Source organism: Biomphalaria glabrata, chromosome 11, assembly GCF_947242115.1.
Source record: "Biomphalaria glabrata chromosome 11, xgBioGlab47.1, whole genome shotgun sequence".
Taxonomy (NCBI): domain Eukaryota; kingdom Metazoa; phylum Mollusca; class Gastropoda; family Planorbidae; genus Biomphalaria; species Biomphalaria glabrata.
This window is the reverse complement of record NC_074721.1, coordinates 28,056,070-28,165,581: the sequence shown is the minus strand read 5'-3', so window position 1 is coordinate 28,165,581 and position 109,512 is coordinate 28,056,070. Positions and strand designations below refer to the sequence as shown.

Here is a 109,512-nt window from a genome sequence, read left to right as displayed (position 1 = left end):
AAGTCTTAAAATAAGTACATTTTTGTTCACTCTCTCATGTGCTGAATAAATGTAACTTAACTAAATCGTAGACCAAAATCTCAGAACGTAAATATAGACAAAGCATTACACAATACTGTTATTACCATGCACATAGACATTCAAGTTAATGAAGGAGGTGTGCTGAGCCCGTACCCGGTTAAAGACAAGACTCTGAAGGAATGTTGACATTGAGAAGACAAAAGAGTTCAAGTCTAGGGCTTATTAGAAAGCCGTGATAAAGGAAAATATAGTTATTATGTGTCTTTGTTTTCCTGTGAATAAAATATCCTCGTTAGGTTACTTTCCTGGGGTTAATTATAATTCACATCTTAATGTGATATTTCTAATTAGAACATTTTCTGTTCATTTCAAAGATCTGATGAATATGTACCACTTAGCCAATGTTAGTCATTTTTTGTACAGTACTTAGTAATCTAGTATCATTCATTTTTGCGTATTTTATTTAGTAGGGAAGTATAATTATTATTTTTAGTGGCCCTCTAAATAAGATAAAAAAACAGCTATTAGTTTTGTGTTGTTGTTGTTTTTTGTCCCTCTGTCAGTCTGTCTAGCCGTCCATCATTTTAGTTCACAGAAACAAGAAAATATATTGAAATTATATTGAAAATCCGATAGCATAAATTACATCTTATAAAGTTTTGGTACAATTAAAAAAAATAAACTTTTCATCATAGGCTACGTATAAGGTGTGAGAGAGTTGAAATTCTGATTTAAGCAGAACTATGTACTTTTTAATCTTCTCCCAGACAACTCCTCCCCTTATTGATCCACGCACAAAATAAAAAAATAAAGAAAAGAGCATTGCTATAGCATGAGTGTTGCTCTGGCTAAAGAAGAGTACACTTCTCTTTCAACCAAGTCAGTCTAGCTAAGTTGACATTGGCCTACTTTTATTGTACAACTTCTAGGAATATGACCTTCACCTATCAGCAGAAGACCAATTAAACTGAATCCCATTTTGGTTTCGATTTCATTTCACATTCAAAGCATTGAAATGCTTCACTGAAGCGTAGACAAATAAAAGATACGCCTCATTGCAGTCTGCTTATCAAAAGAAAGATAGTCCACCTTGGGGTAAATTTGGTATGCCTTTCGTTCTATGTCACCTTTTTTTTATTGATACGGTATAGTTTAATTCTTTAAGAACAACTGAAAAGATTAAACATTAAATATTTTACTGTTGTAAGATGGCAGGATTTTTTTTTAATAAAAAATATTTAGGAATGAAACGATAAAAGAGTAAATTACAAGATTACAAATAGAGTTTATGTATTCACACAAACTAACAGGCGGCCCCGTTGAGTTAACACATCGACAAGGAAATTTCAAGCAATGACATTTGTTTTGTTTTGTCTTAAGTAATTCGATTTAGAAAAAAAAAAAAGGACAACTTGTCAACAATAATAATACTTTTGTAACTTTTTAGAATAGGCATTTCACAACGATTTACCTTGAGATACTAAGTTTTATTCCACTAAAAGTTTATATGTAACGAAAAGCAATTAATTTTAAAAGCTTTTAGGAATCAGGATTTTCTGACAGGGAGAGAACAAACTGTAATAATAAATGGCTCTAAATAAACACCAATACCAGTAAACTCAGGTATAAATAAAGGAACAGTCTTAGGTCCACTATTATTTTTCAAATTACTTAGATGATTTATATATTTATTAAAACATAGACTAAAAACGAAAATACTTATGAGTTATAATAATAGGACTTGTCTTCGATTCTGAATAGTAGTAAGAAACGCAGTATTTCCCGCTGTTAGCTAAATACTTTGCCACATCCATTCCTTGCCAGGCATAAACATTGTCCGCAAGTGGTCGATTTAGATTCTCTTTTCGCCGTCTGCGTCTGTCCTCGGCAACGGATTTTGTTTTGGTCTCAAATGTGTATCCTACGGTCTTTGTGAGTGACATCAAGCTCTTGTTATGAGGACACATGCAACCAGGTGCTCTCTTCTGTGTCAGCAAGTTCAAAGCGTTTCCGTGGGGCACCTTTGTTACCACCTTTTAGCTCACGAAAAGACTGCCTTTGGCATACTTTCGTCTCCATGCGGGATACGTGTTCTGGATTCCCCCACCGGACAGTGTAAACCAAAACAAAGAATATTAGCATATGAACCACGAACTAAATGGAATACGAATACCGAAGATAAGATCGAACTAAATCATTGATTAAACAACAATTGATCAAAACAAACAATGTGATCAAAACAAACAATATCATATATAATATGATAATTGTAAAGTAACAAGATATTTTCATAGATATCCACTTCACGGTGGTGAACGGGACATTTATAATTGTTCAAATAACAATAACACACAGTCACAGTAAAGATACCTTCGATGAAGTCCAGTAGGGAATCGGCGCCGGAGGCGCCATTATCCCGTTGATGGTTAGAAAGGCTTTTATCCAACCACCAGGCCTGGACATGGGGTTCTTCACCCCTGTCCTGTCTGAGGGCACCCAACGGTAGGCGGCCATATTGGTTGACTGACTGGTAAAACCGGGCCGTGCCGTGTACACAGCGCGCCGTAACCGGTCCTGGCCCACTCGCTATAAGTGGCCGGTAACAGCGCTAACTGCGGGGAGCTTGTCTCATATTCCTATACTGTAACCGCCACTATTCCGTGTAAGGGCCGCCACTCCAGCCACGGGTCTCTGATGACGGCCCCCTTTGTGGAACGGCGTGGCGGACTTTTTGGACTGGGTTGCAGGTTACTTGTTCCATCCCCACCCCGAGTGAGATAAAAAAAAACAAAAGCTCACCCAGGGAGACCTGCTAGAAGGCCTGGTTCGCTACTCGTACTTTGCCTGTCCAGATCCACCTCTGGATGTTTCCACCGGAGGGCCACGCTGAGGCGACGGGTAGCTGGAAATCCTCCGGCAGTAAAGATACCAGAAATTATCACGGTTCTTCTTCGTGTGTTTGAAGGTGCTAATTCGTTAATAGTGCTCTTGCTGATCTTGGTGCTGAGATGTGCTTAAGTTATTAAAACAAGATTTTGTGACTTGCCGGGGATTCTATAGATCTCTAGATCGAAATACTGTCTTAGAGATTCAATAAATGAAGATCCTTTTTAAATCAAATACAAAACTTTAATTCAATAACTAGGAATCACTGTATATACAAAATGTACTGATATAATATTGTATCAGATGAATGACTTTTTTCATAGTACAATAATAGAAATATTCAAGTTTACTACAATGTTTTTCTCTACTAATTCTAACTCAAAACTAAAGTACGTCCTATCTCTACCAGATTTACATTTAGACTCAGGTTTATTTCAAATTTATATGTGACTATTTCAAAGTGAAACGTGACATACACCTTCCACACGCACACTCCATCTCGGCGCCCTACAGAATATCAACTTAATACACCTCCAACAACCTTACGACTCCAAGGGCGGAAAGGCGACACTCTTCCCCATAGCCCAAAGCCTAACTCCCTGAAACGAATACAAAACGTAGATCTAGCGATGCCGATACAACAAAGAAATTTTCATTAGCGACACCCGTACCGAAAGATTAGCCTACTTAATAAAGCTATGTACTAACGTACTGTTAAAACGGGGAAACAGAAAACAAGCTAACCAACTAACAACAGAAGCTCTCTCCACCGCGTAAAACTAAGGATAACGTAAGCATACAAATACACAATATTCTAGACAACAAAACGTGCCTAATACAAAATACTTCCTATACACGAAAACGCAAATATTAAACACAAAAAGAAAACTTCACGCACGCACGACAACATGCCCTGCCCAGCGAATCTTTAGGTCCATATGCTGTTAATACTGGCGTTCTCAAGACATATCTGTTTGTAAAGCAGTCTTGTCACCGTATATATATGATGGAGCGCAAGCATCTTTGATGAAAGCGCTCAAGTAGTCCTAGTTGCTTTATGTATATTACCCATCAGGTGGGGAGGGGTTGGCAGAATTTAAGTCATTTAAGCCCTAAATAGGCTTGGCTACGCTCAAATAATTTTAGTGTGTATATCTTTTTTCTTTATATTGAAGAGGTATTTTTAGCATCAAACCCCCCTGAAAGGAGTTTAAACTCAAAACCCCTTTTAAGAACGCTTATAGCATTTTGAGTGCGTAGTTTGTTTTTTTTTTTTGTTTTGTTTTATAGAAGAGGGGATTTAACTGCAATAAAACCCTGGTAGGGGGTTTTAAACTAAAAACCCACTGGAAGGGGTTTAAAACTCAAAACCCCCAGGTAAGGGGTTTTAAACTCAAAACCCCCTGGTAGGGGATTTAAACTCAATAACCATTGGCTGTGCTGGGGCAAGTTATGGTTTAGTATTAAAATCTCACCTATCAGTCAGTCATAATCAGTCATTTAATTCCGATCCCCCCCCCTGCGGGGGGGATTTCATTTCGGGGGGGGGGGGGTTGAACCCCCAAACCTTTCCCCCCCCCCTGGTTACGCCCATGTTACCCATATCTCAAATCCATATAGAAGGATTGAGAGAACCACCGCATGGTAGACAGGTGGAACGATTTATTCCGTCATCTCTCGCCTGAAGGCGTTCAAAATCGCTTCTGGCCCTACCCAGACGATATCAACTTCCCTTGAAAGCGAGGATACATTTGATACTATATTACCTAGATATGTGAAGTGGTTTACAATGTCAAGGTGATCTTTAGGACTGAATAGGTTTATTGGGTGACTTCTGAAACATGACTACTGTGTTCCCAAGGCTTATAGATACACCGAAAGAGGTGTCAGCGTATGCTAATTCGTTGACCGCGTTCTGGAGATCATGTTCATTGTGAGCTAGCAAAGCGCAATTCTCGACATAGAGAAGCTTCTCTATGACTATAATCTTTGTTTTTGTATGGGATAGTAGACGTCAAAGATTGAACACATTGCCGTCCGAACGAAACCTAATGCAGATGCTTTCGTGTAATCGCTACCTAGTTTGACCCAGCATTACGCCAAAAAAGATAGTGAATAGAGTAGGAGCAAGTAGACAGATTTGCTTCAAGCCATTTTCTTTGGGAAGGGATCAGACAAGTCACCATTGTGTCTGATCTGGCCTTTTTTGTCCCACTAAAGCTGCTTGAGAATGGATAGGAACTTAGGTGGGCATCCTGGACTTGCTAAAATTGTCCAAAAATCTTTGCGACTGACGGTGTCGAAAGACTTGTTTAAATCCACATACGCAACGTATAGGTTTAGGTTCAGCTCTTTGCATTTTTCTTGTATTTTTCGCATAACAAATATCATGTCAGGTGCATTTCTACAGAGTGAGTTAGTCTGTCGAGCAAGACCTAGGTGTTATAATAAATGGAAAACTGCCATGGAATTTCTATATAGATAAAACAATTAAAAATCAAATAAAGCTTTAGGGATTAAAAGAATTTACTACAAATGAAATAATAACATTAAACTAAAATGTTACTTATCTTTAGATAGGCCAATACTAAAATATGCACCCTCTCTTTAAGACCTTTCTCAAAACAAGAAAACATTAAACACTAGATTTGAGTAGAGTAACACCTTTAGTTAAATCTCTCAATTTAGAGAAACTTTAGGATAGAAAACTCAAAAGTAGCAATCTATAATATAAAGCATAAAGTAATGCGAATGTATGTATGTATGTATGTATGTATGTATGTATGTATGTATGTATGTATGTATGTATGTATGTATGTATATATGTATGTATGTATGTATGTATATCTGAACGTATGAATGAAGGTATGTCCCGAATATATACTAAAACCATTTGACCAATCTTGATAAAACATAAATATTCCTTAGTTACTAACTGGAACAGTAACGTATGCAAAGTAGCCCTAAAAAATAATAAGACCCTCGAACAAATTCCCACTTCTATGAAAACATTATTAATTATGGATCTAGGTCATATAGCCGTGTATACAAGAGAAAAGACCGAAAGGATCTAGATTGAATTTTAAGAACTACACTTTGCAAACAGGGTTTTTATTTTGACACATGAAAATACAAAATATCTTATCTTCTTATCTTATATGATACAAATGTTACTTCAAAAAAGGAGATGATTACGTCCTACGCGTCATTCATTTAATCGTGCAATTAACCAATGACTTAAATTCTGCCAAGTCACTGGTTTTCCTGGCTAGCTCAGGCAACCCATTCCATGCTCTAATAGCACTAGGGAAAAAGGAGTATTTGTCCTAGCATATTGAACGAGGAATGTGCCTTTATCTTTGTGTCAAATAGAGTATTTTATTAAATTTTGTTTTTATATTTCAAGATTATGATTTAGTGTTTTATGTACAATTGCTACTTCACTTTTAAGTTTTCTATCCTGAAAGCTTTTTTAAATTTATTGATTTTTTTTTTAAATATAAATATTCTGCTCTATTTTGTTTCTGTTCCAGTTTTTTAATGTTTCTTAAGTTGAGGGGTCCCAGATAGAGGGTGCATTATTGGCCTAACCAAGGTTAAATAACAGTTTAGTTTTGTGTTTTTATTTGATTTATACAAATTTCTTTTAATAAATTCTAATACTTTGTTTGATTTTTTGATAGATTCGTCATTATGAGCATTCCATGACAGTTTGTCCTTTATCATAACACCTAGGTATTTTGAGTTTTTTAACCTGAGTTACTGGTTTACCATGAATAAGATAAGAGGAATTAATTTGTTTAAGTTTTTTTTTGTTACTATTAATTACTGTCCTTTTCTAGGTTGAAAGACATTTTTAAATTCAATTCCCATTTCTGTAATTCATCTACTTTTCTTTGTAAAATTTCTGTATCTTGTGTTGTTTTTATTTTTCTATATATTATGCAATCGTATGCAAAAAATCTTTGATCCACTGATGCAATAGACCATTAATGTTTATATATTTTATTTTTTTAAGCAAACTATGGTGGAGAATTTGGTCAAAAGCCTCGAAAAAAATCTAGTCCCTTCCTTTTTTTTATTTAATAAAATTAAACTTTCAATTTAAAACATTTTTTTTATAAAATCTTTCGCTAATGCTGCAAAATGTGACTTTAGCCGCGTTGACATACAATATAATAGTTCCATTTATGTGTCGCGTTTATCGAACATGATCCGAGTATACACACTACGACTGGACAGGCAAGAAGGGCTCTATAAAAGGGATTTTAAATATATTAACACACAATAATTAATAAGCTAATTAAGCCCTTGAACTCTCTTTTACAATATATAGTTTTACATCTATTATAATTGTATCTAGACCCTAAATCTAGAAAAATAGTTCGTCCATCGTGGTTCGATGATGACCATTTTGTCATCCAGGGGGCTGAGGGCTTTGCACTGGGGTTTTATGCCTCCTCATGTTGCTGGTGAGACCTATGTGAGCCCGGAATGTTCGGCTGCACACTGGGCAGGTTATTCCAGCTAGAGCTAGTGTCGTTTGTCTTGCTTTTCTTTTCTGGCGTTTTTCTTCTGCCTGCGTTGTTCGTTTTTCCTCAGCAACGTGTGCGCCAGTTTTCACAGCGTGACGCCATGATGCTCTGTCGTGTGCCTCTGTCTCCCATGTGCCAGGGTCTATGCTGAACGCCTTCAGAGAAGCTTTGAGGGTGTCCCTGAAGCGCTTTCTTTGCCCACCTTGCGAGCGCTTTCCTTTGCTTAGTTGGCCATACAAGAGTCGTTTTGGGATGCTCTTGAGAAGTCACTGGCGATGCTCTGCAGATCGTTTTCAGAGCAGGCATTTAGGGCACAGTCATCAGCAAATAGCAAGTCTCTGATTACTGCTGCATTTATTTTTGATTTTGCTTTAAGCCGCCTCGGGTTGAATAGGCCACAATCAAATCTGTATGATATATTTATCCCGTTGTTTTATCTATTTGTGAATGCATCTGTCAGCATAGCGGAGAACATGATACTGAACAGTGTAGGTGCGAGGACACAGCCTTGTTTTACCCCGTTTGATACTTCGAAGGGCTCTGATGGTTCTCCACTTTCTTGGACACGAGCCTTCATGCCATCATGAAATAGTCTCACTATGGTTATGAATTTTTGTGGACAGCCATACTTTGACATGATCTTCCAGAGTCCTTCTCTGCTAACAGTGTCGAATGCCTTTGTTAGGTCGACATATATTGAGAACAGGTCAGCATTTTGTTCTTGGCATTTTTCCTGGAGCTGCATTGCCGCAAAGATCATGACAATGGTTCCACGCTCTTTTCTGAAGCCGCACTGGCTTTCTGGTAGTAGACCATATTCTATGTGTTGCATAAGCCGATTTAGAAGGATGCGTGCAAGGATTGGGGTTGTTCAGACACAATTTGTGGAGCTTGTGCTTTTCGTCTAATAGTTTTCTGATCTCAATACTGTTTTCATCAAACCAGTCCTGATGCTTTCTCTCCATAGGACCGAGTATGTTTAATGCTGTGCTATAGATAGCTTCTTTGAAGCATTCCCAGCTTTTATCTACATTTGATTCAGTTAGAACGGTGGACTTAAGGCAGTTCTCTATTGCATCTGCAAGCGACTTTTCAGTTTTGTCATCTGCTAAGCTGGCCGTGTTTAGCCTTTTTAGGGGTTTTGATTTTTGCGGACGTCTCTTTGGTTGGATACGAATGTTTAGTTTTGTGATGATGAGGCGGTGGTCTGTTCCACACTCTGCACCACAGCAAGATTTGGTGACACGAATGTCCAGACGGTCAGATTGTCTGGTGATGACGTAATCTATGAGGTGCCAGTGTCTTGAGCGGGGATGCTTCCAGGAAGTTCGCTTTCTCATTGGGAGACTGAATATTGTGTTCGATATGAGCAGCTTGTGTTCAGCACAGGTCTGGAGTAGTAATAATCCGTTGCTGTTGCATTGACCTATCCCAAATTTGCCTAAGACACCTTTCCAGATGTGATGATCAGAGCCGACTCTTGCGTTGAAGTCACCGAGAATGAGTAGCTTTTCTGTTTTTGGAATATTAAGCAAGGTGGAGTTTAGTTCTTCGTAAAACTTTGCTATGACATCATCTGGGTTAGTCATGGTGGGTGCGTAACAGCTAACAATGGAAATATGTTTCTTTCCGTTTTGTAAAGGCATCTTTAGGGTCATGAGCCTATCACTTATTCCTTTGGGAGGCCCGACTAGTTTAGATACTATTGATGTTTTTATAGCAAAGCCAACTCCAGATTCACGTCGTACTTCAGTGCTTCTACCGCTCCAGAAGAAAGTATATCAGCTCCTCTTTCGCAGAGTTCACCTTCATCTGCAAGCCGAGTCTCACTTAGTGCTGCTATGTCTATGTTGTATCTGTGGAGCTCCCTGGCTACTAGTGCAGTTCTTCTTTGTGGTCTATCAGATGTGTCGTTGTCAAGTAGTGTGCGCACATTCCATGCGCCTATGGTAAGAGGAACTATCCTCGTCTTTTTCTAGAAATAAATATATATAGGCCTACAATCAAATAATTTTATTTAAAAAAAATGGATTTAGGTCGATTAGACACAAAGATAAAGAAACATTCGCTGTTGCATATACTGTAGACCAAATTTATAGCAATGCTCATTGTTCCTTAACGCTATTATAGCATTGAATGTATTGACTAAATTAGTCAAAAAAACAACAATGACATGCCAGAATTTAATTCATTGGTTAACACGTATTGACCTAGAAACATCTTTTTCACGCAACGTCTGTATTTCAAAGAATAATATAATATGATCAGAATTAGCATAAGTAATACTTTATTTACTTTACATCATGCTGATCGCGTCCGATTCGATTTTAATGGGATACTTCTATACACTTATTTTCACCTATTAGGTTTATAGAAGTTAAGCCATTGCCTTAACAATTTATAGATTTATTTCAAATTATTACAATATTTATTTCTAAATCTAGATCTAGATCTACGCTCTATTTCGTACAATACAGACTGTGGTCAAGTATGTAATGATGGTATGTAAAGATAGCGCGTTATAAAAATAGTTCTTTTGTATACTTACAATTAAAGCTAAGTACGTATAAAATATATTTTTAATGAAACATTTAAATCAGTGTTTCATTCATTGAGTTAGTTAATAAATTAAACATATATTTTATTATTCATTGATACTTGTTCAATTGTGACCTTAGATGCAAATTATTTTGTGCAAATCTATGAATGAAATATAGTAATTAATGAATTTAAAAACAATTTAAAACTTACCTCCCCTAAAGTTTGTTTTTAAAAGTGGTGTTTTATTTCATCGACAAAATCTGACTGAATAGTTAATTAAAAAAAAATACATTTTGTATTTCGGTACTATACAGTGTAGAAATTATGGAATTATTTCATTGGCAAATATTGCATTAATATTTTATTGCACGCGGGGGGGGGAGGTAGTTAGTTGAAGAAAGGTCAAACGGGATGAGTTCTTGCGCTTTAATACACCTGGTCAAGCTGGTCAAAGGATGAAAAATATAAAATTCTAACAGAAAAACTTTCTCTCCAACGTTTTAAAGCGCAAATGAAATTTTATATGCAAGACTTTACGGAACGTCACAGTTCCTTTATTTAAAACAATATACATTAGAACACCAAACACAATAGAGTATTAATGCATTATTTGCTATTGAAATAATTCCATAATTTCTACAATGCATAGTACCGAAGTACATAATTTCTCGAGCTGAGCAACGAGGTTGATATTTGTACTATCCCCTCTCGGGCAGGACACATCGGTCCATAAAAAGAAAAACATTGCTCAACAATAGAGCCAGGTAGTAACATCTTCTCGTCCAAGCAGTTACTAGGGAAAAATTAATTTTCCAAATTGCCACCTTAGTTAACTCCTGACCTGAACACAAGTTTAGATAGGGCCCCATTTGTGAGCTTAATAAAATTCAAGGTTCAATTCTACTGGACGCGGGTAAAATTTAGAAGTTTTAATTTCATTGGGTCAAGCATGAATGTTAATTTAAAATAAAATTCAAAATACCCCCAATCCATTAGATCCGACACTAGTGGCTATGCTAATAAGTTTAAGGCCCAATCTATATAAGAGTGTACTGAAACTTTAACAGACGCTCCCCCCGCCAGACAGATCTCTTCATTTATTAGGCATGGCTAAAGCTTAGGCGCCTGTTGTGCAATATTAGGCACACTAGACGGGCAGTCTTTATAACCACTAGATCTGCACCGTCTGCACCTGTTAGACCTTTAGCATCAACGGGGTCTGCAGCGTCACCAAACCTGAGCCGAAATACCAGAACTACCCCTTCTATGTCAGCGAGAGGGAATCTCTGTGGTGCCCCCTACCAATCGCCCTCGGCCAGTGCCCAGTGAATTGCTCAGTTTTCAACACCTACTGCCCAGTGTCAACTGCCCAGTACCCGGCTTCAGCTGTTTGCTGCCCACAGTCGACAACCTAGAAAATATCCTTCCCACCTTTCGCTGAAGTCGATAAACTTCTACGAATCAACATCCTCTCTCTAAAAGTGAAAGAAGATCAGTCCCGAGACCATCCTGCATCTATTATACGGACGAGTCCAGCGGCCAACCAACCAGCAGTGAAAGATAAGAAATAAAAATAGAAACACTTATTCACACCTCTATATGCAATCTGTGATGAGATCAATCCATTAAACTGACATTGTCAACCCAATACCCAAACTATTTTCTTTTATTAAATCATTCATATGTTAAATATATATTTGGTTTATGTTGTTTTATGTGAGAGGGAAAAAACTCAAAATTACTTCCCCTAGAGTAAACGAACCAAATTAGTTTAAAATATTAAAAAACCTCGCCACAGGAACGTCACTAAAAGCATTTATAAATCGTGTCTCAAAGTTAAATATGATTCTTGAACATACTTTTAAGAGAGAGAGAGAGAGAGAGAAAGAGAGAGCTTATTTGTTTAAGGGTTTGAAAGACATTGCCCAAATTATACTTAAAATTTTTTGATCCACCCAGTAACCAAGGCTTCCCAGCTTCAATCCATTTAAACATTTCTATACATCTTAAGCAGTTGACAGTGTCTTCAAATGTTGTAGATTATAAAATAGATTTCCGTTGTCTAACTATCTACTCAAATTGCAACATTTCTTTCTATTTATTAAGATACAAAAATGAGATTTAAATATGAAAAATATTAAAATAAGTAAAAATATTAAAACATAAAACTATCATTGATATACTGCTTTTATTTCTAATTTAAAACCAAATTTAAAATGCAATTATTTAATACTATACAATTGTATACCGTATACCGTTATAATTACCGTTATATATATATATATATATATATATATATATATATATATATATATATATATATTAGCTGGATATGGGATATCTGGTACATTGTAACGAAGGTTTTTAATTTTACTTCTTGGAACTAAAAGGTGAAGGTCAAATTGTAAGAAGTCGATTAATATGAAATACTTTGGCTCATTTTACAAAATATGTTTAAAATCTCCAATGACTTCTTAAAGACACTGAAAGTTATTTGCAAAGTCGATAATATATTCTTTACAAATGAGAGACACAGAAAGAACTGGGACACATTTTCCAGAATATGGTTCAAATTTCAAATCACTATGGGCTTTTTAAAGACCCTGAAAGTTAAGTGTACAACTGATAATATATTCTTTACAACTGATAGGCACAGTTTCTAAAAACGAAATGGCTGACGTATTTTTCTTTCTGAGAGTTTTCAAAAAAGTTTTTTTTATTGAATGGGAATAGTGAAAACATGTTTTTAGTCTTTCCATAGAATGTAAAATCTGAATCAATTCAATGTAACAGTTTGTTTTTTACAGTCACAAAATCTATACCACCAGACAGCCTAGTTTAATCAATAATGTTTGCTCAGTGGAACCACGTGAGACCCTGTCCTCGATTCTTTTCTTGTCCTTCTTCAAAAGCTTAAAGGAGAGGCGTTAGATTGCACGATGAAAGAGCTTGGAAAAATGGGGACTAAAAGAAATTAAATTGGGGCTGGGGGAGTATTTATGCGTGCCTTTTTATTTATCGGGCAGTATACATGTATACATAGACGTCTATTGATAAGACTGTTTAAGAGTGTCTATGTGTTTTTTCCGTGTGAATGTTGTTCGTATGTGCATGTTATTGTTACACTGAGGTTGTCATATGTAGTCAAACTGAATTTGTTTTTTATCAATATGTTATTTTATCTTATCTTATTTTTAAAATACATAACACAAGTATCAGGATGTCAATAAAACATTTATATTTGAAACAAATTCTTAACATTTCTTCTTAGTTACGATAAATGAACTAAAGGATTATAACTATGTGTATTAATGAAAGCAAGTTTATTTTAATTACAAAATGGTTAGTAGAAATAGCAAAATTGCATCCATGACATAAAATAAATAATAAAATAAAATCTCTTTAAATTTAAGATAAGATATACATTGATTCAGGGATACATGTTATTTATGTTCGTTTTAATTAAAATTGTGTATTTTGTTCAAAACCTCAACATAATTTTTTAATGTCTTGTCAAACTTTAGACTTGTTAATACGTACATTATAAAATTGAATCAACAGTTCACTGCATAAAGAATTTCAACGGATAAAAGTATCAATTTATGTCTCTTGTTTCAGAAGGTACAAGAAAAAATCTTATTAAAATGTCAACAAACACAAACTTATTTTTATACATCTTCTATCATTTCTTTTCTTGGGTCTTGCATTTTCTAACACAATTGTTTTACTTACTGCTGACGTCTTGATCACAGTTATGTTCATTATTGAAAAAAACTATAACAATAATTGTAGCAATAACCATAGAGTACAAGTTGACAAATGTACATAAATAAAAATCCATCTAAAATTCAGTTATTATAAAAATAATTATTCTCCTATATTCAGTTTCATTGTCTACAGTATAAATATGTAAATAAACAAGGCCGTACAGAGGCACTTGTATTAGAAACATAATTACCGTTATAACAAATGCACATAATGTTATTCTATAACATCTTATTATTCTAGAAACATGAAAATGAAAACAGGCATCAATCATTCCTTCAACGGATACAAAAGTTACAAAATATGTGTTTGAATATAAAGCCGAGACCTTAACGTTATTAAAAATAAATACAAAGTAAGATAGTATTGTAACTGACAAATGTTTATTTAAATAGAAAACAATTTTAGACATTCGAAAAGCAACAGTCAAAATAGAAAACATGAAATCTGATATTGCGAGGTAGAGAAGAAGTAAACTGGTTGTATCCATCATCCCTTGCTGAGACAAAACAGAAATATTGAGAACGTTTCCAATGAAACTTACCCAAGCTAGAAATTGGACTGGAACACAATATGTCTAATGCAGTATAAACATTATCACTCACATCTAGTAAATAGTCTGAGTTGATATTAGAGAGTTCTTCATCTGTTGATTCATTCATATTGTAAATATCTAATGAAGAAGTTTTGCTAAAATATATGAACACAGGAGTATAGAATCCTTTTTATTCAACTGACATAATGTAAAGTGGTTATTACTAATTAAATTAACTAAAAAATCAGCGAATAAAAAACAAGCGAAAAAAAAAAACAAAAAAAAAACGATTACAATCTTCTAGTAGAGAACCTAAATGCTCACATAACTAAACTATAGTTGTATCACATAGTGCTGGATATTGGCTACTTATGTTTGCTATCTATCAGTGTCAATAATCCTAGCATTAAATGTTTAAATTTAGGTCAATTAATGAACGACATTCAGGCTTTAATATTTCGTAAGGCCCAGTTTGGGTAAAGATACGGATAATAAGTGAAAATTTAGAATTTGTATTAGGAAATAAATTCATCTTTGCATTTTAATTCATTCTTGACTACGCACAGAAGTACTACACTAGCCTTGCGTGTAGCGAAATTATGCAGTATATCATAAGAATTTTTTTTCCTACATAGATCACGCTCAATAGCAAGAATTACCAAATGTTTCAATCTATCTACGAGAATTGTTGACCTCAAGAAATTCTTCAAAAACGTTTGAGGCGCCAAATGCTTCTATCACCAGAATCCATATTTAAGGATATTAGATAATGCAGTTTTTTTTATTGCGCATAGGATCGGCGTTTTCAATATTGAATAATAATAATTTCTGGAGATTTACAGCACTTTTTCGTGTATTTTTTGCAATTTTAGAAGATTTCCAGATGCTCGTGGTAAATAAGGAGGCCGCAAGAAATCTTTTATAATTTATAATATGGTTTAATTAAATAATTTATGTATCCAGAATTAGCGCGGGTCCAATGAAAGTGCGAGCCTCACTGCAGTTGCATGGGCTGCAGTGGCAAAATAGCGCGTATCATATGTCTTGAGTTAACTAGTTGATCAGTAATAGGCCTTGAGATCTAAATATAGAAGACGGTGCGCTATTTTATTCTGGACACTAATTTATTAAACTGTATACCAAACTAACCGAAATAATATAGTCTGATCAAGATATTATCTTCTAGTTATCTGGCTAAATTAAAAATTATTTATTTTTTAAACTTTAAAAAAATATAATGGTCAATCTAGACATTTCTAAGAGTGGCCAACAAGGTAGTAATTCTTTACTAACGATACAATCAACTTTTAAGTTTGTATAAAAATTGTTGAAGCCGTTTTTGAGATCCGTGTACATGTTTTTCATAGACGTTTAGACGAAACTGTAAGCAAAACCTATCTGAACACATACATTTTAAATGGTTTCTGATGATAAATATATACAACCGCTTATACAAAGGTCTGAGGATAGTTATGCCGCAAAGTGTACATTCATATATCTTAAAGCTGAAACAAAAGTGAAAGCAGAAGAAACAGGAGACTAATCAAAATTGTGCTCTACAGTAAAAAACAGGCAATTCGTGTTTTAGTTAAATTATAATATTGTTAAACGATGCCACTTTTAGATATTTATACGTTATTAGTCGTCAAATTTACGTTTTCTTTCAATGGTGACTCGACAAGGAGTTAATAGCTTTAATGGGTTACTAGATCTTAAACGTTTAATCTTTTTTCTAGATAAAATAAAATCATTTACACATAAAATGTTGAAAGATCTAGATCTAGATTTATATATTACTTACAAAATATGACCAGCGTGTCTTAGTTTGGGTATTACTGATTTGGTACTTAATCTAGCTCCCTCATTGTGGGTAATTGGTTAATAGCGTTAGGTACTGAGATATAGACTATGCTGATTGCATAGAATTCTGAGTAATGTTGAAGTTATGTTGAAGCTGCAGTATGCAACATAAACAGCCTACGAAATGTAGGTTTTCTCATTTGTTACGAAATTTATTACTTTTTTTTTTAATTAGATTTTTTTATCCTTTTAAAACGGTATTATTCCAGTAAGGTGACTATGTAGATTGGCAATAAATGTGTTAAAATTTATCTAAGGCTTTATTACTCGGCAGGGTAAAATTTCTTCCAAAACCAGAGAGTCCATGAAGGTGTGCTAAGAAGAAAAATATAATGTTTTAATAACTGTAATTAATTCCAAAAATAGTCCTGACAGCGAGTGATTAGTAGACTATACAAAATGTTTTAGTAAATGCAATTGTTTCTAAAAGATGTCTTTATACATTTTTGACTTTTCTGTTGTCGGTATCCAATTCATGCGTGTGGTAACCTTTTTTTGCTTTTTGAGTGGCTCCAAGTATAGTTGCCTTTTGTTGTTGTTTGTTCAAAACATACTTCAATTAGTTTGTCATTTTAACTGTTTGTTGTTGATTTAATTACAACTGTCAGGTTTAGGATTTATTTGGGTTGTTAACTAGCTGTATGCTATTAAGGTCCCGGGGTTCAACCTGACAAGAACATCACTCACACACAGTCGTACATACAGTAAACAACTAGGTGAATAGTTTAAATAACAACAAAAATAAATGAATTTTAATTGTATGAAACATATATGTGTATGTAAAATGAGGATGATAAATAGACAATATATATATATTAGATATATATATATATATATATATATATATATATATTGTTATAAACCTGGTGGTGGCACAGATGGGGGTAGTGGTGTGTGTGTAGTCAGCCGACGCAAATCGCCCCAGGCCAGCGCTAGACGAGCGGTCAAGCGTGACGAGTTACGACTGTCAGCCGAGTCGAGGGTCAACAGGACAGTTCGGGAAGGATCGCCGACGTGAACAGAGCTCAGGAGCGTCACGAGAGTTATAGTCATCTGACCACCTAGAAACGTCGAGGGGCGTTCTGTCCGGTTCGAGAAGGCCAGTAGGGACCCTATATAAGAGCGGAGGTTGCGCAGTCAAGACGGTCGAGAAAAGGGGCTCAATACAGCAAGGTTCAGAAAGCGGGTTCACGACAGGAGTTCAGAACACGGTCGACTACAGCACAGTTCAACGGTGTGGTTCTGTACGGAGCATTACGACGGTTCAGTGCGGAGTACTATCAAGTACAGTTGAGACGAACGGCGTCTTGATCTTGGTCTGTGATCGAGTCCGACACAACGAGCCCAAGTATGTGAAGTAAGTCCCGAACTGTTGAACCCAGTGCAAGCCCGGAACGAGACGGAGAGGCTAGTGCAAGACTTGATACGGCGGAACGGTGTTATCGGAGAGATATTTGTTATCGCAGAGCAATTTTTACTGTTCTACGTGCTGCCAATTGTACAGTATTGGCTGTTATTTATGGACATTAAACCTTTACGTTATTTTGGAGCCCTGACTTGTCAAGTTCTTTAAGTTGGTGGTGTATGGTGCAGTTTGCAGAGAGCCTGGATAGTGAGATTCGTAACACTGGTGTCAGAAGTGGGATCGGATCGGAATCGGATTGGATCGGATCTACTATGGCTCGTCTGAAACTGCTGTACGAACTTGAATTTAGAGAACTGAAGGAAGAACTCCGTGATCGAGATCTGAAAACTAGCGGAAATAAAGAAACCTTACAAGCACGCCTCCGAGAATGTATAGTTGAAGAAGAGGGAGATCCAGACACGTATCTGTTTGAAGTCGCACCAGATTTTGGAGAGTTCATTCGGGCTATGAGTGTGACACTGAAGAAGTACACCGAGGAGTTCTGTAGAGAGATTAAAAAGATGGGTACCTCAGTGAAGGAAGTGACGAGCCCCGTGGTGAAAACGATGGACGTGGTGGAAGAAACCTTGTACGACCAAGGAGACTTGAAAGATGAAGGAGATTCACAATCGTTGGACATTGAACAATTACCCACCCAATGCTGTGAATCAATAAGCAGTAACAATGGCAATGCTGATGAAGGTGGTGCTGCCTGTGAATCCGAAAACAATGAGTACAGACTTGTGGAGCCGAAAGAGACAGATCAAGAGAACGCTGATTCTGCCTACAAGCCTGTTGCTGAGGGACGTTTACATGATGAAAGCTACCAGCGAGGCTTGGACTCTACAGACGTTCGTCCAGATGCTAAGATCAGCGAGAGAAGCCCTGGTGGTGATCATGGGAACCCATTGATACCTGATGAAGTCGTTGAGAGACAATTGCAAGTCGGAAGATACCAGCCAGATCGGCACCAAACAGACGTTGGTCAGGCTGCCAAGACTGGAGAGGAAAGTCCTGATGGTGGTGAAAAGAATCCAAGGAAGCTTGACGTTGAAGTTGATGGACATTTGCACGATGAAAGTCATCGACCAGGTCTGAAACCAACAAGTGATTGGCCCGTTACTGAGACGAGAGAGAGAGGTCCTGATGGTGGTGAAGAAAGCCGAATGGAGCCTGAAGCCGAAGACGAGAGACCTTTGCACGATGAGTGTTGCCAACCTGCCCCACGAGCATGCACTCCAGACAAGGCTGAAGATGATGACCTGTTCCACAATTCCCTGTCCTGTGGGTCTGAAGCCCATCCCAGTCCTTCTTCGCAAAGCCCTATGAAGCTACCTCTTTTGCCAACGATCTTGGTATCCCCAGCCCTTACATCCTATACCTCTCCATGTGTCAAGTGGCTGTCCTCAGTACCGACAGACAAGAGAGCGATGCAACCAAAACTTCACTGCAACAAGAGGACGATCAACTGGAGGAGAAGAAGAAGGCGACTTTTCCTGAGTGCAACATGGATGACGATGCGCTCACGACATCAATGCAACCAGATGAAGGCTAACTGGAGGAAAAGAAGAAAACGTTTACTAAATTCAACGTGGGTGGCGATGAAAGCACGCCGTCGAGGCAAACAGGTGAAGGCCAACTGGAGGAGAAGAAGGAAGCTGACTGCAACATGGATGGCTCCATCAAGCTCAAGAGGCAAGCCGACTGCCACTGATCGACCCCCGCCTGCAGCGATGAAACCTTACAGCCAATGTCATGATGTTGATTCTGTCCGGGACGGACAGATCTAAGGAGGGGGCAGTGTTATAAACCTGGTGGTGGCACAGATGGGGGTAGTGGTGTGTGTGTAGTCAGCCGACGCAAATCGCCCCAGGCCAGCGCTAGACGAGCGGTCAAGCGTGACGAGTTACGACTGTCAGCCGAGTCGAGGGTCAACAGGACAGTTCGGGAAGGATCGCCGACGTGAACAGAGCTCAGGAGCGTCACGAGAGTTATAGTCATCTGACCACCTAGAAACGTCGAGGGGCGTTCTGTCCGGTTCGAGAAGGCCAGTAGGGACCCTATATAAGAGCGGAGGTTGCGCAGTCAAGACGGTCGAGAAAAGGGGCTCAATACAGCAAGGTTCAGAAAGCGGGTTCACGACAGGAGTTCAGAACACGGTCGACTACAGCACAGTTCAACGGTGTGGTTCTGTACGGAGCATTACGACGGTTCAGTGCGGAGTACTATCAAGTACAGTTGAGACGAACGGCGTCTTGATCTTGGTCTGTGATCGAGTCCGACACAACGAGCCCAAGTATGTGAAGTAAGTCCCGAACTGTTGAACCCAGTGCAAGCCCGGAACGAGACGGAGAGGCTAGTGCAAGACTTGATACGGCGGAACGGTGTTATCGGAGAGATATTTGTTATCGCAGAGCAATTTTTACTGTTCTACGTGCTGCCAATTGTACAGTATTGGCTGTTATTTATGGACATTAAACCTTTACGTTATTTTGGAGCCCTGACTTGTCAAGTTCTTTAAGTTGGTGGTGTATGGTGCAGTTTGCAGAGAGCCTGGATAGTGAGATTCGTAACAATATATATATATATATATATATATATATATATAATAGGTATATATAAAGATATTATACAATAATTAATTTAATCACCTTTGCTACTGTTATCACTTGTCACCCTGGTTGTATGGTCCACCAGACTCTAACCGACGGGCGTCACAAAACTGCCAAACTCGGTAATAGTAAAGTTAGACCTCAGATAATCGCCAATTTGACAATGACACTGGCAAGCGACGCCCACAACTCCAACACTGGCACCCTATAAACGAAATAAACACAATATTCTCAACTTCTACACTAAAACTAGAAATAGTGACAACCTCATACAGCATACAATAATAGATATCACAAACGAATAACTCACCCTAAACAGGGGTCCCAAAAAATCCAACTGAATAACACAACACACCGTCCGTTACAACCAAACTCAGAGGGTGAACTGCCTCATGACAAAGAATGACCCATAGATGTCACCGGGCTTTGTGACGTAGCAAAACAAATCAAAACAAAAAAAATACATGACACTCTTGTCCCGTACACGTACTACCAGTAGAGGAAATAAAAAAAAACAGAGTTAGGAGAAAGAAATAGACACTTGTCTATACTACGCGACATCCCCCCTCCTCGACGAACTGGAAATTTTGAAAGAAATTCCAGTAATCAAAAATCCTTTCGAAGACAAAACTTTGTAGAAAAAACAAGGAAGAACAAAAAGATCATAAGTGCATCTATGTCACATTTCAACATGCAATAATGGAAGAAAAAAAATGATGGGGAGTCATCAATTAATGAACCAAGGAGACACAATACACGTCAAGATAAAGATCCAATAACAAAGGTAAGTTGGTTACCTTGACTTTAAAGGTGACCCATATCAACTTGTGCCAAGAACCAAGTTATATTACAAAATCATATTTACAAATACAACATTAATATAATATACCAAATTATATTCATGGTAAATAAATACACATTATATTCTTGAAATTAGTAGCATTTGCATAATATAAAACACAAATTCAAATGTTATAACACATAGAGACATAATATAAATGGCGGATGGAAGTCTATATCAATCTTAAACAAAGATCAGCCAGCAGATTGTTCTCTCCCTTTACGTGGGCAACGTCCAAGGAGTAGTCTTGTAGCACCAATGCCCATCTTGTGATACGTGCAATGGTAAAGTTTGTGCTCCTGAGATACGATAAGGCCTTGTGATCAGTCAGCAGGTGAAATCTTTTACCTGCTAAATACCTGTCCAGTTTCTTTACAGAATATACTATGGCTAATCCTTCCCGTTCAATAATAGAGTACTTCTGCTCCCGAGGCAACAATTTACGGCTTACGTACTTTATGGGATGTAACATGCCTTTGATACACTGACAGAGAATGCCAGAAATTCCTTTATCTGAAGCATCTGTCTGAAGCAAAAAAAGTTAGAGAAGTATCAGGTAAACGAAGAATAGGATACTTACTCAGACAAGTCTGCAGCCTATTCAATGCCAACGCACACTTGCAGTTCCAGTTTACTCCCATAGGTCTAAATATTGGAACGTTTGACCAACAAAGCAAATATATATATAAATATAAATATATATATATATATATATATATATATATATATATATATATATATATATATAACAGAGAATCAAAGTTATTATATCGTTACCCCCGCTCACTTATACGATGTGGGACAACTACAATAGTCCTACCTCCGAGTTTGGACTTGTCTAAATATTTAACTGCTCTCGCAACATCGGCCAGGTTCCTTAACTTTACATGACCTACGCCCATCGACTTCCCGTTTGCCATTAAAACCTCTTAAATCCCACTAAACCAACATCTCTAAATCTATCTTTTAACTTCTGCCAGTTAACATTGAATGGCAAATTTTGAACAGTTACTGTGTAGCGATCCGGCACTAACTTATACCCACGGCGACCATCCGACACTAAACCAACATCTCTAAATCTATCTTTTAACTTCTGCCAGTTAAAATTGAATGGCAAATTTTGAACAGTTACTGTGTAGCGATCCGGCACTAACTTATACCCACGGCGACCATCCGAATCGCGACGACCCGCTAGTCATCTATGTCTTGACCTTTGATCTTGATCGCTGACAATATCATTAGAGTTCACATCTTCAACATCTATCTCGTTAGACGGGGAAACACCTTTACGGCACTCGGTTGAATTATGCCCCTTTTCACCACAACTGAAACACACAATTACCTTTCTTTTACCCACAGGTTCACAACATGCTGCCGCCACATATACACTCTCTTCCTTACAAATCGGCTCATCTGACCCAGCAACCTTAAAGCCTTCTATAACTTCCAGCATGTTCTCTACTGTTCTGTGCTTGCTCAAAACCAGTTGCCTGTATACACGACTCGATACGCTTTCTAAGATCCTATCTTTGATCAACAGATCTTTTAACTCCTCCACTGTTTTACCGACTTCGGCCATCTTGCACCAATTGTCTAAGGCCGTTTTCAATTATGTTACATATCTCCTAAAGTCATTTTGACTAGGTCTCACGCGATGGAATCTTTTGCGGCAGGTTTCTGCGTTGATATCTGCATGGCGAAGAAGTGCAGTCTTGACTTCTTCATAATTCTCGCTAAGGAACAGACTGTCCCTTAGCATGAAGTTTCTGAGTGCGGTGGTCAGTTTATATGACAACAGCAAAGACAACTCTTTTCTCTCTATTTTGCACCTTGCTGCAACGGCCTCGAAGTGTGTTAGGTAAGCTAGGAGGTCGTCGTCATCTTTCATTCCCTGGAAACTCTTGTCAAGCCTGTCTAAGACATTTTTGTATCGCACATCCCCGTACTGTCCTGCCACCCCGCCTGCCTCTGGCGCAGACTTTTCTTTAAGCCTAGCAAGTTCCAACTCCTCTTTCCTCTTGATTGACTCGTTGGCATCTCTTTCCTTCCATCTTTCGTGTTCCTCGCGTTTGGCCTTCTCATCACGTTCAAATCTCGCTTCTTCTTCTTTCTTCCTAGCCTCTTCTTCTGCCTTCGCCTCTTTCTTTCTAGCCTCTTTTTCTGCCTTCGCCTCTTTCTTTCTAGCCTCTTCTTTTGCCTTCGCCTCTTTCTTCAACTTCTCCTGCCGCTCAAACCTAGCCTCTTCCGCTGCCTTCGCGACTTCCTTATCTCTATCATATTCAGCTTTCCGTTCCTTCACATATTTCTCTAACCTTTCCCTTCGTACCCCATAGCACGGCCATCACTAATAAACTGTGACCTTACCGTTAACCTCGTTTCCATGGTCTAAGTGCCTTACTGTGTTCAGCTAAATCAACTAATACTATTATTATTATTACTATGATATACTATAATATACAGACATAAGATGTAAACTAAAACTTAGAGTGTGTCGTATGGCTAAGAAAGAAAACCTATCTGAGTAGTATCCAACGTCGGAGAGAAAACGCCTCACTCCAGGCCGATGCGTAGAAAGATAGCTGCTACAGGGACTTCCAACACACCAATATAGGAACGATGGCCTCTAACACCGGTATCAACTATCAATCCCCACACACTTGCCTGTTGCCGGGAGCGAGAAGACACTCGTCACTCGGTGGTAGTGAAGCACAAAATAACATGAAAGAAAAATTAAATAAATGAATATAAATCATAATCTTGAAATATCAACATGATGATGAGTTCAAAATCATAAATGATGAATTTAGCATTGGTACAATCCTCAATATCAACAATCAACACATATAGTAATATGGCGGTGAATTCAAACAAATTAATGATCAATTTAACAATGTGTCAAGACTCTGCTACTTTTGATGTACCGGTACATGTCCAAACAATTATGAGAAGTACACAAACAATTTTTTTCTTCAGCACATTGTACCCAATAACATCAAATATAAATACAATAAAGGGGTATTAGGTAGTATATTTTTATTTTATTTTATAAGATAAGAAGAGATAAGACAATCTATGACCAAGTAGTCACAGCCGGACTCTGAGTCCCCATTTGTCAGGTTTAGGATTTATTTGGGTTGTTAGCTAGATGTATGCTATTAAGGTCCCCGGGTTCAACCTGACAAGAACATCACTCACACACAGTCGTACATACAGTAAACAATTAGGTGAATAGTTTAAATAACAACAAAAATAAATGAATTTTAATTGTATGAAACATATATGTGTATGTAAAATGAGGATGATAAATAGACAATATATATATATTAGATATATATATATATATATATATATATATATATATATATATATATATATATATATATATATATATATATATATATATATAATAGGTATATAAAAAGATATTATACAATAATTAATTTAATCACCTTTGCTACTGTTATCACTTGTCACCCTGGTTGTATGGTCCACCAGACTCTAACCGACGGGCGTCACAAAACTGCCAAACTCGGTAATAGTAAAGTTAGACCTCAGATAATCGCCAATTTGACAATGACACTGGCAAGCGACGCCCACAACTCCAACACTGGCACCCTATAAACGAAATAAACACAATACTCTCAACTTCTACACTAAAACTAGAAATAGTGACAACCTCATACAGCATACAATAATAGATATCACAAACGAATAACTCACCCTAAACAGGGGTCCCAAAAATCCAACTGAATAATAAGTCCGAGAAACTGGTACAGACAAATAACGTTTTACGGGCCAACACACCGTCCGTTACAACCAAACTCAGAGGGTGAACTGCCTCATGACAAAGAATGACCCATAGATGTCACCGGGCTTTGTGACGTAGCAAAACAATTCAAAACAAAAAAAAATACAAGACACTCTCGCCCCGTACACGTACTACCAGTAGAGGAAATAAAAAAAACAGAGTTAGGAGAAAGAAATAGACACTTGTCTATACTATGCGACAACAACCATTGCGTTGATTTATTATAAGTGTTGTGAGATTATGTTATTACAAACACAACAAGGTAGACAACTAGAAAAAAAACACAACTTTTTCATTAAAAATAGCTTGCTATATAAAATGAAAAAGATGCTCTTATAAAATTTTTATACTACAAACATTGTTATTCTACTTTCAAAGCTCGCTATAATTTCCATTCGTTTAAAGCGACATAGATTACAAAAATTACAGAATTTGTTATTTAAAATATTATTAATTTTCTATTTAAATAAGAAAAAAAAATTTTCATACACTTTTCACGTTATTAAAATAATAATAAAAATTGGCAAAGTTTTTGATTCCAAAGATAAAGGATAAATTCAGAGTTTCACATGACTACAAAAACCTCTTGCCTTCTTCATATTTTCCATTATCTCTTGCAGACAAAGTCGTTTTAAGCTTGCGGTTCATTTAAGTTTTCTTTCCGTTTTCCTCGCCTGAATTCAGTAATGGCCATCCTTCCAAACTTACATGTTTGTCCCGTAGCCTTTGTGAGAATTCTCTGTCTGCTTTAGAGGCCATCTACTGCCAACTTTTTGTCCTCTATCACAGTGATGGCAATGGAGTTGATATTTATATCACTCACGGGGGTCACCTCGTTAAGCAGTCCTCCTTTAAGCTCGCCTAAAGGATTGTCATTGGTATGCAGTTATCCCCCACAATCAAACCATTAAATTTGGATATTTGTGTTCGTCATCTCTTTTCTTGGCCAACTGTTAACAAGCAGGGTGTCATGTGGCCAGCACAACGACCAATCACCTTTACTTTCCCCAACTAAAGTCAGGTACCCATTAGAGCTGGGTAGACTCAGGGACGCCCTAAAAATCCAGAATTTCAAAATCTCAGTCTTCACCGAGATTCGAAACAAGGACATTAGATTCGAAAGTCAAGCGCTGAAACACTCAGCCACCGCGGCCCCAAACAGATTTCCTTAATATCGTCTACCTCGTAGATTGCAAGGTCTAAAATGTGACTATAATCTAATATTACTTAAATCATTTAATTTTAGTTTAATATTATTTTAGAAAATGTCTATAGAAGAATAAATACGATTTAATCTCCATTCCCTTAATAGTTTAACAAAGAAACTTCTATAGAGTCTTGCAAAAGATCATTAAGATCTTGGATGAAATGAAATAACTCCGTATCTCATATCATCTATAATATAACTCTAATAACATCCTGTTTAGGTGGTCACATATCCTTATGCTATTGCATAAATATAATCAATAGCTTTAAAAATGTAAACAATAACAAATCTATTTTAAATACATAACAAAAAAACATATTTACCTATCACATCAAATAAATTTTATTTAAATCAAAACAGCATATAAAATAATAGTTGTATATATGAAGAAACAGAATGGACTGTCATCTGGCTAAGTGTTCATTAAATACACTGCTTGGTGAATCATGCATATAGAGTTTGAGGCTTAGAAAAATATTTTACTATATTTATATAGCCTTACACTTCAATTTTTTATAGAGACTCAAACTACTTGAAAGGTACAATTCATGCAATAAAACAGTTTGCGATCAGTAGCACCGCAGGCTCTGCCAGGCTGTAGCATGGTGTGCCAAAATCTGCCTAAGGGTCACCTGCTTAAGATTTTTCCTCAGGGTTGTCTCCCGAAGTCTTTTCCAAGGCAAAGGAGGTTTTGATTCAGAGTAGCACGCTATAAAAAGTAGTAATGTTTTTGAGATAGGAAGATAGCTGATTGTTGAAGGTTATTTTCATCTTTTGCAGCTTTCTTATAAGGCTGTCATGGAATACTTTGATACAAAAATGTGCAACAAAAATGTGCTACAAAAATTTGCTATAAAATGTGCTAAAAATTAGGTAAAAAAGTGAGCTTTTATTAAACAGTGGTTTTTCAACATTTCTGTATTAATTCATCTAAGTCTAAGACGTGGGTACTGAAAATCAATAAAACTTCCACCAAAGAAGTGCACTCTCCATTAAAGGCTATCGATTTTAAGACCACGGTAAAAAAAACTCTACTGTAGACAGTAGAGAGTCACTGATATTCGACTGTTGCTCCACAAGTGTATGTTAAGTAAGGATGCGTAACAGATGTGCCCCACCAAATGTATACGTGAATTGACTTCAAAGATAATAGATAAAAGCTTCATATCAAGATAGCTTAATATATTTTACTAAGGTTGCTAGATACAGATCTCAGACTACCAATAAAAAAGCAATAACGGCGAAGACTGGAAAAAAAAAGATTAAAAAAAACTTTAATGGACGACCAGCAAACAATGGTTTTATTTGTTTTGTATGTGAAAACTATGAAGCTCACAGATCGTACTGCGTCATGTCTTAAGGTTTAATACAATTTTAATTATATAGAGAGAAAATAAACTAGGACAAATTTCTACACAAGCTCATTTTCCCTAGCGCTATTAGAGCATGGATTGGGTTGCCTGAGCTAGCTAGAAAAACCAGTGACTTGGTGACATAGGTAGACAAGCCAAGCCAAGCCAAGTTCAAGCGTACTTACCTCTCAACCACGCTTATACAAATAAAACAAAAATAATATATACAATATTTTTATACATGTGCATTCCAATACACGATTGAAATAAAAATTATAATGTTAAAATGATTTTCATTATGTTCCACATTTTACACGTTAAACTTGAATATTGTATTTTTTCAAGGTTTTCCATTTATTCCACATGTTGTAGCAGAGGCTGGGAAAAAAATCATATACTCTTTTTTAGTTACAAATTTAATACATAACAATATTCATTTTACTAAAGCAATGTTACCTAAAAGGGTTATCATAATCATAACATATTTACTGAACAGTACTCACATACAGAGCTCATTTTGGGAAGTTGAACACTTTTCTGATATCTAAAAAAATAAAGTTACATATTGTTATAACTAGATGGTGGTGTGGATAGATAAGTAGTCAACAAACGCAAATTGCCCAGTGCCAGCGCTAGACGGGAGTCAACGTGACGAGTAGCGACGGTCAACCGTGATGAAGATTCATTGCAAACTGGCAGTATCAGTAATTAGAAAAAAAATGTCAAATTGAACGGAAACTAAGTGTCAAGGTGTTTTATGAGACATGAAACTGAACGTTTTATGATGGAAAATTAAAATGTAATGCCTAATTTGAACGACTCCGTTGCGATTGTGGGAATTGGCTTTTTTAAGTGTCAGGACATCATATCTAAATTAACTCAACAACAAAACTACAAGCAAATGAAGATAATTACGTATTTAATATCTGACATAAGTTTAACAGACGAGCATCTAGATTGAATGCTTTAACTTGCAGCGAAATTTTCAGAAGTTGATTTACGAAACATTTCACACATTCCATGAAATAGTATAAGTGTAATATCCACGGGTTTCTAATAAAAGTGATTTATTTTTTATTTAATATTATATTTTTATCATTTCTGTTATGTGGCCCGTGACATGAGTGTCGGAAATTAAAATGTCACTAACTTTTAATGAATTGGGGATCAGATTTTAATTTAATAAATTGATTGGAACACGATTACATGTAAATAGTTTGTGCTATTCCCTAATTTCATAAAAGGACAACAAACCCAAACTTAAGATCTGACAGAACCAAACCTATACTCATTAACGAACCGAACTTGATCTTAAATTACACCAAACCGAACACGAACTTTAATAGTTATGTTCAATTTCCATCTCTAAAATCTAGTCATTCATAAGATAATTCTTTTATCTCCAAAATAATTTCTTCTTCTGTAGTTCTCACAGATAAAATGCATTTCTGTTTACTATTTACAGTCCATATGTACTTTTTTTTCAGTCAAATATAACTATTGTACTATAAAAATGTTGCTCTTCTACAGTTAATATGTAGTTTCTCTACAAACAGAATGTAGTTTCTCTACAAAGAGAATGTAGTTTCTCTACAAAGAGAATGTAGTTTCTCTACAAACAGAATGTAGTTTCTCTACAAAGAGAATGTAGTTTCTCTACAAACAGAATGTAGTTTCTCTACAAACAGAATGTAGTTTCTCTACAAACAGAATGTAGTTCTTCTTGCGTCAAAACGTTGTTCGTCAACAGTTAAAATGCAGTCTTTGTACAGACAAAACATGTCACTTCCACACAGAAATGTAGTTCCTCTACAGACAAAACATGTCACTTCCACACAGAAATGTAGTTCCTCTACAGACAAAACATGTCATTTCCACACAGAAATGTAGTTCCTCTACAGACAAAACATATCACTTCCACACAGAAAATGCAGTTCCTCTACAGACAAAACATGTCACTTCCACACAGAAAATGTAGTTCCTCTACAGACAAAACATATCACTTCCACACAGAAAATGCAGTTCCTCTACAGACAAAACATGTCACTTCCACACAGAAAATGTAGTTCCTCTACAGACAAAACATATCACTTCCACACAGAAAATGCAGTTCCTCTACAGACAAAACATGTCACTTCCACACAGAAAATGCAGTTCCTCTACAGACAAAACATGTCACTTCCACACAGAAAATGTAGTTCCTCTACAGACAAAACATATCACTTCCACACAGAAAATGTAGTTCCTCTACAGACAATATATAGCACTTTTAGAGTCAAACTTTGATACGTATGCTGTTAATAACTTAATAAAAAAAATAAATGTAAAATATTTACCTTTTAATTTACGCTTAGAGAAGTAAGAGCGATATACTGTCGAAAATGAACAAAAATGTTATTTTAAAACCTACACAGTAAAAATGCATTTTTAAACATACACTCATGTGCATTTAACACACATACAAATATTATTTCAAGCGTGCTCTAATAAAAAAGAAGTTCTAAAAAGTATTTGAAATGGCCTCAAAAGACTTATTTAAAATAGAATTCGATCATTAGGTGGTGTTACTTTATTGTCATTTATAAACTTTATTAACATCTGAACTTCTAGTGCTGGTGGTATTCCTTCTGTAATGTGTGTCTATTTAAAAGTGTTAGGCCAACTAACCCAAACATTTCTTAAACAAAATGGATTGATATTTCGGAAACAAAAACATTCAATTATTTTTATCTAAGACCTGGGTTGTGGTTTCAAAATACGGTTTCCAGTGAAGCCCAAAAGCTCAACTTAAAGAGAATTTTCTCACTCAATTCATCAAGTGTCTGTAAATAACAATCATTTTAATGAACTTCGACAATATCTCTTTGAAATGCGTTTAGTAAGGCGTATTGCAAGTATTCCGTCGTTTACAACAGCACGCAAAACGTTTTAAAACGGACTTTTATGTATTATGAATGAACGTAGACAATATCAAGGTGCTTGTTGTGATTCCAGAGTTTTCGATGTTAAATTTCTATCGGTTAAAATAACATTTTATTACCTCATTTTGTTATCGACTTTAAAGTTCAATGGTTTTTAAAAATTTGCGCATCGATTGTTAATTTATCAAAACCTCATTAAGGTAAGCACATAAGAGGTAAGATGCATCATTTATAATAAATATTTATATATATTTATAATTCCAATCCATTCGGTGGTAGAATTGCTTAGTAGGCTTACAAATTCAAAAACTTGATGCTCCAGAGGAAGTTTTAAAAAAATGATTTCGCACATTCATATAATTTCTGTCCATAGATTTCACTAAGATGGAGACTATGTTTTTTTTTTTTAACATTAGAGTATTATATTATTTTATAGTGGAAAATACGATTCTGTATAAAAGTGGTTTTAATTGTCTAACAGAAGCAAGTTTCTCTTTTACAGTGGAAGAATCAGTTTTAATACAAGTGCATCCGTTTTTTAATTGAGAAGTATTCAATTCTTATACTGACTAGAAGTAGAGTAGCAGTCAGATGTTTTACAGAATAGAATGTGATTTCTTACAGAGTACGTTTTTTTTTTCATTGATCAGTATTCGATCCTTATAATGATTCCGTTTTTGAGTAAAGTTTGAATCTTACACAGATGCTGATTTAATTCATTTACAGTAGATAAGTTCATTCTTTCACAGAAGACAAGTCGATTGTTTAGCTGAGGAGGATTCTAAATTTTCAAACTTTCAATTATTCAGTATTTTACGTCAGAGTTTATCCAGTGATCTACGTCTCCTAGACTGGTTTTGGACTGCATTTTGTTTAAAGATTTGTGTTACTCTGCGTAGGCTGGAGGCAATGCAATAATTTATTTAAGCTGTGTTCCGCGTAGAAAACTAGTGTTCCGCGTTATCTAAAAAGGTGTTCCACGAACTATTGAAATATTTGACAACCGTGTAAATCAATCTTTCTTAAATATAAGCTAAGTAATCCTTTAAATATTCAACATTTGTGTTGAAAAAGTTTGGAAAAATTTGGGAAACACTGTTCAATAGTAGCGTCATAAATGGGATGGTATCAATAGAGATTAATTGCGTTGTTCGTTTTGAGTTGAATAAAATAACAACATAATGACATTCTCCTTCCAGGAGAGTTAGAATAAGAATTTTTCATAACAAAAACGTATCTAGGTAACAAAAATTACCTTTTTCAATGTATCCAGAATGTTTCTTTTTATGAAAACCTGATAAAATATCTAGAGAGAAAAACGTGGGAATTAAAAAAAAACATTTAAAATACCAGCATTTTATTTTAGAGAAAATGCGTTACTCATCTTCTAAAATATAAAGCTGAAAGTAAGAAGAATGCATGTATCTATGTTTGTTTGTTTGCATAAATGCAAAAAAGTTTCCTTGATCATGGCGAGTATGTAGTTTATGTTTAATGCCTGACGCCCACAATCGATAAGCCATAAACATGTAAACCAATTTCCACACCCTACTTTTATTTTCGTGGCAAAATGTTTGTAAAAATGTTAATGGAACATTTGCCATGTTTGACAAAGATCTAAATGTCATCAAATACATCAGTAATACCCAATCTAATGCTTCAGACTGCGGGTCATATCCAGCTAGTTTTAAAATAATCGTAGCAATAGTTAATGTTACTTTTCTGGTCTTGCTGTTATGCCCCACTTGTGTGATTAAATTAAATTATAGGACCCGCGCTAATTTTAGGTGTATAAATTATTAAATTAAACAATTTTATAACTTATAACAGATTTCCCGCGGTCTCCTGTTGATTTAGCAGGAGGTCCTGGAAATCTACCTCCTGAAATTGGAAAATATACGAAAAAGTCCTGGAAATATCCGGAAATTATTAAAATCTCATACAAAGCTCCTGAAATATATAAACGAAAGATGCCTTTTTTTTCGCCTCGTAAATTACCTAGGATAACTCCCTCTGTCCGAGTTGCAAAAATAAATGAGTGATCCTTCCATTGTGTCCAAACTCTTGAGCGTGCTCTGTGGCCTCGATAGTTACTACAGAGTAGATTTCCCCCCCCCCCACTTTTTAACGTGAGGTGATATTACAACTGTCCGGCCCTGCTATTTTGTGTCTACGTGTTCTCCCCCCTCTTTTCTTGTTTTCTCGTGGACTATCCGCAGAGTGATCTTTCATTTACTTCTTGCTTGCTTCTCGACCAAACTCTTGAGGGAAGAAGATTATTATATATAGATACATTGAAATTAATTTCTTAATGTGTTAAATAAATCAGTAATGATCTCGTCACATCTAAAGGTTTCTAATACAACTATTCACCATTATACAAGCCAGGTTGGGAAAAACACACATATATGTTTCAACTATATGAAAAAAATTATTTGAGTTCAAAAGCTAAAATATGCAAGAAATAAAACGAGATCCACACTAGTAATACCAGCCACCAACACAGTTACAGCCATAATTACAATCCCAAAAACCTCCGTCATAACCGCTTGTGCATCCGAAGCATAGTTTAAGAAACGGCTTTTCAAACTAGACTATTTAAGGCTTCCAGTGTACCCACTTTCGACTCAAATTGTCTAATTTGTTTTAGGATTGCATTCACCCAGTTTATGTTTTGATGCGTCATTCCAAGTATCTCAAAGATATCAGGTTCTATTTCAAATATAAAGGTGTCAGGATATTCGTCTTTTTTCATCAGAGACTTGCCACAGACATACGTACAGAATGTATTTGTTTCTTTCTAAGTTTTTCAAGCCTCGCAATTTATTTCACCTGTATGTAGTTTAGTTAGTCAAACTTCTTTGTCTTTCTTGTTCTTTCATCTTCTGAGCTGCTTAATCCCATTTGTAGACAATATTTGTTGTCAATTGATGTCAAGCTCTCAACGGAAGAAAATGAACAATTTAATTTTAAAATAACACAAAGTTTCATCTATTTCCAAGAATTAGCCAGAAACCACTGTCTCTTGTTCGTCTCTATCTCTGTCTTCCCCTTGTAAAGTAAAGTTCCCTTCCAGACCTTGTTATCTATGTAGCAAAGTTCATGTGTTAACGAGGGTGTCATGTAGCAAGCAGAACGACCAACTATCCTTTACTTTTCCCCAAATAACGTCAGGTACCCAGAAAGCAAGGCAAATGTATGTGATAAGTATGTATTGAATGGAAATCAACATCTTTCGACCAATCTTGATAAAACTTGGCATAAATGTTTCTTGGACACTATTTCGAACAGTGACTATGTAAACTAGCTTGAGACCATTAAAAAAAATAGTTGCCCAGCTCTTTGAAAATATTACTATTTCATGGATTTAGGTCATATAGCCATATTTATATGATGCAAAAACGAAAGGTAATGCATGTTCCATTTAAATCCAATTTTAAGAACTTCACTTTGCAAATATTGTTTTTTTACTTCGACACACAAAAATACAAAATATCATCCATTCATTTCATTATTTAATAAAACTAAACTTTTTACTTTAACATATGAACATTCTAAATATATTTCAATCATTTCATATTTTAATCCAATTAACCTTCACATTTGTTTTTATGTTTTTTTAAGAAATTATACTTACATACGTTTGCTATAGCTGCGAATTTGCCCAAAGGTTCGATATCGCGCGAGTCTTACATTAGTTACTACCGAAAGGTCACGCATGCACCAAACAGAAAACTTGCTATTCTTAATCAGCTCGATTAGCTATTTTTTTAACTCCATGAATAATATTTTAAAAAAAATTTTCACTCATTCGCTTTATTTCTAACATTATTCTTTTGTTTAATTGTTTCTTATACAATATATTAGTAATATAAACTTAAGACCCTCGTGACGCGGGTAATATCTGGCTAGTAAATAAATAAATATATATATATATTTATTTATATGTATATATATGAAGAGACCCACATTTAGGTGACTGATAGTGAACGCATAAATGTGACGACATAAATCCAAAGCGAGACAGCAGCTTTGCTAGACAGTTGAGGCTAGGCTTTCATAAAGGTGTCATGGTATATGTAGTGGAGTGGATTTATTTTTCAGGAAACACCGGCCACCCCGATATCCACGTGACCCTTCCCCCCTAGATGGCACCTTGTGTCCGCGCATAAAAAGGCAGACAACGTGGGCACTGTCCATTCTACCGGCATCTTTTGTCACAGTAGTGTCCGTATGTTACTGGGCCTACGTCGTCTTTACTCCCTTTTGTGCCTGGTTCTACACCATGTGTTTACGTATGGCTGCAGGTAATCACATTTTACGTATTTATATTAGATTGTAATTTTAATTAGTAGTTTATATAGAATATCACTACCGCGGTTTTTGTTCATGTTGGACTACTCTTTTTTTTAGAAGCCAGCATGTGGATGAATTCATTTATTGAAATGCGTTCCTGTAGTACACTAGACGAAATAGTTCCTATAGAATGCTAACTGTCCATCTTGTAAATGTATTTTTACAACCAGTGTGTAAATACTGGCTTCTAAAAAACAGTGTATTTGTGAGTGTACATATTTGTTCTATTAAATTGTTGTAGTCTTTTGTAAGGAAAGTAAAGAGCGAAACTCTTCAAACAATGTATATATATATATATGTTAGTTTTATGTAGAACAACTAGTTGATTTATTTTTAGAGAACTATGTTGTCATTTATTTTTTTAATGTTTTTGGTGTTCCATATCTCTCTTGTGTTTGTAAAAGGGATGATTGGTTCACACTATAAGATTTTCTTTTTGTTTTTCGTTAGATCTAGTATTTAGGCCTATTAATTATGTTTAGTTTATGTTTATTTGTAATTATGTTTTATGTTTGCCTTTGGCAGGTCTTTAATGTATAATCAACAGTTTGGAATCGTCCTACGAGTTGCCTTCGTCATGTCATTTAGTTCGTTCTGTGCCAAACCCACCACATATATAAAAGTGACTGAGACTAGACTGCTCCCGTTGTGAATTAAACCGTCAAACTTCATACGCCTGTTGGTTGTACCCTCTATTTGAGGAGTTGTATTATTCGTCTGCAAGTCTGTAGTCAAGAACTCGCCAGTAATCTGACACGTACAGAAACACGCAACCTATTCACTGAACAGTACACCTTAAAAAGAAGCAGATTAGACTTCACATATCCACATATATTCAAAAACACTAATTATATTTATTTTTTAAATCCAGAAAGATTACCTTTCATATCTCTTCGTTTCACAACTCGTAATCCTTTAACAACCCATCTATCTGCTCCAAATAAATGAGAAAAAAAAAACATGTAAATATAATCAATAATTGTATATACATATATATATAAGGGTTTGTCGTAATGTGTACATTGAGTGCTTTATCCATTATTTATTGAAACGACGCTTTTTATAGTAACTTATTTTTTATTTTTTTTTTTAGGAATTAAGAGAAATCAAGATTTTTCTAATTTTTTTAAATATTATTTTTTAGTAATGTTATATAATAAAGCTGATATTAATATAAGTATTAAAGTAATGTTGCTTGACTATAGACATAGATCTGTTTTTATGAATTTGAAACATTACAAAGGCATATATAGTGTATATATAGTGTATAGCAATAAATAAACTGTAACATGTCTAAGATTAATTGATGTTTTTTTTTTTAAATAAATGATCTTTTTACCTTCTGAAGAGATTTTTTTATCACAGATTCCTTCTTAACTTAATTAGAACTTATTATACGATTTTTTATAACAATTTCAGACTTTTCGATATATGAGACACATGATATAAAGGTTATTTGATTATGTGGCCCAGGGTTAACGAGGGTATCTAGGAAGTGCAGTAAGACAAGAAAAGCAAAGTTCTGTAAAAATGCGAGTCTGACGAAGGAGAAATGTTTATAATTTAAATAATTATCATACTATTTAAAGGGCTGTTGTAGATAAAAATGTGTTTTTAAAATTACGTCTAGAACAATCATGTTCTCGTATTTCTCAACCAATCCAGTATTTATATTTATATCATTGGGGTAGCCAGGATTACCTGTTTTTTTTATGGTGGGAGTTCTAACACGAAATATATATATATATATATATATATATATATATATCATAATAAAAAATTAGTATGTGTGTGTGTGTGTGTGTTTGAAAATAATTGATCTTCGTTAAATTCTTACCCTTCATTCTTTAGAAATTTTATTGTACCCCAGAAAAGGTTCTTTCTGGAGTAATAAAAAATGTAGACAATGGACACCCTCACCTTTTTTATCAAGGGAGTCTAGGGGAGCGCTGATAGCTCATCAAACTAGACTCGGGGCAAAGCCCCACCACCAAGCACTATTTTCGGTATTTAAAACAAAAACAAATGCATATTCTGCGATATCTTCAGTGTATTATACTGCTATTAATAAATTTTATTTGAAAAACCTAATCTGTTATTTTTACTTATGACTGCAAGTCGTTCAGCGCATTGGCTGACAGCCAGTTGTCTCCACAAAATTAAGTAGCTGGCAATGTCTAAAGCCTCTTCACACATGGCTCTGAGGTCCTCATTGAAAGTGTGGTGGCGAGTTATACAAGGATTTCCCTGTTTTCAGCTTTCCTTGTAATGGCCCCCATGTCATCTTAAGTCTTTGTGGACGTAATTCAATTTATCAGAGAACATGTCCAGCAAATCTCGTGCGACGCTCTGTCACAATCTCATTAAGAGGCAATCTCCAGTTCGAGATAGGATTTCCTTGATTGAGATCAAATCTTAATAACTGACTCTTTAAATTGTATATTATAATCTGGCTCTTTATTATATAAAACACACCATTAAGATTTGAAAAAATAATGTATCCTTTTCATTCTTTGAATAAATACGCAAACCTTATATCTAATTAATGAAAATAAAAGTGATATAATTGCATTTTATTTTTTAAAATTTGCATACTTTATTTTCCGTAATATATATATATATATATATATTGTTATGACATGATTAGGATTAAGTTATTTGTTTCGGGAATTAGGTAAAGTTTTACTTAGTGACGAATGAAGTGATAGATCTTTAAAAAGTAAGAACTCTCTGGGATTTGATGAGACAAGGAGCTTTTCCTATCGAAACAAAGATAAGGATTTTATTGCGCTAGAAGAAGGGACATTTGACGGTTCCCTCTATTGGTATTACACGTTCTTTGTTCAAGTATTGAGTTCAGTGTTACCTCCAGTTAAACTTAGTTACATTTCAAGTACTAGACACCGCGGAAGAGCCTAACAATATATATATATTGTTGTAACCCTGTTCCTCCCTAACTAACCTTTTTTTTCCATGTGCGAACTACAAGATTTTTGTTTATGCTATAAATATGTTAAGAAACTTGAGGTATGAGTTTGCATTTCTTGACTGAGAATTGAGGATTGTTTTATATTGATTAGTAAATCGGAATATGTAAAATTGAGATTGTGACGTTATTTCTTTTTATCGGGGATATCAATTGATCATAATTGGAATGTGGTTCTGTAATTGAGGAGATACCAGCTGTTGGTGAGCTATTTTCTTTAGTTCAATCCCATGTCTATATATATATATATAATAGGCGTAGCCAGGGGGTGTTCCTGGGTTTCCTATACCGACGTTAATGTAAAAGTGAAATTAAAAGCAGAATTCCTTACTTGTAGATGGAAAATCTGGTGAAACAGAAATTCGGCCCACCAATGGACGATATTTTTTTTTATATGCAATCATTGGTTCTGGTATTACTGAAAATATTTTTAAAACAAAAGTAAGACACGTTACTGTCTATCAAATATTTTTAAAACAATAGTAAGACACGTTACTATCTATCAAATATTTTGAAAACAAAAGTAAGACACGTTACTGTCTATCAAATATTTTTAAAACAATAGTAAGACACGTTACTGTCTATCAAATATTTTTAAAACAATAGTAAGACACCTTACTGTCTATCAAATATTTTTAAAAAAATGCGAAAATGCTATTCAGGTATTTATACATTTTATAAATAATAATTAGATTTTGAAGAATAATAAATATAATTTTAAAAGTAAACACACTTACTGTCCTGTAAAAAAGTGATAACAGTTTAATCTTAAATATAGTGTGTACTTTATTTTTTTTTAAATCAAAACTTTAATCTTATCTTAACCTAAACTTCAATCTTACTTTTTGTAAAATAAGCAAATAGTACACCTCAAGCTGCGTTAGTGAAAAAAGCATCTAGCTTTAAACGCCAGAGCAAAGGACATTTAGAAATGACAACTATGCCCTGGGGAAGTATTTAGATTAAATATCTTAGGTACTGGCGTTTACGAACAATAAAAAAGAGATATAATGTATTAACAAGATTAAAAAAAAAGATTAAAAAGAGAGCTTGTGTTATCTTACAAACTGAGATAAGACCCCCGTCGTATCCCTATGAGATCAATATATTTGCAAAGAATTCACAAAAAGGTTATTTTAATATGATTTTCAAAAGAAATAATGTTTCAAACACTCTTTTGGCGTTGTAATACGTTGTTTTTATTCTGTAAAATATTTTACATTTTTTGGATGTTTCTTTAAATTTAAAAATATTTTACTTTCTAGTCCAAACCTCCGCCATAACTTAACAAACTAAAAGCAAATTATTGATAAAGAGATATATTGCACATTTTGGTATGACAATTATCGAATAAATACAATATGTTAGACGAGCGATTTTAGATAATCTTTTGGCTTTAATTTGTAAATAAAAAAAAAGAACAGGTATCGAGTATGTACTTCGTCAACGTCTGATCGATGTCCCAGTACAGTTTAAATTGTGTATTTAAATTAGTAATAAGACATAGAGTAATATTAAAATGCTTGCTCTTTATTGACGTTTGTGTGTATGTGTGTGTGTGTGTGTGCTATAAACGGAAAAGCATATCAAAATTCTGCAGTTCTAAAATTTAAAAGAAACAATGTTTATTAACACTTCCTTTATTTTGTACACCTAATGAAAAAAAAAGCTAGCTCTGTGGCCTTTTAAGTCTCGAGAGACGTTCATTTTCCTTTGCAACTTCTTTTATGACCTAAGAAACCAATCCTTGATGCACAGGTAAGGCATATCTAATAACTAGGCGAAGTTCCATTTTCACCCTTTCCCTTCTACTGCTGTGTATGGTATCTGCAATCTGGGACAATTCCTTTATCTCACTTTTTAGGCGATAGCCATACAGTATGTCTTGTTGAAGTCGACCTTCTGGTATCCTTTGAACTTAGCTAAGTTATCTAAAGAGTCTGCTACTGAAAACACAGCGAAAGTCTTGGCCCTTTGCTCTTTGTAGCAAATCTTCAGAGGTTATTATATTTAAAAATCCGCCTTAGGCATCGGCGGTGGAAGATATTTAGCTTTATTTCCTGCCATGATTAGGTTGGTCATATTTTACTCCCAAATAACAATGTTCTCATCGCACAGGTCTGGTATGCTAAGGCTTTGTTTATCTTAGTCATAAAGGTATTGTCCCACATAGTGCATATTTCACATTTCGTTGGCGTTTCAGTATACGCCAATCACCTAGAAACTGATTACCGGTAACTACCATTCTTTTATTTTAGAGACATACTGCTAGAGATGGAGTGACCTATCTATTATTGAGAAAATCATGGGTGTAAATTTGCGAGTGCCCGGCGGCCATCACGTCGAAACTCGCCTCTCTTTCATATTGACCGGTCCAAAGGATGTAACGCCATCGCTATTTGGGGTCAGGTAGCAGTAGGAGTTTATTAGAGAGCTGTAGTCTTTCTACTGCCCCCCCCTTACCTATGGGCTTCATAACTGGAGTTTTTATTAGGTTCTACTCACTTAGCCTTAGACCTCACAAGGCAGTGAGGCTATTAATCTATAGCTAGGGTTTTGGTTTTGTGGCAGCAGAGCGTATCTGCACGACGTCTGCCATGACTGCCACACATCTTGTGACCACCTCTTCTCCGAGATCCTTGCAGATTTGCATGAGGCTTCAAAGCATCAGTTTCCATCTGTCACCACAAGGAGGTAATGCATATTACTTTCCTTGTAGAAGCTATGTACTGTCAAGAGAGACTTACAAAAGTGCTCAACTTTCACAGATGCTAGCCAGCAGCGGCAACAAGTCAAGCTACCTAATTAGAAACTGCATACAACCTTTACAAAATTTAATTTCACTGTATTTCATACAAGTTACTTTGGTAGAATTATTTAATTTTCAAAGTTTTCTATCTTTTAGAATCATTTGAGGTAAGGCATCCTGCATGGCAATGCTGTTTGCGCAATTGACTTTCTGGATTTATTCGTTCGGATTTAGCGATAGTCCCAGGTTCAAATTCTGCCCCCTCCCATTCCATTAGGACTAAAAAAAAATTAAATAAATAAGTATTGCTTTTATGTAGCGTTACTTGCATGCTCAGGGCACTATTTTTTTTTCTCATTTGTGGACCAGTAGGAGGGGGAAATTATCTAGGAAGTAAATTATCTTCTCTGAAGGAACATCTCAAACATGTAAAATACAACAAAAGATCCCATTTCTTTGAGTTTTTGCATTGACCAATAATATTGTTGTTTTTAATTGTTGATATTATTTAAAATGTATTCACTTAAATTAATAAGTGTATCGACTTTTGTAAATATAGGATTATTTGGGTCATAAAATACTGACCTGTCTGGGTACCAATGTCGCAGTGTTCTTGAGTTTTTTCATTGTTGTATTTTGTGGAATCTGTTTCAGTTTCTTTGTCACAACTTTCTTTTGGTGGTATTTTAGTTTCTTCGTTGTTGTATTTTGTGGAATCTGTTTCAGTTTCTTTGTCACAACTTTCTTTTGGTGGTATTTTAGTTTCTTCGTTGTTGTATTTTATGGAATCTGTTTCAGTTTCTTTGTCACAACTTTCTTTTGGTGGTATTTTAGTTTCTTCGTTGTTGTATTTTGTGGAATCTGTTTCAGTTTCTTTGTCACAACTTTCTTTTGGTGGTATTTTAGTTTCTTCGTTGTTGTATTTTGTGGAATCTGTTTCAGTTTCTTTGTCACAACTTTCTTTTGGTGGTATTTTAGTTTCTTCGTTGTTGTATTTTGTGGAATCTGTTTCAGTTTCTTTGTCACAACTTTCTTTTGGTGGTATTTTAGTTTCTTCGTTGTTGTATTTTGTGGAATCTGTTTCAGTTTCTTTGTCACAACTTTCTTTTGGTGGTATTTTAGTTTCTTCGTTGTTGTATTTTGTGGAATCTGTTTCAATTTCCTTGTCACAACTTTCTTTTGGTGGTATTTTTGTTTTTTCTTCTTTATTTCTTTTTTGGAATTTGTCAGTTACTTTGTTGTAATTTCCAATTGATTGTGATAGAAATTCGTTGTCAGTTATGCTAGTTGTGGATGTTATTGTGCTTAAATAAAAAAAAAAGAAATATATAAATATAAGTACATTAGATCAGTTGTCACGTGATTCGCACTCTCTCTATCCCCCATCTCTCTCTTTCTCATTTTATTTTAAGGCACCTTAACCTCAATAATGTACACTTAAAACGCTATAAAATATAAAAGTGGAACAATAAAAATTAATAACTATCTTTTTTATACATTTGTCATTGAGAAATAAAGAATATATTTTATTTTAAGTCCTATAAACACATTTTAATGTTTTGAAAATGTATAGGTCATATGTTTCATAAAAGGACATAACAAGCATATAAGACTTTGGGCATAAAAATTCTACAAAAATATCCCTTCACCTCTACTTCACCTTTTTTCTCGACTTCCGTCTCGAAATGAATAAAAAATCCTCAATTATTTTATATTTATTGTTTTGCCTGCCTCTTATCTTTTTTCCTGGTACCGTTTCTTGAAAGAAGGTCTTTGTGAGCTCTAACGACCTTGTAATATGACCATATCATTTTGGTATGCATTTTTATACAAGGTTCATCAGGTCGTCCTAATACTAATAGGCAATGTAATCCTGCTTTGAATTTCATCATCTGCTATGCTGTATTTATGGGTGATGCCGTTTAAAACATCTTAAAAAAACTTGGTATGGAAGTAGGTCATATAGCCATTTTTACATGAGAAGAATGGAGAAAGAAGGTTGACAGATCTTGGGTGGCGCCCAGCGGTGCAGCAGACAAAGTGGTAGGTGAAAATGAAGTTCAATGTGAACCTGGCCTGATGTCATATAATGATTATGCCAATGAATAATGGTGTAAAGTTTCAATTTGATCGAGCATATGTGTAATAGAAACTACTTGTAGAAACATTTAATCAGAAAGACAGACAAATGAGTTAACATAAACTTTGCACACACAAAAATAAAGCGTATATAAGCTTTATAAGATATGATTACGATTGAAATAGAAAAGAAACTCAACATACCTTCATTTCAAAAAAGATAAATAATGGATTTAGAAGACTTGGTAGCTATAGAAGGACATGGCGCTAAGGCAGGATTCAAAGAAGTGGGGAAGTCTGAGCCTCTAGGGCCTGTTGATTTTCTCGTGCACGGGTTTGGAGTAATAAGATTAAAAAGGGAAATGGATGGAAGTGGAGATGACTTGACATGGTACAGGAGAAGCTACATTAGCTATATTATCAGGGGCCTAGGAAAGTGGCTTTTTTATGTGAATTTTCTGCTTACTTAGAAAGGGAAGTGGTACTTCAGTGGTATTTTAGCGTTAAAGTCAATTTTCGGAAAGGGTCAATAATTAAAGGCTTTAATAGAAATATATAAATGCTGCGTCGAATTTAGGGAAACTGGGTACATTTTGTGTTTGCGTATTTCAAGATATAAAAGTTAAGTTCCCTTACAGACCTTAAAATCAGTGGTACAATTAATGTTTAGGTCATCTGTTTCTTTGGTTAGCGGTTAACGAACTAATCCCGAATCCCGAAATTTAAATTTCCCTGTCTTAAGCAAGATTCAAACCCAGGACCCCAGCTTCAGAATTTAAGAGTTTAAGCAATTAATAACCAAAGGAATAGCAGAATAAAATTACATTAGTATTGCGATGCTATTTCATGTAGTGTTATTTATTGCACTACTTACCTTTCTTCTAATAACTGAAAAAAAAGTAATTTAACAGGTGACAAAAATTACGTTTTTTTTAAATAAATTTATAATATATATGTTATAATAATAATAATATATATGTTGAATTAAAAATATTTTTAGGTTCTATTTAAAAAAAAAACAATAAGGTCGTGACAATGGAAATTCTCTATTTATATATGTGTCTATGTTTGTTTATTCAATCTTTAGCCACGCAACAAAATAGAAAAAAAAAACAAAAAAAAAACTACATTCTAAATATAGACTCAGAGCCAATAAATAATAGAAGAAAATCCAACATATCTTGGTGTAAAAATAGACCAAAGACTGTCTCTAATACACTTTATGGCAGATTTAAAAGAAAAGGCATCACAAAGATTAAACATAATAAAACACCTAGCAGGAATATCTTAAGTTAAGGCGCAATAGAGCAGCATTAGAAGCTATTAAAAGATACAGAAGGTTGGAGGATGACCATCCATATAAACTACTAACATAAAGAAGTAATGGCGACACTTTCTTTTGTAATCAGCACAGTTGGTCCAACACCCCTAAAAGGGAAAATCAGATGGTTTTGACAATTTTTGATATAATATGTGTTTTGATGTACAGATAATGAATATATGATTCTTTTTTTTTTATTTGCAATTATAACTTAGTAATTGCTGTTTTTCGACGTAATTTTCCTGCGCATCCTAAACAGTCAGACATTAACCGGATTTCTATGTGACGTCACAAATGTGCTTTAATCTATTGACTTATCATTGTATAACAGGAGACCATACAGCATACAGCCATGTCGTCCCACATAACACATAATAATCCTCATCCATGTCGTTATGGTCCCACATAACACATAATAATCCTCATCCATGTCGTCCCACATAACACATAATAATCCTCGTCCATGTCGTTATGGTCCCACATAACACATAATAATCCTCATCCATGTCGTCCCACATAACACATAATAATCCTCGTCCATGTCGTTATGGTCCCACATAACACATAATAATCCTCATCCATGTCGTCCCACATAACACATAATAATCCTCAGCCATGTAGTTATAGTCTTACATAACACTTGATAATCCTCAGCCATGTCGTTATAGTCCCACATAACACATAATAATCATCAGCAATGTCGTCCCACATAAAACACAATAATCCTCAGCCATGTCGTTATAGTCCCACATAACACATAATAATCATCAGCAATGTCGTCCCACATAAAACACAATAATCATCAGCCATGTCGTTATAGTCCCACATAACACATAATAATCATCAGCAATGTCGTCCCACATAAAACACAATAATCATCAGCCATGTCGTCCCACATAAAACACAATAATCATCAGCAAAGTCGTCCCACATAAAACACAATAATCATCAGCAATGTCGTCCCACATAAAACACAATAATCATCAGTAATGTCGTGCCACATAAAACACAATAATCATCAGCAATGTCGTCCCACATAAAACACAATAATCATCAGCAATGTCGTGCCACATAAAACACAATAATCATCAGCCATGTCGTCCCACAAAACACACAATAATCCTCAGCAATGTCGTCCCACATAAAACACAATAATCATCAGCCATGTCGTCCCACATAAAACACAATAATCATCAGCAATGTCGTCTTACATAAAACACAATAATCATCATCAATGTCGTCCCACATAAAACACAATAATCATCAGCAAAGTCGTCCCACATAAAACACAATAATCCTTTGCAATGTCGTGCCACATAAAACACAATAATCATCAGTAATGTCGTCCCACATAAAACACAATAATCATCAGCAATGTCGTCCCACATAAAACACAATAATCCTCAGCAATGTCGTGCCACATAAAACGCAATAATCATCAGCCATGTCGTCCCACATAAAACACAATAATCATCAGCCATGTCGTGCCACATAAAACACAATAATCCTCAGCAATGTCGTGCCACATAAAACACAATAATCCTCAGCCATGTCAACTGGGATCTCAGTTCAGTTACTTTTTGTTAGTGTTGCCTTCAAATCGTCTGCATCATTTTTCATTTCAGACACAAAATATTTTATAAAGCTCAATACTTCACATCTTTATTCTTGAGTTCTTCCTCTATTTTATCTTTCTTACAAATCACTTTCATAGTCTTGTGTTTAACATTTTGTCTCTTTATTCTTCTCCTTTATCGACTAATATATCATTCATGTACGCTTTCATTGACTCTTAAGTTTACCATTCATTGAGTCCTCCATGTAGCTGTCCAGATACTGCTCTATCTCTATTGCAAGGAACAAGCTCTGAGTGTCTCCTTGACGCGGCTAATCATCAGCTCTCTGGTTTGGAGTTCCTACTTCAGCTGTGTGTAGCTCATCTAGCCTCCTGAGCGTTAAAAAATCGCATATCTCACACCAAAGATTGTAAATCTATGTCAAGTACTTAACGAAATTAGACAATTATACATAAGTATAATCAGTAAATAAAAAATCAGATAAAGTCAAAGTGCTGTCGACTTCTCTAGAATATAGCCGAAAATCACTGTCTTTTAATCGTCTTTACATCTGTCCATCCATCACTAGGGTTGATTAGTGCGCTCGTGCGCACTATATGCAAAGGAGCTGAGTTATGAAATCAATGGGGTCCGCCTCTGAGTTTTTGTGATAACACTAACTCTCTCTCTAATCTTGTCCTTCTTCAAGCTACTTCACTTAGCTTCAGAGAAACGCCTGAAGTTGTGAGCTCGGCGTCTCAACGGAAAGGGGAAGGATACCCTTATAAATATATCATTTACTTTGAATCATCTGTGTGGTGTTTTGTTTTTGCTGGTATATGAATTTTGATTAAAAAAAAAATGAAAAAAAAAATATGGATATATTTTATTTGACGATTTTTATGCCCAAATTTGAACTACTATCAAGAAAAAAATAACTAACTTATTCTTATTTATTATTAAACTTACCGATAATGTTCTCCATAATAATACAGCTAATTTAAAATTTTCTGTTATGACTGCATAGATGTAAAGATCGCGTTCTTTGGAATCATTTCCTGTGTTTGAGCTTTGATCATTTGTTTTGTCATAGTTATCGCATCTCAGCTTTTGCTTTTTCTGTTCTCCCTGTTCATCTGTATCAAGTGATATTTTAAATAAAGATAATGCTTTCTAGACATAATATTTATAACGCTTAGTGTTATTAGTAAATTCCATATGTTCCTAAATAATCATTATTTTATTCAAATAATTTATATAAAAACATTATGTTTTAAATTCAAGGCATATTTTTGAATACTTCATATGTAAAAAAAAAAAAAAAAACAACCTTTTGTTTGAAATAAATATATTTCTTTTAGATGGGTTTTGTCTTTCTCTGTATTCTATAAGAAGTAAATTATAACAGATATAATGTTTGCAAACGAATTTTTTTTAAAATATGCATGCATTTTACGTGAACATTTTCAACATTCTTATCACTTATAAGATCAAAATAAAACAACTGTTTATGTGTTTTTTATTTATGCCCTCTTATGCACGTATAGTAAAATACATTTAAGGATTGCTGCTCACGAACAAATATAATATTTTTATTTACATTTACGTAAATTATAAGACTTTAGCGAAGACGGAGACTATTTATAGATTACTGGAATTCCCAGGATAAAAAAAGTAAATTTAAATAAGGAAAAATCTTTAGATTGAGACTTCATAAAATACGAAATATATATATATATATATATATATATATATATATATATATATATATATATATATATATATATATATATATATATATATATATATATATACATATATATATATTATATATATATAGTGTTGTAAACCTGGTGGTGACACAGATGGTGGTAGTGCTGTGTGTTTTTAGCCTACCCAAATAGCCACAGTCCAGCGCAGGACGAGCGGTCAACCGTAACCAGTGACAGTACACGCCAGTGCGGCAAGGACCAGTGTCGTAAATATTACGCACGCAAGTCACGGCGAAAGTGATCAACTGGAGTGGTCAAGAAGGTTCGAGGCAAGTAGAGACACTATATAAGAGCGAGTGTGTCAGAATCACTTCACTTCACGTTACCTCGCAATGTAACCAGTACGAGGCGAAAACAAGCACGGTGTTTGAAGTCAGGCGGAGCAAGGCTAGGTTTTTGGACAGTTAGTGTAATATTGTTGCCAACTGTACAGTGTCTGTAATGTATTTGCAATTGAACTGACTGATACTTTGGAGCCCTGAGTTGTGAGGTTCTTTAGGTTCATTGTGTCGTGTGGTGCAGTTGAAGAGAGCCTGGATAGTAGGAGAGATCGTAACACTATTTATAACCTGAATTGCACGTTTTCATTAGTCTCAAATTATGTGCGCCATAGAGAAAAAAAGAAGATAAGGAAACCAAGGACGCTTTAGATTTTATTTGTTTGGCTCTAGATCTAGTTTCTTAGTGATGATTAAACGTGAAAGTTTATAATCTGTTCGTTGAGGTTATGCATTGTGCACATTGCGCACTGTGATTAGATGCGAGACTGTGACACAAGGCAGAGACACGTTAAAAGATTGAGGAAGTGAAAGATGGTCAATAATAGACGAAAGACGACCCAAGGAAGAGAATCTTGCACGGTTGGTGAGAAGGGTGGTGGAAGAGACCAGAGACGAACGGCGACCCTATGCCAGACAAATTAGAATACCCTTTCGCTCCTGGAATTGCAACACACCTGATTATATGCAAAAGAGATTCCTAAAGAATGTTTTGGGGTCGTTGTCGCCAGCCATAAGAAGAGCAAAATGGCATTAAGGGAATCTAATGTGTTTTGGTTTCAAGGAGCGGAGACTGGCAGCACCGTATTCAGTGGCTCCTAAACGGTTATTTCTGTCCCAGTGTTAGAAAGAAATAGAAGTTTAAAGGTACAAGTTATGATCGGCAACAAGTATTATGCTTTACTTTTGGACACTAAGGTATCTCGATTAATTGAACCGATTATATTGGAGATCAGAAAATAACAGAAACAAACGGATATACACTGAAAACTGCCACTGGCAAGCTTATACCAGTTTTGGGACAGGTCAGACTAAACTACGTAATTCAAGCCCAACCATTCAATCAGGAGATCCTGATTGCCAATGTTACCTACAAGTGTATCATTGGTTTATATTGTCTTTAAACATGGCCAATGGTACATTACAAAATACTTGAGTATTATAAGGGAGACGATCAAGCAAGAGAATTTTGTTGGTAGAAGAGAAGACCATATCAGAACTATCGGAATGTATAATATGGGAAAAGGTAAAAAAAATTGCGAAGCAATCGGCACGAAACTCGAAGTAATATCGAGAGGAAAAGGAAATATGCTCGCTGTGGGAAAGACGTTGGTGGTCAGTTTTGATAATAAAAAGGTCCCTGTCATTAATCTTTAGTCGCAGGAAAAGAGGTTACGAGCGGAAAGTGTAATAGCAAACAGTTACTCTGTGGATCTGATTACACAATGTCTGGACGCAGAGGCATCAACTTACACGGAATCGAAGGAGAACTCACGGAGACACATACTTGTTACAAAGACGAACGAAACTCTTTCGATGGAAGAATATAATAAAGCTGAGAAATTAATTTTGGAAATTATGGACATTATGCCATTATGACAAGGTTGACTGCAGGATGACAAACCTTGTACAACACATTATTGTTACAGGAAATGATAGACCCATTCACAAAACTCCGCAAGAACCCATTGATATGCTGGTCCGTATGAAGCAACAATGAGTCATCGAGCCATCCAGAGGTCCATTCTGTTCAATAGTTGTGCTAGTTAAACATAAAGTTGAGAGTATGAGGTTTGGTATAGATAGCCGAGAATTGAATAATGTCAAGAAGAAAGACAGTATCCTCTTTCCCGCATTGATGACCTATCTAACACACTCGCCTGATTACGGGTCTTCTCGAATTTAGACCTCAAGAGTGGATATTGTCAGGAAATGATGCAAATCAAGAATAAAGAAAACAAGATTACAAAGAAAGTTTGTGTTACACAAACTCAGAGGCGGCCCCCGTCGAAGTCGGATCCCTGTCGGATCTGCATATTCGCAAATAATATTCAAGAGGTGATTTAATTTTGATGGTCAAAAGTAATAATGTTTCAAAGATTCATTTGCCGTAAATTTAAATTTAAATTAAAAAAAAATAGTAGATTAGTTTTAGTATATTAAAACATTACAATATTGATCAAAACGTTTGGAAATAAAAATCTACACTTTTTTTTTTACACTTTAAGTTTAGAAATTGAAATTCTACATCTTAATCTAATCTATTTTAGTCTAAACTAGATCTATAAATTCTAGATCTAGACTCTAAAATAATTTTAATTAGAATATAAATCGAGATCTAGATATACTGTAGTTAGAAAAATCTAGATTAGATGTAAATTAAGATATCATTCCTTTTTTAAACGCGAGTCACATAATGAGGCTTAATAAACATTACTATACCGAGTTCTTTTTTCATTTCATTTGAAAAATTAATTCCATATAACGTCAGAGGGAAAAAAACCCACTACGTCACACGGCCTAGCTAGACTAAAAATCGCCTTCATCAATAAGAGCCATTTATCGAGTGTTCATAGACTTTGGTGCACCGAATGCGTTTTTAAGCATTTCATTTAAAGAATTCATTCCATATGACCTCAAAGGAAAAAAAAACACTACGTCACACGGCCTAGCTAGAATAAAAATCGCCTTCATCATTACGAGCCATTTATCGAGTGTTCATAGACATTGGTGCACCGAGTGCGTTCTTTTAGCATTTCTTTTAAAGAATTCATTCCATATGAAGTCAAAGGTAAAAAAAAAACACTACGTCACAAGGCTTAGCTAGACTAAAAATCACCTTCATCAATACGAGCCATTTATCGAGTGTTCATAGCCATTGGTGCACCGAGTGCGTTCTTTTAGCATTTCATTTAAAGAATTCATTCCATATGACGTCAAAGGAAAAAAAAACACTACGTCACACGGCTTAGTTACACTAAAATATGTTTTCATTAATACGAGCAATTTTTCGAGGGTTAATAGACATTGGTGCACCGAGTGCGTTCTTTTGGTATTAGCCTACATTTAAAGAGTCCATTCATATGACATCAAAGAAAAAAAAATTCATTACCTCACAATAGGCTAGTACCGGTACCATAAAAAATGTCTTTATTTACACGAGATATTTAACAAGGGTTCATAGACATTGGTGCAATGAGTTCTAATAGAATTTATTTAAAAAGGATCAAAGCCGCATTGTTTTTGCGTTTTGACTGTCAGTCTGTCTGTCCGTCATCTTGATATAAAAAAAAACTAAAAGTTACAAAAAAATTGATTAACCTTTATTTTACGTTTCAAAACATCGCAACAATTTTTAGATATGAACACAATTGAAAAGTTTATATAATAGATTTTTCCAGATGTTTGTATAAATAGTAAAAGAAAAAAAGAATTTCAGATAAATGTAGTACCGTTAATTAAATTTTTTGGATGGTCTCGTATAAAAATTAGATGTACTACAGTCATGTGGAGAGATTTTCATACCTTACTTTGGTGTTTGGATTCAGTTTTCCTTAAAAATCGGAACATAATATTAACGATAATTAGATTTTTACATGTTTTAGGTAGAAAATTAAATGTACTGTAAGAGAGTAGTGAGTTATAATATTTTTCTTAAAAATCAGTAAAAACATAATTTCGTAAATAAGAAGATTATTTGTTTATTAATTAGAAAAGGGAGTTCAAACAATTATTTGGCGTTAGTAGATTTTTAAATAAATTCGGTATTTTCTGGCAAAGATTTGTAGAAACAAAATCCGGAACTTTTTTATCGATTACAAAACTTCTATGTTATGTTTTAGCAAGAAAATTAAATGTCTAAAAAGTAATTTTCAGTAATCAAATTCTAGTAAATTATTTTTTTTAAAGCCCTGAACAACCTATTGTTTTTATTTTTTCAAAATGTGTTTAAAGATGAAAATACGGAACATTTTGATATTGATAACCAAATTATAGTGACGCATTGTCAAATAATACAAGTGAAATATTAGTAAATTATGCGATTTCAAACAATCATTAGGCATTATTCAGTATAGAGATTTTGATTTAGCATAATTATGCTATTTACATAAAAAACGGAACGACATATTATTGATAATGTGTTTTTGCAACGTTTAATCATGGAAATTGAATGTAATATAAATTAGAAGAGCAAACAAACATTTGTTGGGGTTGATTAGTTTTGCACAAAAAAATCCGGAACAATCAATTGGGACAACATATTGCTGACTAGCAGTACTAAAGCCCTAGTCTACCGGACCTGTGTGTTGAGCACCTTGCTGTACGGAAGTGAAACATGGTCAACCTACTCATGGCAGGAAAAAAAGCTGAATGTCGTCCACCTCCGATGCCTAAGGCGGATCTATAAAATAAGGTGGCAAGATAAGATAACCAATGAGGAAGTGCTACATAGAGCAGGATGCCAGGACATCCGCTCTGTTATCAGCAGCAGACGCCTTGGCTGGCTTGGCCACGTAGAATGCCAGTAGGTCGACTTCCACAGGACATCCTGTATGGCGATCTAATAGAAGGCAGGAGAGCCCCTGGTCGCCCATTTTTACGTTATGCGGATGTATGCAAACGCGACAAGAAGCTCTTCAAAATCGACACTGGGAAGAGGTGGCACTGGACAGATCCACATGGAGAGAGATCATAAAGGAAGGGTCACAGATTGCAGATGTCATACACAACAGAAGCAGAAAGAAGGGTGAAAATGCAACGGCGCCTGGTGATTATATATGCCCAACCTGCGATCGCAGCTTTGTTTCAAAGATTGGCCTCTTTAGTCACACAAGAAGTTGCAAAGGGAAAAGATCGTCTCTCGAGACGTAAAATGCCACAGAGACTGAAAATACACAAAAATTGTCCATCTATGTTAGCATATTGTAACATTGCCTCCCTTACATTTACGTAATTGTTTTAGAATTGGTGTATTTTTATGAAAAAAATCGCTTGCATAATTAATTTTATAAATTAAACGGTTTGCTTTTAGAAAACCAAAAATAGCCGTTGCATCTGAACTTTTGAAGCCGCATTTAATAATAAAATAATATTTTTCATATATTTTCTAGATTTCGAGATCTGAGTGTGACAGACGGACAGACGGACAGACAGACAGATGGACAGACGGACAGACGGACATTTTGCACAAACCTAATAGCGACTTTTTCCCCTTACTGGGGCCGCTAAAAACGGCCTTTTCAGCTGGAAGTGTCCTGTGGCAAATTAAAGTGATGCCATTTTGTTTATGCAATAAAGCAGCCACTTTTGAAAGATTAATAGAGCAAGTTTTAAGAGGTCTTTACTGGAATACTTGTCTAGTATATCATGATAAAATGATCATAATATAATCGAGAGAAGTATTTCAGAGGATTGGAAGTGCGGGCATGAACCTCAACCCATTGAAGCATGACCTATACAAGCAAGAAGTCAAATATGTGGGCTATGTCTTATTAAGCGAGGGTATAAGCATAGATCCAGACAAAGGTGAAGCTGTTCGGCAATGACCTGTCTCTGGAAGTGTACAGGAATTGAAAGTTTTTTTGGGGCCTTTGCTTTTATTACCGACGCATTTTTCCTGGCTTCTCTAAGACAGAACAGAAAAAAAAAGGTTCATATGGATAAAAGAATGCCAGGAGACGATTGAAAAATGTTAGCTTACCCAACGTTAGTTACACCTTTCATTATGAAACTACGCTTGCTACTAACGCTAATTACTTTACGTGACTCTGGGTCCCAAACTGAATCAATGAAGGCATTAGTGACGATTACTTCGAGGAACTCCTGTGCTGCTGTAGGGTATGCCAGATGGGCAAGACGTTCGTCTTTCTTTAACTCTTGTAGGGTTTCACCGACCGCTGTTGTCTGGACTTAAGCTGAATTATATAAACTTCTTGTAAGTGCTCGTCACCGTATCGAAGCTCCATAGCCTGAAAGAGAGCAGCGTAATCCTGCTGGTTTGAAATGGATTGTAGTACTATGAAAGCCTTTTCTCTAAAGTACACTACTAGAGCGGTTGTTTTCTCTTCCTCGCTGCCACAGTTGTTGACCTCAGCGGTAGTAGAAAACAGTGTTCTTAAGCGTATGTGGGAATCTACTGATGGGACATCAACACGATTACAAATAGTTATGTCAAAAGTTGGAATCTAAGAAGTACTCCAAAAGTTGCACAATGGATCCACGGGTGGTCACTTGGTTATTAACAAGACGTTGGAGAAAGTAAGAAAGAGCTTTTTAATGCTGTTAGTACAAGGAAGACATAGAGGACTGGTGCAGAAGATGTGACCGATGTCCAACAACCAAAGGACCACAGCGTCAAACAAAGGGATCCCTACAACAGTACAACGTAGGTGTTTCATTCCAGAGAATCGCACTGAATATAGCTTGCCATTTTCCTGAGATACTAAAAGGCAACATATATATCCTTGTCATAATGGATAGAATCATAGAATTCTGAGTATGTAATTTTCTTTTATGTATTGAAGAGGTGGTTTTTAGCGATAATCTCGCTTAAGGGGGTTTTAAACAAGAACCACTCTAGGCTACGCTGATAGAATCTGGTGACTGATGTATGGATCGTCTGATATTGTAGGAGGGGGGTATCGTAAATTTGGAGGTTTTTTTTTAATCAAAATTTTACTTAGCTATGCTCTTGGAAATTGGGGATTTTTGCTTGCATTTTATTTCCGTTTTTGTTTTATAGAAGATAGGGATTTGACTGCAAAATGCCCTGGTACGGGGTTTAAACTCAAAACCCCCTTGGCTGCGCTGGGGCATGTAACGTTTTAGTATTAAAATCTCACCTAAAATATATAAAATCAAAGCAAAAATCAGTCACTAAATTTTGATTCCCTCCTGTGGGTGGGGATTTCTTTTCGGAGAGGTTTGAACCCCAAACCCCCCTGGCTACGCCCATGATATATATATATATTTATTAGTGATATTTATGTATATTTATACATTTTGTTTAATAAGCTTATTTTTAACTTCGTTTTGTAACAGAACTATAATTGAAAGCTCAAAACAAAAAAAAATCGAAAGTGGGAGGAGAATTTGTGTTTACCAATTAGGTTCTACTAAACTTTTGCATTGGAAGGATTCAATTATAAATAGTGAGTTATAATAAGGCTTGTCTTTGAGTCCAAAGAAGAGAGCACCTGGCTGCATGTGGTGTCGGAACGAGACAGCTGGAGGTCATTCACGAAGGCCGCAGGTTACACATTTGAGACCAAAAGAAAATATGCTGCCGATGACAAACGCAGACGAAATAGTGAGTTATAGCCCCACATTTATTTATACAGTATAATAATATCAGATTGGTAAAGGTTGCAATGTGGCGACTAGGAAAAGAATATTTGGTTCAGAACTCATCTCAATTTGTTTATATTATACAGATAAATTTCTTATGAATTGTAAACTTTCCAAAACAAAATCTTTCTTAAAATAATTGTGATAAATGTATGTGCAATTACATAATTTCTGTCGCCATAATTGTCTATTCTGTTTTAAAACGTCTTGTTTTCATCTGAAAAGTGGAGGAGACGGTAAAAATAAATTTTTTAATCAAGTAAGAGTACTTGCTCCTTTTTTTTATAATGTCTGCAAATAATTGCATTTGGCATTAAAGAAATAGGGATGAGATTACTCGATATAAGAACTTAATTTAAAACATATTTAAATTATATTAGTGACTTTTTAAAAATTTTATAATTTCATAACTAAAATACAAAAGAAAAAGTATTGGTTTATCTGATGGGCCGAGGGTGATTGCATGTATTGTCCCTACCACCTGATACAACCCTTTTTCATTTTATATTTACTAATGATAAAATTTAAGATTAGAATGTGGTGCAACATAATAATGGGTTCAAATATTAATAATCTATATTATAAAGTAGAATGTGAGGTGTATGTATGTATGTATGTTACTTATAGACATCAAAACCGCTTGACCAATCTTGATAAAACTAGGCAGGAATGTTCCTTGGGTACTAACTTAGACCGTAGTGTATGTATTGTAGCCCTAAAACAAACTTAAGACCCTCAAAAAAAAAAGTTGTGCGACTCTATTAAAGCTAAAGTATTTATGGATCTAGGCCATGGTTAACAATGTTGACATGAGACAATATCGAAAGGATTTAGACCTAGATCTAATTTTAAGAAATACACTTTGAGCAGATAGTTTTTTTACTTTGACACATGAACATACAAAAGAAGATCCATTGATTTCAATATATAATGAAATTGACCTTCAATTTTGTGTTTCAAATGCATTTTTTACATAAATTAGTTCCTGATATCTGTGACTATAGATTTCCTGGCGAACATTCTTTCATTAGACAATACCAATTGGTTACACAATAACACATCTCTCTACTGAGTCCTTCCTAGGTCTAGGTCTAAAACTCTTATTGAACTCTAAGATGATAAAACTTCTTTTCGCAAAGATAGTTTTGTGCTTTAACACAAAAACATACTAATTATTGTCCATTCATTTGATATTTTAATCAATTTAACATTCAAATTTATTTTTCTAAAGCATTTTTAATACATTCGTTCGCTGTTCGCCTAAGCTGCATAGCCATGTTGAGTTAGGCCTAAATTCATTCATGAAAAAAGGTCACGCATGCGCAACACAGAATGAACTCTATAAAAGCCAATTTTTAACTCTAGATTAGTGTAGATTTAGATCTATGTCTACCTCAAGATCTACTTTATACTTTAACACATGAACATACAAAATTAAGTCTATTCATCTCAAATTTTAATCAAATATATGTAGCCCTAAAAGCTAATGTTTAAATTTGAAAAAATGGAGTTAAGCCTATTAGCTATTTTAATTTCATAGCTTCATTCACACTATTTTTACATTGACACATTCGCTTTACTCATTACATTTTTATTTCGTTTAATTGTTTACAAAACACTCTAAGTGACTATATCGACAGTAATGCGCAAATAAAGACCCGCGGGTCGCGGGTAACATATGTCTAGTAGTTTATATTTTATAGATATTCAACTAATTTTGTTCACAAACTATGATTTCTCGACACAAATTTGACCTCCTCCTCACTCAAATTGTTTAGCTAGAAATCAGCCAACGGATTAATGACATAATATAGAAGATGGGTTTAAATATTAGTGACAAATTTTAATTTTATCTGTTAATCTGTTAACAGACTATAATTTCTAGAAATAAATTTGACCGCCCACCCCCAATCGAAAGCTTATGTGGGGGATTGATGTCATCACCCCCTCCCAACTCCACTAAATCGTCCAACATACTAGAGAGGAGGGGCAAACAATCTAAAAATAGGTTGAAATATAATAAATTAGTATATAATTAGTAAATTCGTATACAAATTGTTCGATATCTTTACTAAAATTTGTCCGACACCCTCTCTAGATCTGCCAGTGAATTTTTATTGTCGAAACAATTTTGCCCACACAGCATTTTCTCTTCTCCAAGCAACAGATGTGACCATGGAACGGAATATCCGATAAAGTTTAGGATCAGTAGCGTGGCAGGTTCTCTCTGGCTGTAGAACAGTGTTCCACTATCTGCCTAAGGGTCACCATCTCATGATTTCTCTTCAGAGTTGCCTCACAAAGCCTTTCCTGTGTTTAGATATAGCGCAACGCAGCGGAGGTTTGGATACCGAGTTTTCCGTCTCCTAGATGGGTAGCCTACTAAAGGAAACGATTCGCTCCTGCCCAAAGCTTACAATGCTCTAATGACACTAGGGAAAAAGGAGCACTAGTACATATGTTTCCTAGCATTCTAGTAACACTGACGCGTTGGGGAAACTATATATGATTATATGTACACAAATTAACAATTGTTTTTTTTTAACAATAAGTGCGTCTAAAATTACACGGTTGTTCTCATCTATTGCAAGGAAAAAAAGTGAAAGACCGCAAAATATTTTTTTTTAACTTTAAAGTTTCCAAATAAAAAATATATTACTTACGTCAAGGATATCGTCTCTCTCTAAATAGTCTTTTATTTTCACTCCATGTTGTATAAGATATTTGATAAAGTCAAAGCGTTCAAGATTTTTGGAAAACAAAACGATCTGTATTCTTATGAGCTTATTCTCATCCTTAGCCTAAAATGAGTTGACACACAAAGACATAGTGGTTAAACAAAGTAAAACAAGCAGCACAGAAATAGTGTTGATTATTTAAGACCATTTTTCCTTTATGAAGCTGATGAGCGAGTACTTTGCTCTTTTTATCGTAATATGTAATGAATAATGGAACAAAAACAACCTAAAAGTAATTTAAAAAAAAAACACTTATTCAAAGTGTAATTGCATTCAATTAGTTTAAAAAAAAAACACAACCAGATATGTTTTCTTTTGTAAAATTTATTAATAACAAGGTTACAAAGTTTATTAATTCTGTAATACATTTGTAAAAAAAAATAATTTTTGCCAAAAAATCTTAAACTGATTGCATTAATTTGTTAAAAATATGATAAATAGTCACAACCCTTACTAAATAGCCACCTGTGTTTGTTACTATATATAGTTTATTGTTGAAAACTGATATATTTTCAATAAAAAAATGCTTGCATAGTTGATTTTAAAAAAATTGTTTTTACGTTTTTAGGAAAAAAAAATATCCGTTGCATCACAACTTTAAATGGTCTAAAATATCATGATGTTGGATTTTCAATATCTTTTCTAGTTTACTAGATCTCAACGGAACGGACGGATAGACAGACGGACCATACAAAGCTAATAGCGTGTATTCCCTATTCGGTGACCGTTAAAAATAAAATAAAAAAAAAACAAATACGCAAATAAATATATGTCTATATCTATTATCTAGATGATCTCTTTAAGAAATAATTAAATGAATAATATTTTCATACAGTGGGTTTTGTTACCTAATTATGGTGATATTCTTGTTTATACAGATCGTGTCCCTAAATGCTTTTATATATTAGCGAAGTGAAGTAAGATAATTTTTATTGATTCAATCAAATGGAAATTCAGTTTTACTACAATTGACAACCTTAGCGTAACTACTGTAACAATAACAATATAGATGCAACTACGAACAACATTCACAAACGAAACACAAACACACTCACAACCAGCGCTTTATGCATGGAATTCTATTTACTTCTTGATAACGACAGATGATCTTGTAACACTCTGACCGAATGTTTTTAGATATTTCTGTTTTAGTTCTAATGGAAAAGAGAAAACCACTTCGTTCAGATCTTATGTAACAGTGGTTTAATGGATGCAGGTTGTCTTTAAGAATCGTGAGCGTTTTGAAAAGGCATCTTTCATGAAAAAGCGTGTCAAGAGATGGTAGCTGTGTTCGAGTGATATGCGATGCTTTTTGAATTTAGTCTATTTAGTCTAAGTCTTTGTGCCAGTGAAGTATTACCATACTAGCAGGTGATGGCAAATTAATTAGACTGCTGATGGTTGTTGTATACACAAGTTTAATTATTTTTTGTCGATGTCAAAGTTCCTTAACTTTCTAAGATAGAAGAGTCGTTGGTGATTTTTGGTGTAAAGGTTTGGACAGTATTTACTCCATTTCAGTATGTTGTTAATGGTTGTACCTAGGTATTTTTATTTTTACACTTGCTCTACCGTCCGTTGTTTATCTGAGTTTCTGCAAGATGGAGTTTATGTTTCCTAAAATATATTATCATTTCTTTAATTTTCTGAACATTTAAAATTAAGAAGCTATCTTTACATAATTGGTAAAAAGTGTTAATTGTTGAATGGTACAGATTTTCGTCAATTGCAATGAGGCTGTGTCGTCAGTAAATTTTACAATGGAAGTGTCAGCTGATAGGCTCTGAATGTCATTTGTGTATGTTGTATGCAATACTGGTAGCAAGACGCACCCCTGCGGCTCACGAGTGCTAATCTCTCTCGTGTCTGACACATGTCTGTTCACTTTTACATACTGTGGGCGTTTTTTATGAAAGTTGAGAATCCAAGCTTGTATTTTTTTTTTGCTAACGTTCAATTCAGATATTTTTTTGAGATTGTGTACTATCTACTGTGTCTTGCCCTTTACTATAAGTGTAGTTATTTTTGTCATTCTGTGTAATAACGTTTTAGCTGTTAAAATTATTATTTGTTCTGTTAAAGTACTGCAATAATAGTTTCAAAATTAGATAAAAAGTTAATACCTTAGACTCCAGTGAGTTGAACTTCCACAGTCCACCATGCTGAACTGCAAGATCTAACTGATTCAGCCGAATGCACAGTAAAAGAAAATCTTCTGCAGTGCCTTTACCTAAATTGCGCAAAGAAATAAAATAGCTACATGAATTACTTTCTTATAATTTTTTTCATGCATATGCGAATAACAAAATGGTATATTAGTTATCATTTTTTAGTCTTTCTCAATTTTATTTACCCTAAATCTCTTAACCTATAAAAATCTGGTTAAGGTCATTTTATCCCCGGTCATTTCATCCCCGGTCACTTTATCCCTGGTCATTTCCCCCCCAGTCATTTCATTCCAATTCATCCCCGGTCATTTCATCCCCTGGTCATTTCATTATTTGATCATTTTATCCAACAAAGAGTAATCGTAGAACTAATAAAACAATTAATATTTAATATATTCATTTTTATTTACATGTCAAATAGTGTAATATATTTGTTAAGAATACAATTAAATGTCATTAGAAACTACAGAAATATAACATTTATATATATAGAGGTCATGTAAAATAGTTTTTATGTGTTCATCTATATAAAGAAGATAGGCTATTGTAATAACAGAATACGATCCATCGATTCATTTTGCGGAACAATGTTTGTAATTCTCTTTGCCTATAACACAATGTATAACTTTATTGTTTAAAACTTTTATAGGCAACATGATATCCTAAGATGGGGGAAGTCAGCTTTTATTAGAAAAAAAATACAACCATATTTCAAGAAAGAGCGATTGAAAAATAAAATAATGTGAAAGATGTACGTCAGGAATTATCAGAGTCATGATCATTAGTATTCTAATCGTTCTCATATCTCAGAAGATGTCCACTACTTCCACCACATCTTGGCCTTTGATTATTACGTCATTCTCATGATATTATAATAATACACTCACCACATTCAATATAAGCGCTATAGCTAAGTACACACCCAAATTTACAATATATTATAAGATTTGTAACCAAAGGGGAAACACTATAAACGCATTAATAAGATGTAAAAAAAAGCATTCTATATCAGCCTATTTATTTTTTACATGAAATGAGGTATTAAAATCAAAGCCTTAACAGCACAACTAAACAGTGTAGAAGAAAAAATATTTAATTGGGGATGAAGTGACCGGGGATAAAATAAAATGTCATCCAAATCTTTTAATCTTTTTATCTTTTTATATGACACCAATCAATTTTCGATATTTTTATCTATCTCTGCTCTCTCTCTCTCTCTCTCTCTCTATGTATGTATATATATATATATATATATATATATATATATATATATATATATATATATATATATATATATGGCTTTCTTAATTTAGTTATTTTGCTGAAGGTGTTACTCAACTGGGAATATTTGTTTGTTATGAATCTGACTGCTCTATTTAGTGTATGTTCCAGTTTCTTATTGTTTTCTTTAGTTGAGGGGTCAAATTCTATTATTGGCCTGTTAAAAAGGAAATGGTAGGTAATGTCATTGGATTTAAACCTGTAAGTGATAGACTCTGCTCACTATGTTTGAAATGATAATTCTTCAACATATCATTTATCAATGTTCATGCCCCTATTAAAGATGCAGATGATAACACAAAAGAAGCCTTCTATGATGGACTGGAAAGGATTTATAATGAAGCACCAAAGCATGATATAAAATTAGTCCTAGGAGACTTCAATAAAAAAATTGGAAAAGAACCAGCATTCAGACCAATAATTGGCAAAAAAAGCTTACATGAACAGACCAACAATAATGGCATAAGATTAGTGGATTTAGCATCAGGGAAAAGAATGTTTTTTTGCAACACAAGAACACAACATAAGAATATTCACAAGATAATCTGGATCTCACCTGATGGCAACACCCAAAATAAAATAGATCACATACTTATATATAAGAGACACGGATCAGATATATTAGACGTAAAAAGTTTCAGAGGAGCAAATGCTGACTCAGACCACCTACTAGTAAAAGCTAAACATAGACAAAGAATAATTACTATACATAATTACAAAAGAAAGATAGCACAGCTGTATGATAGTCAAAAAATTAAAAAAGCATCCACTGGTGGCAGAATTTTATAGAATTGCACTCCAAATGTAACTAGCAACATTAGAAAAGGACAGCGAAAATAACATAAATGAACATTGGGAAATAATAAAGCATGCTATAAAAAGAACAACAGAAGAGGTAGTTGGACTTAAACAAAAGAACGAGAAAATAGGGTGGTATGATGATGAATGCAGACAAACTATAGAAGAGAAGAACAATGCCCGAATGATAATGCTACAGAGAGAAACCAGAAACACTAGGAGGCAATACAATAAAGCAAGAAAAAGGGCCACAAAAGTTGTGAGAAAGAAAAAACGGGAATGGGAAAAGTCCAAGATTACTCAAATTTAGGAATTAACAAACGCGGGAGACATGAGAGGAATGTATATGAAAATTAAAGTTGAACAAAAAACGATTTCAAGCTAGATTACACATGTGTGAGAATAAAGATGGTCAGCTTATTACAGAAAACAGCAGGGTCATTGAGAGATGGGCTGAATACTTTGAGGAGATCCTAAATACCACTGAAGATGGAGACAATGGAGAATATGAACTGCCACATGGAGTACCAGATCTCTTAGTGAACCCACCAACACTCATTGAAACATCAGAAATAATTAGGACCATGAAGAATCACAAAGCACCAGGAGAGGACCAAATTACAGCACAAGTAATTAAATATGAAGGGAAAGACTTACAAATACTCAGAATAATATCAAGAATTTGGGAGGAAGGGAAACAGTTCTTATAACCCCAATACACACAAAAAAGGATCCAAGCTAAAGTGCTGTAATTACAAGGGATCTCTCTATATGACATATAAGATCCTGTCTAGGCTTAAAAGAAATCTTAAGTGACTACCAATGTGGTTTAAGACCCAATAAATTTACATCCGATTATATCTTAACACTAAGATGTATACTAGAAAAATACCATGAAAAGAACATACCAATCCCCCAACTCTTTATAGACTATAAAATGGCTTATGACAGTATCAGAAAGAAATACCTATATGACACTCTACATGATTTTGGAATAACTAACAAGCTGACAAGACTTATGACATTAAACAACTCAAAAAGTATAGTCATAATTTGAAGAGAACACTCAAGAGAATTTATGATTAAACGAGGATTAAGACAGGTGACTCGCTTTCTTGCGTGCTATTTAATTTGACACTGGAGAGAGTTATAAGAAATATACACATTAACGCAAGGGGAATTATTACTATTATTTCAGAAGAGAAAACATGGGTCCAAAACCAACAGGGACGATATACAGCCAACCTCTACAATACCTTGCTTATGCCGATGACATTTCCTTATTGGGTAAAGGAACCTCTGACATTGCTAGAGCCTTCACACAACTAGAAGAAGCATCTTGACCAGCAGGACTGGAGGTCAATGACAGTAAAACCAAGTACATCGTAATGACAATTTATAGCACTCAACGTTTACTTAAGAGGACAACAATTTCAAGGAAAACCAAGAAAATAATATACAAAACCATAATAAGACAAGCAGCAATGTATGCAAGTGAGACCTGGACACTGACTAAGACATCAGAAAATTTACTTAATACTTGAGAACAAAAAATTCTTAGGAAAATCTATGGTGCCATACAGGATGAAACTGGGTGGAGGACACGCACTAACCATGATATAGATCAATTACATGAAGACCCAAAAAAAGTGACCAAAATTAAAAAAAACCAAACAGACTACGTTGGGCAGGTCACCTTGAAAGAATGTCAGATAACAGAAATCATATATAGGCAAAGAAAACAACAAAAGGTAGGCGACACAAAGGCAGACCCCGAATGCGATGGTTAAATAACATTTGAGTTTTACGTTCTTATTTGATTTATAGAAATTTCTTCTAATTAACCTAATGACTTGTTTTATTTTTTAATAGTTTCATCAATATGGGGATTGTATGACAATTTTTCATTTATTACAACACCTAGGTATTTTGCGTTTTTAGTCTGCGTTACTGGTTTACCATAAATAAGATAAGTGAAATTTATTTGTGTTAGATATTTTAGTTACTCTTAACAACTGACTTTTTTCTGGGTGGAAAGACATGCTTCAATAAGATCCCCATTTCTGTAATTCATCTAATTTCTGTATCTTTTGTTGTTTACATGTTAAACATATTATGCAATCGTCTGCAAACAATTTGACTTTTGTTTCTAAACTAATGCAATTTGGTAAATCATTTAAGTAAATTAAAAATAGTAGTGGACCTAAGACTTTTCCTTATGTTAACCCCGAGTTTACTGTTATATGTGTATAATTTAGAGCCATGTATTATTACATTTTGTTCTCTCCCTATCATAAAATCTTTTATTAACTTTGGCAATGGACCATCAATGCTAACATTTTTACTTTTTTAAGCAAACTATGGTGGTAAACTTTGTCAAAAGCTTTATTTATGTAAACGTTTACTATTATCTAAACGTTTTGAAAAATCATCAATTAATCCTATGAGTTGTGTTTTACATAATCTATATTTCCCAATGCCATGTTGGTATGGAATAAGGACACTATGTTTGTCTAAGTGGTTTATGATGTTGCTACATATTATGTGATTTAGAAATTTACATTGTATTTTTAGCCTGACTTTTTATTAACAGCATGACTCTGAAACCATAACAGACGTCAACCAGACTGCCTGCCTCAGCATGACCACGACGAGTCTTTCCAGGACCTACATCATTTCTTGCTGATTTACGCCGAGGAAATTGGATTGAAAAGGAAGCGGGAACATCCAGCAGTTATGCTGGCAAACGACTGGACAATAAGAAAATTTACTATTCAGATCGGATAAAAAAGGACCACAAAAAAACGTTAATTTAGTGTCATTCGTTTAAGAGACAATAAAGTGACGACGGCTTTTGCCGGTGAGGAAATTGGAAGCTGAGAAAAAAAATGTGATTGGTTAAGGAAAACAAAACACTATTACAATGTGACAATAAGATAAGAAAGATACGAAGAAAGAACGCTACTTCCATTTATTGGCGGCTGGGTAGCCCTGCCCAGATAAGGGTGAAGCGCTTTCATGGCCTAGGTACAAGAGGATACTTTTTGCCGAATTCTATGACATGGCAAAGAGCTCTTGGTCTAAACTGCTCATAGATTGTGACGTTGCAGGTCAGTGGTGAGGCCTTCTATAACGTCTGGTCTAGACAGAATGGACTGGCCTTCTATAACGAATGGTCTAGACAGAATGGACTGGCCTTCTATAACGTCTGGTCTAGACAGGATGGACTGGCCTTCTAAAACGTCTGGTCTAGAAAGGATGGACTGGCCTTCTATAACGTCTGGTCTAGACAGAATGGACTGGCCTTCTATAAAGTCTGGTCTAGACAGAATGGACTGGCCTTCTATAACGTCTGGTCTAGACAGGATAGACTGGCCTTCTATAACGTCTGGTCTAGACAGAATGGACTGGCCTTCTATAACGTCTGGTCTAGACAGGATGGACTGGCCTTCTATAACGAATGGTCTAGACAGGATGGACTGGCCTTCTAGAACGAATGGTCTAGACAGAATGGACTGGCCTTCTATAACGTCTGGTCTAGACAGGATGGACTGGCCTTCTATAACGTCTGGTCTAGACAGAATGGACTGGCCTTCTATAACGTCTGGTCTAGTTAGAATGGACTGGCCTTCTATAACGTCTGGTCTAGACATGATGGACTGGCCTTTTATAACGAATGGTCTAGACAGGATGGAATGGCCTTCTATAACGTCTGGTCTAGACAGAATGGACTGGCCTTCTATAACGTCTGGTCTAGACAGGATGGACTGGCCTTCTAGAACGAATGGTCTAGACATGATGGACTGGCCTTCTATAACGTCTGGTCTAGACAGGATGAACTGGCCTTCTAGAACGAATGGTCTAGACAGAATGGACTGGCCTTCTAGAACGTCTGGTCTAGACAGGATGGACTGGCCTTCTAGAACGAATGGTCTAGACAGGATGGACTGGCCTTCTAGAACGAATGGTCTAGACAGGATGGACTGGCCTTCTAGAACGAATGGTCTAGACAGGATGGACTGGCCTTCTATAACGTCTGGTCTAGACAGGATGGACTGGCCTTCTAGAACGAATGGTCTAAACAGGATGGACTGGCCTTCTATAACGTCTGGTCTAGACAGGATGGACTGGCCTTCTAGATTGAATGGTCTAGACAGGATGGACTGGCCTTCTAGAACGAATGGTCCCGACAGGATGGACTGGCCTTCTATCGTCTGCTTCTATCTGGTTCAATATTTAGCTTGATTAGCATGGAACAAAATGGTGATAAACTCTCTCTTTGATATTGACACTGTTAAGGTTTGTCAATTAAAAGCCTGATGGAGTGGGAAGATAACATTGAAAAATCCTTCAATAGCCTCAAAAATAGGATTATTTCTTTATTTTGTGATATACCTATTTAGCTGCTTGTATTTTTGCAGATTGGTACAGGCTAGTACGGGGTAAAACAAGGCTGTGTCCTAGCACCTACACTGTTCAGTATCATGTTCTCCGCTATGCTGACAGATGCATTCACAAATAGAGAAAACAACGATATAAATATATCATACAGATTTGATGGTGGCCTATTCAACCCAAGGCAGCTTTAAGCAAAATAAAAAAACAAATGCAGCAGTAATCAGAGACTTGCTATTTGCTGCCGACTGTGCCCTAAATGCTTGCTCTAAAAACGATCTGCAGAGCATCGTCAAGAGCATGCTCAGACTTTGGTCTTAACATCAATACGATCAAGACTGAAGTCTTATATCTACCTGCTCCTGGGAAAGCCTACTCGGATCCAAGCATCACTATAAATGGACAGGATATAAACGCAGTGGACAAATTCACATATCTTGGCAGCACACTCTCCAGAAATGGAAAAATCGATAGTGAAATCGCTCTTCGTATTGCCAAGGCCAGTCCATCCTATGGCAGACGTTCTACAAATGTCTGGAACAGACGTGGTATCACCACAAACACAAAGCTAAGGGTCTATAGAGCCGTCATCCTCCCCACATGACTCTATGCCTCAGAAACATGGACAGTGTACAGTAAACATGCAAAGAAACTAAACCACTTCCACATGACATGTCTTAGAAAAATACTAAAAGTCAAATGGCAGGACAAAATACCAGATACTGAAGTCCTTCGAAGAGCATGTCTGCAAAGCATCCACACAATCCTGATGCAGTCCCAGCTGCGATGGGCAGGTCACGTCTACAGAATGGAAGACCACCGCATCCTAAACGACTCTTGTATGGCCAACTAAGCGAAGGAAAGCGCTCGCAAGGTGGTTAAAGAAAGCGCTTCAGGGACACCCTCAAAGCTTTTCTGAAGGCGTTCAGCATAGACCCAGGCACATGGGAGACAGAGGCACATGACAGAGCATCATGGCGTCGCGCTGTGAAAACTGGCACACAGGTTGCTGAGGAAAAAAGAACAACGCTTGCAGAAAAAAAACGCCAGAAAAGAAAAGCAAGACAAACGACACTAGCTCCAGCTGGAATAACCTGCCCAGTGTGCGGCCGAACATTCCGGGCTCACATAGGTCTCACCAGCCACATGAGGAGGCATAAAACCCCAGTGCAAAGCCCTCATCCCCCTAGATGACAATGTGGTCATCATCGAACCACGATGGACGAACTATATATACAGGCAAGAAAGTGATAAGGTGCACCTCTTACCCTGCTAAATGAAGAGTTGCAATATCGTTCGAAAGCGCTTATGTCAGCATAAGAAATGCTAAGAGATATCAACTTGCAGTTTGGTATTGAACATAATATAGCCAAATCCCACAACCTTTAGAAATAGTTCTGTTGAAATACTAACTTTTGATTGCTCTGAGTAAATATTTCAAATAAAAAAAAATGATTTGCTACCTCATTATATGGTCAGGATTCAAAACCTTGCCACAGAAGTTTAGTTGGTAAATAAAAAAATGAAACCGCAGAAAATCGGTTCCATTAGACTTTACACATTTTCTTAAAGCTCTTGCTTTCAGACCAAAATGGCATCTAACCCTACTTCTGACGCCATCTTTACCTTCAATCAAGTCCAATAGGGAATAGGCGCCGATAGGCACCGTTCTTTCCGTTGGTAGTTAGAAAGGCTTTTATCCAACAACCAGGCTTTGACATTGGGATTCTTCATCCCATGTCCTGTTTGAGGGCTCTAAGTGGTAGACGACCATATTGATTGACTGGGCCAGACCGGGCCGTGCCGCGTACACAGCGCTCCGTCCCCGAGCTTCCTCACCAGCTATAAGTGATCAAGGACAGTGCTAACTGCGGGGAGCTTGTCTCATATTTCTATAATGTAACTGCCACTGTTCTGTGCGAGGGTCGCCAATCCAGCAATCTGGTTCTGATGACGACCCCCCACAAAGTGGGTCAGACGTCATCACTAGTCACTCCCATACATTCTCCTAACAAAAATATCCTTTATAATGGTAAAAAACTTTTTTTAACAGATCAATATCATTTCAAAATTGCTGTTTATACCATTAATTTTAAGAGTCGAGCGGTACCAGATGTGCCCGTTTAAAATTATGTTTTTATTTTAAAACAGCCACAGTATTTTATAAAACAAATATGTTGGCTTGTTATCATGTTTCTCAAAAAAAAAAAAAAAAGGAAAGATTCGTTCGCTTTTCCTGGCAGATTTCAAATGTAAGTGTTAAAGGCCATGGTACCAATCCATCTTTGCAAGCGTGACTGCCCTAACAGAGAAAAATGCATTTTCAACTATAAATTTTAATTATTTATTGTATTTATTGTTTAAATTATTATGTATTTGAATTGTTTTTTATTTAAAGTATAATTTTGTCGGGTACTACGTAACAAGATCTTACCCAAATAGGAATGTAATATCTTCTGTGCAATGGAAGTTTCTGTCCATGTTTGGTTGATGTTCATTGTGACGTAATTCTTTGAAAGAACTTTCCCTTTTAGTACGTCACTAGATCTGGTAAACGGATGCAAAATCTCTATTCATATGGCATATAATTTAAATGTAACTGATAAACCAAATGTATATATATATATAAATCTGATCGTAACATTAGATGTTTTTAATTTAAATGCAAAGTTGGTAGGAAGAAACATAATTTACTTATCATTTAAGGCTTCCTCAAATCTGGTTAAATTTTTAGATTCCTGAAATTAAAAGAATTGTTACTTTTAAAATAATTTTATCATATCATTTGATTTTTTCACACCATTTTTTATTCATTTTATATTTCAGATGTATTAGAGCTACTTAACAATCAAATTAGTAATTGTATAATTTTCTGTTCTGTGTTTTCAAATACATAATTAAAGATATTTTCTGTTTATGGAAACAAATATCTTTTACGCAATTTTATCTAAGAATTAAAACAAAATGAGGAAAAAATATTAACAAAAGCATTAGTTTAAAAGTGATTTTTGACGTGGGAAAAGCATTCATACACAAGAGAGATAGAGAGAGTGATACATAGTAATACATAGATACATAGATACATACATACATATTAAACAGACAAATACTGTTCAACATAAAAAAAATGAAAAAAAAAAGTTTCTGTAGAATGAGTTATCTATGAGGAAACCTATGTATAAACATTTCAATTCAGTGTTTCTCAAACTGTGTTCCGCGGAATAGTAGTGTTCCGCGAGGCCTAATTAGGTGTTCCACGAATTACTTTAATAATTAACGAGTAGGGTACCGTGACAATTAATCGATTTTATAGAGATATTTAATCAATATGTTCCATTAGATATTTAGAAAGATCAAAGTGTTCTCTTAAGGAAAAACTTATGGAAACACTTTTTTAATTGAACACATGTTTTTGTTTAACAAGTATTAATTAGAAACATTTTAGTAAACAATTACCTTCAAAATTATGATATTTCTATTATTTTTGATATACTCTTCCTGTTCTTTCTCATCCATATGATCTCCATTGTAAACAAGGAGACATTCTAGACAAATAGATTTTGTAAATATAGTTAAATAAACTAAAAAGCTGTTAGTTAAAATCCATATATTAGTTGATCAATTTAAAATAAATAATTCAATGCATACCATTCATAACTTTTTTTATACGAAATCTCATCTTGGATAGTCAAAATATAGTTTGTGCATTTGAGTTTTAGCGGCCCCCGAAAGGGGAAAAGCCGCTATTAGGTTTGAGCAAATTGACCAACTTGTTCGTCTGCCACACTCAGATCTCAAAAACACGAAGAGAAAAAAAAACTAATGTTATTTTTTGTTTTCTTCAAGCAAACCGTTTAAATTATCAAAATAATTAGGCAAACGATTTGTTTATAAAAATACACCAAATCTAAAAAAATACATAAATGCAAGGTGGAAAGTCTTTGCAGTGTAATTTCTCAAATGGTAACGTTCCGACATTTCTTTTGCATTAAATATAGTTATTATGGCTTTAGTACGAAACACCAGATAATACAAAATCTCTAGGTTATAGGGTAAAACATGGACTAAGTAAAAATGGCGGACTTTTCCTCTAAGACTTCAAAACATAGCCCTAGTATTTTAAAGGTTTCATGAAATCCATTTTTTGAAAAAAAAAGTCTAAACTGTAGTGTAAATACATTTTTTTTAAAATGTTGTTTTATATATGTATATATAAATTATATATATATATTGTAATTAATAAAAACAAAAAATAAATATTACGCTGCTTACTCTAAGATATGTAAAATGGGAATATACGGTGGTAAGACCGCATTGCAAACAGCGATGTTTTTGCAAAAATCGGTATGGACAGACTTTTTGAGGTCCGATAGTTACGCTGGGCAGAGCACTTATATTGTATTACTAAACGAACGCATGCCATTCTTTTTGGGAGAGCTAAACGGTTGTCGGCGTAGTAAACGATAAAGTAACAGAGGTGTAATGACACAAGATGCGTAGAAGTTGATGTGAATCGGGTTTTTCCTAAGTAATGTGACGAGTAAGAACAGAGTAGGATTATGAACAAGAAGAATAACGGACAAGACGCCTAAGAGGACGACGCTAGGCTAGCGACGACAGAGGACTGTGCCCTTTTTATTGTTTATTAAATTGTTGAAGTTATCAGCCTGCGTTATTAAGTATATTCTTGATTCATTCTGTTGTTGTGTCATATGGACTCGCATGCACCAGTAACATATATATACTCATCAACAAAATAGACCATCAACAGATGTGGCGACCCCCGACGGCCAGGGCGTCATTTTGATCTACAATCTAGTTAACTTCATGTTCTGGATATATCTATCTACAATTCTACACTTGGCGAAGTACACTGGAGAAGTACTGGATTAACATTCGTTTATTTCTACTAGATCTACCCTACGTCTGTGCTAATTATCTGGACTGCAGCTGGATTTTGGCATCTTTGTTCCAGTGGATCTAGACTTTCTATTAGAGAAAATTCGAAACCGTTACCAGCGTCTAGCTTTGTCAGCCAGGTTAGATATTTTTAGATTGAACCTGGATCTATATATAGATCTATATTGACTATATCTATTGTGTCTGAATCCAGAACTATTTTGTCCGTGTAAGTGATCTAGGGCAGTCCGTCGTCAGTATACCTCTATCTAAATATATATACCTCAAGACTACTCAAGAGTGAAGATACCTCATTTTGTCAGGTTTATCTGTTTATTGTGAGTACGGAAAGTCATCTGAGTCTACATATCTAGTATCTACAAGCTGACCGTTGGATCGAGTCACCTTGTCAGGTTTGTTTTTCAAGCTATTAATTGACTGTTGCAGTGTTGCTGAGCTTACAATCTAATCTACACACGAGTGATGGTATACCCTACTACCACACTGCGTGACCATCTAATCAACTTGTAAAGTTGACTCATTTATATTCATCAAAAGAGAGAGTTGGACTTTGTCATTTTTTTTTACCTCTCTTGAGACAGCACCACCAGCTTGTCTCAGTATTGACTTATGTTCCTGACCTGAAGACAGAAGCCAGCACCAACAGATCATCAAGTGGAACCGGAACCTTGGAACCCTACCAGAGGACTTTATCTGAGAACCGTACCATACTGTGGCAGCAACAGGAGAGATTGGCCTAACTCAGTACTGCCTGTCGAGTAGCCATTGTGGGAGCACACCTTGCCTTGCCTAAGACTAAGACAGTGGGGAACTTGTGTGGAACTGACCATTGTAGCTCCGTGGACTGAACAAAGGGGATCTAACTAAAGATAAGTTTATTTTTTCTCTCCATTATTATTAAATTAAGTCTATTTTAGGGACAGTAGATCTTTGTTAAGAGCAGGTTGCCTGATAAGGGCGTCATTATAGGACACATTAGAAAGTGGACCTGCTCCATTTAATAAAGTCTCGATGATTGTTTAGATTGTCTTGTTTTGTTCGTATCCACGTACATTTTATTTTTTTTTAGAAGTCAAGTGAAGTTATCTTTATTTGTCTCTTTCAGTGTATACTTCCTCTAAAAAGTCTCATCTCATTAGAATAGATTTATTTTTTTTGTGTCTTATTACGTTTATTTTACACTATTCTTATTATATATTAGTAATTTTATCTTAAGTAGATAAGGTAAGCCACGTTTAATCTAGATTATAAATTCTAGATTGTTTCCAGGTATTAACTAAATTGTTATACCTATGAGAGCCTTAGATCTATTTTATCCTGAGGACAACTGAGTCTAAGGAGTAATTATTTATATATAGATCTTTTGTCCCGATTAATCGGTTGACATTATTTTATAGATGTGTTTAAACACAGTCTAATTGGTCAGAATAAAATTTTTTGTCAGTATCACTGGATTGTGATTTACTGTTGGAGGTATAATATTGATTTATCTATTTGAAGTTGTATTGAAGTTGTATTGAATCTAGACTAGTGACTAGAATAGTCCTAGGGGTATTTATTGGCAAGAAGTAAGTCCATTGAATTAAGTATTGAGGTATTGATATTTGTTTATGTGGTCTAAAGTAAGTTCACTGAATTAAGGTGATATAAAATTTTGAGTTGTATTCAAGTATTGTGGCTGTGAGTAAGTCCACTGAGGTAATATTTCTTGATATAACATTGAGCAAAGGTATTTAAATATATAAATATATATATATATATTACAAGAAGTATTTGAAAGTGAGTTTTTGTGAAAACTAAATTGTGATATTTAGGCCAATAGGGAGGCCATATCAAAACTATATTGAGACATTGTTTAAAATAAAATAAGCATAATGGCAACAGCTCCAAACTTTGATTATATGGAGACTTTTCGCCAGCAAATTATTGCTGAGGCTAAACAGCTAAAACTTAAAGGAAAGGACCTAACTAGCTATGTACAGCAAATGGTGACAATAGAGAGAGATAGAATAGATAAGATAGAAATGGAAAAGAATAAACTAGATGCACAATTAATAAAAGAAGAAGCAGATAGGAAATTACAATATGATTTAGAGAAATTGAGGTTAGATGCTGAATTGAAAAAACAAAACACAAATGATAGGCCTACTGTTCAGAGTGAAAACATAAACAATAGTAATAATACAAGTAATGGTAATAACATGAATGAAAATAGGGATAATCAAAGTACTAATCATTGGCTTAGAAAGAAAATGCAGCCCTTTCAAGAAGATAAAGACAGTATTTCAGACTATTTAAAGCGTTTTGAGATCAAAATGAGCAGTTGTAACCTAAGAGAAAATGAATGGTCTCAAATCTTACTTGATTTTGTTCAAGGTCAAGCATTAACTATTTGTCAGAACCATGATCATACCATTCAGAATAGTTATGATATATTAAAGAAAGAGCTTCTTAATGCCTATGGTCATAATGCCAGTACATTTAGGAAAAAATATTTTGAAAATTTTCCTAGTAGTCAGATAGATCCTCAAACAACAGTAAATCTTGAAAAAGATTATTTCAGTAAATGGATGTCATTTGAGCAAATAGATCAAAGCTATGAGGGACTTAAAAACTTTATTTTGATAGATAACTTTACAAACAAATGTGAATCTCAGTTACAGTCATTTATAAAAGAGAGAAAACCAAAAAATTTAGAGGACATAGTTATTATTATGAGAACCTACAGCAGTGCTTATCCTAATAATTCATTTTCAAATAAAGACAAGAAACACATTGATTTTGTAGGATATAGTAAAGAAACTAAGAGTAAAGATAGACATGAAAGCAGAAATGATAGAAATAGAGATAGTACTGACTATAGAGAGATTATCTGTTTTAATTGTCAAGGTAGAGGACATATTGCAGCACACTGTAAACAAGTGAATTACAATAGATCAGAAAATAGGGACAGTTACAGGAAGCAGAGTAGGAAAGTTGAGTTTAAAGAGAACAGAAACAGAAATAACAAAAGTAGAGTGTATTTCACCAATGATAGGGATAGTAGAGAAAGTAGTGATAATGAAGAAGTAGAAGAGATGAACTATTGTTGGGGTGTAGAAGAAATAAATTTTGCAGAAGATGAAACCAGCAGAGTGAGAGTACACTCTGGTTTTATCAATGGGAAACCTATGAGGTTTGTCAAAGATTCAGGATGCAGTACAGTTGGAATTAGGAGTAACTTAGTTAAACCAGATTGTTTATTAGGCTATGAGAAAAAAGTAAGGTTGATAGATGGCAGTATCAAGCGCTATCAAGCCTGTAAAGTTTTTTTAGAAACACCATTTTATACTGGTTATTGTAAAGGTTTAGCAATACCAGGATTGTCTCATGATTTGCTTTTAGGCAATATACATGGACTAAAGGAACTGACTCAAAGAGAGATAGATAGCTGGAATAGAAGACATGAATACAAAATGAGACAAAGAAATTCTTATGGTAAAATGAGAAGAAATATTATTTGTTTTAAATGTCAAAGAAAGGGACATATTGCCAGGCAATGCAGAAGTTGTGACTATTCAGATAGAAGATCTGACCATTATGAGTATGGCAGAAATTTTGATAGCAATGTCTATGATAGACAGTATCATAGAGGGAACCCTCAGAGAAGATGTAACCCTGATGAGTACCAGGGTACAAGGGACAATTGTAGGTCATATGGACCTTACCAAAGAAGAAATGGAGAAGCAGAATATAGTTGGAGAAAGTAAATTCTTGATGGTTTACTTATAAGTATATATAGATATATATACTAGCAATGGTTTAATTGTATAGTGCATGAACATGTTGAGTTCTTTTAGATTGTAAATAAGTTGTATATGTTATGATATTTATTTGTATGCTATAGTATGGCACTCATAAGACCATGTTGATGAGAAAGGGAAATACTTTGAAGAGTTACAGTGAGATAAACTGTTGTAAATAATGATTATTCATTTTGATTTGTTTATGCATGTATATTTATGTATATGTTCTAGTCAATGGGTATGAATAAGTTGTTTATATATGGACTATATATTTTATTTCCTTTAAAGGAAGATAACTCAGTAAAATATAAATTGGGAATTTTATTAAATCAAGGGAGATAACTATAAAATTTCAATAATTAAAGTCAAAGGTGTAAATTAAAGTAAGTATGATCATCTACAGTCATTATTTTTTTTATATAATCATTATCATCCATTAGTAAAAGGCTAGGTCAGTTTGGAAATGGTAAGTGGAGAGAAAATATACTTATTGGTACCCAACAAAAAAAGTTAAGTAGAATAATTTGGAAAGCTGTTTTGACACAAATATTACATTTTGTCTGACAGGAAAGGTTTGGTGTGATGTGAGGCGACCAGCCATGAACATATAGCCAATGACAGTATTTACTCTGAAAAACTCTGTTTTATGCCTATGGAGTCAGCAAAGGCATCTTCGTATGTGGACTATATACATGTGTATTTACTCTGAAAAACTCTGTTTTATGTCTGTGGAATCGACAAAGGCATCGTCGTATGGGGACTGTATACATGTCTTGATGGACTTAGTACTATTGGTTGGTGAAACTATTACACTGTACTATACTATTTTATCGTCAATGAGTGATGATTAGAACACCAGATATTTTCTTACTAATAACTGTATTGTTTTCTTGGTGTCAACATTCAACTACAGTGTGAACTTTGTGACATAGGAACATGGACAATTTTACCAGGAACTGATGAAGATGGGAAACATGATGATGTCCATCAAGATCAAGATATATGTTTGTTTTGTCTTTCCCCAAAATTTTGGCCATGTATATTGTACAGACATGACAGTAGGGATAGTGTTTTAGACTGAAAAAAAAAATTGACAAAATTTTTTTTTTTTGATAAAGGGGGGAGGAAATATGTAATGACACAAGATGCGTAGAAGTTGATGTGAATCGGGTTTTTCCTAAGTAATGTGACGAGTAAGAACAGAGTAGGTTGATGAACAAGAAGAATAACGGACAAGACGCCTAAGAGGACGACGCTAGGCTAGCGACGACAGAGGACTGTGCCCTTTTTATTGTTTATTAAATTGTTGAAGTTATCAGCCTGCGTTATTAAGTATATTCTTGATTCATTCTGTTGTTGTGTCATATGGACTCGCATGCACCAGTAACATATATATACTCATCAACAAAATAGACCATCAACAGAGGAATCCCAAAGTAACGCTTTAAGGACCAGCGAGACGACAATCACTTACAAAGGTACATAGGCCAAATACAAATTTGAGACCACTAAGTGGCTTGCGAGTGGATTTTTTTTTTCGTAGAAATGTAACATTTCCTATTACGCGTGGCGGTAAGATAGTCATAATTAATTTTTATTTTACTACCTTTAAATATTGTATTTTTCCTAGTTCGCAATATATGCATTACTCGTTTTATTTAATTAAAATGTTTCAGAAGTAAAAGAATTATGTATAAAAAAAGTTAGACACACTTAATGTAGATTCAAATTTTTATAACATGGCATTTTTAAAACCTAGCAGTAAAATCGCAGATATCACAGGATTTACTTTAGAGCAGAACTCTCTATAGATATTAAATTCATCTATCGATATTATATAACTATTCAAAATAGGATAAGTGATTAGTAACACATTTCTGAATATAGGGATATACACATGCATATAATATTTTAAAAACTCAAATGTATTTTAAAAACTTACCAAGAGTTCTGAAGCCACTTATTAATTTCAGAAAGTCTTCTTGTTAATACAAAATAAAGGACCAATTTGAAAGTTTAATCTATATTATTTGAATAACTAAAGGTTACACTTTTAACAAGAAAATGTATGTGTAATTTAGTTATTGCCTTGTTTTACCTCTGTTAAAAACACAATTTGTTCATATTCTTTAGTTACAGTTTGTCTAATTCTTTCAACTAATTCATACAAAGTGTTGTTATTTCCCTTAGGCAAAACAAGACAACAATCTGAAGAAACAGAAACAAATATTTCGTTTGGATCAGTCATGTAATCAAATTTGTAATAAATCTAGACATGCATTAATAAATCTGTGAGATTCAAAATATTTTACCAATGTTTTAGTTTAGCGCAATGTCATGGTTATAGCTTTCTGAATGCTCTATATACCCGGGCATGCTACCCCACCTCATAGTGGCGCCCGGGTGGAAACGATCGTAGGAGGAAACGATTAGGCTAAAGGGTTGCAAAACAAGACTCCCGTGTGGGTGCCTAAGGGGGTGCGAGAGCATCCTCATTGCACTGTGCTGAATTGTAAAAAAAGCTCCCACAACCTTGTCACAATCCATGCTCTGTTCCTCAAGAGGCCGTTACATAAATGGCGTGTCCCGCACGTTTACCCTGGTATAGAAAAGGAAAATGGCGGGGGTCCACCCGTAAGGCAGAACAGTGTACACTGTTCTCTTTCAGGCCAGTGAGAGGGAGCTCTTGTTCACTTTTGATGGCTTAGAGTTCCAAGAGCTGAAGGCTTAACTCTACCTGACAGTTTCAAGAAGAAGAAGAATGATCTATGATCCTATCACTTATCTGGAAGGAGGGGGAATAGGAAGGTGTATCTGGGTGAAGATTTAGTAATCGTTTTTAGGTGAATTTTCAAAATAATAATTTTTTTTTTTTGGTCATTTTACAGTTTAACAGCTTTTGATGTATAAAACCTTTTTCATAATTATTTTAAATTCATTATTCACTATAGGGCTTAAAATGACTTATTCATAAAAAAAAATATAACATTTATTAACATAGTACTTCAGTCTCTTAGTCCAATACAAATGATACCAACTAGTTCAAATGACTTTTAAAAAGCACTTAGAAGAAAGTTACCTAATTTTATAATTTAATCTCTTAGGCCTATACATGTGTAATCACCTCGCGTATCCTCTCAAAATAATATGAAAATGCGGATGTAAATACAACAGCAATTAGCCTGTGTCAAATGATCACCTTAACGACCACTAAGAAGCACCAGACGTTTTCGACATTTCTACCGAAATACATTACAATAAAATATAGAAACATTTCGTTGTCTGTATTGAAGGATGTTGAGTTGGGTATCTAGCTACACTCACTCAGTTTTTTTTAGTAATCTATGTACGATGTATTTTCTACTTGGTTGTCAACCAATGATGAATGCAACCCTGCTCGGACCGCACCCACTCGCATCTCTTAATGACACCATTGCATATAGATTAATATAAACATATACATTTCAAGTCAAGAACGTTTGGATATTACTTTAAGTTTAAAAGGAAAGGAATTAGTCTAAAGTCTACTAAACAAAAAAAAATATTCAAATAAAATAACATACATTTTAAGATCAATTTGTCATTTTAATAATCTTGTTTCTTATGTTATCACAGAGCCTTGAGCTAACATACTTTTGTCAACGCGTTTTATAATTTAAATTATTTTTATTACTTTCGCGGGTCCCACTTTTACTTACCAGAGCGTTGTGAAAGAATTTGGTGTGCGTGTGTTTGTCGTAGTGTTTGTTATAGCACGATTAAGAATTAATTATTTGTTTCGGAATTAGGGGACTTTTGATACGTAACTAGGAAAAAAAAAGACTAGGTTTTAGCCAGAGCGAAATATCAGCCGATGTAAACAGACTACTTCCAGGACGCACTAGAGATCGTGAGATTGTTACGAACATAGAGATTTAGCTTACATTCGCCGGTTCCCTCCATTTCTATTAAAATTCTTGTTCAGTATCTGTGATAGTAAATGTTATTGTCTTGTCAGCCCCGTCCTGTTATTGTAACCCAGTAACCCACAATGCTGGCATGTTGAAAGAATGTGCTCATTAACAGATAGGGGTGGGATAATTGAATTCCTTTTAGGCTATATATATGGACGATCTAACTTGAATATGGGGCATTTAAAAAGACAAAAAAGTGTTTGTTAGTTTCTACTAGCCTACTACCTATTATTACAGTATCAGCCTCGACTAACTTATACTGCTTGTTCGCCTTTCACAGGTATTGTTACCTCCGTTTGGTTTATCTATTTTAGACGCCGCCTAAGCGCCTAAAATATATGAGTGTCACCCGTAAGTTACGCCCATGTACCTGGCCAGTAAATGGTTTATCCTAATGGGGATAACGTGAGGTCAGGCGTGCAGAACAACAGTTTAACAGGCTGGATCTGTTGGTGTAGGTTGTGAAATAGAATTTAGGGTAGTGAATAAAGCACAGCAGATTGATGAAACATATATTAGCGAACTCCCAAAGGAAAAAGGTTGCAATCACACCTATATGTATAACTGTATGAGACAGAGGTATACGGTTTTCTTTCTTTAATTATGTGGTTGTTTAATTACATATAGAACGTATCACAAAGAGGTTTTTAAAAATATTATTAAAAAAAAAACAAAAAAAAAATCATTTTTTTAACACCATGGTTTTTTTGACTGATTGTTTGGCGGCCGCACAATGTATTAAAACACTATTGGGGGAAAAACTGAATATGTCTTTAAAGCGCTAATAAAGTCAAAAACTATAAAGTGCACTGTGACGTCTCTAGCTTTGTTTCCAATCTTATTGCTATAGAAGTCTTTTATTCCCAATTTCTCATGTCTTGCATCTTGACAAACAAAGAGAAAAACTCCATCGTAACTGGAAATGGTCACAATAAGATATACATAAACTCAACAATCATTTGTGATATCTTAATACTTACCTTCTTTTTTTAATAAATTAATAAGCTTGAAAAGAAAATTCCGAAGGTTATGTTCAGATTCGACACTGTAGCCTTCATCAGATTCTTCTAGAACCGAGCCAACAAGTTTGACAATCAACTGTTAACATATGTGAAAATAAAATATGTTCGCTTTCTTGATTAGGACATAACGTTTATGTTTAAAGAAACAAAACAACATATTTTAGCGGCCCCCGAAAAGGAAGACGTAGCAGTCCAATCACATCAGTATGTCCGTCAGTATATATATATATATATATATATATATATATATATATATATATATATATATATATATATATATATATATATATATATATATATATATATATATACACCTTTTAATTAGATTTATGACCAATTTGATTAAATTAAAATAATAATTGAATTTTTTTTAAAGATGTGTCAACTAGCTAACAAAATATATAAATTGTCAATGTTTAATTGCAAATCTAATTCACATTTACCATAAATTTATTCTCTTTCTTCTCTTGCTTTTCAGACTTTGGTTTCACTTTATTTCTTCTTGGACAACAATGGAATGTTGACTTATTATCCTTAAAGTAAAATAAATGTTATGATTATTATAACAAATTGTGTTACAATAATTGACTCTCACGTTTCTTTCAATAGATATATAAAGCACTCTCTAAGTTTTTTAATACATGTAACAAAATTTAATTATATGGTTTTCAATAGGGTTTGTTGCTGAACATAAAAATTATATATGTGTCAGACGCGATTAGCCCAATTTTCAGTAAAAGAAATTACAAAAGTCATTTCTCTATAGAAGAAGTTACGAAGACTATATAAAATACAACCACAGACCTATGTATACTACAATAAATATAGGTTTTTGATTGCTAGTTGCGATTTATTTAGGTAGGTGCTGTTTTACTATTACATATTAAGTATTAGAGTTTAGAAAAACCCAGGTTTGTTTCTTGTGCAACGCTATTAGCTAACACCTCATATCATCTCTCCATTAGTATATTTAGATCTATAATCTAATTCTAGTCTAGATCTATATATAAAAATCGAATAGATCTAGTAATAGTATAAATTCTATCTTGAGACTAGATTGCCGAGTCTAGACTATGCTATGCCTATAGTCAGTTTTTATTTTTAAAAAGTCTAGATATTAATAAAGACTAAAGTTTTTAAATTATTAGATTATTAGATATAGACATAAGACATAGATCTAATAATACTGTAATACGTTTACTATACTCTATACTTAATCTACTAAACTAGAGATCTATCTATAGATCTATCTATAATCTAGTCAATCTAGATCTAACTTCTACTTATAATGAATTATTTAATAAGTTAGTACTTAGACTTAGATCTATTATAATTTATTAATAGATTTACTTTTCAATGCCTAGACCTAATAATACAATTGCGAATGATGTCTATAATGACTGATTATTATTTTTTTATAATAATAGGCCTACTAAATCTAGGTCTAGACTCTACTTAAATCTAGTAAAAAATAATGACTGTTTAAGACTCTAGATGATTGAGAAGTTCACATATAGGTGTTGTTAATAATACGGCATGTCGGCTGAAAGTATATAAAGTGCTTTTTTTTGTAAAAATAAAAAAGAGGCTCCGGTACTCAGTGATAGATTGCCTAACTTTCAACTAATAATAAATTAACAATTAACGTTGAATTACAAGAAAAGTAATCATTTTTCCCGACATTGAATAAAGGGGCCCTTACCCCGTACCGGTGCGTACCGTCACAAAAATATATGTATATCTCAATCTTCTTTCATTTAATTTTTTTTGCGGGATTATTGCTACTTAATACATTGATACCGGATCGATTTAAATAGGGCCCAATATACAAGCAGGATTTCGAGCATTGGATAAATTTATTTTTTAAGTACAAAGTTTTATGGAAGAGGCAATATATTAGTTGTTTGAAGTTTGTAACTTCTTAAATTCAGGCTAAAAATATCGAAGCCTACATTTCTACACTCATTTCTAAACAATTACAAGAGACGGACTGACTCATAGTGTAGCTTGTGTACATCTGCAAAAACACAAACTCAGACTTTCAGAACTATTAAAAGAAAAACGTAGTGATTATTTTTACTGTATAATTCTATTATTATTCCTTTTTAGAATTAGGATATAAACAAAAATTTGCCATATGACTTTATCTAACAGAAAAAAAAATTAAACTTACGTCTATTTATGCGGTTATTTATAGTTACCTAGTAATATAAAATATATTGTACTAAAACGTACATTCATCATAATGCAGCCATGCGATTTTTCGTTTATAAACATAGCATTATTTAGGACAAATATTTTACAAAGGCTGCTTGGAGAAATCAGGTATACCCATTAAACGACCCCTTTACTAAAGAAAAATTTAAGAAACTAGAACAGACACACAATAAACAGTGACATTCATAAGAAACTAATATTCAATATTGATTAGAGTAACACCTTTTTAAGTAATCATTTAAAGTTTAAAATCACTACAATTTTTTTCAATAATTATTTTGTGTATGAAATTGTGTATCGGAAAATGCCGGGTACATGAAATAAGCTAGTCCTAACAAAACAACACAGATCTTGGGTAAAATATCAAATAAAGTCTGTAAATGTGTAGTTTCACGCGCTTCTTTCGGGTTACATTCCAACTACCCGTATTTTTGTGCAAAATTTTTTTCTCTTTCAGGTACACTTAACATTATAGCATAATAATGTCAGTTTAATTTAAAAAGAGAATTCAAAAATACAAAGATATATAGGGAAAAAAGCGACTTCCTGCCCAATACTTTTTAACCAAGAAACGAAACGGACTAGTCCAACAAACCCTATTGCTAAGACAATTGCAAAAACCCAACACCACAAAAAAAAATTACTCTAATGTACACATTTACTTAGAGCATACAAGGTGCAAATGTGTATAGTTATAACTTTTATGGATATACTGATTGGGGTAGAGTGTGTAGTCAGACAACGCAAATCTGCACAGGCCAGCGCTAGACGAGCGATCAACCGCGCTTACTGCCAACAACAATTTCACAATTGTTTAATTTGTTCGCTACAAAGAAACGCTACTTCAAGAAATATCTAAAGTCAACACTACTTAGACCAATCAAGTAAGCTACGGTCATGTAATCAACTAGAAGTCACATTCTTCTAGGACAAATGTGTACACGTGCTCCTTCTTCCCTAGTGCTATTAGAGCATAAAATGGGTAGCTTGAACCAGCTCCGAAAAACAGTGACTTTGCAGAATTTAAGTCATTGGTTAACATACTTGACTAGATTCATGACGCATAGGACGTAATCATCTTCATTTTGAAGTAAGTCTGTATAATATAAGATAAGATAAGAAGTGTTGTGCGACGTTACGCCAGCTTATACAATGCCTTTGAGGGCTCAATATAAAGATCGAATATGTCACTGATAGGACGGCTCACTACAGCTAGGCTATGTTCAGTTCAGTGGTGTTCAGCATTTTGGTTGGTTATTTACGATTCATAAGGACGGTTCAGTGCGAAGTAAAGTCAAGACAGCTCGCAAGTACGAGACGACGTCTTGACAACGAGACCATTGTGTGAAGTCAGCCTTAACAGCTGAACCAGGTGAAAGTCTGGAACGAAGTAGAGAGTCCAGTGGAGTTTGATACAAACGGTTGTCAACTGTGAAATATTTGCACAGTCTGTTTTACGTGTTGCCAATAGTTCAGTACTAATTGTGATTTATTGTAAATTAAAGTGTTGCGTTACTACAGAGCCCTAAGTTTTCAAGTTTTGAGTTTGTAGTGTTAAGTGAGGCAGTTTGCAGAGAGATTGAGTGATGGCGCAACGATTCAACAGACTAAAGGATATATATTTCAATTAGTTCTGATTAGCCATGTTAAAAAATGTATAATAGATCGAATCCAAAAACAATAAATCTGTGCGATTGGTAATATATTTACCGATTTGTTTAGTACTATTTCATGTTTTTATCGCTTATCTGGATCAAAGGAAAAAACATGATACCACTAACGTCAAATTTTATTTCATTTATTCTTCCATAAAAATAAATGTATATACATTTTTGTAAAAGTGGTACTTCTTTTAGAGAACCAAAATGTATTTCCTAGAGGGAAAAAAAAAAGCAAAAAAAAAAAAAAAGCAGAGGCAAGATTTGTGTATTGTAAGTGTTAATGTTGATGTCGATTGTACAGTATTGGCTTTGATGTATTTGACATTAAACTGTTACGTTACTTTGGAGCCCTGAGTTGTCAAGTTCTTTAAGTTAGTTGTGGCATGTGGCGCAGTTGGCAGAGAGCCTGGATAGTGAGTAATAGTATTAAGTTAGCAGTTAGTGAAATAGATTAGAAATATTTTAAGTCTATATGATATTACATAGTTGTTTACCTGTCTGTTAATATTTATGGACGCATCATTCTGCAAAAAAAGTATCATTCAAGTGAATTAAAACTAGTATTTTGTTTAAAACTAAATACTACTACTATTGCATTGACTTTAACAATTTAAAAAAAATACTATTTCTGTAGTACCTTTTATAAAAAAATAAAAAAATATAACTATATACTTACTTTCTTAACTATAAGATACTTGTCTGATTCCAATTTATGCTTTTCATCCATAATGCTTGTAGTGTTGTTTTCATCATTACCTTCCATTTCTTTTTTTTTTAATAAAACAAACGAACGAAATTGTAGGCCTACTTAGTTACTGCATAGTATGTATAATATAAGCGAAATTCAACTCACTGGCTGATCACTAAGAGATCTCTGAAACAGGGAAAATTACATATTCTAATACTTTATGAGACAATTATTATATTATTGAGTAAGTTATAAAATGAGATTTAATGTAATTTATTCGCGTAATAAGACATTGGTTTATTTATTATATAAACTATTGTATATTTTGAAATATAAATCATACTCTACTCAAACTCTAAGGTTGTCTTCTAATTTTCATTAAATTAACTAATTTAAAATTATTGGCCAAAAAAACCCCAGACCAAACTACTGCGTAGAGTTAACAAATTTCACACCATAGCTAAGCCCAAACCATCATCTATTTTAAAAGTTTAAACCTAAAACTGGATAAGACAAACAGCTACAATACGAGTGACAATAACCAAATACAATCTTCATTTCTCAATAAGCATATCGAAGGGCAAATGGTTATTTCCGCAAACATCACACTGGATTTTATGTATGCCTTATTTCATTGGTGTCAGGAACCTCGAAACTAATAAAGATAGTGTTTCGAAGATTCATTTGTCGTTTTTCAGTTTACAGGTTTTGGATGTTCCTTCAAAGCTAAAAATAATTAACTTCCTTGTCCAAACCTCCCCCTTGACGACGGGGCATTAACCCGGGATCGTCGGGATAATCAGTCCAGCGCGCTAACCGCACGACCAGGCATTGATGTTAACTTAATAACAAACTGGTAGCAAACTAATATCCTATTATTGATAAAGAAATACAATACATATTACACCGGATATGTACAATATGTCAGTTGAGCGATTTCAAATAAACGTTCAGCACTGATTGGTAATCACAGAAAAAAGAAGAAGAAAAGAACAGATATATCGTGCTTGTACTTCGATGTCTCAGCACAGTTACCAACAGAGCTATTGGCATTTTCATTTATATGGAACTAGAATGATGATGTAGATCTACGTAATTTAAACTTCTGATTTAGCACTCTTGAAATTTATATCTACTAGATCTAAATTTGGAATAATTGAAATATAATTTAGATTAGATTTATGAAAAAAAAAGCGTTGATAATATACCAATAGACTAAAAGCAACATTGAATTTAAAAATAGTAGATGGTTTTAGTATATTATAACATTGCAATATTGATCTAAACTAGGAGTGGGCAAATTACGACCCGCGAGCCACATGCGGCCTGGCGAAGTGTTTTATATGGCCCGCGGACACCAAAAGAAATCAGGTGTGCCTACACATTACACATATAAAATGCAAATATAATAAAAATAAATAATTGTAAATATCTATAGAACATATTAATACTTTTGATTCTTATTACTTATAATGAAGAGGCTAAAGAAACAATCTATCTAAACGTCATTCTAAAAAAAATCAAAGTAAACGAAGGTTAATTTTAAATTTCAACATTTCAAAAAATTCAGTGAAAGACACAAGCCCAGGCCACTATTTATTCAGTGCTATGAAGAACTATGTTGAAAGTGTTGGGTTGGCTTGTGCAAGGGTAAGAACTGATGGAGACCGCGTTTGATTTGAAAAACAAGGCTTTGTAATAAAACAAAAAGTAATATCCCAACCATAAACTCATTAAGAAAAAATTTACACAAATCTGCATTGAATACCGTTCTAGTTATACTACGATAATGATAAAGTTACTTATAGAAGGCATAGGGCCAGCCTTAAGCATAAGTAAACTATGCAGTGGTTTAGGTCCCACGATTGTTGAGAGCCACTCACAGGATATATATATATACATAACTATAATCTCATCTGTATCATACAAGATAAGATAAGATAGAGAAGACATAGCGAAACATTTCCTCATTGTTATTGTACTGTTGTTGTCCTCACTGTTATTGTTAAAATACACTAGGCTTTTAATAAGCTGCATAATTCTTTATTTTTGCTGTTATTATATTGTAATAACTTAAGTGAGGCAACTCAACGAGGACATTGACGTTTATTTACACTAAGACATGACAAACACAAAGGACATCTGCCTTGAGCACAGCATCTCCATATTGGCTCTAGCCTTGGGCGGAAATCGTCTGTCTCTCATGTCAACATCCGACTTGTTTAGTCACAGATAGTGCGCACCTTCTTTCTGCACTATCTTGGATGGCGGTGCGCATGGCAAAGTCATAACATTGCCCCCGTCTTAGCACTTTTCGTCCCGAAAAGAAACACTGCAGCTGAGGTTTGACAGTTCAGGTGGAGGTCGCTCAGTGGGAGCCACAGGCGGCAGGGAGCGTGTTCCCCACGAGGCCATCCGCATTGTTTTCCTCCAGTGCCGCTTTCTCTTTCTCCAGTTGACCAGGCTGTTGTTGCGATAATGACGTGACCGTTTGCCACACAAAGAGATAGGGTCGAGCACTGTTTTCTTCAGCACAGCCGTTGATCGGACACGCTGTCTCAGCAGACCTTCCCGACAGACGCCTCTCAAGGGAGCTGCAGGTTTGCTTGCAGCCACGTTGCAAGCAAAGTCCAATACACCGCAGTCATCCTCAGACAACAGTCTTACGTCCAGAAGATAGGTCTCTTCAGGTTCAAGTGGAAAATGTCTTCCTCTTGACAGCTCTGATTTAGAGTGGTTTGATTGACATTCATCTATGCCAATGTCGATGATGATGGTAGAAGTACATATGCCCTGTTGGTGGTTTTCTTGGCATCTAAATTCTATGTGTGATGCGCCGCACGTACAGTTCATGCTAAACCTCTGAATGCAGTTGTCAAGCTTCGAATTTCCCTCGTGAGCACCGAGAGATAGGCAGAGGTCTTTAAAGTCCACAGCAACAGGCTTAGACGCAGACCCAACGTTGTCTTCATCTGTCCGGCTCATTGAGGTACTGGTAACAGGTACAACAGGAACAAACGCTTCAGGCACATAACAAACTTCAGTTAAGGTACTGGTAACAGGTACAACAGGAACAAACGCTTCAGGCACATAACAGACTTCAGTTAAGGTACTGGTAACAGGTACAACGGGATCAAACGCCTCAGGCACGTAACAGTCCTCAGTTTCTTCATTTGTCTCCTTCCGTTCGACTCCGTACATCCCGTTGAGATCATCACAGCAATCGTTGTCACGTTTCTCGTCTTGAAAGTCACAACCACAAGACTTGCCCACAACGCAGACACAGACGGCGCTCAAATCCCCAGCGTCTCCGTCACCACTGTTTGTGCAACCACAGTCTTGACCACTCAACTTCTTGACCAACGAGTCTACAGGCAAATGCTCCTTTACCAACGAGTCTACTCCTTCTTTCAGCTGAGACACCATTTTATCTACCTTGTTCCCCATACTGTTAATTTGTTCACACATTGCTTCATTTATCTTGCCAATAAGCTCATAAATCTCCGGTTCAATTTCAAATAAGTAGGTATCTGGATCTTCGTCTTCATCTATCAAGGCTTGCCGGAGACGAGATGTAAGCACCTCCTTGGTACCACCAATTATCTCATATCGGTTACAAAGTTCCTTCCTAAGCTCTCTAACTGAGAGTTGGTCTAATCGTTTCAAAGCTGCCATTGTAAATCCTACCTCCTCTCGTTGAGTTGCCTATAATCCCACTTCTGACACCAATTGTAATAACTTAAGTGAGGCGACTCAACGAGGACATTGACGTTTATTTACACTAAGACATGACAAACACAAAGGACATCTGCCTTGAGCACAGCATCTTCATATTGGCTCTAGCCTTGGGCGGAAATCGTCTGTCTCTCATGTCAACATCCGACTTGTTTAGTCACAGATAGTGCGCACCTTCTTTCTGCACTATCTTGGATGGCGGTGCGCATGGCAAAGTCATAACAATATTTTTTTCTATTTTATTCGGGGCCAACGAATTCACTTCAATTACGGCCTCCAATTATCCAAGGCCGGTCTTGACTGTTAGGTTCATTGAAGGACATTGTCTGCGACTTTATTACTAATAATTCTAATGAATTGTTTAATACAGACCTTATGTTTATCGTCGGAAGCATTGCAATTTGTTGTTAGCACATGAAAAGCATGTGCATCTAAAATCTTTTCAACCAAATCTATAGCATTTCTTGAGGTCTGCAAGTGAAATCAGGCCTTATCATTATCATTAGTTGAAAAGGTGAAACTATTTTCAATGAAATGGTTGGAAAGTACAAGACTTATTTAGAATCTTTGATTGTAAAATTTGAAAGCAAAATAATAAGACGTCAGAAACTTGGAACCAGTTTTAGATACCCTCAGCTCACCATTTAATTTAAAAGATGATTCAGCTCCAGATGATATACCTCTTGGCTAATTATGTTCTGAAAGATAAGTTCCAGTTAGTTCTTTCATGGGAGTTCTTGGGTGACAGAAGCTGTATATCCACATTTAAAAAAAAATTGCTTATAAACTTTAACATTATTAAGAACCACATTCATCTGTGAGCATACTTTTTTTTTTTAAAAATTATAAACTATTTGAACAGGTCGATGCTGATTGATTGTAATTTGAGACTTGTCACAATGATAACAACCAGTAGGCCTAAGCTAGTTCCACGGTTCCGGAACATTATGCACGAGAGTTGACTGTTATATACTTCACATTAAGTACAACTATATATTTGTGTGGAAATATTGTGATGTAAATAGTAATATGCAACATTAAAAAAAAAACATTCGTAAAAATAGTTCAAGTAATTTCTAACTCTTGTTATAATTCCTCAATTGGGAGTGCGTAAAATGCTCCCCACCCCCCATCCCAATTTTTAAAAAATTTGGCCCTCAACAGAAAAAAAAAAGTAGCCCACCTCTGATCTAGACGTTTGGAAATAAGGAAATAAAAATCTATACTTGAAATCTAGAAATTGAAATTCTATATCTTGATCTAGTCTATATCATTCCAAACAAGACCTAGAAATTCTAGATAAAAAATCCAGAAATGTTTTAATTAAAATATAAATATCGATTTAATTTAAAAAATCTAGATATACTTTAAAAAATGTAGTTCTAGTTTTAAAAAAATAGATAAGATCTACATCTAACTATTATGTCTTTTTTAAATACGAGTCAGATAACAAGGTTTAATAAACATTACTATACCGTGACTTTTAGAATTGTATTTAAGAATTAATTCCATATGACGTCATAAAGAAAATTCACTACGTCACACGGCCTAGTTTGACAAAAAATGTTTTCATCAATACGAGCACGTTGTTGAGAGCTCATAGACATTGGTGCACTGAGTTAAAAGAATTTATTAATATGACGTCAAAGGAAAAAATTACATACGTTTCAATGGGCTAGTACAAAAATATCTTTATTAACACAAGAGAGATTTAACGATGGTTCATAGACGTTGGTGCACTGGGTTCTAATACAATTCATTGACATAGAATTAAAGCCGCATTATTTGTGCGTTTCGTCTGTCAGTCTGTCTTGTTACTATTAAAAAAAAAACTTAATTAAAGCTATGTAAAATTTGATTGACCTTTAATTTTTCTTTTAAAATATCGCAATAGTTTTAAGCATGTATGATAGATTATTCCGGATGTTTGTATATATAGTGAGAGAAAAAGATAATTCCAGATACATATATTACCGTTAATTAAATTTTTGGGATGGTCTCGTATAAAATTTAGATGTCCATAGCCTTGTAGACATATTTTCGTAAATGAGAAGATTATTTGTTTTATTTATTAGAAGAGAAGAGGGATTTCAAACAGTTATTTTGCGTTAGTAGATTTTTCATATAAAATTCCGAAATTTTTGGCGACGATTCGTTAGAAAATTAAAGTAATGTAGGTCTATTTCTTATTTCAAAATCCTGTACAATCTGTTGTCCATATTTTTGAAAAAATAAAGTTAATTACAATAATTTGTTTTAAGATGAAAATATGGAAAATGGTGATATCGATAATTAAAACTATCGTTAGTATTGTCAAAGAATACAAGTGTAATTTTAGTCAATTAAGCAATTTCAAACAATCATTGGACATAATTAATTTTTTTATATAACAATATCCGGAACAACTTTATAGTTTATGAAATTTAAGTCAGAAAGCGTGATCTAGAGGCTAAGTGCGCTTAAACTTGGCTTGTCTTGGCTACCTAGAAGGGGGCTCGAGGTTCGACACCCGACTAGGGGAGAGTTGCGTTTACCGAGCGCCTAAAGGCAGCATGGAAAACCAACTCCTAGATACCCCCTCTCCCCACTGGTCCACAAATGATATTGGACCAAAGCGCTCTGAGCATGCTATAATCATGAAAGTAGCACTATATAAAAGCTATAATAATAATATTCATTTAGCATTTATATGCTATTTACATTAAAAAAAAACGGAACAACATAATATTGATCATGTGTTTTTGCAAGGTTTAAACATGGAAATTATATGTAATATAAGTTAAAAGAGCAAAAAAAATATTTGTTGGCATTGATTTGTTTTTCACATAAACATCCCAAACAATATATTATAGACACTTTAAATTATTATGATTGTCGCGAACATCAATGATGCTAGATGTCACGATGAAGATTAGCTTGATCTAAACAGCACAATCAATGATCGTGGTTGCCGAGGATCTATAAATCGTCAGTTGATAGGATGATCATTTAGAAGTTGCCAGTTCATAAGAGGATCATCTAGAAGTTGCCAGTTGATAAGAGGATCATCTAGAAGTTGCTAGTCGATAAGACGATCTAAGTATATTATATTATATTCAATGAAGAAAATACAAATACTTTAATTCAGAACTAGAAAAAGCTATTCACAATATTGATTGAATAAAACATAAAATATATATTTCTACTAGATTAAATGATCTACACAATAATATGATCATGTCATCTTTCTTTGAGTTCCAACACGAGACTGGCGGTAATATCTAGAATCTTTTTAGACCTTTGGGCGTTACCATGTGACTAATCTCTTCCTGTCGCTTGGTTAATAAATTGACCAATAAAATACAGAATATCGTACAATAACCCGTCAAAAAAGCTCGGACAGAATAGTGCCGACAAATTAGCGCGGACAAAATAGCGCCGACAAAATAGCGCGAAATTTCCCGACAAAATAGCGCAAGACAATATAGCGCGGACTCTTACATGATGTGTATAAAAGTACCGAATTTTTAGTAATTTAATGTCCTGGGCATCATTTTTGTGGATGTCTCTCTATCTTTTCAATATTAATATAACTAAAATAATGCCATATTTGCAGACAACGAGAATACTCTAAATTTAAAATCATTTCCCTCTTTCACCTTTGATTAAAATGCTTAACTATATTGCCAATGTACGGAAACAAGCCAGTGATGGAATTTCTACATGACATTTCCTACAATTTAACTTAGTGAAAGAAATTGTCCGTGTGTATGTGTGTAAATTTGACAAATATCTTTGTGTGTTTTCGAAGTACACTTTTATAATGTAAATAAATGCTATATTTTGAAATTATTCATTTGACCTTATTATGATTTTTGCTTATTTATGTTTTAACTCTTTCAGTGCTGAGTTACTCTCAGGGAGTAACTTCGCTAGCGCTTTAATTACATAATAATTTTTTTTTAAAAGCTACGTTAGTTTTAGTAACTCTAACCACCCTGCAGATTTTTGTTTGTTCAAGTAAACTCGATTATTTCGATCAAAAATAATTCGCAGTGAAAGAGTTAAGATATCTAAAGTGTTTCCTGCAAAATGACTGTAAAATTATGACAACATTAAAACAAAACAAAATTTATTGGCTCTATTCATATTTTACGATATATAAAGTATTTCTTTCAAAATGACTGAAATTTTTTTATTCTACGCTATTTTGTCCGCGCTATTTTGACGGGGTACCGGCTGTAAATGTATCAACTCATCCAATGGTTCTCTCGCTACAATCTCTAGTTCCTTACATCTTGAGACCTACAAACTCTCTTTAACTTTTGACGATACAGTCATTGTTAATATACAGGGTTTTAAGCCACACTGAGACTGGCCTTAAAACAAAACTAAAACTGCATTGATGGCAAGGTATGTATAACATACATGTTAGAATATCTACACCTATAAAAGACTGACTAAAATGAATGTAGACATAACTGCCGTTTTCAAAACTTGCTTAGCTGACTCTGGGTCAGTCAAAGAGAACAAATCTCACCTTCTTCAGGTAGGACATTTCGGAAATGGTAATAAAGCGTGGCAATGTCTAAGCAATGAAAAAAAAACACTTCTGAATGCATTAATACTAAACAACAACGCAGGAAAACATTTATAACTCTGCATAAACACATCAGTCAAAAATGTGGCTTTGATAATTGCATATGCTCATACCTTAGGTTCTACTCCAGAGACAAAAGACATGTTTTGTGACACTCTTTCATTGTTGTACAATAAATGAATGATTCAGAACAGATTATTGCAGGGCTATCACAATTTAGGAATTCAATCTGAATATTTTAATGGTCGTTGAGGTGTTGAGAAATTAAATGAAATTGGACAGATTTGTAAGATATCTGCTCTCTACATTTCCTCGGCGGCTGCAACACCTACTTTAAAATTAACCGGCAGCACAGAGTGTAATGTTAAGTCAGTACCCTTGTTTTGTTACTGTCATTCATTGCATGTATTTATAGACGCAATTCTAAGAACAGCGTCAAAATACCCGGATCTTCAATAAGGCATACAGAAAAACTTTTGTGAATGCCTGTATTCCAGGGGATCTAAGCCTGTGGGTCGCGACCTCTTGGGGTCGAATGACGAATTGCCGCGGGTCGTCTAAGACCCAAAAAAATATGGAATTTTTGTCTATTCCATTGAAAATTAAGTTTTTCTTTAGTTATTCAGAGACAGACAACCGAATAATTTCCCTCTAACGTTGTTGCACTAGAAATGTTTTTGAAAGTTTAAATTCATTTAAAATAGTGAATAACACTACATTTCGTCATGCGTAATCATAGATATTATTTTCGTCGAGACGCAATAAAAAAGATATTTGGTAAATAATTAATAATCCGCCATCGTTTTATAGCCAATGTTATTGAACGTAATATATTTCCGTTATTAAACAACACCAGAAAAAGCATCTCAACAAAAACGTAACGAAAAGAGAATAAAATGACGATGTTTACGTTATATGTTTACTTAAAGCAGCAATTGCTAAACACCAGTTGGTCAGTTCTTACAAATCTATAAAATAAATGTAACGTCAATTTTTTAACAAACAAACTATTTTAGAGGCAAGAAATCTCTTTCGCAAACTTCTTGAGACGACTAATAGAATGTTGGTTCATTTTTGGAAAAATATAAGGTTTCTGGAAAAAAAATATTAGTTATGTCTGCAAAGATGGAGTTCCAAGTTTCTATTAGGTTAAATTTCGGTACTAAATAATTCGCCAAAAGTTATTGGAACTGAACCTTCGATTCATCGATTTGACTGAAAAGATCCGACCCTCGTGGACGAATCTTAAGATTGGGAAAGAAAATTGGGTAAAATTAATATTTACATCTTGCAAACCTTATCAATTTTTATGAACAAAATTAAATTGAACATGACAAAGAAATACTATAATAAATTTTGTAAAAAAACAAAACAAAAACAATTGTGCTTGCTTGCAGACACAATTTTATCATACTTTCTACCTTGCCAGAACTCCATTCACAGTTAAAGTAGAATTTATTAAACATATTGTTATAACTGTGCCATGCGCACCGCTGTTCAAGATAGCGCAGAAAGTGCGCACTGCTAGAACCTTGACTGAGAAGCATGTCAACATGAGAAAGAAGAAATATTTCCGCCCAACTAGAGAGCCGATGTGAAAAGACTGTGTTCAGTGCAGTTGTTGTTATAATGTACTTGTGATTTCCCCGTGAATAAACATCTTTGCCTAATAGAGTTGCCTCCCTTAATTTATTACATTATTAATAGATACGTGTTGATAAATGATTGTTTTCAATGACAATTAAACTCGTTTGGATAAAGGGTTTGAAGTCTTATACCGATTTGTCTGTCTTGTGTCTTCTTCTTACGTTTCCAATAATATAGTTTCACAGCCTGCTGTCTTGTGTAGTGCATAAATGTCGCCATACATGTCGAGAATTTTTGGTTTCACATACCTTTCGAGACGGAGATCAGCAAGTCTGGGACAGTCAAACAGAATATTAGGCACTGTTTCTTCTGATAGAAATAGGTTGCCTATTCCTGACCTAGACTAATAATACTAAATCTGTGCTAACATAATTTTTTATGTTTTAAGCGATATTTCATGCTTTTGGCTTTTTCAATACGCTATGATTCTATCACAGCGGTTCTCAAACTTTTAAACCTAGCGACCCTTTTTACAATCCCCGACTCTTCCGCGACCCCCACTCACACCCACACAGCAATAGAAGAATAGACAAAAACAATCCATAATTTCGATGGACTTAGTCGACCCCTGACAAATCGTCAATCGACCCCTAAGGGGGTCGCGATCCACAGGTTGAGAACCCTTGCACTAAAAGTACACTATATATGTACATACAATCTGCATGTCTTAACTTCTGGACATCAAAACAATCTCTAATATGTGCACTACGCCCTAATTGATTAATGATCTGAATCTCTCACGCAAAACTAATTTAATTATATTTGAAATAATGGTAGTAGAACTAGTGGATCCAGAACTTTGGAGTGGGGGGGGGGGATTTTTTTTTTCAAACCCAAACCCTAAAGCCCAATAATCCCTCGCCCTATGCATAAAAGTGCGTACAGCGTACACACACACACACACACACACATATATATATATATGTATATATATAAGAATAAAAAAACAGCATTTCTCAACCTTCGGCGAAAAACAAAACAACTGGGGCAGCTCTATAAGGCTCTCTTGTAGGGTTCGGGGCGAAGCGTTTTCTTGCTTTTTTCACTGGAGAAACGCAATATTCTGACAAGTACAGCTCATTATTCATAAATGGAGTTCGGGGCGAAGCCCCGACGCCAAAAGCGTTTTCTTGCATTCTTTACTGCAGAAACGCATTCTCCTAGCCTAAAGCTCATTATTCATACTATTAAAAAAGGACCTTTCGAATAATGTTGTACTTGAAAAATATTCTAATATGAATTTTAGGCCCATAATTAAATGCAAATAAAACCGATTTGTTCCTTGAAAAGATAGGATACCCCACATGTTTAGATTTTGGCTTTGATGATCGCCGACGAAAAAAAAATTCGATAAATTGTATTCAAGAAAATTTAAGTATAAATTGTGAGTTATAGTCCCAAATATATAAAACTAGAAAAATATCAGATTGTGTAAAGTTTGGGAAAAGGCGACTATGAAGACATTTATTGAATTTAGAACTCATCTCAATCATGACTCTTATACTGAAAAATTTCGTTTGAATTCTAGATTTTCCAATGCAAAGTCTTTCTTAAAATAATTATGATATATTCATGTGAAATTACATAAACTCTGTCTGGAAAGGGGATGGGCGATAGAGTGAAAACGATTAATCCTCGCTCATTTAATAATTTCTGCTAAAGATTGCATTTGGCATTAAAGAATAGGGGTTGGGCGACTCGATATATGAATTTAATTTATAATAAATATACATTATATTAGTGACAGATTTCTTTAATTTTGTAATTTGTTAACTATAATACAAAAAGAAAAAGTATTGAATTGTCTGATGGGGGAAATGCGATTGCATGTATCGCCCCTCCCACCTGGTACAACCCTTTTTCATTTAAATTTACTAATGATACAATTTGAGATTAGAGTGTGGTACGACACAATATACAATGGGTCACATATCAATACGTAGTTTATATTATATAGATATTCAACTAATTTTGTTCACAAACTATGATTCTCCACAAAAATAGGACCGCCCCCCCAGCACTCAAAGGGCTAGAGTTTGGAGGGCAGTACATGCAATCGCCCCCCCTCCCTCACCCCACCGAATCGGCCAAAATACCAGAATGGAAGCGACATAATATACAATTTATATATTAATTCAACTAATTTTGTTCACAAACAATTATTTCTCTATAAAAACGCACCGCCCCCCACTCAAACGGTTTAGGTGGGAAGGGCAGTAGAGGTATTCGCCCCCCCCCCACCAATACGCAAACAGGGAACGACATAATATAAAGGTCGGTTAAAATATCAATAACAAGTTTTAATGATATAGATATTTAATTGATTTTGTTAGCAAGCAGTGATTTCTACAAATAAATTGGACCGCCCCCAATCTCGAAATTGTAGGGGAGGGGGCGAGATTGATACCATCGCCCCCTACTTACCACACCAAATCGGCCAACATACTAGTGGTGGTGGGGGGGCGAAATAATCTAAAAATAGGTTGAAATATAATTAATTAGTATATATTTTTAACATAAGTAATAAATTCGTACACAAATTGTGTGAATCCTATACTAAAGTTCGTCAGCCCCAGGGGGGGGGGATCGGCCGAGTGGGGGGTGGCGATCGCCCCTACAGCCCCCCCCTGGATCCGCCAGTGGGTAATAGTACAATTTCTTTGGTTATTTTAAGCATATTTTCTGCTATACTATTTACAAGGTTAAATACGTTTTAATTAAAAGTAACATCTCTATAGATAAATTTTATTCTATTTCATTGATTTAAATCACAGATTTATTTTAAAAAAAAAAGAAATGTATTAATAAACAGAAAGAAAGAAAACATGAAATATTTACCCAGAATGGAAAATAGCAACGTTTGAATGAATGATTTTCTTTTATAACAAATTGTTTTATACTTATGCATTCCTTATCTAAACATTTTTCTAACTAATTTTTTAAGCACCTAAACAACCATTCAAATACATTTATTGCCATTGAAAACAAAACAAATACAAAAAGAAATTATTCTAGTAACTAATGACAACGAACCTATAATGAAGTTCCAAGAACAGATTAACAGAAAGCGTTTGAACTCGATCTGCCAGGAGAACTAGAGCGTAAAAGTATTATTATTATTATTATAGCTTTTATATAGCGCTACTTTCATTTATATAGCATGCTCAGGGCTCTTTTGGTCCAATCTCATTTGTGAACCAGTGGAGGGAGGGGGTATCTAGGAGTTGGTTTTCCATGCTGCCTATAGGGCCTATAGGCGCTCAGAAAACACAACTCTGCAAGTCGGGTGTCGAACCTAGAGCCCCCTTTTAGATAGCCAAGCCAAGCCAAGCCAAATTCAAGCATACTTGGCCTCTCGACAATGCTTCCCACCGGCGTCAATATGTTGTATTCCATGTTAATATGACACTGACGCAACAAAAAACAAACTAAAATATATCTGAAGTTGTTTTTTTTTTAAATTCAAAACCACATTTAGCTACGGTCATAGAATTTGATGACTGTAGTTTGCTTTAGAAATAATATTGAAGAGAGAGGCTTTCAACCTTAAAACGATCAATAGGGGGATTTTAAACTCAAAACTATCGTGAGGGGTTTTAAAATTTAAAAAAAGCCATCTGGAGGAGAGGGGTTGAAACTAAAAACCCCCATTGGCTTCTCAAAGAATTTTAGTGCGTAATTTACTTTTTTTAGCGGCCCACAAAAGGGGAAAAGACGCCATTAGTTTTGTGTGAAATGTCTATCTATCTGTCCGTCCGTCCCGCTTAGATCTCGTAAACTAGAAAAGATAGTGAAAATCCGACTTCACAATATTTTAGACTATTCAAAGTTCTGAATAACGGCTACTTTTTGTTTTCTGAAAGCGAAAAATCTAATTTTTTAAATCACTTATGCAAGCAGTTTTTTTTAAGAAAAAAGGCTAATTAGTATGCATTACAAGTTAGAGCTAATTAAAACGAATAGTAATCTTGTAAATTGCATTTTCTTGAACATTTTATTTTAGCGTAAATGTTTTTTTGTTTTTTTTTGAGGATTCGAATAAGAGATTGAATCTTTTCAAAACAATTACATCATTTATAAGACTTCAGTTAGGCCAGGAGAGGCACGGTAGCTGAACGTTAATACGCTTTGCTTCCGAACCGGGGGTCTCGGGTTCAAATCCTGGTGAAGACAGGGATTTTCAACCTCGGAATCCTTGGGCGCCTCTGAGTCCACCCAGCTCTAATGGGTACCTGACATTGGTTAAGGAAAAGTAAATGCGGTTGGTCGTTGTGCTGGCTACATGACACCCTCGTAAACCATAGTCCACAAAAAACAGGTGAACTTTGCATCATCTGCCCTTTAGACTACAAGGTCTGAAAGGGGAACTAGTTAAGCCAGGTTCACGTCTCGTCTAATTTTGCATTCACTTGCACTTATCTTTTGATCTGCTGGACCGTTGGGGCACTACACAAGATCTGTCAACCTTCTTTCCCCATTTTTATCTCTCATTTGTCTTTGATATAATTTCATTCGGATGTTCTTTCTGAAAATATTGAAGCCTGCCTGGGTGGACCACACAAACTGTCTTTGTAACTTTGTTTTTTAATGTTATTTAACGTGAATGAAAATAGAATTGTACCTTACATAAATTGTCAGCTTATGTCAACCTTTTTAAGTGATCCGGACGGATTCTAGAACTATTTAATTCTATAGGTTAATGTTGGTTCCTTGATGGCTAATTTCCAAGCAATTACGCCTACATTTTTTTTAACCTGAAAATGTGAATTAAGAATTTTGTTAAATATTTTTATAATTATTTTTTTTTATTTACAAATTATTGAAGTCGCATCACATCTGATTTTAATGTCACCACAACCTTCACATTTCCTTTAGTCTTTTGAACCGCTGGGGCACTACACATGATCTGTCGACCGTCTTTATCCAATTCCCCTTGTCTTTGTCCATGCATTACTAGCGGATACAGAGATTTTGAGTTGGGGGGGGCAATTTTTTTTCAAGCCCTATCTATTTAAGCCCTATTTAAACCATATTTGTGTACACGCACTCACACAAACACATTGAATTTATAGCGGCAAAGTTTCTCAACGTTCTATTGAAGAAAAAAACTAAATTGGTGTCCCTCCTTGTCGACAGACAGACTTGCGGAGCACTGTAAGTTTGGAGCGCCGACTCCGATCGTTTTATTGCAGTCTGAGATGCACAAACGCATTCTCCTGGCTTTTGCTTCTCACTATCTGTCCTATTAAAAATGCAGGTCAAAATAAATAAAATGAAATAAAATAGGATCAAGAGCGTCTTCAATAGCTAGTCGCTCTAAGCGAGCTCAGTTAGCTAACCCAGCCGAATTTTGTTTCTTCATTCTTAGACGCTTAAAGGCATTCCAAAAAGACTACAGCTTGCTATTCATCCTATTAAAAAGGCAGGTCATATTTTGAGAAATATAATAAAGGTGTGGGCACGGGCACACTGTGTGGGTGACAATAGCCCCTAGCGCCCCCTCCCATGGATCCGCCATTGCCTTTGATAGTTTCTTTCAATGACAGCACAACCATTCTTTTAAGTTTTCTGCCCATTGATTACTCTGTCTGCCTCTTCGTCGTTTCCAGGTTCTGTTCCTTTAAGTAAGGTCTTTGGGAGCCCTGAGGACCGACTTGGTGATTTGATCATTAGGTTTCAGTCAGGGGTTTTAATAATGATTAGTAGGTCATTGTGGGGCTAAATAGCCGTTGTTATCCAGTATCTAATTTCTTCGTTTGTAATTGGGTCTTTGAAGGTGATACCTTCTTTAACATCTCAATTCCTTTGCAATTCTCCTCTATAGTTATGCAGTCAGCGTTCAAGATTCTAAAGCATACAATAATGTGACCATGACCAAGAAGCGCATTAGTGTCGAAGGTAATGTTTTATCTTAACATACTGTTTTTAAGTTTTGCAAGTGGTGCTGTGGCCAAAAGTTGAGGCCTGGTTCCTTCATCTGAAACAAGGGATTTAAAACTACTAACACTGGCCAACTTGTTACCCACAACAATGACTTTGAAACATTACTAAATATTTCTAGACATTAATTTGCATATTGTTATAAACCTAGTGGTGGCACAGAGAGGGGTAGTGGTGTGTGTGTAGTCAGCCGACGCAAATTGACCCAGGACAACGCTAGACGAGCGGTCAACCGTGACGAGTTACGACGGTCAGCCGAAACGAGTGTCAACATGACAGTTCTAGAGGGATCGGCGTCGTGAACAGAACTCAGGAGCGTCACGAGGGATGTAGTCATGTGACGAAGCTAGAAACGTCGAGCAATGTTCCGTCCGGTACAGTTGAGACGACTGGCGTCTTGATCTTGGTCTGCGATCGAGTCCGACACAACGAACCTAGTGTGTGAAGTCAGTCCTGAACTGTTGAACCCAGTGCAAGCCAGGAACGAGATGGAGAGGCCAGTGCAAGAGTTGATACGACGGTACGGTGTTATCGGAGAGATATTTGTACTGTCTTGTGTTACGTGTTGCCTATTGTACAGTATTGGCTGTTATTTATTCAACTATTTAAGTGTTACGTTACTTTGGAGCCCTGAGTTGTCAAGTTCTTTCAGTTGGTGGTGTATGGTGCAGTTTGCAGAGCGCCTGAATAGTGAGATTCGTAACAATATCATTTGCTACGGAAGTGTTGCCTATTCATATTACCAAATCAACTAGCTCTTCTTTTTTTTTTGCTTGACAATCTTTGTTGTCTGCAAAGCGCAAGCTGGTCATTCCTCTACCTTCATAGCTCTTTCGTAACCTTGAAAAGCATCCTCCATTAATGTATTTCAAGAAAGATATTACAAGTATTTGTTAGTGGAGGCAGCCTTGTGTCACTACAACTTTGGTTTTTAAACCAGTTCGCAGTGTTATTGGTAAAGTGTTTGTGGACTGATTGTCCTACAGATTGCGGTGCCCTTTTCGAAACGGATTGCGTGGGGCGAAATCTGGTTAGGGATAAGAATAATAAATGAAAATTAAGATTTTACGAGCCATCTACAGTAGATAGTATTTTTGCGACAAAAAGCCGATAAACATATTACACTTTTATAAAATGAAAGCTGATAATGCATTTTTTTTTATCTAGGGTAGGATTTGCGTTTTCCATATTGAATGACATCCGAAATTACTAATTCGTCTGTTTAAAGTAGATTTTCAGAAAACTTTATAAATTTCAGGTGATTTTCATGACTTTTTTGTATATTATGCAATTTCAGGAGAATTACATGAAACCCTTTAATAATCAGTTAAAATGGTTTAATTTAATAATTTACACATAGAATCCTATGAAAGTGCGTGTCCCAGTGCAGCCGAAAAGGTTGCATTACCTTATTACCGGCCCTGCTTCTAGAGGTAGATTGACAAAAGAGTAAAGTTTATTATGAACTGAGTTAGTCTCGAAACTGTCTCACCCTTGCTAGATAGTGTGACAGGTGGGGAGATGTGACATGTTTGGCACGTTTTATGTCTAGGGGATGATTATTTTTGATAGCAATCACACCCCCACTTATCAGCATATGAATCGGGAGCAGGCACGTAACGAGACAAAGCAATGAAAGATAGATACAAAAGTTAAAATAAAGGATATTTATTTACATAAATATACATATAATAATAAAAAGGGGGAGGGTTTGCATCTATCTCTAGTATATTCTATGTTTAATCATCACTCTTGCACATAATAAGAGAGTATGTCACTTTGTCCTCTGACTTAGCTGGTTGTCCTGTTGATGTCGCAGCTGGCTGTGTCCTGGCTTGAGGTTCTGCAGCTGGAGGTGGCGCTCTAGCGGATAGAGGGACGCCGGCGATATAGTTCTTGTGGAGTCTCAGTCCCAAGTTCTAGTATCTGTAGTGGGCACAGTAGGGCGGGTGGCCGGCTACCGTGGGCACAAGGTTACTGCGGGCAGAGCTGATCTGCCGTGGGCAGCGTAGTTGACAGGATATGTCCAGTGAGTTGCAGAGGGTTGGCGTAGCTATGACGTCTCGCACAGACCTGAGTCCATAGGGACGTCGCACCTAATAAGACGACAGGTGGGCTGTCAAATAGGCGGGCAATGCCGATAGCGCCAAGTAGTAGAGTTGAGTAGATCTCAGTAGGCAAGTGCAGTGCTAAATGGCACTAAGCACAGATGCAGGTAAATAGATCGTTGATCCAATGAATAAATAGGCAAGTGCAGCGCTGAATAGCACTAAGCACAACTGCAGGTAAATAGATCGTGGATCCAATAACTAGGCAATAGGTGATTCTGGATATCAACCAAATAGGCAATAGTTGAGTGGCGTCGAGTAGACACTGAACAGCAAATAGCAAATAAATAGGCAGACACCTGAGGGAGGCTGCGGATAAATAAAGACAAGTTAGGACATGTCTCTCATACATCTTATCGATGCCCTCGACTGAGGTGCATTCGTCAGATTGGTGAAATTGCTTTAGAGCACAATGAGGAGAAGATGACAAAAGGGATTTGGGAAAATAGATGGCAGATAGTAGCAATATAGAAATGTACATAAAAGGGGAAATAATAATATAAAAATGTACATAGAAGGGGAAATAATAATCTCAAATCAACAACACAGGTGGATAGAGAAAGAAGGGGGGGGGGTTGAATTGGGCGGTGGTCAGCGATCCTGACGGTATGTTTACATGTGACCGTCGATCGAGAACAATGGAACGCACTTGAATGGAGAGGGCGCAACTCTCGTGAGAGTGAAATGACTACAGGGGAGACAAATCCTTACACACAAAGGGGGGGGGGGACAATTCATATCTCTTCACTAGACGCAGTATCAGTGCGCTAGTAAAATTATCAAGGCGACCAGCCGAGATAAAGGAAATAAAATAAGATGTACAAATATATACATGGTTGCATCAACGATCAATTGAGCAACGTAGCATTAATAGATTAATGCAATACATAAATAATATACATAGCACATGTTTATGTTTTCTACTTACGCCAGTGAGAAATACACAATGCACTAATTAAATATAAATGAACTAAGCAAAATACACATGATAAAATCCAATGGAAATATACACAGAGTAATTAAGATGGAACTTGTGATTAAGTTCGGCTTACCACCAGGTATTCCTCTAGGAGGGAGAATAAATGATATAGTCCAGACTCGATCGACAGCGATAGAGGAGTGAAAGGGTCTGGCTTGATTTGAATCTACTTATATATGCCTGGGAAATGTGGGCGGACACAGGAAACGTCCTAGGCTAAGATTTATATTACACGTGGGTGGATTTGACTCGAGGTGGGAGCCGCACCTTGGAATATCACGCGGTGTGTTGACCAGGGTAATCTCTTAGATCAAAGAGAGACGTGAGAGAATGGGGGGGGGGAGAGAAGGATTAGCTTGCATTCAAACCAAGGTGGTGTCAACCGCGACCGTCCTTCAGACATCCGGCGGGCAAGACAAAAGAGATTGTGTGTTTACCTTTCCCCGATCAAGGGCAGATAAATGAAAGGACGCGCTTCAGCTATCTCCAATGTGGTCAACTAAGTCTAGCCTGGAGCTGAAAAGGTGGTGCGGGTGGAGAATTTAGGGGTAGGATGGGGAAATAATTAAAATAAAATAAATAAATAATGAAAAATAATAATTAATGCTGTGATAATTTAGAGTGACTCTGACAGCGAGTTTTTGACTTGTCACATACGCCGCCGCCAAGATGGATCTATCGCAGAAAGATCCATAAAGTGCGAGCAGACTGATGTCACTCTAACTTTAAGATCAGTTGTTATCACAGCATTAGAAAAAAAAATCTGGGAAAATAAAGAGGAAGCCATGCCAGGAGGAGGGTCTGTCCAAGTCTTTCCGTGGTCTACTTCCCGTCCCTGTGTATGTAGTCACCTGAGTGAAACATATGGGGTTGCTTGGGAGAGTAGATTGGGCGATTGGGTGAGTAATCATTACTTCCTTGGGCGGATTGGGGAGTGTGATTGGGGCTTAGGCGGGGTGCCCAAGGCACGTGTGCTCGTTGGGGCTTACCTCCGAAGCCGCTGTAAGGCGCTTCTTCACGAGAGTAAGTGGTCAGCTTACCTCGGTTTCGTCTGACACGATCAATGTCAGGGAAGAGTGGCCTGATAAGGAATGTGGAGTTCTGCCGAAGAACATCCCCAGGAGTGCGATAGTCTGGCTTACATCGTGGCTTCCTGACACGGTCAATGCCAGGGGAAGGTTTATATTGAATGGTGGCTGAGGAGCCAGGGTAAGAAGAGTCTTCACGAGCGCGATGGTTCGGCTTACCTCGTGACTTCCTGACACTATCAATGCCAGGGGGAAGTTGAGTTAGAATGGTGGCTGAGGAGCCATGAAGAGGAGTGTTTTCACGAGCGCGAGGGTTCGGCTTACCTCGTGACTTCCTGACACTATCAATGCCAAGGGGAGGTTGATTCGGACTGGTGGCTGAGAAGCCACAAAGAGGAGTGAGTCCACGAGAGCAAGGGTTCATCTTAGCTCGGGGCATTCTGACACTGTCAATGTCAGAGGAATGTTGCTTAATTTTGGCTGAGTAGCCTGGGTCAAGTAGACCCTCACGAGTGCGCGGGCACACTTTAACTCGTGACTTTCTAGCAGTGTCAATGCCAGGGCAAAGTGGTTTGAGCTTCGCTGATGAGTCGGGACTAGGCGTATTAGTGTGGCGACCAGGGCTTCCAACCTGCTGGTTGCGGCCACTTCTCTGCTTTGTCGATCTACCGACGGGCAGAGAGAAGTATGGTTTATGGACTACTCCAAGAGGGACATATTTGGAGCCTAGAATGAAGTCATACACTGGCGTGTCCATGACGGCTGCGTCAATGGTGCCATGTACGTACTTGCATTCCACGTGGACCCTAGCAATAGGAAGAACCTTTGGAGGAATCTCACGGTCAAGGGACTGAATCGTCACAGTTCTATCTGTGAGATCAGCTGGATCAACCAGTGTTTTGCAGATAACTGAGCTTACCGCACAGCCTGTGTCAAATAGGGACCGGACGTACCGCCCGTTAACCAGAATGGTCTCTATCCCGGGGGAAGAAGAGACAGGGTGAGGAAGTGCAGGTAGGACTTCCGTTTTCGTAGGGCCAAGGGCAGTGTGTTCAGGGGCCACAGTCAGTGTTGATATGACGTATGGGTCTCCCGCTGTTCTATCAGTCTGTGTTTGCTGATTAGACTCAGAGGGTTTGGGGACCGCGGTCATGACTGAAATGGTCTGTGAGGCCTGCTGCTTTTGGCGGTTGGGTTGGTTGCTGCGCATGCTGTTGTTGCAGTCACGGTAGGCTCGGTTAGGTTTGTTGCCACGCGTGCTGTTGTTACAGTCACGGTGGGCTTGGTTGTTCTGGTCATGACGAGGCTTACTTGCTGGAAAGTTGCCGTTTTTGTGCAAGGCTGGTTGTTGGACTGGTGCCTTTTTAGGTTGGGGTTGGCTTGGGGGCATGGGCTGGATGGGGGCATCGCAGTTTGTAGGACTATTGGACTGAGCAGGAGGGTTTGGCTGGGTAGACAATGTGGAATCGTCGAGAGGAGGGATATCAGGTATGAAAGTTTCATCCTTAGCAGCAACTTCTAAGTCCGTTTGGGCAGTGTACTCAATTTGGACATGAGTTGTGGTTTCGCTCTCCTCTGTTTCCTGATCTAGTCTGGCGGGTGTGCCGTTCAGCTCCAAACTCTGCTGTCTATAGCGATGTCTGATTTCTAGTATTTCCTGCGCATGCGCTTTGTCCATTTCTTCCATCTCTTGCTTGAACTTCGCTTCCCTTTCTTCCATTCTTTGTGCCCTTTCAATCCGTCTTCGTACGTAGTCTTCTAACTCGAGACCTTCAAATCCACCTAATATTCCTTCAGCCTCGAAATTGGAAGCTAATTCCGCTAAGTCCATGGTTATAGAGGCCGGATTAGGAAGAGGATGAGGTGGTAGATAGTGAGAGGTAAAATGTAGAAAGGAGCCGCTGAATGTAAAAAGGAGTAAAAGGGGAATGTGGTGTCTGCCTACGTCAATCACAAAATTTCTGCAATGAAATATTACAAATAAGATGCAATAATAATAATAAATAAAATATGACAGAAGTGACACTCTTGATAATGCGAAGTGATGATACTTATAAATATTTTAAGAAAAAATATTGATAGGAAATTTAGTTATTGCTGCTTGTTCGTGCCTGCTGTACTAATGGGTTAAATCCACGGACGGGCTCGCCAAAATGTGACAGGTGGGGAGATGTGACGTGTGTTTGGCACGTTTTATGTCTAGGGGATGATTATTTTTGATAGCAATCACACCCCCACTTATCAGCATATGAATCGGGAGCAGGCACGTAACGAGACAAAGCAATGAAAGATAGATACAAAAGTTAAAATAAAGGATATTTATTTACATAAATATACATATAATAATAAAAAGGGGGAGGGTTTGCATCTATCTCTAGTATATTCTATGTTTAATCATCACTCTTGCACATAATAAGAGAGTATGTCACTTTGTCCTCTGACTTAGCTGGTTGTCCTGTTGATGTCGCAGCTGGCTGTGTCCTGGCTTGAGGTTCTGCAGCTGGAGGTGGCGCTCTAGCGGATAGAGGGACGCCGGCGATATAGTTCTTGTGGAGTCTCAGTCCCAAGTTCTAGTATCTGTAGTGGGCACAGTAGGGCGGGTGGCCGGCTACCGTGGGCACAAGGTTACTGCGGGCAGAGCTGATCTGCCGTGGGCAGCGTAGTTGACAGGATATGTCCAGTGAGTTGCAGAGGGTTGGCGTAGCTATGACGTCTCGCACAGACCTGAGTCCATAGGGACGTCGCACCTAATAAGACGACAGGTGGGCTGTCAAATAGGCGGGCAATGCCGATAGCGCCAAGTAGTAGAGTTGAGTAGATCTCAGTAGGCAAGTGCAGTGCTAAATGGCACTAAGCACAGATGCAGGTAAATAGATCGTTGATCCAATGAATAAATAGGCAAGTGCAGCGCTGAATAGCACTAAGCACAACTGCAGGTAAATAGATCGTGGATCCAATAACTAGGCAATAGGTGATTCTGGATATCAACCAAATAGGCAATAGTTGAGTGGCGTCGAGTAGACACTGAACAGCAAATAGCAAATAAATAGGCAGACACCTGAGGGAGGCTGCGGATAAATAAAGACAAGTTAGGACATGTCTCTCATACATCTTATCGATGCCCTCGACTGAGGTGCATTCGTCAGATTGGTGAAATTGCTTTAGAGCACAATGAGGAGAAGATGACAAAAGGGATTTGGGAAAATAGATGGCAGATAGTAGCAATATAGAAATGTACATAAAAGGGGAAATAATAATATAAAAATGTACATAGAAGGGGAAATAATAATCTCAAATCAACAACACAGGTGGATAGAGAAAGAAGGGGGGGGGTTGAATTGGGCGGTGGTCAGCGATCCTGACGGTATGTTTACATGTGACCGTCGATCGAGAACAATGGAACGCACTTGAATGGAGAGGGCGCAACTCTCGTGAGAGTGAAATGACTACAGGGGAGACAAATCCTTACACACAAAGGGGGGGGGGACAATTCATATCTCTTCACTAGACGCAGTATCAGTGCGCTAGTAAAATTATCAAGGCGACCAGCCGAGATAAAGGAAATAAAATAAGATGTACAAATATATACATGGTTGCATCAACGATCAATTGAGCAACGTAGCATTAATAGATTAATGCAATACATAAATAATATACATAGCACATGTTTATGTTTTCTACTTACGCCAGTGAGAAATACACAATGCACTAATTAAATATAAATGAACTAAGCAAAATACACATGATAAAATCCAATGGAAATATACACAGAGTAATTAAGATGGAACTTGTGATTAAGTTCGGCTTACCACCAGGTATTCCTCTAGGAGGGAGAATAAATGATATAGTCCAGACTCGATCGACAGCGATAGAGGAGTGAAAGGGTCTGGCTTGATTTGAATCTACTTATATATGCCTGGGAAATGTGGGCGGACACAGGAAACGTCCTAGGCTAAGATTTATATTACACGTGGGTGGATCTGACTCAAGGTGGGAGCCGCACCTTGGAATATCACGCGGTGTGTTGACCAGGGTAATCTCTTAGATCAAAGAGAGACGTGAGAGAATGGGGGGGGGGGGAGAGAAGAATTAGCTTGCATTCAAACCAAGGTGGTGTCAACCGCGACCGTCCTTCAGACATCCGGCGGGCAAGACAAAAGAGATTGTGTGTTTACCTTTCCCCGATCAAGGGCAGATAAATGAAAGGACGCGCTTCAGCTATCTCCAATGTGGTCAACTAAGTCTAGCCTGGAGCGGAAAAGGTGGTGCGGGTGGAGAATTTAGGGGTAGGATGGGGAAATAATTAAAATAAAATAAATAAATAATGAAAAATAATAATTAATGCTGTGATAATTTAGAGTGACTCTGACAGTTTTTGACTTGTCACAGATAGGTTGGAGATTAAGTCGGCAAACAAAAAGTAAATGTAAAAAGCCATCAAAAACGTTTAAGATAGTTTTACGAAAACACCGTCAATAATAAAAAAAATGCATGGTAGGGGTGGGCAAATTACGTCATGCGGGCCACATGCGGCCCGCCGAAATGTTTTATGCGGCCCGCGGTCACCTACAGAAATCAGGTGTGCCCGCAGATTATGCATATAAAAAATACAAATATTTTTAAAATAGCTAATTTTAAATATCTATATAAATTATTGTAATTTCTGATTATCACTTAGGATATAGAGGTGAAAGAAACATTGTCTTTACATGTCATTCTAAAAAGCTTAAAGTAAACGAAGATTATTATTATTTGCAATGTTTTAGAAAATTCAGTTTAAGATTTTAACTAATGCCATTATTTTTTAAATACTTTGTGTTAAAAGTCATGGATTAGCTTGGAACAAGATGACAAGTGTAACAATTGATGAAGCCCATGTTTTGACAGAAAAAAAAGTTTTTTTTTTTATAAATTAAAGAAAATAGCTTTACCATTGACTTTAAACACAGCTGCATTGAATATTTTAACTGTATCATGAAAATCTGAAAATCACTATCACGGCTAATACAATTATCACTGCTAGGAATCCTTACACAGACAGTTCCAATAAGTACATGAAGGTTAGGAAACAAAACATTACGATGTTCGGTACCGCTGGTGTCAAGCATGAGAAATGTAGTGAGAAAAAAAGGAATCT

At 35.5% G+C, this 109,512-nt stretch overlaps 1 protein-coding gene and 1 long non-coding RNA gene across 2 annotated transcripts; one reads left to right on the top strand and one right to left on the bottom strand.

Annotated features, from left to right (window-relative positions):
- Positions 1-26,344: 26,344 nt before the first annotated feature.
- LOC106060483 (uncharacterized) lies at positions 26,345-93,047 on the bottom strand. The gene is made up of 22 exons (XM_056003949.1): positions 92,787-93,047; positions 84,348-84,545; positions 84,166-84,195; positions 80,237-80,326; positions 79,752-79,869; positions 76,917-77,026; positions 69,762-69,906; positions 69,570-69,658; positions 68,808-68,851; positions 68,548-68,660; positions 59,595-59,701; positions 57,397-57,534; positions 46,667-46,721; positions 46,306-46,472; positions 43,334-43,347; positions 40,966-41,684; positions 37,963-38,049; positions 35,526-35,576; positions 31,545-31,595; positions 29,705-29,740; positions 27,872-27,912; positions 26,345-27,746 (listed from the first exon to the last, which is right to left on the bottom strand). Exons 7-21 carry the CDS (start codon positions 69,790-69,792, stop codon positions 27,881-27,883), a joined length of 1,734 nt encoding a protein of 577 aa, XP_055859924.1. The 5' UTR covers positions 69,793-69,906; positions 76,917-77,026; positions 79,752-79,869; positions 80,237-80,326; positions 84,166-84,195; positions 84,348-84,545; positions 92,787-93,047; the 3' UTR covers positions 26,345-27,746; positions 27,872-27,880.
- On the top strand, positions 70,592-76,133 carry LOC129921670 (uncharacterized). The gene is made up of 2 exons (XR_008773624.1): positions 70,592-71,425; positions 75,386-76,133. It is a non-coding gene; the product is annotated as an uncharacterized LOC129921670 (long non-coding RNA).
- Positions 93,048-109,512: the final 16,465 nt, after the last annotated feature.

Excerpts from the sequence above, each read along its gene's own strand:
- LOC106060483 (XM_056003949.1), bottom strand. The coding sequence starts at position 69,792 with ATGAGATTTCGTATAAAAAAAGTTATGAATG. Across the intron at positions 46,722-57,396 it reads AGAGAGACGATATCCTTGAC|AATACAGAGAAAGACAAAAC; the intron begins GTAAGTAATATA and ends TACTTCTTATAG. Across the intron at positions 46,473-46,666 it reads ATATTTATTTCAAACAAAAG|ATGAACAGGGAGAACAGAAA; the intron begins GTTGTTTTTTTT and ends CACTTGATACAG.